Source organism: Hemicordylus capensis, chromosome 8 (genome assembly GCF_027244095.1).
Source record: "Hemicordylus capensis ecotype Gifberg chromosome 8, rHemCap1.1.pri, whole genome shotgun sequence".
Taxonomy (NCBI): domain Eukaryota; kingdom Metazoa; phylum Chordata; class Lepidosauria; order Squamata; family Cordylidae; genus Hemicordylus; species Hemicordylus capensis.
In genome coordinates, this window is record NC_069664.1 from 1,845,818 (window position 1) to 1,985,755 (window position 139,938).

Here is a 139,938-nt window from a genome sequence, read left to right on the forward strand (position 1 = left end):
AGTGACACCGCAGCCCCTGTTTTGTTGCCTAATTTTGCCAAAGGATTGTCAAGCGCTGGATGATGATGGGATGAAGGCTAGGGTGGCCCTAGTCTGGTTTTCCAAATCCGGGTGCCTAATTTGCATATTATGCAAATTGGCTTGATAATAATTTTCAAGACTCTTTAAAAGACTCTTCTTTCCTCGAGTCTGAAATGGGGAATTCTGGGATGATGTAATCTTGGCCTTCCCTATTTCTTCCCCACCTCCAGATGAAACACTTAAAGCAATTAAGTCAAAATAGCCAGGAAACTTGGGCATTGCAACAGAGTGTGGCTTCTTTTAATTCCCTTCTAAAATAGGTCAGTGTTTTTATTACAAATCTGCTCCCCAATATTCTCCTCTGGGTTTTTCCTTTGTTTTCTTTTATTCCATCTTTCAACACAACCGGCCACCAAAGTAGCTTGCACAAATATTCTCTGGAGATTTGGCAAATGTTTGAATGCTCTGAGACTATCTGGTGAATATTTAACATAAACATGATCTGAAGTTTGCATTGTTGCTAGATAATAATTGGTTTTCATTGTGATTTTACACCCAACTATCCTCATACATTGAAGGTATCACATCATTTTTGGAGGCTATTTTCATGATGGGGGAAAACTGGGCTAAGGGAGCCCAGCCCAGGTCCCCCCCCCTTGTAAGAACCACCAGGCTCATGGACGAGCCCGGTGATTCAACGGCAGCTAGCCCGCCAAAGTAGCCCTCCCCTTCAAAGAGGCTAGGGGAGCAAGCACGCCACTAACCCTGTTTTCCCGATCGTGAGACAGGGTGACTCACAAGGAGACCCCCCACCGGGAGGCTACAGCAAGCCTCCCAGCCTCGGGAGTCTCCGCAGAATGCCCCTCACACTCATGTGGGGCATTTGGGGACTTCTGGGGCCCAGGTGGCCCCAGTCCCTGCCGCCCCTACCAGCTCGGTGACGGAGCCAGTGATTGTGTGGGCGGCCGGTCTGGCCACCCAGGGCTGAGCACCTACTCAGCCTGCTCGTGTGCGGGGAGAGCCCGGATCGTGTGTAGAGCCTCTTGAGGTTAAATGTGCACCAGACAAATCTCTGAGCATTCAAACATTTGCCAAATCTCCAAAGAATGTTGGGTGTTGGTATTGGATATCCAATGATGGGTGATTTCAATATTTGATACAAGTTGACAGTTGACATGCAATCGTATTTAATATTTGATAGGTGACACTCGGAAGCATTGAAGGAATAATTGCCCAATTAATAGGAATATACAAATGAGGGAGAAGTGTGTGCTTAACCGCTTCTGTGTCCATCCATTCTCACCTACACATTCCCCTCTAAATCGCCTCTTGCTTTCAGAGCCTAGCTGGGGTGGGAGGAGATGGAAAACTAGGGGAGGCACTGAAGGGAGAATTTCAATCCCTCAACAACCCTGTGAGGTAGGTTAGGCTGCGAGAGAAGTGACTCACCCAGCGAGTTTCATGGCTGAGTGGGGATTTGAAATCCTCTCCCTAGAAGGCTGGGGGCGGGCAATTTAGGGAAGTTCCACTCCGATGTGGCCATGGTTATTTCAAAAGCCTTTGCTCCATCTTCCTCTGACCCAAAATGACAGAACTGCTTCTTTCTTCTTGCTTCCATGTACCAGGAAGTAGATTAATGTCGGCTGTTAATTCATGGAGGATGGGGCTGTGGAGAGTTACTAGCCATGTCTGCTCATTGGAACTTCCAGTTCCACATCCTGGAGGAAAAACCCGTCCTCTACGCATCTTATTGCCACACGTGCACACGCTGGACTCTGCCACCACACCTCGTTATCTTCTATCCTTAATTAAAGGTAACCTGGAAACTTATTCCCAGAAGAAGTCACTCAAGGGAAAAGCTGCTAATTGAGCTGAAAAACAGGAGAGAAACAGGATGGCTTGCTGCCCCCAAGGCTGCTTATGATGAAGGAAAAGCACTAACAGTCTGTAGTTGTCATGAGCGATTGTCATGGGCTGGAGATAACAGATTCTAAGTGTAGGTTACGATGGTGCCCTTTTGGATCGCCGTTCGGGGTTAGGGCTGGGGGCATAGTACTGGGCTTGTTCTGATACTGCCTGGAGGGCAGAAGCCAGAAGCAAGTGCTGAGGGACTACGATTTGTCTTCTTGACCTCTGACCTATGGAGTTCCTCAAGGCTGTATCTTGCCCCCATATTGTGTACAATCTACCTGAAACTGCTTGGAGTGATCTTCTGGAGATTTGCAGCGTGATGACATCAAGATGTGGATGATACTGGGAAAGGTGCAGAAGAGGGCAACCAAGATGATCAGCGGCCTGGAGCACCTTCCTTGCAAGGCAAGGCGATATAGCATCTGGGGCTTTTTAGTTTGGAAAAGAGGCGACTAAGGGGAGACATGATCTAAGTGTATAAAATTATGCATGGAGTAGAGAGTGTGGACAGAGAGAAAGTTTTCTCCCTCTCACACAACACTAGAACCAGGGGTCATTCCATGAAACTGAAGGCTGGGAATTTTAGGACCAACAGAAGGAAGTACTTTTTCACACAGCGCACAGACAGAGAATTCTCTGCCATGGAATGTGGTGATGCTTGGGTGTGGTGATTTAAAGGGGGCTTCAAGAAATTCATGGAGGACAGGTCTATCAATGGCTACTAGTTTGGCGGATGTGGGCCACCTCCAGCCTCAAGGGCAAGGTGCCTCTCAATACCAGTTGCAGTGAGGAGCAACAGCAGGAGAGAGGGCATGCCCACCTCACTTCTCGCCTGTGGGCTTCCAGCGGCATCTGGTGGGCCACTGCGTGAAACAGGATGCTGGACTCTCTCTCATTCCATCGGATTCCAGGGAGGAAATGAAGGCCTGAATTAACACCTGGGCTCTGTAAGCTACTGGGTGGGGTCTCACAAGCTGCAAAGTAATCCAAACAAGTTGGGCGCACTCTTGGTCAATAGAAAAGCTGCTCTGGGATTAGTGATATGGCCTGTCTGGGTCAGGTAGCAGCACTTTCAGGTTCTCAGCATGGATGTAGCATGCAAGTTGTGCACCCCAAAGTTGGGAGGAGCTCTTACTGAAACCCCAAAGCCCAGCCCCCTATCCCACACTAGCTATGGCAGAGGAACATTTATTTTTCATTTTATTTATTTAACATTATTTAACATTTATATACCACCTAAAACTCACGTCTCTGGGTGGTTTACAATAAAACTACACAGATTAAAACAAAATTAAAACATTAAAACAATGTAAATATTTTAAAACAATGTTAAATTCCATAAGTCTAATTAAAAGCCTGGGTGAACAAATGTGTCTTAACGGCGTTCTTCAAGGTGATCAGAGATGGGGAGGCTCTCATTTCAGCAGGGAGCGCATTCACCAGAGTCTTGGGGCGGCAGTGAAGAAGGCTGCCCCCATGCAGCCATCAGATGAGCTGTTGGCAACTGCAGATGGACCTCCTCCGTGGAAGAGCTCAATAGGGGGTGGATTATGGAGCCGAGCTTCCTCTGCAGGTCTCAACTGGCTGCCAGGCAGCCCTTCAGGTCCCTCAGAGCCAAACCTTTTCGGTCTCTGAAGGTCACACTAATCTTGGATCCAGAGACAATCACACAGCAACAAAGCATGAAAGAGTTCACCAGCCAATTGCTTCGTCCCAAGCTGATGTTAAAAGCATGCAGAAGGTACCTGGGGAAGGTTCTCCCAGGGAGGGCCTGTAGAACCAACCATAACTTGGTGTGGGGGGGGGGGGGCTGAGGCCAATTTTCAGCACATTATTACATTAACATTAATTAACAATACTGAGTAAAGCAATTACGGTTGCTGCTTTGGAGCGTTTTTATGGTTTTTATTGTTTTAACTGATTTTCTTGTTTTAGTGTGATTTTTATGGCGTGTTATTGTATTTTAGTTTTTGTAAACTGACCTGTGATAAGTTTTTATGAAAGGCGGGACAGAAATTGAACTCTAAAGAAACAAATACTAGCTACTTGTGGTTCTTCCCCACCCCTGTTGAGGTACCCACAATTTTAACCAGCATCGTACAGGATGGCAGAGAGGTCTATCAACTAGTCGGAGGGCTATAGGCCACCTGCAGAATAAAAGGCAGGATGCCTTTGAGTACCAGTTGCAGGAGAGTAACAGTGGGAGAGAGGGCCTGCCCTCAACTCCTGCCTGTGGCTTCCAGCGGCATCTGGTGGGCCACTGTGCGAAACAGGATGCTGGACTAGATGGGTTTCCTTGGGCCTGATCCAGCAGGGCTGTTCCTATGTTCTTATGGCATTCTTAGGCAGTTTCCAGAGAGGACAGAAGAAGATGGTCCCCTCAGAGAAGGGGGAACTGACCTGCCTGCACCCACCAGAAGCTGATGCTGCCACTGCCCCCCCCATCCATCTTGGAGGCAACTGGCTTCCTCCCTTGTTGGTTCCTCCTTGGTGTCACACGCAGCTCATCTGGTCTCAAGCACCCAGCTGCATTGAGCCTCTGCCACTTGTTGCCAATGGGACCAGCCCAGAGCCCTTCAATGTTCCTGCTGTTGTTGCAGGATATTCCTACCTGGAAGGAAGCCAGTAAAAAAGGCCCCACAGGTTGGATCATCCGGCCCCCTGGCAGGCTGGTATTTTCCAACCGACAATGCTGTGAATCAGTGCCAGAGCCTGGCTGCCGATATGTTTCCGGGCAAAATACAAAGTGCTGGTTATTACCTTTAAATCCTTGAACAGCTTGGGTCCGGGCTACCTTAGAGAGCTCCTTCTTCTGTAAGTTCCCGATCACATGTTGAGGTCACCTGGAGAGGTCCATCTCCCACCAATATGTCTGGTGGCGACTTGGAACCGGGCCTTTTCTGTAGCTGCTCCTGGCCTATGGAATGCTCTCCCGGCAGATATCCGCAGTTTAGGCTCACTGTCAACCTTTAAGAGAGCCCTAAAAACTTGTTTGGTCTGGCCTTCCAAAGTTTTTAAATTGTGTTTTAAAGTACTTTAATTTGTTTTAAATGGTTTTGAATTGTTTTAAAATTGTTTTTATATTGTTTTGAGCATTGTGTTTTAATTGGTGTTTGTTTTTGTGTCTTTTTAAAAATTTTGTACACCACCCAGAGCCTTCGGATGGGGCACTTTATAAATGAAACAAACAAACAAACAAACAAACAACACCCTGTCCTCTGGCCCATCCTCAACTCCCTTTCTCCTCTTATCCATTTCTTCTCCCTTTCTCCACCTTGCCTTTAAAAAGCACACAGAGATTACCTTTGATGACCTTCTGAACAAAAGCAAAATTGAAGTTTTAACACCAACAAAAGCCTGTGGATCATGTTGTTGGTTTAAAGAAACGCTCTTTGGCTAGTACAGAAGAAACCAAATAGCTCATAATCTTTGCCCTTTACTTAATTCTTATCAAGAAGATAAAGCTCAGTTTTATGGAGCCATCCAGCACTTGTCTCAAAGGTAGCTAGAGATAACCCTTTGACAGAAAACACTGGAGGAGAGCTGAAGCTCTCCTTTGGTAGAGAAGTAGATTCTTCTACAGTCATGTCCTCCCTATTGGGAAATCTTTTTGTCTGCTTGACTTTTCTTCCTGGATCACATTGTCAAGGTGGAGATAAGGGAGAGCATCCAAAGGTTGAAAGGGAGTGGAAGGCAATAACCTGGATTCAGAGAACTTGCAGCTAAGCTGAAATGCATATTTGAAAATATTTTGAGTTTGCCAACATTCCAGTTGCAAATTCAAAGTTCAGATTTGTGTTTCATGTGTGTGGATTCCTCTCAAAATTCAAAGTAGGAATGTTTCAGGTGTGATTGTTTTTGCAGGCATCAAATAAAGGAGCACAGGGAGGAGAGCTGGATTTGTGGTAGCGAGCACAAATGGTCCCCTTTGCTAAGCAGGGTCTGCTGGTTTGCATTTGAATGGGAAACTACATGTGTACACTGGAAGATATTCCCCTCAGGGGATAATGGGGCCGCTCTGGGAAGAGCAGAAGGTTCCCAGTTCCCTCCCTGGCAGCATCTCCAAGATAGGGCTGGGAGAGAGACTCCCGCCTGCAACCTCGGAGAAGCTGCTGCCAGTCAGTGCAGACAATGCTGAGCTAGATGGACCAAGGGTCTGACTCAGTCTATGGCCGCTTCCTATGTTCCTATGACATCAGCAGGTAGTCATGCTTATCTCCGTGCTGTGAAAAGCTTGCAGCTGCTGTTACAAGCACAAGAACAGGCTGGGCTCTCCCTGCCCCTGCCTTATAGCAGCCTCAAACCCCACATGCCCATTTTGTATACAGCCAAATTGTTTAAAAACAACCTTTTCATTTTTATAGGAAGCAAGATGTAAAGAGAAAAACCAGTTTTGTGCAAGAATATGTGCAAACTGAAAGTAAAACTTTGTGCTGGCAGGACACGCAAGTCTCCACACCACAGACACACACACACACACACACACACACACACACACACACACACCCCCAAGGAAGAAGGAGCTCGTGCCTATGGTGGGACGTGCTGATCTGCATGTCGGGAAAGCACAATGAACTGAGAGAATGCAAGAGACAAATTTGTCCAGGGAGGTCCTCCTCCCGGCGAAACAAAGGCAGTTATATAAGGGCCAGCCACTGCTGCACAGTCACAACCCTGGCATTTTGCAGTGAGCTGCTGCTGCTGCTGCTGCTGCTGCTGCTGCTGCTGCCACCACCGAAGGTGCTGCCCGCCCAGCCAGACAGACTTCTGGCTACTAATCCAACAAGGAGCCACCGCTTAGCACAGGGGTGCCCAACTTTGGGTCCTCAGATGTTGGTGGACTACTGCTCCCATCATCCCCAGCCAAAAGGGCAAAGCCATTCTGGCTGGGGATGATGGGAGCTGTAGTCCACAAAGGTTGGGAACTCATGACCTAAAGCTAGAGCCCTGTGTGGCGTGCAGGTGGTCCCCGGTTCAGCCAGCATCTCCAGGCTCTAGGGCTGGAAGGGACGCCTGCCTGACACCCTGGAGAGCCTCTCTCAGACCCATAATGTCCTAGATGGACCAGGGCCAGCTGGGGAAGGATCAGAGCTCAGTGGGAGAGCATCTGCTTGCATGCAGAGGGACCCAGGTTCAGTCCCTGGCAGCATCTCCGGGTCGGGCTGGGAGAGACTCCTGCCTGGAACCTTGGAGAAGCCGCTGCCAGTCTGTGCTGACAACACTGAGGGAGAGGGACCAAGGGTCTGACTCAGTAGAAGGCAGCTTCCAGTGCTCATATGACATGCCATGAGGGACTTGTAATGAGGGGGTGGTCCCATAGCTCAGTGGCAGAGCACCTGCTTTGCATGCAGAGGGTCCCAGGTTCAGTTGCTGGCAGCAGCATCTCCGGGTCAGGCTGGGAGAGACCCTTCTCTGCTTGAAGAGAAGGAGAGTCTCAGGCAAGGCCGAGCTAGGGACAGAGGAAGCCGCCCTCTACTGAGTCAGGCCCTTGGTCCATCTAGCTCAGTGCTGACTACACTGACCGGCAGCAGCTCCCCAAAGCCACAGGCAGGTGACTTTCCCGGCCCTGCCTGGAGAGGCCGGCAGGGATTGACACGGGCACCTTCTGCATGCAAAGCAGATGCGCTCCCTCGACCCCTGAGCCGTGGCCCCATTCCTCGAAGCTGCCCCTAAGCATTTTTGGTGGTCAGGAAACATTAGGCACATAAGAAGCTGCTGCTGCTTTATACATCGAGCTCAGTATTGCCGACTCTGACGGGCAGCAGCCCTCCATGGCAGGAGTGTCTCCCAGCCCTACCTGGAGAGGCCGCCAGGCACTGAAAGCAGATGCTCCCCCTCCTCTAAGGGGAATAGCTTGCAGGAGACAGGCATGTCCTTTCCTATAGGGAACTGCGCAGTGTTCATTTATACTGCTACAATCCAGGAGAGGCCTAGTTAAAAAGAAGGGCTGTGTACCTAGAATTCAAACGGTACCTGAACCCCCAAAACATGCAGAGATTTTATATGGTGGAGAGCATTTTACTCCTCTGGGAGAGTTAATCCAGAAGTCCCAGCAACAGAAGAAAGAGATCACACAGTCCCCAGACAAATGGTTGGTCTGGAGCGCCCTCTAGTGACCATTTGGCAAGACTGCTCAGCCGCCTGCTGTCTGCTCTTCTCAGCCGAGATGAGCCGGCCACAGAAATGGTACAAGAAGAAACTGGCGTCCTCCCTTTTCCTGGCAGATGGGGCCATCTAAAGCCACATTCTTCACTCCTGCAGGCTTGGCCATCCCATTCCTAGCCCAGCAGAGACTATGGTTTTTGACTAAGCTTGACCATCCTGACACCATCTATCTATCACCTGTAATGTGCAGTAAAAACCACCACCACCACCATATTAACCAGAATCCAAGATGACTTTCCCCAAGTTCTCTGATGTTAGAAACTGGGGCATCATCTTCAACTCAGAGTCCCCTTCCTTTCAGGTAAATACAGGGAGAATCTGTATTTAACCTGGGTTTTTAAGGGGGTGGTTTTAAATTTAGAGACGTCTTCCATTCAAGTAAATATGGTAGGAATTTTTCTTTAAAGAGAGTCATGAATAAATGACAACCCAAGGCCTGAGGCAAAGGAAAGGTACAGTTGGGCCGTGGAGTTGGCGTCCTGGCCACCACCGAGCCCTGTGGTGGTCTTTGGTAGACTACGGGAGGGCTTTCGGGCAGCCTAGAGCCCCCCCCCCCCCGTCCTTTGAAGCAAGAGAGAGGCCAACAGGTGCTGCTTTTCCCACCCCTGAAGCAGAGAAGCAGCCGAGGCAGGAATTCTCCACAGCAATGGCTCTAGGCGGGGGGGGGGGGTGGCTGGCTTGGGCCATGGTGGTCAAGGGAGCCCTACCTTTGGGTTCTGCGTTGGGCTCTGGCCATGGTGGTCAAGGCAGCCCGGCCGTGGCTGGCTCTCGGAGGAGGCGTCTCTCTCCTGTGCCTTTAACAGCAGTAGCCCCACCGAAGGGCACAGGTGTGGCTTCTCCCCTCCCTGCTTGCAGAGCTTTGGAGGAGTCATCAAGGCAGCCCTGGAGGCAGCTGGGCTGCCCTGCTGTGCTCAGGTCCAGGGAGCTGGGCGAGAGGCCCCAGCAGGTTGGCCTGGCCTCTGTGAAGGTAATGCGCACCCCACCCCCAGCTCCCAGGTGAGGCGGCCTGCTGGAATGCTAGTGCTGCTCCTGCACTCCTGCTAAGCAGGCCCAGAGGCAGCGCCTCTTCAAGCGGAGATGCTCTGAGATTTCGCAGGGGGAGAGCAACCGTTCCTCTCCAGCCCCAGCACAGCATCCCTCCAGTGGCTGTGGCTGGTCTGGGGTTTCTTTTTCCATTGTGAGCCCTTTGGGGACAGGCAGCCAGCTTGAGCAATTCTTCTTTTTCTATGGCAGCTGCTCTGAGAACTTTTGTTGGAAAGTGGTTTGTAAACATTGGTAAGAGTAGCAGCTGCTAACATCTGGTGGGGTGGTTTGTATTTCCCACCCTGCCCCTCCCCCAGCAGGCAGGTCTGTTCATTTACTTATTTAATCAATCCAATTTGTACACCACCCCAAACTTTTGTCTCTGGGTGAAACTCCCCTCCCCCGCTCCGCCACCGCCATACTTGCAGGCCATTTCCCTGACCTCTGTCAAAAGACCTCTACTGACTCTCTGACCAAGAAGGGTCCGTGTTTCCATCACTGGCTGACTGCATGCTTCCTGGAAAGGGGGTATGAAGAGTACGGTGTTTCCTCATTGTTTATTCTGAGTAGCTGGTATTCAGAGAGACTATCTCTACACATGGAGGCTCCACTTGGCTATTTCAGTTAATAGCTGCTACTGAATCTTTTCCCCATTAATCCGTGCAATCTCCAAAAGAAGTGTCATCATAAGGTGTGCCCATCACTCGGATGCCTAGAGTTGGGAAGCTTCTCGTGGGTCATCTCTAGCCCACCCCCCTGCTTAATGCAGACAGTTTGGAGTTCAAGCATCTCCAGCAGATGGCTGGCTAGCCTGAAGTGAGTCTTGTGGGAAGAAACGCTTTCCTGCTTTGCCTGCCCTGAATCTACTATCCCCCTTGAGTCTCTGAGACCACCACCTCTGTGTCCATCACCTGCTTTCTCTGCAGGGGAAGGGGAGAACAATTCTCTGGAGGGGTCCCTGCAAAGGTCCCTGGAGGATAGTTTGCGGAGGGGCCTCTGAAACCTGAAGTTGATTCTAAAGTAAGACCCTCGGGATGCCCAGCAAGTGTTCCTTCAGACATTGCCTATGGAAAGCTGAACAAAACCAACCCAAGCTGTGGGTTTCAAAGCTGCACTCCTTGGCTAAGAAGCTAAGGTCTGATAAGGAGCCCTGCTAGCAGCTTCAGTTCAGCAAAGCTTATTTTAAGGGAACACAGAGAGGCACTGCAGTCTTCCGTTTCTCACACCTTACCTTGATTGCCAAAACCAGTGGCTAAATGATGGAATTATAAGCCTTGGAGCAGATAAACCAGCCTCAAAACACCTGGGCCTGGTTCACACAGCTGTTTGAATCTAGGGTTAATGTGGGTTGCTGACATCTGTGCAATTGTGTGAATCCACGTCAAGGTGTTTTATGGCCTGAGATGAATCTGAGATTCCCTTTTTGGCACGAGTTCTCACAATCGCACTAATGCTGGTAACCCACATTAATTCTAGATTTGAATGGTTGTGTGAGCCAGGCCATAGTCTTAAAAGCGAAGAGGGCTACCACAGGAGAATGGGGCTGCCTCTGGTGGTGTTGGGCTGAGGATGATGGGAGTTGTTGCCCAACAGCATCTGGAGGGGACCCAAGCACTGGGTCTTCCCAGCCCTAGACGGCTGTGGGACAGATTCTAGCTGCCTTGGGCCACCTTCTCCATTCACTGTCTTGTCCCTGCTGATCAGGTGCTGCTTTGTGGTCTCTAGGAAGCAAGGATGACTAAAGAACGCCATGGGGCAGAAGCCCAGCAGTGGCCCCTCTTCCCGACCCCTCCGCCCGAAGTCCTGGGAGATGTACTGGGTGAGCAATTTGGCCCCCTGCCCTTTATGGCGCCCATCACCCGCATGAAGAGGAAACCTGCTGGGCACTACTTCCCCACGGAGAACCGGGAGCAGGTGCTGGGGCGAAGACGGGCGGCCAACGCCAAAGAGAGAGAGAGGGTAAGCAGGCCAGGGCCCTGAGGCTGCAGCCCCCCCAAGCAGGCTTGCGCAGGGGGAAGTGGCCACTATCTCACTGGACCCAGTGGTGGGGCTTCCTTCCGAGTCAGCCTGCACGGGCTTGGGCTCCATACTAGCCGTGTCTGGTTCCCAAGTCAAAAGAAAACCCACGTTCAGGTTGGATGAGACTCTATGAATTGGGTGCTGCGTGGACCGGGAAAGGTGCTTGCTCACATCCTGCCCTCTGGTTGCCTAAAAGATGCGGAATGTCCAAGTGCTCTGAGTTCCTCATGTTCCCCGCAGGGCGTGGGGCTGCTGCTGCCTCCACCGCTCAGGGGCAGGGCCGAGGCTTTGCAGCAGCAGGAGGTCTCTGGCCCAAGCCTTGGCCTCTCTAGGAAAGGCCCTTCTCCTTCGACTGTTCTAGAGTTGCTGCCAACCAGTGCAGCCGATACCAGATGGACAGCCCCAGAGTCTGACTCGGAAGGCAGCTTCCCATGTTGACATAAGACCCCGGGGTTCTTGCAGGCTGTGCAGCTGCGTGGCATGAGATGAGAGACCAGCTTCTGGTCCAAGGGCTTGAGAAGGGGGGCAGCTTTTCTCCCCTTCCCATAGCTGGGTGGCCCTTGCTGCCGTGGGGCCAGTCAGAGCTTTGCTGGGACACTTGTGCCTCTTGCCTGGGCCCAGGAGGTGAGGGGTGGCTGGCCGCTGCAGCGGCCTTGTGCAGAATTCTCCCCACAGGTGTGCCCCAGCCTGGCCCCCCCCCCCCCGATGTTCTGCTTGATGGCAGCTGGCCGTGGCCCTCTGGGGCTTCGGAGGGCCCTTGGCCCTGCCTGGAGCTGCCTTGCTTTGACCCAGGGACCTCCTTCTGCATGATCACAAGCAGGGGCTCTTCCCCTGAGCTGGAAGGATTCCTGCACCGTGAATCCTTCGGGGAATGCTGTCGGGAAACAGCAATAAATGAGCTCTAATGCTTTTGAAGAGAGTCCTTATCGGAGAACCAACGCCACTCTGTGTTGACTTTAGATAACCTGGTAAACTTTGTCACGGTCAGAGGCTGGAAATGTGTCAGCTGCCTCCTTCTGAAGAAAGGACAGAGCTCCGCGTTGCAGAGGGAAGCTAGCTGAAAACTGGGGTTGCTGTTCCTGGGGTCATCCCACTTATGTCTCTGCTAGTGGATGCTACCCCACATCAGGTCATCAGAGAGAGAAATCTTTGGCAGCATCTCTTGCAAACTGCTGTTTTTTAGCCTATGTCCCTTAAGGTTATAAGAAAACCCAGCTCTGTGGGTGAGTGGGGGAGGTCCCTATAAACTTTGCAATGCCTGGACCAATTTGGACTAGTTGTAGGGACACAGAGAGGCACCTCCCAACAGTGGAGTTTGGGATGATGTCATCCACCCCAGTTCAAGATGGCAGACACATGACTGAGCCAGGCTAACTTGTGAAGATGACCATCATCAGTTAAGGTTATAGTGAAAGTAGGCAGATTCACTCTTAGCAACACTTTTTGTTCCAGATCTATCTGTCTCGGATTTAGTAGTCTCGGGAGCGAGGTCAGTTTGCCAGGATCGGATGACTCTCTCCCTCAGAATGCTGAAAAGATGCCTCTGGTATCGAGAGGCCATCTCCCAAGAAGCAGGTCCCATCAGCTGACCCTTCTAGGCTATTAACAAGCTGCCTTCCTCACAGAGGGATGACTGGCTAGTAACCATGACATCATGTAAATACTTGCACAACAGTAGCAAGGTTTCTTCGGTATTCTGAAGCACGTCGCAAATCTGGATTTGGGGGCTTCTGAAAGAGTTCAGTCTTCAGTCTTTTAAATGTGTTTAATCCTTATTTCTCTGGTGGCCCTGCAGAGGCTACCTCTGAGGTGGCCCTGCCATGAGGCCAAGCGGGCAGCTACCTCCTCAGGCGGCAGGTCCTGGAAGCCAGGAAGGGTGGCAGTGGGCTGTAATCTGACCCCTGGGATACATGGCGGGGAGGATTATCCCCCAAGAGACTCTCTTGCACAAAGTCCACGCAGGAGTTCTGCAAGGGCGTGGTGGGCTTGGCTAAAGCTGTAATCGACTGCCCTCATTTAGTTATTTTTTTGCCTGTTCTCCCACCCAACACACACATACTTTTGTACATGAAGAATGGAGGTTTAAAGCCCCCTTTCACAATGTGTAACAAGTCGCAGTTTCCTGCTGCATCTGAACTCAGGAAACTGAAGTTTGTTCAAACCACCACTGCATAACAGGCAAAGATCTCAAACCACGAGCAGATCCCAGTTTGACACCACCTCCCCCGGCTTGTTTCCTGGGGTTTGAACAAACCAGCCTCCCGATTTGGGAGGGATGCAACAGGAAACTGTTTCTAGCAAACTGAAGCTTCCATTTTCCTTCCCTTGCATGTGGGGAAGGGAAGGGAAGGGGAAAGGGAGTTCATGAGGAGGCTCATAGTTATACAACACAGCTGGGTTTGTGGCTGCATCTGAAAGGGGCCTCTGTCTGTCACCACTGAGCTGGACTCTCCAAACAGTTGTCAGCCCAGAAGTGCTACTGGAGACCAGTCCTTGCCTACCCAAAGGCAGAACCTTCCATGTAAACCCTCCTCCTCCTCATCCAGATTAGTGTGCCATTAGCAAGCAGCAGAAGTGAACAAGGACTAGGTCAGTATGGATGGATCTAAGGCTCAGCTGGGGTTCTGCTCTCAGGATGAGTTGTGGAAAGCAAGTGCAAAGGGGTCTGTTCTTCCATCCTGACTGAGGTTCTCAGGAAATGTGAGGCTCTTGACTTGAATCGCCTGCTTTCCCTTTGTTTAACAAACAGATAAGGAACTTGAACAGTGGCTTTTCCAAGCTCAAGGCTCTCGTGCCACTGATTCCCAAAGACCGGAAGCCTAGCAAGGTCGATATGCTGAAAGCAACAGCTGAATACATTCGCCTGCTACGCTTGATTTTGGAAGAAACAGGAGGACTTCAGGTAGGAGCGAAAACCAGCTTCCTTCCATGTTGGTCCCACATTAGTTTGAAAACCAATGTCTTAAAGCTTCCTTCCATCTGGGAATCCTTTCCACCCTGAGCAGTACTTTGGGTGGTGCTTATATCGGGTGGTCACAGCCCCCACCAACAAGCCCCATCTGCTGCTTGTATCTGGTAGGTCTTTTAACCTTTGAGGTTTTTATTTGTTACTGTAACTTTTAGCACAGCAGGGAAATGACTTGCCTAGCAAGCATGAGGTTGCGGGTTCAAATCCCTGGGTATGTTTCCCAGACTATGGGAAACACCTCTATCGGGCAGCAGCGATATAGGAAGGTGCTGAAAGGCCTCATCTCATACTGCGCAGGAGATGGCAAAGGCAAACCCCTCCTGTATTCTACCCAAGACAACCACAGGGCTCTGGGGTTGCCAGGAGTCGACACCGACTCGACGGCACACGAGTCGGCACACTTTACCTAACTTTAAAATGGGGTTTTAGCCTGGTCTTTTAGCTTTTATCAGTTTTTAAATTGTTGTATATTGTATCTATTTTACCAATGTGTGAGCCACCCTGAGTAGTAGTGTGCTGGAGGGACAAGGTATAAATATTTTAGATCAAATAATTTATAATAATGAAATAACACCATTAAAAATGAAATGAAATGATAGCAAATGTGTGGAGGCATTCAGTTCAGGCATGGCTGTTGGATTCACTGCCCAGTTTCCTGTCCGCTTCTAGAAGCTGGAAGATCCAGCCGGCCATCCACCCCCTGGGCCTGCCTCAGTGCCAGAAACTCTAGAGAGGTGTCCGTTGAGAAATACCCTCCCACAGAGCACCGACTGCTATATTAAGACCGAGACTGATGTTGCAACCGTGTGGACAGATGAGGTGGCGGAGGGGGCCCCTGTGTACGCCTGGGAGGAGACCGTCCTACCCGCCTACATGGGGATTGTCGAATTTCACAAAAACGGATAACTGGTAAGCTCCTTTCCAGCACTTGCACATGTTTTTAACTCCATGCCTGATGGGAAAGAGATTTCCCTCTTGGTATGTCAACTGCCCTGCTGTCTCAGAAGCTGTTACATGCATGGCAGTGAGGACTAGTAACTTAATTTTGTGTCCAAAGGAAAGTGGAAGTCCAAATCTGCATCCTCAGATTCTGACACAATTCAAGAGGTGCGTCGGGAGCAGCAGCATAAGTTTCCTCCCCTTGTAGAGGCTTTGGCGGGGGGCAAAATTGTGCTTTCACTCTTTCCTCTCCAGTTAGGAAAAGATCTTGAGCTGAGTTTTTCAGGGTGGGAAGCAGAGGTGGCGCTCCCCTTTCTGCTGCCGAAGGCTGGCAAAGCAGCCCCCCCCCCCCCGATCCCATGCCAAAACAACACTTGAATCTTTTTTTTTTTTAAGTGCATGTAGATCCATGCATGATTGAAGCAATGGGAGTATCGAGCCTTAAGCCGGCTGCTGCTGAGGCCCATCTGAACTACAGCCGGCCAGCTGCTTCCTTCCTGGGCTGGCTTGCTGGCTCCTTTGCAGGCGGTGGGCAGCTGCAGCATTGGGGCTGCTGTGGGAGTTGGCGGAACCTGAACCCAGAGCCTGCGCTGCCTGAGCTGTTCCCAGGACTGGAGACTGTGGTAGGCAGAGGAGTCTGTACATGCAGGCAGGGTCCCTTGATGCCCTCAGGTGTCCCCACCTAGAGCTGGCCTTTCTTGAGGGTGCACAGCCCCAAAGGACCAGGCAGCCAGTCCAACAGGTCAAGCCCAGGGTCTTGTGTGTCTCTTTCTTTCCTCTTTTATTAGAGAGTGTGGCTGAGTTTAGGCATAACATGAAACCATGGTGGTGTTAACCATGGTTCAGAAGAACCTACACCCTGGTTTGAACCTCTGGATGTGCAACAGGCAAACCAGTTTCCAGCGGCTCGTCTGCTTTTCTTCCCAGCTTCCCAAGTTCCCCTCTAGCTCTCTGGTGGTGCAGCGGCTGGTGGCCCAGACTTGCCATGGGCTGTTAATTCAGACATGACAGGAAACTGCAGTTAGCACACACTGTGGTTGGCAAACCAGCTTCATTGTGTTGGCTTCAGACTCTGGTTTGTGGGCAGCCTTTGGTTCAGATGGAAGGTGAACCATGGCTTTGTGTTCTGTCTGAACCCAGCCACTGAGTACCTTTGGTTGTCTGTCTTTTCGGGCAGAGGGCCCACAGCAGCCAGGGCTTTGGCTGGGGCTCACAGCTCCCCTTACTTGGGGAGAGGCTGTATCTCAGAGGCAGAGCTGCAGCTTTGCACGCAGAAAGTTCTGGGTTCGATCCCTGGCGTCTCCGGTGAGCAGAATCTCACCCTGGCTGCAGAGCTGCTGTTTGTCAAAGCAAACCATACTGGACTGGGTGGGCCAGTGGTCTGGCGCCATGTCAGGCGGCTTCATATAACCACAAAATCTGGAATTGGTCCTGCCTCCAGTGTGTGAGCAGGGTAGAAAGCAAAATGCAACGTTTACAGCACAACCCTTCATATCGCTTCTAAAATTCCATTCAAAGGTCGCTGAGTTTTTGTGGGAAAGCTCAACTACTTTTCAAACTGTATTGACAAAGGAGGGAGTTTGATGTTTTGTTAGGGTTAGCAGGACATAAATACGGAGCATGGTAGGAATACAGAAATGTGGTGACGGACATGGGTAGCTCTGAGGCTGCTAAGCAGACAGCTGGGACTCCTGGCCTGTAACCACCCTCTCTTCCAGGATCCAGTTACGGATGGGTGGCAGATCTTCTCTCCAGGGATGAGCACTTGGAGTCAAGCAAAGGTTCTCTTTTTCTTTTAAAATTGTGCTTCTTTTGCTTAAAAGATAATAAAGCCGCCTCGCTGGGAGTTCCTGTGTTGCACCAGTAAAGTTTGATCGCTGGGCCAACCTTCATTGGGAACAGAAGAGCCATTTCCCTGCGCAGGGGTGCTGGGGCTGGTGTGTGCCCCTCCCAAACTGCCCCTTTGGGGACTGCTGGCACTTCCGGCAGCCAGAATCCAGGGGCCTTTTCCAGTGTTGCTGGGAGAAGGGCGGGCATAGAAACAGCGGCTGTGATCCAGCTCATGGCCACCGTCCTGGCCAGCTTTCCTTCTCCCAGATGATGGCAAATGGCTGTAGCTCATGAGGGCAGCAGAGGCGATCTGTGTCCTTCCCAACTCAGAGTCCTGCTGTCAGCAGGCCCGGGCTATTCAGTTCTGCCTCTTCTGTAAGAGGGTCATATTGGCTGCCGCTGCAGAATTTGCAGGGGACGTGGCCGGCTGTGCCCTTGCAGCTCTGTGCCCTGCAAGGTCACCTTGTATGTAGCCCAAGGACTCTGTTCTAGCAGAACAGGACTCCTCTCCTCCTGCTAGTGTGAAAGTATAGACTGTAAGCCCCGCAGGGCAGAGACCTATCCTTTTTTTACTGAAACAAATCCATGTTCTTTCCCTATTGGATCCTGTCTCCCCATCCCCTGCCTCCGTCATCTCCCTTGTGTCAAATTTTAGATTGTAAGCTCTTTGCGGCAGGGACCTGTCCTCTTAGAGTCTGCAAAGTACCATGTATGCTGATGGTGCCGTAGAAGAAACAGAGGCAGCTCTAGAACCACCAGCCTGAGGAAGCAAAGGGGTAGCAGAGGATGTCATATTAGGGGAGCGAGGATTTGGCTAAGCATTAATTACCATATCTCTATGAGGATTTATTTTCCTCATTAATGAGAGGAGCTTGACATTTTCAAACTTATTCAGAAAATGGACCAGATTCCTCTTAGAAAATGCTGTCTTTGGGTTTGGCCACACCTTGCACCTAGTTTCCCCTTCCTGGCCAAGCCCATCTAGACTGGGATGGAGAAAGAGGTCAGCATCAGGCCAGCTGAAATCTGCAGGGGAGATGAGCCTGCACCCACCCAGGGCCCCCTTCCTGGCCAGGAAGGAAGCGAAGGGGCTGGCCGGGCTGCTGGGGGGCTGGAGGAGTCGCCTGCCTGCCTGGCTGTGTTGGCTTCTGCTTCTGGGGTAGAGGAGTGAATGGATGAGGCTTCATTAAATGGGGGCCTTTTAAAATAACGAATCCAAGCTATAGAGCCATGGCGGTATTGTCGGACACTGCAGTCAAGTTCCAATCTGGTGGATGCAGGGAGCAAGAAAAATTGGGGAGGAGGCAACACCCCAACCCCTTGGAATCCTCCCTGGCAACAACAGGGGAGTCAGTCGGCCTTCGTAACTCCATCGTGAATTTTACTTCCCCACAGCCTACTTCAGTACTGGCAAACCTCTCTCTTCCAGACCTTTGAGCGGCATCTCCGTTCCGACGGAACTCTAAATCTCTTGCGGCTTATTTGATCACCAACAGACCATGCAAGCCCCCTGCCTTCATTCAGGCAGCCCTTAAATCGGGGATAGGCTGGTCGGGATCTCCTGATAGGTGGTCTCTGAGTGGTTTGCAGCAGGTTGGACTCTGGGTGGCTGTGCCAGCTGCTGCCTCTCTGCCCAGCCTACCTTGCAGGCCTGTTGGGAGGGAAACACTGCAGAGGGAGACCCGTGTGTGTGTGTGTCACCCTTTGCTCTTTGGAGGAGAGGCCGGCTGGACATGTATTGTTGTTATTTAGTGCACACTGCAGCTGCATCAGGAGTATATTGTGTGCAACTGATAGTGATGGGCACTCGGGCAGTGACCCCAAGCATTAGATCTGGGGTGCTACAAGCATGTTCCCATGTCTCTGAATGTTGGAGTGTATGCTGCTGCACTGAAATTCCTAGAAGCCACTTTGGTGCTGACTTTTCCCTTTTCTGAACAGTGGCTCTGAGAAGCAAACATGGTGCTCCCAATGGGGACTTATCAGTGCTCAGCAGCCTGATAACAACCCAGTTCTGAGTTGTATCGACTCACAGCAAAAATGTCTGTTACTTAATATGCTACACAATGGTCTTGGCTGTTTGTGATGCAACATCACAACACTGCCTCTCAGGCAGCATCTTATCCAGTGCAACACTTAACAGGCCTTTGTTATAACACAGTGTGTGGTTAGCTTTCACAAGTATCCAAGCATGGAAAATCAAGTGAAAATTATCACCCGCGGGAAGCCATTCTCTCTGTGGGTATCTATATTTGCAGCTCTCCATCTTCTGTTATCATTGCTGCTTCTGCTGGTGCCAATTCAATTGTAAGCTCCTTGAGGCACATCCTTTCCCCACTCCTTGATTCTATGATTGCAAATCGCCCTGGGTACTCAATGCACGGTGGTGGTACTACTACTACTACTAGTAGTAGTAGTAAATGGCCAAAACTCTCCTCTAACTCACAGCTCCGGCGATGCAAAGCATCCTTCCATGAGCTGCCGCCCCGAAGTGAAGTCAGCATTGGACCCTTCCCTGGGGGCGGGGGGGGGGGCAAGCACCTCTCCGCCAGCGGCACAGTCCCTGACAGGATTGGGGCGGTGGCTGCTGGCAGCAGCACCGACCGCCGTCCCCTCTGGAGAGAGCCTCCCGGCTGCCACCTGGCCAGAGGCGCCCACGGGCGAGCCGCATCGCGGGGCCCTGCGTGGTGGTGTGGGCGGCGATTGGATAAAGGAGGCCGTAACGAAGACGGACCGTTGCGTCACTTTCGCTCGCTGCAGCTGCAGCAGCAACCGCCGCCGCCGCGCTTGCTGAGCAGGGGCCGCGCTCCTGCGCTTGGGCTCGCCTGCCAGAGGGGGGCGCTGCGAGGGCGCAGGAGGCAGGGTGGGAGTCGCCCTTTTGTCACCGGCAGCGGGTTTCGGCCGCCCCCCCCCCCCCTCGCTCTCGGAAGGTGGCTGCTTGCTGACGCGCAGAGGGGGCGAGCGAGCGCGGGAGCGAGCGCCAGGGACGGAGCCTCCTCCGCGGCTGCGCCTCCCGCCCGCCCTGCTGGGAGCAGCAGCAGCAGCAGCAGTTCTCGGTCCGGCGCTGATTTCTCCCCTCTCTAGGTGCGGAGAAGAAGGAGGAGGAGGAGGAGTGGGCACCAGAGAGGCGTGGCGCGGCGGCGGCGGCGACGATGCGAGCGGCTCGTCTGGGCGCTGCTGCTGCTGTGGCGAGATGGCGAGCGAAATTGCCTGCTGCTGCCGCTGCCTGCTCGGCGTGTGACTGCTGCAGTGGACGGCCAGCGAGCCGCCGCGCCAGGGAGGTGCTGCTGTGAGGCGAGCCGCTTGCTGGAGCCTCGCCAGCCGGCTGCCCGCCCCTGGCCGGAACGAAGGTGCCGCCTGCTGCGACGGAGGCCGCCGCCACCGCCTCGCCTCTGGCAGGAAAGGGGGCTCTGCGCTCCGATGCTCCTCCTCGGCTTGCCCGGCTGCAGTCTCGGGAGAGCCCACCCAGGTGAGCGGATTCCTCCCGGGAGGAGCAGGAGCAGCAGCCCTGCCTGTCCTCTCGGCTGCGTTGGCGCCGCCACGGCGGGGATGGGGCTGAGCTCTTGAACGGCAGCAGCGGGGAGTTGCTGTGGGTTTAGACGCCCTTGCCGATGCGGGCGGGGTGGGGGGGGGTTTGTCGTGTGTGTGTGAGAGACCCTGACTGTGCTGCCGTTTGCAATGGCGAAAAAGCAGCCGCCGCCCCCCGCCCTGCCGAGGGCTGCAGCTTCTGGCCACTGCTCAGGCGCCGGCTTCGAGGAGCGGGCGGCGGCGCTCTGCCCCTCTCTCGCCTCGCCTCGCCTCCCTGCCTCCTCCCCGACCGAGGAAAGCCTGCTGCGCCGGGAGCCGCGATGCCCTCGAGATGCGGCGGCGGCGCTCCGGTCCCGTTTCCTAGGCAGCAGCGAGCGGGGGGGGGCTGTTTTGGGCTCCTTGAAGTAGACGAAAGCGTGGGCGGGGGGGGGGGCGCGTTTTGCTGAGATGCAACGTGACGGGTTGGTCTCGGTGGTCCCGTCCATCAGCTCTAGACGGGCCATGTTGTTGGCCAGTTCATCGGCTTGGCTTGCGCTTCTTCCTGGGCTGCGGTGTGTGTGTGGGGGGGGGGGGGGGTGAGTGGAGGGCAGCGTCTCGGACTCGGAGCTCCTCCTTGGCCACACCGGTGGCTCGCCCTCCCCCCGCCCCCCCGCTCCTTCTCCTGAATATTCATCCTTTGCTATTGTCGCCGCCGCCGCCGCCTTTCTCTCTGGCCCATCCTCCTCCTCCTCCTCCTCCTCCGGGACCCTCGGGACCACCGCAGCCCCGGCTCGCCCTGCTTCTTCGCATCCCTGCTTCTCGCCCCCCCGCCCGTCGAGGAGGGGCTGCGAGTCACTCTCCCTGCTGGCTGCGGACATCCAGAGCTGGCTTTTTCTCCCCGGGGGTGAGGATGCGCTTCCCTTTCCTTCCTCTGCCCTGCGCCGCCGGGCGCATCTCCCGCCGCTCCCGTGTGGCAGTAAGAATGGCTGGGGGTGGAGCGCCGTCCGGGGCATTTGGCAGCAGAGTCATAGGAAGGAGCAAGGCAGACAGAGCCAGAGGCCACTGCCCCGAGGAACTTCCAATCTGCGTGTTGACAGCGGGAGAGAGCACACCCGCGTTGCATGCCAAAGCTCCTAGGTTCAGTTCGGGGCGTCTCCAGTTGGGGCGGTGAGCTGCTTGCTGGCCGGCATGAATGGCCCTATCTGCTAAGCAGGGTTTGCTTTGGTTTGCATTGGGATGGGTGACTCTGTGTAAGAGATTCCTCTTAGGTCAGGGGTTCTCAGACTGGGTCCATCAGTTGTAGTCCAGCCACATCTGGGAATGGAGCCATCGTTCAGTGGCAGAGCATCTGCTTTGCAGGCAGGGGGTCCCAGGTTCCCTCCCCGGCAGCACCTCCAGGTAGGGCTGGGAGAGATTCCTGCTTGGAACCTGGGGGCCGTGGTGGGGGCTGCCAGTCAGTGTACAGCTAGATGGACCAAGGGTCTGACTCTGTAGGAGGCAGCTTCCTGTGTTCATTAAGGGTAGCAGGATAGCAGAACGTGTGCCCAAGACCTGAGGGGGGGGGCTGCTGCCAGTCAGAGTAGGCAATAATGGGTGAGATGGAGCCAAGGTCTGACTCTGTAGGTGGCAGCTTCCTGTGTTCACATGAGTTGCGAGCAAAGGAGGCAGTTACTTGTTGTCATTGTAGTTTGTCTGCTTGAGGCCTAAGCCAAGTCTATAGATATTTAGATCTGACTTTCAGTTCTGTGATTTTAGTCTCCAACTTGGGGGTTTCAAAATTGCTTTTGAGTTTGTGGGGGGGGGAGGGGAGAATACACTTGGTTAAAGGAGCCCAGCACCACCTTCTCCTTTGTATGTGTAAGTTTGGTGCTGTCCTCGGGTCGTGAGCATGAAGGGCCCCCTCTGCTAAGCAGCAGGATTCGCCCTGGTTGGTTTGCATTGGGATAAGATACTACCTAGGAGTGCTGTAAGATATTCGCCTTAGGGGAGGGGACTGTCGTTCAGTGATGGAGCCCCTGCTTTGCACGCAGAAGGCCCCAGGTTCTTTCTCTGGCAGCACCTCTAGGTGGGGGGGGGGGAGGGACGGAGACTCCTGCCTGGAACCTTGGAGAAGCTGCTGCCAGTCTGGGTAGACAATATTGAGCTAGATGGACCAAGAGTCTGACTCAGTGTAAGGCAGCTTGTAGTACAATCTGAATTTCCAACATATAATCTCCTTGAAGCATCTTGGTCTCCTGGGTCTTTTTAATGCAGGAGAATAGCCAGCATGGTGTAGTGGTTAGAGTGCTGGACTAGGACCGGGGAGACCCGAGTTCAAATCCCCATTCAGCCATGAGACTTGCTGGGTGACTCTGGGCCAGTCACTTCTCTCTCAGCCTAACCTACTTCACAGGGTTGTTGTGAAGAGGAACCTAAGTATGTAGTACACTGTTCTGGGCTCCTTGGAGGAAGAGCAGGATATAAAATGTAAAATAAATAAAAATAAATAAATAAAGCCTTGATGAAAACTTCCAAAGGGCAGCCTGCTTTTGCTGCAATAAATGCACCTGCATTTAAGATCCTACAAGGCTCCTTGTTGCCTTGAGAAGATCAAACTGTTGAGGAATCGGAAACAGAGGTGCTCCTACCCCTGGACTTTGGGGCCCAAGTCCAGAGCCTCTACAGCCCCCAGGCAGGGCCAGATTAAGCTAGTGCGGGGCCTGTAGCATATGTTACAAAGGGGCCCTAAATTTTAAGAATGCGCATAAATATTAAAACATAAGTTATTTACTTGCATAGTAAAGTAATTCAATTTGAACGAAATTATTTACCTGTATCATGTCATTAATGACGTCCGTAATGATTACATACTACTTCAGTCATGCTCGAGGAAGAACACCATGATGAGTTTGCACGTGTATTTTCTCTTCCCCCCTCAAAGCGGGCATTTATACATGGCACACAATCACACTACTCGCAAGTCACAAAGTGACACTAATTAATGGACACTCACTGATATCTGACCGTGTCCAGCCCTGGAGTCGCACTCCCCATGTCACAGGCTCACTGCAGAGGCGCACCCTCCAGCGGCTTGGGAGCGTGGGAGAGAGCACAAAGGACAGCACGCCGGCACACGACACAGCAAGGAGCCAACCAGCGCACGCCTGCACACACGCAGAACCCACCACAGGCAGCATGCAGCTACCCCGGCATGTAAACAGCAGCATTGCCAGAGCGTGAGAATACGGTGAGATGCCCATTTCACCAGACAGCTTGTAAACATTGAGTGCGGGGCCCTCGAAAATGCGGGGCCCATAGCATGTGCTACTTTTGCTACTAGGTTAATCCAGCACTGCCCCCAGGGCCCCCCAAATCCTCTTTAGACTGTCCTGGGTGGTGTGGTCGCCTGGCGGAGCATGATGATGCTTAGTCCGCAGGGGAGGGAGGCCTCCGAAGGCCTTTAGGTCCAGGCTCCAAAATCACCGAGGTGCACCTCTGATCAGAAATGTAATTCATCAGGTGGAAAGGTCTGAGAACCCGCCAGACCAGCAGAGTCTGTCTGTCTGTCTCTCATTACCTGTCACTGGTTAAACTCTGCCCTATATTCTGTCATTTGTGAAGAAATAAGTCCACCGAGTCTAACAGCTGGACTTGCTCAGAAGTAAATGTGCAGAACATTGCAGTTGTCTTGCCTTTGCTTATCCTGGGATGAAAGGGAAGTCTGAAGACAGTGTGCTCAGGACTGGAGTCCCCTTCAGAAAAGCAGGAAGTTCTCCGACTTCCCTTTCATCCCAGGATAAGTGAAAGGCTGATTAGTCCACGGGTGGGCGACCTTGGCTCGCCAGCTGTTGTTGAAGTCCAACTCCCATCACCCCCAGGAGTAATAAACTGGCCGCCCCTTGGTTGCCAAGAGGCTCCTGGAGGGAAGTGGAAGCCTCCCGCCCTCTTAATTCCAGCTGTTCCACCTGCTCTCCTGAAACTGCTGAGAATATTTCCGTACCTTTAAGTTTTACCCCTGTTCTCTTACCTGCCCGGGTCAGTTCAGTTTTGCATCTTCTAGGCTGCTTAAACGACTTCCTCATTTTATCTCTCTCTGCTTGTCACTTTTCACTGAATAAATAATTTATTTATCTCATGTAGCTCTTCCTAATTGGCAAACGTTTCCTTACTGTTATGGGCATTCTGTTTGAGAGCCGACACGGCTTAGAAAAGTGACATCTCTGTTTCCATGGTTATGTTCCGCTTAAATTCTAGTGGTTTGAAGATGCAACGACCGCATCTCTCTCTTTTTGGCTGCTTTTTAAAGGTGTGGCTGCTTGTTTCTATCACAGGCAGTTTCATGATCCTTATGATCGAAGAGCAGCGTGAGAATATGCTAAGGAATCAATTTCTACTACAGGGCATGTGACCTGTGGAAATTTGCAATACAGGCTTTGCAGAACGTACATTCGAAATCTGAGAACCTCAGCTGGAAATTTCCCCCTCAAATTCATTTCCTTTCTAGTTGGAATATTGGACCACCAAATTGGCAATGAGTAACTCATGGCCCTCAGGCTGGATCAGGCCCCTGAAATGATTTTTATTTGGTTCCTTATAACCATATCACATTTAAATCAAGGTGTGATGAAATATGGAGAGCTGGTCTTGTGTTAATGAGCATGAATTGTCCCCTTTGCTAAGCAGGGTTCACCTTGGTTTGCATTCCGATGGGTACAGACATGTGAGCACTGCCTGCTGTAAGATATTTCCAACAGGGGATGGGGCCGTCGCTCAGTGGTAGAGCACCTGCTTTGTGTGCAGAAGGTCCCAGGTTTACTCCCTGGCAGCATCTCCAAGTAGGGCTGGGAGAGACTCCTCCCTGGAACCCCGGAGAGCCACTGCCAGTCAGTGTAGGCAATATTGAACTAAATGGACCAAGCGTCTGACTCAGTACAAGGCAGCTTCCTATGTAATGCCTACCTACTATTTCACTTTTTAAAGCACAAAAGTTTGCTGATGCCCTACGGATAATCAATATATGGTGGGTGTGGGTCATCCTCCTGATGGAGTACGTCCACTCTGTTTGGTGGGCTGCCACTTGCAGTGGTGGAAGCTGAAAACTCTGTGGCATGTTTGTGGCTCTGCTCCTGGAATCTCTCTCGATGCTTCAGGTGGAGGTGGCGGCAAGAGAATTGCTGCTTCAAGCCTGCGTCTGCCATCATGTCCAATTCCACTGAGAGGAGGGCTGGTCTTGCGGTAGCAAGCATGACTTGTCCCCTTAGCTAAGCAGGGTCTGTCCTGGTTGCATTTGAATGGGAGACTTGATGTGTGAGCACTGCAAGATATTCCCAACAGGGGATGGAGCCTCTCTGGGAGGAGCAGAAGGTTTCAAGTTCCCTCCCTGGCAGCATCTCCAAGATAGGGCTGAGAGAGAGATTCCTGCCTGCAATCTTGGAGAAGCCGCTGTCAGTCTGTGCAGACAAGACTGAGCTAGATGGGCCAAGGGTATATGGCAGTTTCATTTCTTTGTTCCACCCTGTGATGATCACTGTGTTTATTTTATCTAGCAATACATTTACTTGTCTGGGGGCAATTCACTTTCTGATCTGACTAAAAGGGTGACTTCGCTGTCGCCACAACTCACAAGGCACTTTGTAGCACCTGCTTTCTGCAGTTTGTCATAAATGCAAGAAAGGTGTAGCATCTTTCCTGTATTGATCCCAAGAGATAATAATAGAATCCTAGAGTTGGAGGGTGCATGGAGGCCATCTAGTCCACCCCGCTGCTTGATGCAGGAAACCCAGAGAAGAAATCGATCCCCCACAGATGGCTTTCCATTCCAGTCTCTGCCTGAAGGCCCCCCCAACAAGGAAGAGTCCTGCCCCCAACTGGGTAACTGGTCCCGTTGTCAGACTGCTCCTGCCGTTAAGATTCTTGTCCTGTTCAGCCCTCCAGGCCTTAAGTCCCAGAGGGTAGATTTCAGCTGAGCACTAGGAGAAACGTTGTAGGAGCAAGAAATGTGAGGCAAATGCTCTGCAGGAAGGGAGGAACTGACTTCAGTGCAGTTCACCTGGTAGCTGTCACAGATGTCGAGCTCCACACAGGAGTTTGCTCTAAGCAGGCATTCTGCCGCCGCCACCACCCCTGCCAGCTTCATCAGTATGCTTTGCTGCAAATCCATTTCTCAGAGTGCCTACTTGCCCCGGGGCGAAAGTGTCAATTATTCCTTGAGCTAAGCAGGGTCTGCCCTGGTTGCATATGAAAGGGAGATTGATGTGTGAGCACTGTAAGAGATTCCCCTCAGGGGACGGAGCCGCTCTGGGAAGAGCAGAAGGTTCCCAGTTCCCTCCCTGGCAGCATCTCCAAGATAGGGCTGAGAGAGAGATTCCTGCCTGCAACCTTAGAGAAGCCACTGCCAGTCTGGGTAGACAATACTGAGCTAGATGGACCCAGGGAGTAGAAGTAGAAGGCTATGTTCCACTCCACAAAACTCAGCGGTGCAGTCACAAGAGCTTTTGCCTGCAGTTCCAAGGGTGTTGCCTGCTTTGGTCAATGTGGGAGCATAGGAAGTGGCCTTCTACCGAGTCAGACCATTGGTCCATCTAGCTCAGAATTGTCTACCCAGACTGGCAGCAGCTTCTCCAAGGTTGCAGCCAGGAGTCTCTCTCAGCCCCATCTGAAGATGCTGCCAGGTTGGGGACTTGGAACCTGCTGCATGCAAGCACTCAGATGCTCTTCCACTGAGCTACGGCCCCACCTCTTCAGGGGAATATCTTCCCGTGTTCACACCTGTAGTCTCCCATTCAAATGCAAACCAGGATGGATGCTGCTTAGCAATGGGGCAATCCATGCTTGCTGCCACAAGACCTCTTCTCCTTCTGTATTTTGTACTTTGACTGAACTGTGTGGGCTCTGGTGCCAGAGGAGAGCTGGTCTTGTGGCAGCAAGCATGCTTTGTCCCCTTAGCTAAGCAGGGTCTGCCCTGGTTGCATTTGAATGGGAGACGAGAAGTGTGAGCACTGCAAGATATTCCTTTCAGGGGTTGGAGCTGCTCAGGGGATGGAGAAGGTTCCAAGTTCCCTCCCTGGCAGCATCTCCAAGATAGGACTGAGAGAGATTCCTGCCTGCAACCTTGGAGAAGCTGCTGCCAGTCTGACAATACTGAGTTAGATGGACCAATCGTCTGACTCAGTATATGGCAGGTTCCCTATGTTTCTAATGGTCTGACCTGGTAGAAGGCAGCTTCCTATAAAACACATATTTTTTAAGAGGCTTTTTGATGTTTCACCTGTTGCTTATCTCTGGTAGGTTCTTTAGTTTTTACAATTCTTAGTTTTTAGGTTTTTTAAAATAACATTTAATTTGACATTTTAAAATCTGTAATTCTGTTTGTGGTTTTAGCTTGGCTTTTTAACTGGTTTATCTTAATTTGGTTGATTTTATTAGTCTGTTTTTTGCATTGTAACTATTTTATAAATGTTATGAGCCACCCCAAGCAGTAGTGACCGGGTGGGGGTGGGGGGGTATAAATATTTCTGTGACCAGCTGGTTCATGCAGAAAAGCAAATCAGAAGGGGTGAAAGTATCTGGGGAACTCATTGTGCCTGCCCCAGTTCAGACCATCTTGCAATGCTGCTTTCTTTGCTTCTGTAGCTTTAACTTGTACATCATTTTTGAGTGAAAGCCTAGGCTGGCAGAATAATTGACATTTCTGCCCAAAGGGAGGAAGTACTTCACAAAATGCTGATAGAATTGTATTTGCACTTGAGGCGAATTCTGCACTATAGAGCCAGTATTGCTGATGTCACTGGTATTAGCCAATGGGTGCCCTCTATAGCTGGCTTTCCCCTGTTCAAGTTGAGTTGCTCTGAATGCCCAGAACAAGACCTTCCACAAATCATCTCAGGAGAGAAAGATGCTCATTGTTTCCTGAGCTGTGGAGGTGCTTTTGAACTGTCTCTGTTAACAACTGTCCCCTGGGGGAAGGGGACAGATTTGAGCACCCATCTTTCCACAGGGACTCATGGTATGGGCTCTGACTAAAATAGTATCTTTCCAAGATATATCACAGAGGCAGTTATCTGCCACTATCCCCCTAAAGGGTTATTTCTCCACCAATGCGGGAATCCCTCCTTGGAGGGATGCTCAAGAGGCGGTATGCTGAGTGCCATGTCTGTCCTCTCTCTCCCACTCCGTATGTGATCTTTCCAACCTCGTTGAGGTAGCTGAGGCTGCATTTGAGCTTGCAGCAATACAGTAGTCCCTGCCACCTTTAATATGTTGCACCTCCCTTCAGCCTATGTGTCAAACAGCAATTCCTTCCTCAGAAAGGGTTCACCTCTCTGTCGCTTTTCTTGCTTCTTTTCTGGAATGAAATGTGTGTTTCATGAGCAGGTGCCTCTCTATTCCCCATTGGCTGCTAATGACAAGAGGCCTCCTCCTTCTCAGGATATATACTCTCAGTATATGGCAGCTTCCTACGTTCCTGTATGTTCCTCTCCTGTTGCACCGATGTTAACAGTTGAGTGGATTAATATTGATCTTCTGACTGGTCTGTGCAATGTTCAGATTGGAAATGAGGGTCATGCCAGTTAAGGTCCATTTTCTGATGACAAATATTGTTTTGTGTTAGGATGATATTTTAAGGCGGGGAACAGCAAGAAGTGTCATATCATGGCTTCACCCCATCAATTTCCGTTTTCTCTCCATAGATTCCATATTGATCTCCATCCCATTGCTTCCATTTTGGGTTTTTTACCCCAGTTCTGATTTTTATGAGGTCACAGTACATTTATTGATCTCCCACCACCACCACCCCACTCTTCCTTTTATGTAACTGACATTTTAGAGATGCATCACTAAAGATGCATCTTTTGCTGGGAGACAGCAGAGGCATCTAAGGAGCAGGGCAGACTAGAGGCAGCAGAAGCCTGTAGATCTTTTGCTGTGCAGGTGGAAACTCCAGATTGTGAGGCAGCACAGTCTCCTGGCAAGTTCTTCTCTGGAAATCTTGTTGAAATGAACTGGGCCATCTCACCAGAGCTTGAGAAGGAGAACTCAGGACCACAGGAAGCTGCCATATCCTCAGCCTTCCTTCAGCTGTACGACCCCCCCCCCCCCAGGAAGCCCAACCTCAACCCCCAGGTTGAGCCCCCAGGTCCACGGAGGTCCAGACGGGACTGACCTCATCCAGCTTGTTCTGGTAGCACGGGAAGGAGAAGGTGAAGCCCAGTGGCAGCTTCTTGTCCTTGATCTGGAGCTGCTCCATGAAGCTGGCCAGACATTCTGCAATGTGGTCAAAGAGCTGTAGGGGGAAGCAGAGGCAGGCACAGGATCAGGGGATGGGGACCCACCAGACACCACACCACACTCCAGTTCCCCTCACCCCATTGCTGACATTCAGTAGGTCCTGACCCTCAATGAAGCCACTTTGCTCAAACAAAATGTCATGGGTAGCATAGGAACATCGGAAGCTGCCATATACGGAGTCAGACCCTTGGTGCAGCTAGCTCAGTATTGTCTACACAGACAGGCAGCCACTTCTCCAAGGTAGCAGGCAGGAGTCTCTCTCAGCCCTATCTTGGAGATGCTACCAGGGAGGGAACTGGGAACCTTCTGCTCTTCCCAGAGCGACTCCATCCTCTGCCCCCCTTTAATGGCAGGCCAACAGCCTTTTGTCTTTGCTTATTGTTTGTTTCCTGCTTTTCCTCCTGAGACAAGCCCAAAACACCAAGCACTCAAACCTCAATGAATAGATGCCTAAGCCACAGACCAGAAACATTATTGCAAATCAATCTTCTATTAGTTCATCACAGAACAATTAGAATAACACAACTTAAAGCAACAGATTCTTTCACCAGCAGGAACTTAGAAAGAGGCCTTCAACAGACCCTTGGTCCATCTAGCTCAGTATTGTCTACCCAGACTGGCAGCGGCTTCTCCAAGATTGCAGGCAGGAGTCTCTCTCAGCCCTATCTGGAGATGCTGCCAGGGAGGGAACTGGGAACCTTCTACATGCAAAGTAGATACTCTAGGGAATGTACTAAAATGAATGATGGGGAGTGACCACTGAAAAGCCCCCCCCCCGCACCCAGTTTCCTTCCAAAGGGCTACAGGAATGCATGGAATTTCCAATTGGACGTTCCTCTGGCCATTCGTCTGGCCATTTGGAAGGAGGAACATAGGAAGCTGCCTTCTACCGAGTCAGACCCTTGGTCCATTTGGCTCAGTATTGTCTATGCAAACTGGCAGCAGCTTTGCCAAGCTTGCAGGCAGGAGTCGTCTTTGGAGATGCCAACAAAGTAGGAACAACAGAATTGCAATGCAACACGAAACACTAATGCAGTGCCCTGCAAAATACACCATCCTTAGGCAAGAATATGTAAAATCCACAGAACCTGGCATGGAAAACATCTTCCTATATAAAGCACTGTATAAATGCTGGCTTCTCTTTAGCAGCCCCACATTTTGCCCCCCAGGCCAGCCTTGGCCAAGTGGCCAGTTGGGGAATCAGCACACACGGCCGGCCGGCGTGAGTCAGCAAAGACTGCGGCCATGGAAGTGCCACTTTGACGGAGTGCCCGGCCAGCCGTGTGACCTTCTCCTCAAATGCCCAAGTGCTTTTAAATGAAGCGTTGGCATTTGGGAAAGGGGCTTGCACAGCTCATCAGTAATGGCTGGCAGGTGGTGAGGTTCCAGACACGGACTCTGCACCCTGTTGGTGCACCATCAAGCCTGCCTCCTGAGCTGCTGTTGTGGAGAGCCCTTTCCCAAGATGCAGCTCCGTACATAATTGGACTGCTGCTCCTGTATGGACCGGCCCCGTCCTCACTAGGGGAGACCCTGCTCCAAATGCCCCTCCTCTGAGGTGAGGTGGGGGGTGGTCTCCTGCCTGGGAAACTGGAACACCCGACCAGCACCTGTTCTTCTAACTTTGAAGCTCAACGGAAATCTGTTTTACTCTCTCTTTTTTTGACTCGGTGGTTTGGTTTGGTTTGGTTTTGCTATCAGCCTCTTTAAAGCTTCCCCCTTTTTAGCCCTGTATTTTGTTGATGTGACCCAGCCCATCGGGCACCGTTGCAGGCCTTTGCAGAGTCTCGCTTCTCTGCTGCCAACATGACATTGAAGCCAGACTCTGCTGTGTCTCCTTGGGAGAGTGTGGGCAGATCAGACCTTTTCATTACTGCAGGATGGAAGGGAAATGTGTCTTTGGAGCCGCAACTGAGGTCGCCCGTGGAATTTCCTTGGCAGGCAAGGACCGTAAATTGCTCTTTGCTCGGAGGAATGTTTGCAAGTCGCTACCCTGATGATGTGAGGTCAGCTCCATTGGTCTGGCAGCCGGACGGGGAGGAGCGGAGGTGGAGGCCTCTCACCTGCTCTTTAGGCCCCATTCCTAACAGGCATCCCTCTGGGCTGTCAGGCAGGGCCAATGCATCCAGCGACTGCTGAGCTCTGTCCTCTTTGGGCCAGCTGTGAATTCCGTTGAAGCAGGCTTGTCACCCCACCCACCCTCTCTGATCTGGCTGCCTTGCGCTCTGCTGCCTGCCTGTGGTACCAGTTTGGAACCCACTGCTTCAGGCAACCACCTCATTTGCTTGGTGGGGGGCATCTCTGCCTGCCTGCCTGCCTGCCTGCCTATGGCATGGGGGGGCCCTCTCTGATTCTGTAGTGCAGCCTGGTGGACAACAACCCCATGAGAAATGAATCCCTTCCATAGCAAGCTCCCTTATACTGAGTCCATCAGACTCCTGGCCCATCTAGCTCAGCAGTGTCGGCACTGGCTGGCAGCAGCTTCTCCATGGTTTCAGGCAGGGGTTTTTTCCCAGCCCTCCCTGGAGAGGCTGCCAGGGATTGAACCTGGGACCTTTTGCGTGCAAAGCCGAGGCTCCACCACCCAGCTACAGCCCCACTCCCTGTGCAGCCACTGCAACAAGTGCTCATGCTGTGTGGTTTCTTTCTTCCAGCTCATTTACATAGCTCGCGTGAGTCAGGTGAGGCAGGAGAATCTGCTGGCGAATGGGCTATGAAGCCGCTGCCTCGTTATGAGTTGGTCTTGCCTACAACAGGCGTTCCTGATCTTGGGTTCCCACGGAGTATTGGGTTACAATTCCCATCATTCCTAGCTAGCTGCAGTGGGCCCAAAGGCCGTTCTGGCTGGTGATGATGGGAGCTGTAGTCCAACGGCGTCTGGGGAGGTCTCCACTACCAGCAGGGGCTCTCCAGGCGGGGACCCTCCCCAGATTTCTGCCAGCAAAGGTGGCAGCCCTGATTTCTGCCGTGAAGGTGCAGCCCTTCCCCAGACAAGAAGGGGGGCAGCTGGGGTTTTATTCACCCTGCCTGCTAACTGGGCAAAACAGAACCTTTCAAATGGGGCAGTTCCTTTAAATGCGGGGGGGGGGAGCAGTTCCTGTCCCTCCCTCCCGTGGCTGGTATGTGGCTTCCCTGGGCTTCTGTTTGGACTGTGAGCCCCTTTGGGAAGACATCGGCTTCATGTTCTTGTACTTCCCTCCCCTCTTTTTTTCTGTGTACACCGCTCTGAGAGCTTTTTTATTGTTGCTGCTTTAAAAGTACAGGAATAATTGAAGGGAACCCCGCCGGTCCCATCTAAGGGCCAGAGGGGGTCCCTAAGGGTGCTGCCTCAGCCTGCTCACTGCCCCCCCCCGGGAGGGGGTGTCCCGTGGTGCTTGCTAGCCCCCCTTTGGGCTTCTTTCCAGGATAGCTTGCTTGTCTGTTAAATTCTTATACCGCCTTTCATTAAAATAATCTCAAGAAGGTTTACCAAACATTTAAAACAATATAAACCCATAAAAACTGCAAAATAAGAATTAAAATGGAATATAACAATACAAATCTAATTAAAAGTAAAAAAAAAAAGAACTTGTACAATATAACCACAAGATACAAAGCAGCAGCAAACAAAACACTCATTCAAAAGACTGGGTAAAAAGCCAAAATTTCCCTTGCTTTCTAAAAACTATGATGGAGACTGGGGAGCAGAGACCCACCGGGAGAGCCTTCCAGAGTCTGGGGGCCATGACTGAGAAGGCCCCGTCCTGCGTATACAACAAGGAGCCTCCCTCATTGTTGGCACATGGATCAGGGGCACCCCCCACAAATGACCTTGTTGATCAGGCAGCAACCCTTGAGAGCAGGCAGTCCCTCAGGTATCCAGGGCCCAAAAGGTAAGAAGCAGCACCTTGAATTGGACCCAGAAATGGATTGGAAGCTAATGCAGCTCTTTCAAAATGGATGTGGATGTGAGCCCAACAGGCAGCTCTGGATAAAATCCTAGCTGCCACATTTTGCACTAGCTGCAGTTTCCGAATATTCTTCAAGGGCAGCCCCACATAGAGCACATTACAGTAATCCAGCCATGACGTGACTAAGGCGTGGGTAACTGTGGCCAGATCTGCCTTCTCGAGAAAGGGACGCAGCTGGCACACTAGTTGAAGCCGTGCAAAGGCCCCCCCTGGCCACTGCCTCCACCTGAGCTTCCAAAAGCAGAGCCGGGTCCAGTAGTACCCCCAAGCTGTGCACTTGCTCTTTCAAGGGGAGTGCAACCCCATCCAGAACCAGTCAAATCGATTGGCTCTCCTACTGACTAACAGCACCTCCATCTTGCCTGGATTCAGTCTCAGTTTACTAGCCCACATCCAGCCCATCACGGCCCCCGATTCAGGACATCCACTGCCTCCCTAGCATCAGGTGACAAGGAGAGAGAGAGCTGAGTGTCACCGGCATATTGTTGACAACTCAGTCCAAGTCCCTCCCCGGATGGCTTCTCCCAGCAGTTTTGTGTAGATGTTGAACAGCATGGGGGGCCAAACCGAACCCTGCAGGACCCCACAGGCCAATGGCCACGGGGCCGAGCAGTAATCCCTCAGCACCACCTTCGGGACCCTCCCCCCAAGAAAGGACCGGAGTCACTCCAAAGCAGTGCCTCCAGTCCCTATACTTGAGAGGCAGCCCCATGGGTGGTTGATGGTATCAGACGCCTTGCCTCTCTCAGACTGACGAGCCTCCTCCTCTTATTCGTCATGCCCTGCCTCTGCTCTGAGCCACACTGCTTTGTAAAGGAGCCTCGTGCTTCATGGCAGCTCCTTCCCAGACTGCTGCAGAGATGCCTTATTCCGCTCCTCTCCATGCCTGGCTAGGCAGAAGCTTCTCTGGGGAGCCGGTCTCCCTCTCCGCTCCAAGAGGAGAGTTCCTGTCTTCCCTGCCTGGTGAGCAATCTGCTTCCAAGGCTGAAGCTGCCAACCCCGCACCCCGTCGAAGCAGCATCCATCTGCAAACACTCCTACAAACAGCAAACAGTAACCATACTTGATTTGAAAAGGTTAAATTGTTACTGCAGTGTGCCGTTAGTGTGGTCATGAAGGGGTATATTCCATCTCGAAACGAGGAGCAGGAGGATCAAGGTCATCGTTAAGCTTGCAACCAGTATAAAAGCTGCATAGCTTGGTGAGGTTCCTGTGATTGCACCCCCTGGTTTGTAAAAGAGCTGAATACGAGCTGGATACAGATTGTATCGCAATGCGTTGGGAACACGCCGTGCTAGCAACTGTCCCGTTTTCTGATGGTACAGCTGTCACGGCAGCCCCACTGAGACGACTTGGAGCAGCCCAGGAGCATGGAGGGGGCCTTGCCCAAGCTCCTGAGCATTCCCAAGGGATTGGCACAGGAGGAGTTCCCCGTCAGTTGTGCCTGGGATTCTGAGTCTCTTCCTTGGCACCAAGAAGCAGCAGATCCTGGATTCCCTCCTGGAAGTTCTCCGTGGCTTAGCCCTGCCTGGTCTCCAGCTCTGCCTGGCTTCCAGTTGCCTGCAGATATGTTTGGAGACAGTGCATGAACATAGGGAGCTGCCTTCTACTGAGCTGGACCCTTGGTCAGGGGCGTAGCTAGGGGAGAGGGGGCCTGTGTTCGCCCCTCTCCCTGGTAGCCCCTCGGAGTGAGAGATAATGAAGGAAATAGGAAGGTGGAGCTGGGAGGTCCTCAGGAGCTGGGTGGCCCAGGTTCTTTGACACATCCACTCAGTTATAGCTACATCGGAATCTGCCATATACTGAGTCAGACCCTTACTCTATCTAGCTCAGTATTGTCTACACAGACTGGCAGCGTCTTCTCCCAGGTTGCAGGCAGGAGTCAGCCCTATCTTGAAGCCAGGGAGGGAACTTGGAACCTTCTGCTCTTCCCAGATCGGCTCCATCCTCTGAGGGGAATATCTTACAGTGCTCACATTTCTAGTCTCCCATTCACATGTAACCAGGGTGGATCCTGCTTAGCTAAGGGGACAAGGCATGCTTGCTGCCACAGGACCAGCTCTCCTCCCTGCCCTTGGTTCATCTAGTTCAGTATTGTCGACCCAGACTGGCAGCAACTTCTCCAAGGTTGCAGGCAGGAGTCTCTGCCAGCCCTACCTGGAGATGCCGCCAGGGAGGGAACTTGGAACCTCCTGCCTGCAAGTATGCAGGTGCTTTTCCCAGAGCAACCCCATCCCCTAAGGGGAATATATCTCTATTATTCCCCTACTAACTTGGCAAAGAGGCACCTTTTTAACGTGGTGATTCTCTTTATTTAGCAGGGGGAGAGTAACTCGCCCTATCCACCCCTGCACAGTACCTCCAGTGACGGTTGCTGGTGTCTATCTTAGGTTTCTTTTTAGATTGTGAGCCCTTTGGGGACAGGGAGCCATCTGATTTATTTATTATTTCTCTGTGTAAACTGCCCTGAGCCATTTTTGGAAGGAGGGGTATAGAAATTGAATAAATAAGTATTATTTATAAAGCTTTTAATATGCACTTGGTTAAAATAGCCTACAACCAGGAAAGAAGCAAAAAAAAAGATAGGAAACTTCCATCTCCTTTGCTGTCCTGGGATCTCATGTACCAGTTTGATGCTCCCTGTGCTATCTAAGGGGATGTGGCACACTGGGGCATGCACCAAAAACTTGTAGGGTGTTTAATTTGCCTGTACCGAAAAGCCCCACAGATGAATGAAATAAATAGAAAGTTGTAGCAGGAGCAAATCCATGCAAAATTATCCTTGCAGGCACGAATAAAAGCTGCACATGGACAGACTGGTGTTGTCTTGCAGCCAGTCAAGGTAGATTGGAACCTTTACCTCTGGAGGTAAAGCTTCAGAAGTTTGACTTGCCTTTAGCTCTTAAGCTGAAGTCCCCATTGAGGCCAATTAAAAATGGAGGGTTCTGTGCTTCTGTTCTCCATGGATGCAAGCAATTACCATATAATTAGAGTCAACCCCTGAGGTATTGTGGCTTGCCCTGGGTGAAAGGCTGGTCCAGGCTTTCTAAGGGAAGAAAGAAGTCAGTAGGACAGAAAGCCAGACGGAGGTGACATCTGTACTTGATGATGCCCGGTGCTTTGCTGGCTTGGTGTATTTGTACCCTGCTTTCCTAACAAGGTTGATTTCCAAAGCAGCTTACAGTTAAAATGTGCACAACGGTGATGCCTGAGTACTGTTTACACAGAATAGCTCCAGGCCAATGCAGAGCTCTTAACAAAGCGCAGATTCCAACAGATTCACTAAATAATTCCACATGTCTTAACAGGTAGAATTGCAACGGAGAGGTGTGGATGGGATTTATTGCTAGGCTTCCTGGCCCCTGATGGCAGGCGAGGGAGTCTAGAGACATAGGAAGCTGCCTTGTACGGAGTCAGAGCCTTGGTCCATCTAGCTCAGTATTGCCTACTCTGACTGGCAGCGGCTCTCCAAGGGAGGCAGGACTCTCTCCCAGCCCTACTTGCTGGAAGAGGGATGGAACATGGTACCTTCTGCATGCCAAGCAGATGTTCTTCCACTGAGCTGCAGCCCTGTCCCTGGGTTCTAGGTTCCTGTCTAGGTTCTGAGCTCTTCCCTCGGGCAGGGGCGCCCAACCTTGGGTGCCCAGATATTGTTGGACTACAAAACCCATCATCCCCAGCCATGATGGCCTTGTGGCTGAATCTGATGGAGTTGTAGTCCACAGCATCTGGGCACCCAAGGTATTGGGAGCCCCTGCCCAGGAGGGAGGGGGAAGAAGGAGCCTGCTGACGGGCTCCGGGGCGGGCAGCTGGGCTGAGGGCAAAGCTGCCACCCCACAGAAGCAGCCCTTCTGGCACTTTACAGAAGGTTCTGCCCGGGGTGGTTGTCACAGGACAGAATCACAGCTTGGCAGTGGAACTTCTCTCCTGACTCAGAGCCTTGCTTCAGCTGCCGCTGGGCTGTCTCTGCTGACCAGCAGCACCTTCCCAGGGCTTCTGATGGGGACCTTTCCCAGCCCTATTGGGAGATGCTGCTCGGGTTTGAGCCAGGGTGGGACCTCCCACACAAAAAGGAACCTCCTGAGTTCTCTCCAGAAACCCGAATTGGGCTGACACTCATCTCAGCCCTAGTTCTTTGAAATGGACTGATTGGCTCATGTCGGCAAGCTCAAAACCGGCATTTAATCCCAGCAAAACCATTTATTCCCAACCCTGCATCCTTCCCTTATCTCTCTCTCAGAAAGGCTTTTAGCCCTCTGCATATTAGAGTCTGCATAATGAGGCGGTAGCTGGCCCTCTGGGGGTGGGGGTGGGGGTGGGTGGGTGGGGGGACCGGAGGAAAGCCCTGGATGGCTTTGTGATAGCCCCAGGCTAAAGGAGGAAGAGGGAAGCGGAAGAGGTACTTGAATGGAGAGGGCCACACAGAAGAGGGAGCTCCAGTAACCCAAGGAGTGCTCAGCAAAGTGTAGTCCTAAAATGTTGTCTGTTCTATTGCATTCCTGCTCCCGGAGGAGGAGTCCATTCAATGGCTGTGACACTCCTGTCTCCCTCCCTGCATGTGGGCTGCCAAGGAGAAGGCCTGTGAAGAAGGGCCTGCAGCCAGATGCTAAGCTGGTTCCCTCCTGGGGAAAGATGCCCCATTTGGAGGTCTCGCTGGCACTCTGCCAGGGGGCTCTGGGGGCTCTCCTCCTGACTTGCATGAAAGGAAGCGGGGCTGCGGGGGTGGTTGCCCAGGCCTCTGCTTGATTCAAGCGATCTGTCAGCCAAAGCAGCCTTCGGGAGGGTCTTTCCTTCTCATTTGATTTCAAACAACAGAGAGAGAGAGTAAACGAGAATAAAATCGACAAGGCAAGGCGGCGGCAAAGTGATTAATCTCAGATGACACAGCAAACGCTCTCTTCATTTGCAGTTGTTAGAAAATTAAAGCCTGAGAGAACATAAATGAATAATAACGAGATTATCCAATTTGCAAGACGATGTTGTGAACGGAGACGGATGCAGAGATAATGGGGTACCGCTACCACGCATCCACGGTTCTCAAACTTGAGTCCCCAGATGCTGCTAGACTACAATAAATTGTGGCCAGGGGTCAACCACAGCTGGAGGGCCAAGGTTGCCCACCCCCACCCCTATCCTACATCAGAGCAGCCCTGCTGGATCAGGCCCAAGGAGGCCCATCTAGTCCAGCATCCTGTTTCCCACAGTGGCCCACCAGATGCCCCTGATAAGCCCACAGGCAAGAGGTCTGTGCATGCCCTCTCTCCTGCTGTTGCTCCCCTGCAACTGGTATGGAGACACGTCATGCCTCTGAGGCTGGAGATGGCCCACAGCCACCAGACTAGTAGCCACTGATAGACCTGTCCTCCATGAATCTGTCTAAACTCCTTTTAAAACCACCCAAGCTGGTGGCCATCACCACATCTCATGGCAAGGAATTCCCAGGGGCCCTAGCCCCCAGGAAGAGGTCACAGCCCAGAGAAGGCTCCAACGTGTTGCCCTGCTGGCTGGCCACATAGGGAGCGGAACCCACATGTGTGGGGTCTGGTTCTGGCCCCATAGTTCCCGAAGTCAATTTCCCCAGGACCTTGGCTCTTTGGACCTTTGGAAATGGAAGGCTGGATGAAGTGGGCCTTTGGTTCTCATAGTTGGCTCCCCAGACTACAACTCCCATAATCCCCAGCTGCAATGGTCAAAGGACTATGGGTGTTGCAATCCAGCAGTGTCTGGGGACCCAAGATGGAAAACCCTGCTTTTGGGTGATTCAGCAGGACAGCTCTGGGGAATGTCTGTGCACATCTTTTCATCAGACATTACTGCAGAGAAGGCAGGCTTCCTCCAAAGAGCAACAATTCCTTTGCTTTGCAAGAGAAAATTTCTCACGTGCAGGAACCAGACGCAAATGGATGAAGTTGGATGAAGTTGCAGCATCCGTTTGCTGCTGTAATTGTCCTTTTTGGAGTGGAATGGTTTTCTGCTAATCATTTTGGTCTGCTTTGTTCATTAGCGGTGTTTCTAATTAATTTCCTGGGTCCAAAGCACTGTGTCAGGCCAGCCTGGAAACTGACAGAATCAATCCAATGAAATGGCTAATTACTTTTACTGAAGCCAACGTTCAGGCGCTTTGGTGCTCAGAGAACTGGAGGCCTTTCTTGGTGTGGTTCCTTTACTCGCGGTGCTTGCTGGAGAGTCTGGGTCGTGTCACAGAAGAGGAGAGGATTGCCAGAGGGCAGAGGGTGTCTTCCACTCGGCAGCCCGGGTTGGTGGGAAGAAGCCACTATAGGGACATCTTACCCAGGCAATGATTTATTGTGGGGGTTCTCTACCATGGGCCCCCAGATGTCATTGGACGATGACTCCCATCATCCATAACTGTGGCCAAGAACATCTGGGGGTCCCTGCCACAGGGAACACGGAGCCCTGGATGTTGTTAGACTACAATTCCCAATATCCCCAGCCACAATGGACCCATGGTCTGACTCAGTGAAAGGCAGGTCCAGGTTGTCAGATGTTCCGCCGTCTGGAAACTGATGCAGAAAACTGAAGGCCTCTTCCTCACTGAACGAAAGAGCGAAGCATGGCTTCTCTTTTGATGCAGAAAAGAACTGCCTCCCACGTATCACCAGTCTGGGAGGCATGGGGTTAATCTGCGGGGGTTTGTGTGAAACTGGCCTAGGGGTTAATGTGTGTGGGATACACAACGGGACAGAAGGCTGGACTAGATCTGCTGGAAGGAAAACCGTTTCCAGCTCTCCTGGTTTTGCACTCTCTCCTGAGGCTGGCTTTTCCACCCACCGGGAGACGGGGCCGTGCCTCGGCCAGCCATCTCCTACTGACCCACGCGGCTCTGTGAATGCCAAGAGCCCTGCCGGGATGGAAGGAGGGCAATTCAAGCACAGGCCGCAGTATCCAAAGGGAACGCTGTGCCTGAGGAGGAGGGGAGCCCACGGCCCTCACCCCCTGCGCTCCGGCCCCTTCCCCGGTGCTGTGACGGCTCTCCTGACTCATTGTTACTCCCCACGTCGCCCTTTTGTTAACCGTGTTGGTGCAGCCATGGAGTTGGCTCAGGAATAGGAGCACGGGGGAGGCCAGGCTGTGGGGGATGCTTTGTATCTTTTACAAAACCAACAGGCTGGAGACAGATGCAGACTGCCCTGCAGAGAGGTGTGCACTCCTGATGGAGAGAAGGCATCCCGGAGCTTCCTGCAGGGGAGAGCCATGGTGAAGGGGTGCCCCACTGTTAAATGGGGGAGTCATTAGGGGTGGCCCATGGGGCGCAGGCCCCCAGGGAATGGCTCAGAGCCCCAAATCTCACCACCCGTCTCCTCCCTCTTTGTCCTCAGCATAAAGGACATACTGTCCGAAGTAGTAAAACAAATGCTTTGCCTTGGCAGGATTGAACCTGCTGAACAGCGTGTCATCTGGAAAGTGCCCAGGTGAGGCCAGGGGGTCTCTCCATCCCCTGCTCCATGCAGGTGGTGCCTCCCCAGTGGCACTTCTTTGCTGGAAGACGAGGACTTAAAGGGAGGAGACGGGTGGTGAGATTTGGAGCCATTCACTGGGGGCCTGTGCCCCATGGGCCACCCCCAAATGACACCCCTGTTGATGGTTAACAGTTTTAATTTCAGCAGATCTAGTCCAATCTTCTGTCCTGTTGTTGCATCGCGCACACGTTAACCCCCAGGCCAGTTTCACACAAACCCCTGCAGATTAACCTGATGTCTCCCAGATGGTGGTGAAATTTGATATAAGCTCTCTGCATATATAGTTTGCACAACCCTCCTACCATGGGAAAATATGGCTATTTTTTGGTGACGCACATGCAATGTTGTAGGACTAAAATGCAAGGATAAAATCCGAAAGAAGACATCGGAAATGTGGACGGCACTTTGCTGACAGCGCAGGGACTGCAATGTCAAAACACAGGCAGGACGGAAGCACACTTCATGGACAGCAGTGACACTGTTGTAGCTCATGATCTGCAAAGTGCCCAGGGTCTCTGCTGCTTCCCCCTCCATAGGCACTCTATTGGGATATTGGAGACTTTTAAAAAACATGTAATTATTATTGGGGGTTTATGACTGAGTTTGATTATCAAAGCTGGGGGCTAGGGGCCCAGGGCCTGGATCCTTTCAGTACCTAGCAACACCCCATTGTTAAATATTCTCTGGCTATTTGAAACTTGGCTAAATACCCACTGACCCTTTGATAGCAAAGAGTCGTGGGCACCTCAAAGACTGCTAGTCTTCCAAGTGCTGCAAGACTCTTCATTATCAAAGAGGCATCACGCTCTTTCCTGGCAGATGCTTTCACGGACTGGAGCCAAAGTCCTCACAGGCATGAAGTGCTATCTCCTGTGCATAGCTATAGAGAAAACAAAACCGTGAAATGGTGAAGAGGGGGCCAACAGCCATGCAAGAGATCCAGTCTGTGACACTTCTGTGTGTACCAGATAAGCACAGGGCCCATTCTCAACATCTGTCTCTGGGGGTAACACAATCCATTCTAGCCTTATTAGATTGCCTGATGTGGTGGTGGGAGAGGAGGCCATTATGTTGAATCAAGCGTCAACCGATATAATCAAACTTCCCGGTAAATTCCAGCAATTGCCAATTGCAGGCTGGAGTCTCCCTTTGATGTTTCTTGAACTGTGTTTATCACCAGTGACTGCTGTTCCGATATGAATGGTCACCTTGCTTATCTTCTGTACTGTACATTTATAGTTTGCCCTGTTCAGACATTATGCTGTGCATGCATGCATGCAGGTGTCTGTACACATGAACACCTTTTGCACCTGAATGACTGTAGGCACGCTCATGTTAAAAGTGAACCTGGGCTCTGGCCCTCTCGAATGTAGGACAGAGAGAATCTCATTATCAAGTTTTGTCAAACTGTTTGGGAAGGCTTTTGAAGCGCTGCTGCTGCTATATTTATATTTATATACTGCTTTTGAACAAAAGTTCTCAAAGCAGTTTACATAGAAATGATAACAACTAAAGATGGCTCCCTCTCCCCAAAGAGCTCACATTCTAAAAAGAAACATCAGGTAGGCACCAGCAACAGTCACCAGAGGGATACTGTCAGAGGTGCACCTAGGTAGTTTTGGAGCCTGGACCTAGAGGCCTTTTGGGGCCCCACCCCACCACCCCTGCCGCAAGATAGGTAATTTTGGTCCTTGGACCTAATGGGCTGGGCCAACGGGGGCCGCCTTTGCAACATAAGCATCCTAGATAGATGGATGGATGGATGGATACACACACACACTTATGCTTGCATGCAGGCTTGTGCGAGAGAGATCTGGCTAATTTCTTCTTTGAAGCCCCTCGTGGATATGCACCTTTAGACACTATGAAAGAGCCCCTGGTGGCGCAGTGGTAAAACTGCCGCCCTGTAACCAGAAGGTTACAAGTTCGATCCTGACCAGGGGCTCAAGGTTGACTCAGCCTTCCATCCTTCCGAGGTCAGTAAAATGAGTACCCAGAATGTTGGGGGGCAATATGCTAAATCATTGTAAACTGCTTAGAGAGCTCCGGCTATAGAGCGGTATATAAATGTAAGTGCTATTGCTATCTGTAGAATATATAAAGAAGCTGTCCTCACACGCTGGGGAAACCAAGATAAGGAAACCCAGCTAGGTTTCCCCTGCTCATGAGACCCGCCAGGAGCCGCTCAGCTCCCGGCAGCATTGCAGCAGCGAGCCCGCCTCCAGAGCAAGGCTAAGGGAGCAAGCACTCCCTTCGCCTGGTTTTTAGGATTGTCTGACTCTGCCGGCAGCTGCGGCCGGCATCGGTGGCATCCCCACGATGCTCTGAGTATTCACGCCGTGCATAATGGGAGTTCCGGGGGTGGGGTGATACGCCCTGGCTCCTGGCCCTCTGCGCTGCCCAAGGGGGCAGCCGCACATCTGGGCGTGCAATTTCCACACCCAGACCGGCAGCAGCCCGGATTGTCTGCGGGGAGGTAAGCATTTCAAAGGGCTCAAAGTGTAGCAAACAAGGTCTCAGGAGACTTTTGTTTCCTGCTTTTCCACCAGCAACATTGTCTTTAGGGCACCTTACAATTGAGACCGTTAAATAAGCACTGCAGATAACAATGAAAATCAATGATGTATGTAGCCATGCTAGCTGGGGGATAAGCAAGAACCTTTTATTCCCTTCTGTCTTTAGCCCCTTACTGTGCTGTTAGCCAAACTTCATTGTGGCCTTGGCATGTCTGTCTTATCATACCATTATATCATTGTATGATACCTTTATTATATCATAGCACAGGCACCATGAATATTGCAATCCCAAAGTTCTTGTGAAAATAGTGGCATTGACCACCATCGATTCTGCCAATATTTAAATACCTCTGGCAAACACAGATTCAATCCTGCCGCCACAATATGCTTAGGGAAAGGTTAGAACCTTCTTTCTTTCTTTCTTTCTTTCTTTCTTTCTTTCTTTCTTTCTTTCTTTCTTTCTTTCTTTCTTTCTTTGTATTTTTGGAAGAATTTCTGAACTGGACACTTCCCACTGACCTGCAGATACCACATTTTGCATGGACAGTCCTGCCACTTGAATTAGCTGAATGCACTACTTTTTACACCAGAACATGCTCAGAGTAAGGTGGAATAAAAAAAATTTTTTTAAAGAAATTCTGAATAAGAAACTTCCCGCTAACCTGCATACACCACATTTTATTTATTATTATTTATTCATTGATTCATTACATTTTTATACCACCCTCTCCAAAGGCTCTGGGTGGTGCACAACAAGGAATTTTTTTTAAAAAAAACACACAACTAACCATCATTTAAAACAATCAAAACACATTTAAAAACCATTTACAGCCGTTTAAAAACGTTCAAGAACAATTTAAAAGCCTTGGAAAGCCAGACCAAACCAATTTTGCATGGAGACAGAGTCCTTCCAGCCTTCCACTCTCCCCTCTTCCTCCCTCACCTCCACTCCGGCAAAGGCAGTCGGGGTGGGGGAGAGAAACACAGCGGAAGGCAGGGGCAGCAGGGGAGAAATGTGCGGGGGGTGGCAGGAACCAGTTCACCAGGGGATCTTCTTCCATCCCTGTCCCCAGACCTAGCAACTGCAGCTTTCCCACTCCCTCCTGGCTGCTGCCGCCACCACCCCGTTTCTTCTCCCCACCCGCCGCCACCACCACCCTCCTCCTCCTCTTCCTGGTAGGCAGCTGAGCCTGCTGGCTCAGGTCAGCCGCAGCTCCTCCTGGCTAGTTGCTGCTGCTTCGACTGGCACTCCTTGTCCTCCCTCCTTGCCTGGGCCTTGTGCGGTGTGTGTGCTGCTGCACACAGCTCAATGGCGTGGTGACCTGAAGGCATCATGACGGCATCACCGGTGTGCATGCCCAGACAGCATGCAGGTGCCGCTGAATGGCCGGGCGGAAGCGGTTGAGTTGTCTCCTCAGCCTTCTCGCTCTGCCCGGCCCCAACGCCACCGTGTACGCCAGGCCCGCTTGGATTGGTCAGGCTGGCAGGCAGCACTCAGCCAGCCTTCGCTGCCTACCCAGCCGCCGCTTGGGCAAGTCACGCCAGCGCTCCAGGCTGCCTGGCATGGCACAGGTGGGCCAGCAGTGGCATGGCAGTGACTGACCATCTCAGGCTCAGCATTGGTGGCGGGGGGGGGCAGGCCTGCAGGGGACCGGACTTCCACCCAGACGTCCGGTCCAAAGGGCACCACTGGATACTGCGGCTGCAAGACCTGTTTGATCAGAGACAAGAGTGAGGCAAAAAAGGCATGCACACAAAGAAGAGCGATCCCTCTTCTGTGCTACCTTCATCATTCCTTAAAAGAGCGGTCGTCCAACTTGGGTCCCCAGATGGGTCCAACAACCTCCAAGCACCCAGGCTGGAGAACCCTGGCCTTAAAACAACCCCATGAGCTCCCTTCAGCCCGGACCCAAAAGCTTGCCAGAGGAGTCCAGCCCAGGAACCAACCCACTGCTGCGCTGCCCGGTTGCCTCCCTCCTCAGCCCGCCCCACCCCCTCGCACGTGTCCCTGCAGCCGCCAGACGCCCACACCTCCGCCATCTCCCAAAGGCTTCCAGGGCAGATGCTGTACTAGCATGTGAGGCTGCTGCTGTGCTCGCTGAATCGGCTGCAGGCTGGCGCCAAGCCACAATGAATTCCTGATGTCGACAAGACCGAAATCCAGGAGGACACATTGAAGTTCTGCTAATGGCTGGTAGCATGAAGAGCCATCAGCACCTCTACGCATGGAAGGAAAAGCAAAATGGCGTTTTTTAAAGAAACGCTGGCTATTTTCTTTTCATGCCACTGTTTTCTTTGCCTTTCCATTCTGTACACGAAGGAAGAACAGATTGATGGAGGCTTCTTGATGAATTTTTAATAACTGTCTGGTGTGCTGTGCAGGGGAAATGCTCTGTGCCCATATATAGAATTCAGCCCTGGGAGCTGCTGAGATGAGATTTTGCTCTGCGCTGCCTCCAGGTCCTGATCCGTCTGCCTCCATCGGAGCCCTGCTACCTGCCAGCAGCCCCGTGGCCAGCTGAGGTTTGCTGCCCTCGGCCAAACCTTCCGGCCTCCCAACATTCCTCTCTTGGGCTCCCCATCTGTTCTTCGTGAGCAGGACTGATCTGGGGCTGCTCCTTCCTGGCTTGGAGAGCTGGCAGCGTTCGGTGTCTGTAAGAGGCAACCAATTTCGCTGGGACTGCAAGCGGGCTTTGTTTTGCTGAAGACGAAAAAGGTCCCGGCTCGCGAGATGCTGATGGTGCTGGCCCTGATGCTTGTTTTGGTCTCAGCAACTCTTGGCAGTTGAGAGGGAAAGGCCCAGCAAGACAAAATGGTGAGACGGATTTAGGATGCTTCTCGGGGTGAGAACAGCCGCCAGGACACCCACAGGACACCTCCCCATGGGGGGGGGGGAGGTAGAGAGCAGCCAAGTGGCAGGCACAGCCCTTCCAGAGTGAGGTGGCAAGTTATCAGGGTGCCAGAAAGAGGGCAGGATGCCCCCCTCACTGCTACTGGAGCAGCTCTGTAGGACTGTGCTGACCCTTGCGAGATTGTCAAGGAGCTTTACATAGGGACATAGGAAGCTGCCATATACTGAGTCAGACCCTTGGTCCATCTCGCTCAGTATTGTCTGCCCAGACTGGCAGCGGCTTTTCCAAGGTTGCAGGCTGGAGTCTCTCTCAGCCTGATCTTGGAGAAGCTGCCAGGGAGGGAACCTGGAACCCTCTGCTCTTCCCACAGCGGCTCCATCCCCTGAGGGGAGTATCTTGCAGTGCTCACACTGCAGGGGACATGTCATGCTTGCTACCACAGGACCAGCTCTCTTCCCTTGACCAGCCTCTCCTCACACACCTTGCAAAGCTGGCAAGAAGCACCAGAAGAGAGGAGGAGGCTGCTGAGGTTAGTGCACATCCTCGAGCTTCCTCCTCAGGTTAAGATCTGCATGTTGGCACAAACCGGAGAGCTGGGGCTTATGTCCAGGGGAACGGAGAGTGTGTTTACCTGGGTGTTTTCCTTATGTTTGCTGGGTTGATCAGTTGAGTGAGTGATTGGATCGGTTGAAGCTGTGTGGAAAACACCTGCTAGGGAAATCACACAGAGGTCCTGAGTGCACAAGTGTGTCTCCCTTGCCAAGCAGCTTCCTGCACAGGAGCATGGCCAGTAGGAAGAAGGTGGCAAATCAAATCTAAGCCCAGGGAGAGGCGTCATTCCTAGAAGATGTTCAGCCCCCTGGGAGAAGAGGGAGTCCCTGTGGTGGCTGGTCCTCCCTGCAGAAGTCTGTGAACAGCTATTGGCTTTGGTGGGCAAGCAGAACCGTCAGAGGCCGCCTGCCCTGCCCTGAATGCTGCAGAATGGGTGACCGCCTTCCTTCCCAGCTTCTGAGCTTCCCAGAGATCAGGCTCAGTGTTGCTGGAGACGATGTATTGCACTAGATTAACCTTTGGCCTGATCCAGCAAGGGCAGCCTTTACTTATGTTCTCAAGCACCAAGGAAAAGGAGGAGTCCGTTTCTCTTTCTTAGGGTCAGTTTGTGCTCTCTGCGGACTGGAGATAATCCCTCGGTTCTCCTCCGTCTCCAGACCCATTTGAAGGACTAGCACTGTATAGGAAGCAAAGAAGCCCTGAGTCGTTCGTGGCTCTTGAATTGCCTCTTTCATCTGGGCTCTCAGGCCACGTGTGCAGGAGTTCCAAATTTAATGCACACAGCTGGTGTTTGAATCGAGGCTGGAATTCTGAGTCAACCACCACTGGGACCGCCACTGGGACCGATTCTTTCAGAATCCCTGATTTAGAGCACAAGGAGAGTCCAACTGGATCAGAATCTCGCTGGCCCACCTCTCATCAAGTCCAGCAATCTGTTTCCAGCTAGGCGCCTCTGGAGAGCACACGAGTCGGGCATTAGGCGAAATGCCCTCCCTACCCTGCCTCCAAACTTGGAAGTCCAGCTTTGCTGTCATGACTTCTCTATGGCCGATTGTGTAACAATATCCTGTTCTTGGCAGGAGTTTGCTGAGTTCCAGGAGTCCAAGGTCAGCAAGGAACAGGACCACGGCTAGCTCCCAGGGCTCCGTGCAGACTCCTGCCAGAGGATGGGAGGATGGTGCTTCAGCACAGTTCCAGTCCCAATGGAGCCTTCCACTAGGTCTGCTCCCCGGCTCCTGCCTCTAGCTCCACTCCTCCTACACAACGTGCCAGAGCTTAAAGCAACTGCCCACTCTTCTGTCGGCGCTGGCTCTGATGAGGCTGGGGAGCCTCTCCACTGCCCAGCAAACTAGTCCTCAAACGAGTCCAAGGAGGAAGGCAGGGCTGCCTCCTCTGGCTGCCATGGTGGAGGGGGTGAATCCTACGCGACTAGAGCTTCCTGCCGCCACTCACAGCCCACCCCCAGACTGCCTTTGAGGGACCTCCATGCCCAGGGCCATGGCAAAAGGATACCTTGACGTTGCACCAACTGTGTCGGATGCTGCTGTCTGTGTTCCACACACTGGGGGAAGGGAGGCCCACGAAAGGTCAGTGTCTGTCTGAAAATGCAGAAGAGGGGAGCAGATTTCCCTCACTACTCACCAGGCGGTGCCCTTTCCTTGACAGGCAGGAAATGCCAGCTGCCATTGGATCTGCCAGTTTTGCCCTGGGGGAAATCTTACACCAGGAAGGCTGGCGAGGGCAGGGAGCAGCCGGGGTGGGGGTGGGTGGGGGGGAATGGGATGTTTTGCCTCTGTATCTAATTGTGGTGTTTGTCTGCAAGACACACCAGCTAAGGAAGCCACGCCATGTATCAGAAAGGACCGTTCTCCCCCTTTGGCCTGGCTGGGTTGTTGATTCACGCTAGGACATATGGAAGGTGCTGACCTCCTCTGGCACACAGCTTATCTGTCAGTGACCTTATTTCCTTGCTCCATGCACTTTGCAAGGAACGGGGCCTGTGTCGTTCTGAATTTGCTGCCACACATCTGGAGATCTGGGGAGGCATTTGATCGTAATATTGCAGACCAGCTTGTTGTTGTTGTTGTTCCATTCCAGTTGGATGCCTTGCTGGGGAGGTTTAGTAGGAGACGAGAGTGATCCAGCCAGACTGTGATTGTCATCCTCAGTTTCTTTTGCCGTACCAAATCTTGTTTTCTCTGCGCTGAGAGCTCTGGTCACATGACCCGCACAATGTCTTTGTTTTGCTCGTTTGATGTGCTGCTTAAGAACTCCGAGCGGATCCATTCCTAAGCGGCCAGGGAGGGGCAAGAACACGGCAGCCCCTTCCTTCTAAAGTGTTAAAGCCAGGATGGGAATAAGTATGTGTCTCCAGGGGGTGGGGGTGGGGTGGAAATGCGGCTGTTTCAGGGAACGTCAGGAGCAAACCTCATACACAGTGAAAAGGACAAGAGCAAGACATACTTGCTAAAGTGCCCCCGAGTAGTTGGGGGCTCTTGAACGGCCTCTTGGTGTCAGGGACCATGCAAATGGTGTGGCCGTTGGCTCATGTGTGCAGGAGTCCTGGATTCAATGGAAAACCATACGGGTTGATTCTGGGCTGAGCTGAACTGAAAAACCACCTCAGGGCCAAACGCCACGTGATGAGGGAGTTTCATGACTGGACTGCATTAGAGGTGGGACTCTAATAGGGTGCCCCCCCGGGCCCCAAGAACATGCCCCCGCCTGCCTCAAGGGCCACCTTGCTCCTCCCTGGGGCCACCTTGCTCGCCTTGCCTCCCCTCGTGCGTGAGGCTGCCACGCTCTGCTGCTGCTGCTGTTTCTGCTGCTCTCCTCCTCTCTGCACAGCCTGCCCATCCCTCGCGCCACCCCGCATGGCCCGGAAGAGCCTGCTGCTGCTGCCGCTGCCACCCCCAGAGAGGGGACACACCACTGGCAGGGTAGGGAGATCGCTGCCGCCGTGGAGGGTGCTGCCCGTGAGAACATGGGCCGCCTATGCCCTCCCTGCACCACTGCCCCAAGGTCTCTTTCTTTCCCCAAAAGCAGCCATGGGGATGGGGTTGGCCATGGGATCAGGCCCCGAAGGGGTTGCTTGAGGGAAAGCTTGAGGAGCAATTCCTGGCTTAAACTTTCGGGAGGGCAAAAAATATGTGTGTGGAGGGAGGAGTCCAGTAAAATGAGAGGAGCAGCTCCTCGAATGCATTGTGGGGGGGAGATCCGCATGTTCCCTGAGGCGCAGGGAGGAGGGCATTGAATCCTTTTCATCCCAAGAGTCTTGCACCAAAGTTTCTGTTAGCCACAGAGAGAAGCAGGGGCGTAGCAAGGTTGGAGGGGGCCCAGAGACAAGATTTTAAAATGGGCCCCTCCTGATCTACACACACAAACACACTTCACAATATATTGTGCACTCACACTCACACCCCCATTATGAATACGGTCAATATCTAGTTCAATTGAATCTAGTTTTTTTACTCTCTGCTCCTCTCTGCTGCTGCCGATCTCCAAGAGACTCAATATAATTCATAGGGGGTGCAACACGGGCGGGCGGGGAGTCATGTGACGTGCCTCTGGGTGGGGGGGCCTTGAGGCAGTGGGGCCCCAAGACGACTGTCTCCCCTTGCCTAATGGGAGTTACGCCCCTGGAGAGAAGCTCTTCCAGGCACAAGCCCTGGTTTCGTATGAAGGGTCCACTGAAGTGCGGGTTCCGGTAAAGAACTTCACTGGACGGGGAAGGAATGGAAGCAAAGGTGGCCTCTGAACATGTGCTGAGGGTCTCTCCTGCAGTGCTAGCAATAGTGAGTCCACACACAAACCAGGCCTAACTGGGAGTCAGGAGACTTGAAAGAACAAGTCTGGCAGGTCAGAGTGGAAAGAAATACGAAACGTCTTTGGCATGTTTTCCCCCTGTAATTCGTTAATGACCCAGATCCCTTTGGAGACCTTTTTAAATTCTGCCATCTGAAAAATAATCCCTCTGGGTATTGCTGCTGCTGCTGTTGCTGCTGCTGCTGCTAGGATGTTGTCTGAGGATGCGAGTTGCTGGCAAGAATCAGGCAGAGCCAGATAAAAGGTGGAAACAAGAGGGGAGATTGGGGGCAGTGGGAAACCACACTGGGGGAAAATAAGGCTAAAAGGGGGATCCTGTCCTAGGCCTCTTTTGCATCCACGTGGCTCCATTTTTGAGAGGTTTCAGCCAGTGCTGAGCTCCCAGCCTGGCCATGAACGCCTCTCCCTGCCTTTGCAAACAGGGAGAATCCATCCCAGCCACGCTGGGAGCCCAGCACTCGTCGAATTTTACTTCAAAATGGGGCATGCGGTCCCGGTTGCTATCATTGCCACGCCTCCTGTGTCTGATGTCAGACACAGGGGCGTGACTTGGGCACCAGGCACAGCCCCTGAAGCATGGCGGCCCGGGTCCTTAGAACCCATTTGCACAGTAGATGCTCCGCCCCTGCTGAGCTAGCAATGGTCTGACTCCATACAAGGTAGCTTCCTATGTTCCAAAAAGCCATGGGCCAGGTTTAAATTTGTTTGTTTGTTTGTTTGTTTATTGCTCTGATGGTCATCTGCATGCCAACCAAAGAGATATTGTATCCAATCTAGCTACAGCAGGGAGAGGCGAGGCCTTTCTCAGTCTGGTTCGTGCCATTTGGCTTCTTCTCTCCTAGGATTCTCTCTGTGAGCAGCCATTCATTGCTGGAATAATTAGAACGACAACAGTTAGGGAGCATTATGTAAGAGCTGGTACCTGAGCTTGCTTATTTTCCTTCTCCTTTTATGTCATGCCTATGAAATCACATGCCATTATTTTAGATTTTGCACTGGCAGAGAGAGGTGGCATATAAGTATTGCATATAAGGGCGTGGATCACCCCTTGGATGTAACTTGCCTCTTTCAGAGTGGGCAGTTCACTTGCCCTAACCTATAACTGTAGGAAAATGTTTGCCCTGCTAGGCAGGTCCAATAAATGCCTGGAAGCCGTGCACTCTGGGTAAAAGCCAGCACCTGCGGAGCACATGGCAATGGGAACGCTCAGGAAAAGGCACATGATTGATGCCCGGCTTAATTGCATTTATTGGTTCCCATCTCTTGTTCGGCTGTTGAGTTAATCCACTTTGAATCCTGGCTAAAGTGGTCATGTCAACTTCAAAGAGCACCTGATGTCTGGTGCCAAGAGCCCTGCCTCTCGAGGGAGGCTGAACAGCAGAGAGGGCAGTGCCCAAAGGCTGACTCAGGCAGCCAGGGAGCTGAGAGGGCCCGGGAGCAGAGGGGTGTACCCCCAGGTGCCAGTCTGGTCCCCACTCAGAGGTGAAGCCAGGTAATTTTGGAGCCCTGTTTTGGTCTCCTATAGAGAACAGGGAAAGGCTTGATGATCAAAACAGAGGGGGCACCTGTGGACCCAGGCCCCAGCTCTTTTAAGGGCTTAGCAACACCCCTGCCCAGCCCCCCACCCAGTTCAAAGAGGCCAACCATGTCATTTTATTTATTTATTTTATTGTTTGTTTGTTTGTTTGTTATACTGCCTTTCATAATGCATCTCAAGGCAGTTTATAAAAGTTAGAATACAATACAATTCCGTAGAAATTACATTTAAAACCTTAAAATCAATCAAACATTAAAGCCATAAAACGCCAAGAAAGAATTAAAAAGAAACAAACGCAACAAAGCTGAGGAACCTGGAGCCTCTAGGAAGGAAAAGCCTGAGTAAATGAAAAAGCCTTTAGTTTGCTTGTTTTTTTTAAAAGCAACCACTGTTGTCACAGAGCGGATGTTTACTGGGCGAGCCTTCCAGAGTCTGGGGGCAAGCACAGAGAAGGCCCTGCCCTATGTGCATGGCAATCTAGCCCCTCTCAACGTCGGCACAAGGAGAAAAGGCCCGCCTGGCGATCTTGTCAGGCGGGCAGAAACCCTTGGAAGCTGACGGTCCTTCCTTTGGACTTCTCCCCAAAAGTCCTGTGGGAGTCAACAGAACCAAGGGCCACCCCCGCCTCTTCCTTGCATGAGTCACCAGGCCTTGTTGTGCAGAGCGTCCTCAGAGCTCGCACTCTCTGACACATCTGCCTAAGTTGAGACAGAGCAGGAAGTGACACTGCGCTTATGGAGAGGTGTGTGTGATTATTACAGTGTGATAGCCCAACACTACCACGCGTCTAACAGTAAGGGAAAGGACACCTACTGTTTCCTGCTCGTCGGAAATGGGTTCAGCTTCACTCTCCTTGCCTGGGGACCCCAGGGAGGGTGCAGCAGCACAGCCATGGTGACTGGCAGAAGGCCCTGGAGTGGTGGTCTGGTGGTACCAAGCATGACTTGTCCCCTTAGCTAAGCAGGGTCTGCCCTGGTTGCATTTGAATGGGAGACTAGAAGGGTGAGGACTGGAGGAGATTCCCCTCAGGGGATAATGGGGCCACTCTGGGAAGAGCATCAAGGTCCCAAGTTCCCTCCCTGGCAGCATCTCCAAGATGAGACTGAGAGAGACTCCTGCCTGCACCCTTGGAGAAGCCGCTGCCGGTCTGTGTAGACAATACTGAGCTAGAGAGACCAACAGCCTGGCTCAGTATATGGCAGTGCCCTCTGTTCCTAGGAGTGGCCCTGCAGCTCTCCCCATCAGCCCAGATTCAGCCGTCCTTGGATCCTTTCCTAGATCCTTGTTTTGCAGAGAGAACATCTGAGAAGAGCTCTTGCCTAGGGGGAGAGGGTGCTTCGAAAGGCTTCCAACTCCATCGCTGTCTGCCTCGCACCCCCAGAGGCCTCTCCTCTTCTCCTGTAAAAACAGTGCAGACGGTTGCTGGCAGTCTGGCTGATGCTTGCCGCCTGGCATGATTACGTTTCCAAAACACCACATGCCAGCCCCTGCCGCCACTGGTTCATACGCAAATGTGCCCTTTGGAAGCAGGCTGCTCCCGATGTGCCCCCATTGCAAAGTTCTGTGCGGAGTGCTTGCAGTACCTGCCTGGGGGTCTTCTGGGCCCGGCTCCTGTCTCTCTCTGTGTCGCTGCATTTGCGTCTTAAGCCGTACCCAGCTGCCGATCGACTGGGGACCTTTGACAAGAGCCCCTGTGTGCTCTTCACACAAGTCAGGGAGGAGAGAGATTGGGAGCAGCGGGGGAGAACGGGCCTGGGAAGCGAGGAAGTGTCTCTTCCCAGCTGGGGTTGCCCGTCCCAGTACCCACCTTCAGCCATGCCCCAGTTGCCAACCAGCCACATTTGGGAGTCCCAGGCTGGGCGGGGATGGGGGGGGCTCCTGCTTTGGGCGGCGGCAGCAGCAGCCCTGCGGCTGGAGGTGAAGCAGAGAGAGGAGGGCCACCAGCCCCATGAACAGCAGCAGAGGCGGGCTGCAAAAATGTGCCCACGCAGCTCTGTCACCGGCAGCACAAAGCCGGGTCTTTGCAGGCACAATCCCTCCTGCCTGCTCCTATTGTGTGCAGCCTCCCCATCGTCCTGCTAGCTCAGATGCCCCGGGGTTGCGGGGGGTGCCAGCCTGCAAGAAGCTGGGATGGAAGCGGCAGGACTGCTCAGTGGGCAGGGCTGTCCCAAGCAAGGCCCTTTCGGACTGTCCTGGGGGGGGGGCGAGGGACAGATTGCCTCTGGCAGGAGAGTTCCGTGGCAGGAGAGCTGGTCTTGCCGTCGCACGCATGAAAGGTTGCCCCCCTGTGCTAAGCAGGGCCAGCCTTCGTTTGCATTTGGATGGGTGGCTGCCTGCAAGACTGTGAGATAGTCGGCTTCAGGAATGGGGCCCGCCCGTGCTCCGGAGAAGAGCATTTGCTAGCGTGCAGGAGGTCTCCGGCAGCAGCATCTCGAGGAAGGGCTGGGAGAGACCCCTGCCTGGAACCTCCGAGAACGGCCTGCTGCCAGTGTGCACTCCTGATTCGGGGCTGTGTGCTAGTGGAAATAGGGCAGATCGGATGAGGGGGAGTGACCTTTTAACAGACAAGCTAGATGCGGACTGAGCTACCCAGCACTTTAATGTGGGGGGGGGCGTCCTGCCCAACCCTTGTCTCACAGGCGATCACTCCCCACTCCTCCTACCTAGTTTTCATTAGCACGTGGTGGCCGAAAATCTGGAGGGTGAGCAGCTCCGGAAGCTGGATGGGAGGCTTGTCCGCTCCCCTTAACCAGGGTGTGAACAACAGCCCTAATGAATGAAAGCTGTCAGCTGAGAGGCCCACAAGTATATTGTGGTGGCCAGAAGCTCCTTAACATCCTCCTCTCAGTTGGCTCCTCCACTGGCCTGGCAAATGCCCATCGTTTGACGGGGGGGGGGGAGATGGCCAGCAGGGCCAGGCGATGGCATGCTGAGGCCCTGAACTGTGTTGAGCTCAAAGGGCCCCATAGCGTGACCAAAACCCCATACAAATAGAAGAAACCATTGCTCTTGCAAAGATGCAAACACTAATTATCTAACAAACAATTTGAAGGAGAAACGCCTTTAAATGAAAATACTTTGCTGGGCTTTTTACCCAACCGTTCATCTGGGGAGAAGGACGCAAGCATACCCTACAGCCCAGGTCCAGGGTTGTCTGAATGCTCGGGCGGCACGTAGCCCAAGCCGATACAGAGCCGGGCACCGAGAGTGCCCAACCCCAATGCACTGTGTTGGTCACGTGATGCGTTGTGTAGGCCAGTGTTTCTCAAACTTTTTGGAGTCAAGGACCGCTAAATTCTTCGTGCAGAGTTTCAAGGACCGCTACATTCTTCATGCGCAGTTTCCCGGACCAGCAGTTAGTAAAGGGGTTTCAAGTCTGTCTGTCTGTCTGTCTATCAGACTTCTATACTGCCCAAAACTTGCATCTCTGGGCAGTTTAGAATGAAAATAATATAAGCATTAAAATAATTAAATTTGGAATCTTTTGCAAACATGGAATATTAGGGGTTCTTAACCTTGGGTCCCTCAGTTAAACTCCCATAACCCCCAACAACAATGGCATTTGGCCATTATGGCTGGGGATTATAGGAGTAGAAGTCCACCAATGTCTGGGTACCCAAGGTTGAGAACCCCTGAATCTAAAAGCCTGGGTGAACAAATTTGTCTCCAGTATGTCTGGAGTGGAGGTGCTTGTGATTACTCAATGGAGAGGGGATGCTGGGCCATTAGAAAAATTCAAAAGCTACATGGGGCCAATGAAAACAACATACAAGCAAGCCCCACTGATGCAAGAGGGAAACAGCGTTCCCTCTCAAGGCGCAAGGCACAAGAAGGGTCCCACGCCTCCGTGATACTCTTCCTCTTCCGTGCCATGTGCAAAATTGAGTAAGTGAGTGCCTTGATTTCAGTTGTGGGGGGGGGGTTTGACTCCCAGTCAGGGACCGGCACTCAACCCTTCGGGGACCGGCAGCGGTCCAGGGACCGGTGGTTGAGAAACACTGGTGTAGGCTATCCGGAGAGGCCAGGGTGCATTTTGCTGGCCTCCAGAGTGCTGCGTAGCTTGTGAAAGTGCCGGCCATGTGGGCACATGAGCTGTTGCTGGATCATCTGGGGGGAAGGTAAGTGTTCTCCTGCCTATCACCCTCCCCTCCTCCCCAGTGCTCTCAAAGGTCATGTGAACAACCTTATTGCCTTTGGGGGGGCAGACTATGCAGGCCCTTTGGGCAGCAGAGTGCAGGATGACATCTTACATTCTTGCACTGCTATGAAGTACTTCAGGGGTGCAACACAAGAGGCAGAGAAGGAATCAGGGATAGTGCCACATTCTGGCACAGTTTATGTACACACACACACACACACACACACACACACACACACCCCTCCAAGAATAGGTCTGACTTGGAGATGGGTTAGTAGCCACTGAATGGCGCAGTGGGGAAATGACTTGATTAGCAAGCCAGAGGTTGCCGGTTCGAATCCCCGCTGGTATGTTTCTCAGACTATGGGAAACGCCTATATCGGGCAGCAGTGATATAGGAGGATGCTGAAAGGCATCATTTCACACTGTGCGGGAGATGGCAAACCCCTCCGGTATTCTACCAAAGACAACCACTGGGCTCTGTGAGCGCCAGGGGTCAAAACCGACTCGACGGCACACTTTAGTGGATGGGTCCGTCTTGCCGGTGGGTGTCCTCAGGTAGCCATCCCAGCCCTTCAAAACAACGTGTGCAGCCTCCTTCCCTGCCCCACGTGAGCCAAGAAGGCTCATGTGTGTGCAGGCTCCCCATTGCCGCTTTCCGTTGCAACTAGCCGTCAGCTAGAAAGTTCCTCTGGTTTTCAGCTTGAATTCCATACAGATATTTATTTTTAGGTGGCTGGTACATCTGGGTAACTAGGCAACAGGGACGATGCCACTGCTTCATGAGAGTGGGAGGCAAAGGGAAGTGAGTCTCTTCTGCAAGTGTTGGGAGGCATCTCGGAATCCAAATCCGAGGGCTGCTAGATCCTTGGACTTCAGAGTGGCGGAAGGAGAAGGGGCTAGGTCAGGTTTATCTGAACCCAGGATTGCCAAATAAGACACTGGACGCCCTTGCGGTCTTGTGGTAGCAAGCATGAATTGTCCCTTTTGCTAAGCAGGGTCTGCCCTGGTTGCATTTGAATGGGAGACCACGTGTGAGCACTGCAAGATATTACCCTCAGGGGATGAAGCCACTCTGGGAAGGGCAGAAGAAGGTTCCAAGTTCCCTCCCTGGCAGCATCTTTTCCAAGAGAGGGCTGAGAGAGACTCCTGCCTGCAGCCTTGGAGAAGCCGCTGCCAGTCTGGGTAGACAGTACTGAGCTGGATGGACCAATGGTCTGATTCGGTATATGGCAGCTGCTTATGTCCCTATGACATAAGAATTGGGCTGAAGGGGCATGGAACTGCACCTTCCTGCTCCACCATCATAGAGAATTGGAAGGAACCTTTAAGGTCCTCTAGTCCACCCTTCCGCCCAATGCAGAAAACAGCTACCGCATAGCTGACAAATGGCAGCCCAGCCTCTGTGTAAAATCCTCCAGAGGTTCCCTGTTCCACTTTCTTCATAGTGCTGTATGCTCCAGCTGTCCCTGTTTTCCCCCTTTGTGAGGCAGGGGGACACCTCCTTAACGTGTTGTTGCTGTGAGCTACTAATGCAATTCTTTTCAACCATATCTGCAGTGCCCACAGATGCCTAAAGAAAGTGATGTGTGGCCCAAGGCTTTGAAAAGACTCCCCTTTTCTTAAGTGTGGTTGCCTGGGGGAGATGCTTCCTCACCACAGGCAACCAGATGATTACATGTGTAATAGTCTATGGTGCAGAATCCTTAGTCTGTTGAAGAAGACCTGAACTCCTGCCGGCAGCAAGCAACGTGCACACCCATGCCTGACATGCCGCCCTGCCCCAGTTGGTTGTAATTAAGCCTTTTTAGAACTAATGAACAGTAAGAAAGGAGACTGTTGGCTGCAGTGTATAATTTAGACCGGGGTTTTCTGTCAGCGGCATGATGGCCTAGCAGAGCTGCAATTGTTGGTGACTCAGTCGGCACCTTGCTTCTTTCTTCCGTCTTGGAGATGTGCGTGAGATCCGTGCAGTCTTTAAAGATCTGCTCTTTTGCCAAATTCCTGGAAGGGTGGGCGGTCAGACAATCTGCCATAAAGGCTAAGAAACATTTTCTCAGCAACAAGCACAAGCACAAAAGTCACACGCAAAGGAAAGCCCATTCGAAGGGGTGGCTGTTTCATGTCAGACAGGGACCCTCAACTTTCCCTCAGAGGAGAGGAGAGCTGGTCTTGTGGCAGCAAGCATGACTTGTCCCCATAGCTAAGCAGGGTCTGCCCTGGTTGCATATGAATGGGAGACTTGATGTGTGAGCACTGGAAGATATTACCCTTGGGGGACAATGGAGCTGCTCTGGGAAGAGCAGAAGGTTCCAAGTTCCCTCCCTGGCCGCATCTCCAAGGTAGGGCTGAGAGAGACTCCTGCCTGCAACCTTGGAGAAGCCGCTGCCAGTCTGGGTAGACAATATTGAGCGAGAGGGACCAATGGTCTGACTCAGTCTGTGGCAGCTTCCTATGTTCCTATGAGTGAGTGGCTGACATTTGCACTTGGAGGGGAAAGCCGTGTGGTGTGCTGGGGCCACCACTTGCAGAGGGGGCCAGCCTTGCTTACCACACCTGGAGCTCAGCAGCCTGACCTTCGCCACCAGGAGCCTTGTTGTGGGGCAGGTGGAACTCTGCGTTGGATCGGCTCTATTTATATGATGCCTTTCTTCCATCATGGAACCCCCATGGCTGTCCCTCTAGTACGCAGGTCCTCTCTCCACAGACTTCCCACCCATCCTAACCACAGGCAGTTTTCTAGGAATCCATATTCTGTTCCCAGAGGGGCCACTGGCCAAGCCAGTGTTTCCGGGAGGCAAGGAAGGGATTCAGACCTTGGACAGCTCCGAGGGAGAGCAAGAGGCAGGCAGGGTTTGGACAGCTCTGAGCAGGAGAGATTGAGCTGGAGAGTAACACTAGAGCAGGTGAGATGTTGCTTGAGCAAAGACCTGGAGGCTACTGGAGGTTGATGTGGGCTTCTGACTGGTTAGGGTGCTTAGTCCTGCGTTAACTCTCAAGGAACTTCTGTGGCTTAAAGGAGCTTCTGATACTAGAGAGGACAAATTTGGCCTTTCCACTTTCTTGCAGGTCCCCAGGAGTAGACTGTAGATTGAATGATGAGCAGTGAAACCATCCCCGAGGAGCTCTCCTCCCTGCCCTCCCAGGGTCCACATTACTTTGACCGGTTCTCAGAAGATGACCCTGAATACCTGCGCATCAGGAACATGGCTGCTGACCTGCGCCAGGACTTCAACCTGATGGAACAGAAGAAAAGGGTCACCATGATTCTGCAAAGCCCCGTGAGTATGTTGCACCTCAATAGGGGCCCAACCACTACAGACTAGAGGGGGTCAGGTCCAATTCTATTTAGAGTGCTGCAGGTTGTTCGTAGTGGCCCGATCGTTATTTGACACAGAGACAGAGCTGCATAAGTAGCCTGAAGGAGAAAGCTAGCTAGCTTTCATCCCATTGCTCCCCCAAATAAACTTTGGCCCACCCCATATCATACATCCCCATTCAGTCTGGATCCAAGTGTTGTTTTTGAACAAAACATTATGACCCATGGTGTTCGTGGGTAACACTTATTTACTAGGGCTGGGGATGATGGATGGATGGATGGATGGATGATGGGAGTTGTAGTCAAGCATCAGCGGGAGAGGCTCAGGTCAGCCATCCCTGTTCTAGAATGAAACCTGAAGGATCCAGGAAGCGTCTCTCAAACAAGAAAGAACCTTCTCAGCTGGTTTCAAAATCTACCTCTGGTTTTCCAGGCTGTGTGGCTAGAAAATTGATGCCTGGCTAATCCTTCCTTGCAAACTGTCTAATATTGGCATGCATGGCTATTTTGGGATTTGGAAGTAAGGAGAAGAAGCAGAACAGGCAGGGAGGAGTCTGCTTCTCTAGCTCTGTCTTAGCTCCATGGCTGCACTGTTTTCCAAGCTCTCCCTGTTCAGCGAAGCCTTTCTGCACTTACTCGTCCACTGCAGAAGCCCCACGCTTTGCAGAAGATCCTGGGGAGTGTTCCAGTGTGCACCCTGCATTTAAGAGAGTGCTGGGCAGAGAGCTTGGGCCACACTGTCATGGCACACACCTGACGCTGCGCACTGCAAGGGAAAATCAGAAGTGTGGGGGAGCAACTGTCTTGTAGGAAAGCTTGTCTGCCAGGATTGATCTTCTCCTCCAAAGCCCCTGCAAAGCTTCCAAGGACCTCACCCCAGGGTTTCCCAAAACAGAGTCCGGAAACCACTGCTTGGGCATAGGGGCTCTGCCAGCTGCCCTTTACCCGCTTCTGGTCCTAAGCAGCTGAAGCATCCCACCCCACCCCACCCCAAGTGATGCAGGCCTCAGTACGGCCAGCACCAAGGCCCTTTGGGAGGAACTTCTCAAAGTCCCCAGCCAGCAAGTGGGAGCCCAGCTCCTTTGGCCAAGGGGTGCTCAGCTGGAGGAGCCTGGGTCATCCAGGGGCTCTGTGCTCTTCTTAGTCTTTCAGGGAGGAGCTGGAGAGCCTCATCCAGGAGCAGATGAAGAAAGGGAACAACTCCAACATCTGGGCCCTCCGGCAGATTGCGGACTTCATGGCCAGCACGGCTCCCTCGGTCTTCCCCCCGTCACCCCTGAGTACGTTGGGCATCCCAAAGTCTTCTGTTCTGGCAGGCGTCATGCAGGAGGCCAAAGACCCTGCCGAAAGATGGTTGGGTCTCTGGCACTGAAATGGCCTGCCCTCCAGCTAACTTCTCCTTTCCCTCTTCCTGCCCCACTTCCTTCCTTTCTCCCTTTCAAACCCACAAACCTGTGTGTGTGTGTGTGTGTGTGTGTGTGTGTGTGTGTGTGTGTGTGTGTGTCTCACCTCAACTCCCCACTCCTGGCCACCACACCATGGGCTCCTCCTCATGATCCACTTCAGGGTCGGAGGGGCGCCCAGCCAGGGGAGGAGAAACACGTGCCCTCTTGGTCAGTGATGGTGTGGTCTCCTACCAAAGATCAAGGTAGGAGTGGGGAGGGGGATTGGGTGGGAGCCGGCAGCTGGGTGGGACAGCTTTGAGCCCACCCTCAGTAAAATGGACTCCAGGTTGGGAGCCCTGCTGCTCTTCTCCATCTTGACTCTCCTGTCCATCAAGAGGGCAGTTCACACGATCAGCATGAGGGTCGCAGAAGTCTCCCGCCCTCTTTGGGGTGTCGGGCACGCTCTTGTTTTGCGATCAGGGGTTCCACCAAAACAAAGTAGGAGGCGGGGATCTTGATCATCTGTCAAGCCCCAGCTGGGTAGGGGAATTTTCCCATCTGCCTCATTCAGAAGATGGAGGCAGAATCTGGCTCATCCTACCCAGCTGAGGCTTGACTGACATCCAAGCTCCCCACTTCCTACCTTGTTTTTCTCCAACACACGGCTGAACATCAGGAGGGCGCCCAGCTCCTGCATTAGGGTAGGATGCTTCCCCCACCCTAATGTCGCTCGTGTGAACTGCCCTCATCTCATTGGGTGAACCTAAATTTTAGCCAGTAGCAGCTCATCCTAACGAGGGGGGGGGGCACCAAAGGAGGCAGCTCAGGTTCCTTCTCTCTCTCAGGAGGGGTGGGGAAAGAGAGAGGAGCAACCCAAACTGCCTCCCTTTGGCACCCAACCCCACCCCCCAGATCGTTGGAAGGAGCTGCTGCTGGTTTTAGCACTATGGATTAGGGAGAACCTCTCTCTCTCCCTCCCCCCATTTCCCCCACACCAGGCATGATTCCATGAACCTCTGCCATGCTTCCTTGCTTTCCAGAGGTCTCTGCATTTTTTAAACGCCCGTTCTCCTCTCTCCTGCAGACCTTTCTACCGTGACACCCATCAATGACCTCTACGGCACGGACACTTCTTCTCTGGCCAAAGGAGAGCGTCTCATGCGTTGCAAAGTCGGCAGCGTCTACCGGCTGCTGGACCTCTATGGCTGGGCCCAGCTCAGCAACACCTACGTCACGGTGAGGGGCCGGGACGCCACCCCTCCCTCGGGGCTAGCTTTGAGGCCGGCCCAGAATCAAAAGCGGCTCCTCGGGCCCCCCTTGCTTTTGAGACTGCCCCACCCCATCCGTGAGGCTCAAGGAGAGATAAAAATAAAACCTGGCCCCGGGTTAAATTGCAGTTAAGAACACCGTGGCAAAGAGCTGGGTGGAAGGAACAGCGAAGGTCTCTTCAGGTGGCCACTGGGTGTGTTGGGGTCATTAGAAAAATGCACGCCCATCCTGTGCATGCCGGCAGCAGCCCACAGCCAGACAGTTAGGGTCATGATAGTCTTGTGGCCAGTGCTTGGAAGGTGACGTGGCACCACTGGCTGAATCCTGCATCAAGTGGTGGTGAAGAATGCAGGGAGAGCCCTCCTCCTCCTCCTGCTCCTCCTCCTGCTCCTCCTGCTCCTGCTCCTGCTCCTCCTCCTCCTCCTCCTCCTGCTCCTGCTCCTGCTCCTGCTCCTCCTCTTTGCTCCTGGGCTGGCAGCTCCTCTGTCTTTTCTTCTTGCCTTTGGTGGCAGCCACATCCCCCATCCTGCCTAGCTGCAGGGAAGACCGAGGCACGAGGCTGGAATCCACAACCCCTCTTTCTTCTTTGCTTGGTTTCTGGCAGCTGCGAGTCAGCAAAGAGCAGGACCACTTCCTGATTTGCCCTGTCGGTCTCTCCTGTCACGAAGTCACAGCCTCTAGCTTGGTGAGTCCACAGGATTCTTCTCCTCTGTCTGTTGATCCCTGCCCCTGTCTCCACAGTGGCAAACTTAGAAGCAGAGGAAGCTGCTTCCTACAGAGTCAGACCCCTAGTCTGTTCAACTCAGTATTGGCTACACTGACAGGCAGCATTTCTCAGGGCTCCTTCCCAGCCCTACCAGGAGATGCTGCCAGGGGTTGAACTGGGACCTTCTGGAGCTGGAGTTCCACCACTGACCTGCAGCCTCTGGGAGGAGAGCTGGTCTTGTGGAAGCAAGCATGAAGTGCCCCTTTTGCTAAGCAGCATCTGCCTTGGTTTGCATTTGAATGGGAGACTACGTGTGAACACTGTCAGATATTCCCCTGAGGGGATGGAGCCGCTCTGGGAAGAGCACCTGCCTGCTTGCATGCAGAAGGTTCCACATTCCCTCCCTGGCAGTATCCAAGACAGGGCTGAGAGAGACTCCTGCCTGCAACCTTGGAGAAGCCGCTGCCAGTCTGTGTCGACAATCCTAAGCTAGATGGGCCAAGGGTCTGACTCGGTAGAAGGCAACTTCCTCTGTTTTTACAGCATGTAAGAGTAGGAAGGACCGATCCTCAAAGGAGCTCACATTATGCACATCTGCATGAGAGTCACAGCTCTGGGCTTGTATCTTTCCAGTCAGGAGGCATGGGCAGATCCTCAGCTCATGGAGACATCTAGTGGGTAGCACTTCTTGGGGTGGGTTTTTTGCTTCTGCTGAATCGCTGGATTGGAGATGGATTATTTCTGCTGTGTCTCTGGACCTGAATGGGAGCAGGCAGGCCCAGTGTAGGCACTCGGGCAGAGTTGCGACAGGCAGCCTCCTCCACTAGGGATGGGTAACTCAACTGCGTCTCTGCACCGTGTATGTTGTGCACTTTCAGCCACCCTTGTTGCAGGCAGCCTCTGCTGCAGGTGGGAAGGAGGGTTGCTCGGGCTTCCAGGGAGTTTCAGCGGTGGCCTTCGTTTCTTTCTACTGGTTGGGCACGACGTCCATTGGGCGTCGTCTCCAAGAGGCGGTCTGGCCTCTGGAATGATGCTGGGTCATCCGAAGGGAGGCATTCCGAGATGCCTCCCTTCTGGCTCGCCTGTGCTTCTGCCCCTCCTCTTTCTCCTGTGGTGCTGCAGATTAAAGTGAACGTCCTGGGGGAAGTGGTGGAGCAAGGCAGCACCAGCTTCCCAGTGGATGCCCGCGGATTCAGCCTGCACTCCGCCATCTATGCGGCGAGACCCGACGTGAGATGCATCATCCACTTGCACACGCCAGCCATGGCCGCAGTAAGCAACGCCATCCGTCTCGCTGACAGCTCCGCTTTGCCAGGCAACGAGGAACCGCAGACAGTGCCTCGCTGCCAGACATGGGGATGGGCTTCGGGGCCAATTAGTGGGAGAGCATTAGGCTCGGAACAGAAGAGAACGGAGGCAGCCTGGCCTCCCTGCCCACGCCCGGACGCTGCAGGGGCTCCAAACGCCCTTGCATCTGGGATGATCAAGCCGAGCTCAGGTGCTCCGCTCTGGGCTCCAAGGCGAAGGTAGCCTGGCCTGGTTGCTCAGCTCCAGGACCTTATGCATTGGTCAGATGAAGGGTTCTGTGTAACTCAAAAGAACCGATGCTTTTACAGCTTCATTCTCAACCATTCGGCCTACAGGCCTCCTTTGGGGCGAATCTTCCGCCCTGGCCATCCGAGGTGCGAGGGATGCATCAGTGCAAACTGCAGGGGTGAATTAAGGCACTGACCGTTGCTTCTCCAGCCCTTCGCTCTCTTTGTTCTCAGGTGTCTGCAATGAAATACGGGCTGCTGCCAATTTCCCATGATGCTCTGCTGGTGGGAGACATGGTGTACTTTGACTTCAATGGCGAAATGGAGGCGGAAGCAGACAGAATTGAGCTGCAGAAGTGCCTGGGACCCACCTGCAAGGTTAGCGTTGGGAGCAGGGGGGTTGCTCCAATGGGACAGAGGGGCCCCAGACTGGGCGGCTGCTTTCTCTTGGCTCTCCCCCATGCACCTCTCTGAAGAAGGCAGCAAGGGGCCCACCTCTACGTTTTTGTCCCCAGACCCATCTTGCTGTGCCCCTGGCTGGGAGATGCTACTCAGGGTTTGGCTGCAGCATTCTGCCCTTCAGGTCACGAGGTCCAGCCTTCTCATCTGGACCTCTCAAGGGAGCCTTAGCCAAAGCTTTGGGGGTTCTTGATGCAACCTGAGAAGAATTTGCAATGCAGCGGCAAAGGAAGGGTTGCCTCTGGACGGCGCTTTCACGGGCCCCGTCTCCTTCCTGCTTCTCTTGGCAGGTTCTGGTGCTGCGGAATCACGGCGTGGTGGCCCTGGGGGAGACGGTGGAAGAAGCCTTCTACAAGATCTTCCACTTGCAGGCTGCCTGTGAAGTGCAGGTGAGCCCTAGAGCCAGGAAGCCCAACCCACTGCAAGTCTTTATGTCCACTGCAGGGCACGAAGCCTCTTCACCCGAGCAAAGTCAGGCTAGGAGCAGCATCCAGCCAGGCGCCCAAAAACCGGCCGTGCCGCGGCAAAAACCAAGGGGGGGGGAGGAGGGGGGAAGTGGCCACCTGCTAGCTTTGATCTGGGTAGGATGGAAGTAGCCAGAGGGTGGAGGGAGAACTTGTCCCGTGCCATCCTACCAGCTCTCTTCCCCTTGTAGCAATGGCTGAGACAATATGTGTGAGATAATATGTGTGCAGCACTGAATACCCCAAAGGTTCTATTTTTTTTTAACACCCCAGCTATTATAACTTGTCATGCTTTCTCAGCAGCAGCATCCTGGAGAATCTTCCAGCTATTGTTGCATTTCTTACTTGAATTCCTTTCAAGGAGCGGCTTGTTTTAATGCCTGCAAATGTCCCCCAGGAAGCACACTCTGGAGCCCAGGCACAGAAATGGGCTGTGCTGGTCATCCACTGCCCTCTGCTGATGAAGCTTCCAATGAGGGCACGTGCAGACTAGGTGTTTAGCCTGGGATTGGCAGCACGCAAATGGCCTCTGGCATGCACAGGCCACTGCTAAGAGGGTTGGGGGAGCATCGCACAGGTCTGCCGGTAAGCGCCTTCTCTTTCGGTTCTAAAGGCGCCCCTCTCTCGCCGGTCCCATGCCTCTTTTTATTACCTTTGGAAGCAAAGGGTAGCCCTCACTGGATTCCCCTTTACAGGTGCTCGAATCTGCAAACCGATCCATGGATGAACTGGGTTTGGTCCAATTCGATTGCGGACCAGACCCCTTTCACTGGGGCTGGTGCAATCCGCGATCGAACCAGTCAAACCGGCCCAGTGTGCTGCGGACCAATTCGGCACACCCCTAGTTTAAAGCACATTGTCAGCAAAACACAGTGGGGGTCCCCTCCCTCCCTCCCTCCCTCTCTTTGTTTAGTTCTACCCAGACTTGGCAATAACGAATAAAGTCTGCAGCAAAGTGGCAGGTCTGATGGCCTGGGTGGTGCAGCCCGGCTGCAATTCCTGCCTCTGGTTCTCGGCATGCTATTGTCCGCCCCTCTGTGCATCAGCCTACTTCTTCAGCTGGAAAAAGTAGGTCAGCCACGTGCCACAGCCCAGCATGGGAGCCCTCTGCAGGTGGAAGGGGGGCAATACAGAGCAGCCGTGGGGGGCCCAGCAAAGCCCCACATTACATGCTGCCTTGATGATCAAAGGGGGCTTCTCACTCGGCGTCCGGGGATCTCGCTGGAGCTGCCACAAATTGGCTTCCAGCAATTCTTTTTAAAAATCCTGCTCTGTGAAGGTTGATGTCAAACGTGTGCTTAGTACTTGGGTGTTGTTCAGATATTCTTCGATCATTTGATATCTGTGTCTGACACCCTACGTTTTACTTCAGATTTTGAAAATGAACAATCAACAGTATTTGAGAACTGATGTGCAAGACTATTTGGCAGTTTAGCGGTCGGGGTGCAGTAGTACTTAGTATTTGACAATTGACATGCAACAGCACTTAGTATCTGACAACGTTTGCAGTAGTACATGGATTGCTATTTAGTACTTCAATAGCTGACAGCTTGTGTCATATTGGATCCTTGCCAAAAGAAATGTCAGTGAGTCTATCACTCTGAGATAAACATTTGAATTAATATGTATTTGAAATGTCACATTCAGCATTTGAGTGGTAGAATCAAAAGGTTTGCAAACTTAAAGTACTTGTTAATATTTGTTTCTGCTCTAGCGGCTGCCTCTTCTCTCCCAGGCCCTCTAGTTGTTCTCTTCTCTCCCCACTGTCCCATCTTGGGGCTAACTTTTCATTGCAACATCTGCTTTGCTTACTGGATTCTGTTTGGCATCTGCGTTTTGTCTCTGATGGGGGAACATTAGCTTACTGAGATGCTGCTGTTTAAGTTGGAGCTGCCCTGAGAGAATCCAGAGCAATGCTGGAAGTGTGAAGAGAAATGTAAGAGGAATTAGGATCCAGAAGGTTCCACCCCCCAACTTGTCCCCCTGAACAATATAAGAGAACCAGCACTCTAAAAGGTGCTGCTTTGCCCACGGAACAGGGGTATATAACATTTAATAGAGTCCAGAGTAGTACAAATGTTGCCCACGATGTACATGCTCATTTGCTTTGTCCAACTCTGGTCAAACAGGATCGGTAGGTTTTCCGAGCTTTACAAAACCTGCTGCACCTGTTTAGTCAGAGCTGATAGTGGGATGTGTGCATAGACTGTGAGCGATGACTGTTCTGTCATGCTTTCCTCAACACTCACTTGTCTCTTTCCAGCTCAGTGAAGGCAGAAAACATGAGATCTAGCCTATTGTGTGGGTTTCCCATTTGATTCTCAGCTGGCTCTTGTTGTCTGCATCCTCCAGGTCTCAGCCTTGTCTAGCACTGGTGGAGCAGAGAACCTGATCGTTCTGGAGCGAGAGAAGCACAGGCCCCATGATGTTGGCTCAGTCCGATGGGCTGGCAGCACCTTTGGACCCATGCAGAAGAGCCGCCTGGGAGAGCATGAGTTCGAGGCACTCATGAGGATGCTGGACAACCTGGTACGTTTGCAAGTAGAGGTGCCCATCTTGCTGGTTTCCTGTGTGGTGGCTTCTTCTCCTAAACCTGTAGCATGCCTTTTGGGGTCCAGGTGGGTTCCTGGATACTTCCTGCCAGAGTTATTTAACCATGGGTGAGTTGATATAATGGTGACGCAATACGCCTGATGGATCTACTACAATACTTCTCTCCAGACACTTTTTAATTGTGTAAATTAAAACATAGAAAGAGGGAATTGCAACAAAGAACAGACGTGTCGGTGTCTATATGTCAGCTTCAGTGTTCTATATCCCACTGTTTAAAATCCACATTTATATCCAAGACTTTCCCCCAGTCTAATTAAACACCTGGGTAATACATAACAAAGCCACCTAATGGTGCAGCAGGGCAATGACTTGCCTAGTGAGAAAGAGGTTGCTGGTTCAAATCCTCGCTGGTGAAACACCTCTATCGGGGAGCAGTGATATAGGAAGGTGCTGAAAGGCATCATCTCATACTGCGTGGCAGGAGGCCATGATCAGCCTCTCTGGCATTCTACCAAAGACAACCACAGGGCTCTGTGGTCACCGGGAGTCAACTCGAGGGCACAACTTTACCTTTAATCCATAACAAACCGGGGAGGGGAGAGGAGGAGAAGGTTGATGACTCACAGCTATTCCTGATTATTGTTGACACTGAGAGAGAAAAACCTGGAAGAGGGAGGAGATGACACAAAAGTGTTGTTTGCACCCTTTAATGGCCTATGCACTTTAAGATTTCCCTCATTTCTTCTTTGCCATTAATTCTAACCGTGGATGGTTAGACTTTTCTTAATAGGGTGCAGTAGGGTGTGAGCTCCTGTTTGCAACCTGCCAGAGCTTCTGGGACCAGTGTCATTCTTTGAAGGACCATGTTGAGCAACATGGAACAGAAACAATCCATTCTATTAAGAGTGCGTCCTCAGCATACCTTAGGGACAGGCAACTGGGTGAGCTCTAAGATGGGTACAGTACAAATATGTATATTTAAATGTACTTCAGCAACCATGAGGACCAGAAGCTTGGAAGGGAGTTAATAAATGCTAGGGTTTTAGAACTTTAACTTCTGTGCCGGGTATTGGATTTTGCATACTTTCTGAAGTTCTGCATGAAGCTAAGTGGTCTTACAGCTAGGTGACTTCCACACTAACCCTTTTCTTGGGGATTGTCATCTTTTAATAGCAAAATAGTACTATTTTGCTGCAAAGATTGAAAAGAAAAAGAAAACAGTAAGACAAAACCTGGTATTAAAACCTCCCCATCCCTACAAGAATATAAACTGGTGTTGGTGCAATTAAAAGAGGCTCTTCAAGGGGCAATTAAGGGTAACTCATCACTTATCCCCAACTCCTGATCAACAAGAAACAGTAAAACTAGTAGCACCTGCAAATAACTTGCTAACCCCTGCTAACTTGGCAAAGAGGCACCTTTTAATGTGGTGATTCTCTTTATTTAGCAGGGGGAGAGTAACTGGCCCTCTCCATCCCCAGCACAGTATCTCCAGTGACTGTTGCTGGTGTCTATCTTACGTTTCTTTTTAGATTGTGAGCCATTTGAGGACAGGGAGCCATCTTATTTGTTTGTTATTTCTCCGTGTAAACCGCCCTGAGCCATTTTTGGAAGGGCGGCATAGAAATTGAATGAATGAATGAAATAAGAAACTTGCAGTGAACTTTGGAAAGGACCTTTGCTAAAATGCTAGGATTAGTTCCCATATTGTTCTTATTAATCTTATTTAATACTTTTCCTGTATATCAGCAAGAGTTAATTTAATGCACTATTGCAATCACAAGATTTTCTGATAAACATTGGGGGTGGGGAGACCATTCCATCTATTGCTGTATTGGTAACTAAATTATATAGATTTAAGGTGATTCTGAATATATTAAATTGTAAAAAAGGAAGACAAAACCACAACAAACAGATGTCTTTGAAATAGGATGTTCTTTATTGACTTCTGGCAGAATAAGGCACACTCATCAAATGAAGTGGCACATTTGTTTAATATTTTGTAACAATGAAGTTGGTTCTTAGTGGAAGTCTGTTCTGAATAATTGCTATTTTTATTTATTTATTTTTACATTTATATTACGCTCTTGCTCCAAGGAGCCCAGAGCGGAGTACATAGTTGTGTTTCACCTCACAACAACCCTGTGAGGTAGGTTAGATTTTTAAAAAGCAAATCAAAAGTCATGCATTAAGAGATCTTTGCTGAATGGGACTTACTCCTGGGTAAACATTATAGAGGGATCTTGGTCAGGGTAAAGATATTACTAACTAATATAGCATTATATTGAGAACATTTGTGGAACCCGAATTCCACTTCCAGCCAATTGAAAAAGCAATGCTTCAGCAATGTCAAAGAAGACTCCAGTGTGGATTGGACAACTGCAGTCAAGTTCTTGCCTACAGAGAGTTGTGTGGACGTGTGCCAAAGAAGCACTCTTTGCTCTCAACAGGGCTACCGGACTGGCTATGCGTACCGCTATCCGTTTGTCCAGGAGAAGACGAAGCACAAGAGCGAAGTCGAGATCCCAGCCACGGTCACTGCCTTTGTCTTTGAGGAGGAAGGGGCCCCCATCTCCACCCTCCGGCAGCATGCCCAGAAGCAGCAGAAAGAAAAGACCCGCTGGCTAAACACGCCCAACACCTACTTGCGTGTGAATGTGGCAGAGGAAAGCCAAGGCAGCGCAGGCAGCCAGAGGACCAAAACCACGGTAAGGGAGTGGAGCGGGGCTCACCGCCTCTCAGTACAGGCTTGCAAAATCCTCCTTCCAAGGAAAGTGGCCAGTGTCTTCCACGAGAAGGACAGAGCCCAGGAAATAGACAACAGAAGTGAAGCCGGAGGGGGACCCCAGGGATGCCACCAATGCCTTCTGCCGAGTTTTCTAACTTGGCTGGACTTCACTGTGGGAAGGGTGCAATAACGTTGGTATTCCATGTGTAAATTAGGGAGGAGAGCTGGTCTTGTGGTAGCAAGCATGAATGGTCCCCTTTGCTAAGCAGGGTCCACCCTGGTTTGCATTTGAACGAGAGACTACATGTAAGCACTGTAAGATATTCCCCTCAGGGGATGGAGCCGCTCTAGGAAGAGCAGAAGGTTCCAAGCTCCCTCCCTGACAGCATCTCCAAGATAGGGCTGAGAGAGACCCCTGCCTGCAACCTTGGAGAAGCTGCTGCCAGTCTGGGTAGACAATACTGAGCTAGGTGGACCAAGGGTCTGACTTGGTAGAAGGCAGCTTCCTCTGTTCCTAAACAGTTCCAGGCCCTGCATCTTGCTCTGAACTCCAGATGTTACAGCTGCAATGTTGTGCATTCTTACTAGAGGAGAAGTCTCATGAGAATCAGTGGGGCTTACTTCCGAGTCAATATGCCGAGGATTGTACTGCCAGATTCATTTTTGGAGTAATGGTCTCCCTGACACCTGCAGCTAAAGCAAAAAGGGAGTTATTCCTCGTGCCCTGGACAACTTTCCGTATTTTAGTCATGGCTTTAGTAAGCCTGTCCTGGTGCAGGTGAACAAGACAGAGGTCATGAGAGTCACACCAGCATCCTTGCTAGATCTGAGCAGCTCTCAGTATAGGAAATTAAGCGGTTGTGGCTGGTGCCAACCTTATATTTCCCTTTTGTCTGTGAGCCCTTTGGGGACAGGGAGCCATTATTTACTTCTATATGTAAACCACTTTGAGATGTAAGTTTTGAGCAGTATACAAATATGTTACATTTTAAAAAGTAGTGGTCATCATAATTTAGAATCTGGAGGTGTCTGGGCTTTTCTCTGGGCTCTTCCACCCAAACCTGGCCCTCCAGCTGTTGTTGAACTACAACTCCCATCAGAGTTGCTGAACTACAATTCCAGCCAATTTATTGTGGCTGGGGGTGATGGGAACTGTAGTCCCACAACCGCTGGAGGGCCAGGTTTGCCCACCCCTGGCCTAGCTGAAGGAATAGCCAACGGAACAGCTTTGAATGGAGAAAATCCCCAAATCACCCCCAGCTGGTCCCCAGGCCCCACCCTCTCCACTTTTTAAATTTTATTATTTTTTATATCCCGCTCTTCCTCCAAGGAGCCCAGAGCAGTGTACTACATACTTGAGTTTCTCGTCACAACAACCCTGTGAAGTAGGTCAGGCTGAGAGATACGTGACTGGCCCAGAGTCACCCAGCAAGTCTCATGGCTGAATGGGGATTTGAACTCGGGTCTCCCCGGTCCTAGTCCAGCACTCTAACCACTACACCATGCTGGCTCCACTGAAAGGATCCCCCTTTGCCATCTTACGCTTTTCTCTCTTTTCCTTTCCTGGTGCCAGTGGATGAAAGCAGATGCGGTGGAGAAATCCAGCAGTGGGACGCCAATCCGAATAGAAAACTCAAACCAGTTTGTGCCTCTCTACACAGACCCACAAGAAGTTCTGGAAATGAGGAACAAGGTACCCTGCCATCTCACCTGCCCCCTCAGGGGTGCTAGTGAGGTGCAGCCCTGGGCAGCTTTTCCAGATTGCCCCCCAAAACAAGTGCTGAATAAGTGTTTCTCTCCTTCACGGGCCTCATCCTTTTTTCTGTTTTCAGTTTTCTGCGTTCTTGTGTTCCTACTTGCAGATTCGAGAGCAAAATCGACAGGATGTGAAATCGGCAGGTCCTCAGTCCCAGCTGCTCGCCAGCGTCATCGCGGAGAAAAGCAGAAGCCCGGTATTCTTTCTTGCAAGACCTACTAGGCGTAGCACTCTGAAGACTGTGTGTGGTGGGAGAAGAAGGTGTTGGCCTTGGATGGAGGAGGCATCCAAGGTTCAAGGCCTTAAAGCTCACTGGGAGACTTTGGACTAGACATCTTCTCTCCGCTTAACCTACTTCACAGGGTTGTTGTGCATCAAAATGGGGATCACCTAATATATATGCTGCCCAGGCTCTTTAGAGAGGGTCCCCTCACAGCCTTGGGTCCCCAGATTTTGTAGGACTACAACTCCCATCATGCTGAGCCACAATGGCCTTTGGCCTTGGAAGGAGGGTGGGAAACAAACATGGTAGATAACATTTTTAAAAGGCTTGCTGGATCAGACCAAAGTAGATCCATCCAGTGCAACATCCTGCTTCCCACAGTGGCCAACAGAGGCACTCTTTCCCCTGGACTTTGGGGCCAAAGTCCAGGGCCTCCACAGCCCCTAGGGGCCCCCAAATCCTCTTTAGTCTGTCCTGGGTGGTGGGGTCGCCCAGCAGAGCATGATGATGCTTAATTTGCAGGGCGGGTGTGTGTGTGTGTGTCTCCAAAGGCCTTTAGGTCCAGGTTCCAGAATTACCTAGGTGCACCTCTGGTGGCCAACCAGAGACCCTTGAGAAGTCCACAAACAGGGCTTGAAGAAAATGGCCCTTTCATGGTGTTGCTCCCCAGCAACTGGCATTCAAGAGTAGGCTGCCTCTGATTGTGGAGGTTCCACCTAGCCATCATCATAACTAATAGCCATTGAGTCTTGCCATTGATTCTGTTCTTGCAGTAAGATGCTAATCCCTTTTTAAAGCCACCAAAACCTATTGCTCTCACCACATCCTGTGGCACCAAATCTCATAAATTATGTACTGTGTAAAGTATGTATTTTGTCTATCCTGAAGCTCCCAACCATTCATTTCATTGGACGACCCTTAGTATTACAGGAGAGCAAGAACAGCTCTCTGCCCACTCTCTCTGCACCATGTAGGATCTTTGTACACCTCTGTCATCACTTTTTGAAACGAGAAAGCCCTGCGTTCTGTGGCCTTTCCTCGCAGGAGAGGCGGCCCAGCTCCCTGAACACGGGGTTGCCCTTCCCCACACCTTCCCCAGCTCTACAGTCCTCCTTGCATGCCTGTGTTGCTTTGCCCTCCTGGCCCTCGCTCCGCCCTTGGAGCGAGGGCCAGTGTCACCGGCTGTGGTTACACTGGGAGTGGCTTCCTTTGCAGTCGACCGAGAGTCACTTGGCAGACGGAGAGATGAAGGACGAATCCCTGGAGGAGGTTGCTCCTGAGCCGCCTAACCCCTTCAGCCAGCTGACAGACCAGGAGCTGGAGGAATACAAGAAGGAGGTGGAGAGGAAGAAGCTGGGCCTCGACGGTAAATATCCTGGAGCAGCTACTGCACATGCCTTGCTCGCTGCCGTGAACTGGAAGTGGGTGGGGGAGAGAGAGAGAGAGAGATCTGGCTGGGCAGATCACTGGGCCCTCTTCCGCCTCTGTTTAGAGTCATGAGAACAGCCCCGAAATGGTGTTTCCTGCCCAGCAGCCAGGCCCAAGCCTCTCCCAACAATCGCTGCTGGGAATGGTTTTTATTTTATTTTATTTCCAATATTTATACCCCGCCCCTCCAGTACACTACTGCTCAGGGCGGCTCACAACAATGAAACAGATACCAGTAGATGCCTTCTGCATGCAAGGCAGGGCTTCTCCCCCTTCCTGTTTGGCCAGAGACAACAGCCCGGAAGGAAGGAGGATCAGGAAGGGGCCAGCAACAGCCACCCTGTCACCCTCCCAGTGCCAGGACTCAAGCCCTGGGCTGTCCTGAGCCGGCAACCTGGGAGACCTCCGGCAAGGAGAGAGCCCAGGGAGGAATCCTTGCAGGGAGATGCCTCCTCCTTACCGCAGAAGGCTCCTAGGAAGGCTCCTGGCCAAGCTGGCTGGCCAGCCGGCCTGAGAAACCTGGAGCCCTGCCTTGTCCTGCCCAGGAACATAGGAAGCTGATTTATACCGAGTCAGACCCTTGGTCCATCTAGCTCGATACTGCCTACACAGACTGGCAGGAGTTTCTCCCAGCCCTACCGGAGATGCCAGGGAGGAAACTTGGAACCTCCTGCCTGCAAGCAAGCAGGTGCTCTTCCCAGAGCGGCCCCATCCCCAGGGGAATATTTTACAGGGCTCACACACATAGCCTCCCATTCAGATGCAAACCAGGGCAGACCCTGCTTAGCAGAGGGGACCATTCATGCTTGCTACCACAAGACTAGATCTCCTCCCCAGGTCCAGCCAGCCACCATAGCTTCAACTCTGGAGGACAACCTTGCCTCTCTCCTGCCTTCGAAGCCTTCCCTAGCGATGGGGTCCAGTCATCATTACAAGCTTTGGGTGTGCTGTTCTATAGGATTGCTGCAGCTCTGCGGACTAAGCATACTAGCTAGAAGCACAGGATTGTGCCCTACGTACATATTTCGCCCAACAGGTGATTTCTCTGTGTGACCTCTATTGTTTCATCCCATCTCCCAGGTGAGAAGGATGCTGGCCTGGAGGAGGAGGAGGAGGAGGAAGAGGTGACTTCCCCTGCGGAATCTACTGCGACTCCCATGGGGGAGAGCCCCACAAAGCCTGCACTGAAAAGCCCACCCATGTCGCCCTCCAAGTCTTCAGAAGGTAAGGCAAGCCTCTGCAGGCCTCCAAGGATCCAAGTGGTCAGCATATCTACTTCCTCACAAAATGCATGGTTAGCATATGGAACACACTGCCACAAGAAGAGGTTGTGGTCACTAGCTTAGATGACTTTTCAGAGGATTAGAAAAGATCATGACTATTCATGAAAGTTAAAGACAGGCTTTGTGTTCAGAGGCTGTGTCGCTCTGACAGCCAGATGCTTGACAGAGCATAGCTCTCTCCTCACACCTTGTTTGTGGGCTGCCCAAAGGCATTTGAGTGGCCATGGTTAGAAACAAGATGCTGGTCTATGTCGGTCTAGGGCTGATCCAGCAAGGTTGCTCTTAATGCAGTCAGAGAGATCCATCAGCCAGTCTGCAGCTGACCTCATCATCTAGACAGAAGTTTGACAGAATCAATATACAGACATCAGATAATGAAATGAAATGAAATGTGGCTTTCTAGAAGGGGAGGAAGCAAAGAGATTTGAAGACACTGAAACTGGGCCAGGGAGTAATTTGCACCTCCTCGTCCAACTGTTCACCATGGTCTGTTTTGTTTTTTTATGGAAAGCCACTGCTGGGTCAAAGTGCATATTATTCCACTGTACTCCGTAACGGGGCCTTGTTGACCTCCTCTTCCATGCAAACCATCCTTTACAGGGGGAACTTGCATCTCTGAAGGGCCAGGTCGAAAGGAAGTGCTTAAGAAAGGAAGTGCTTTCCCTGCCCAATATCTTTTCTCCTGGCTCACAGATTGTGTTCTTATGATCTTTAAAGCTAGTCCAAAGAGCAGCCAGCTACAATTCAGAGCCATGGACACTCTCAAAAACTATGCATGTGCTGGCCGTAACCCCAGTTGGAGAACCAAAAGGTAATTGTGCAGAGTTGTAGTCAGGCACCACACTGAGCCCACATTAGCAATCTGCGGCTGCAGTCCCCGAGCTAAAGTATGATGGATCAGCACAGGAGGATTTCTGCTGCCTTACGCATGGCTTTTGGAAACACGCACAGCTCTGGCTGGTAACTGGCCACCCCTTGGACTAGCTTTACTGATCATAGGAACAGGGCCACACAGTTCCAGATCCTTGACTGTAAGCGTCATCACTGCCCATTCCCAGCAACGCAGGAGCCCACTGCAGGAGCCCACTGGGGAGCCAGCAAGGTTGCTGTCCAAGGTAGCTCAGAGAAAGGAGCCGGGGCGGAGAGGCAGGAGAGGTGTGACCCCCTCCTTGATGCCAGTGTGGGCTATTAGAGCAGCCCTGCCTTTCCTGGTGATATTGCTGGAGGCTCTGTTTCCTGGAAGCATGTCACCTGGGGACTGGTCCTTGGCAGAAGAGTTTGAGGAAGGGAGACCCTTTGCTGCCAGGTGGGTGCTCCACCCTTAGTGATGTCTTCCCTATGGGTATTGAATAGATATACTCTGGGGGCAAATCGCTGCATGGGGGAGGATTTTCAGCAGGAAAACAGTGCAGGCGAAAGTGCTCACTCCTGACCACCATGTATCCTAGTCCATCCTTCCCAGGGCTGCTTCTGACTTGTTGAGTCTTTTGGTGAATGGCACCTTAATGGAACATGCCACTTAGCCCTTGGTACCTGGGGTCCTGTGGCATCAGGGAGTCCCAACAGGTGGCAGGGAGGACATGGAGGGGGTGAGATCCAAGAGTGGGCGCTCCTCTGGGGCAGGGAACTGACTCCTCCTGGTCCGAGGGTGCTCTGGGGTCTGTGGGGTGACTTCCCTTCCCCTTCCAAGGAGGTCCAGTCTAGCTCAGGCTCTGGGCGCTGGCAGGTGTGAACAGGGACCCTGGGACAGGTCAAAGCTGCTGGACTGGGAAAGTAGGCCGTGATTTAAGCACTTCCTTCCCTTCTCCGAGGCAAATGCCGCCAGTTTCTTTTGCAAAGCACTGGCCACGGACTCTTTGTCACTGCAGGGGCTGTCTGGCTAACCTTACACAAGAGCATTGTGCCCCTTAAGGACAAGCATCATGGCCCTTCAAGAGCTCCCTAGCCCAGCGGATCTCAACTTTGGGTACCCAGATGTGGTTGGACTACAACTGCCATCTCCAGCTGCAATGGCTGAAGGCTGGGGGTCAGTGTTCCCTCTCACAGGGATCCCCAGATGTTGTTGACTACAACTCCCAGAGTCCCCAGCGGCAATGGCTTTTACTTGGGAATTGTGGGAGTTGTGGTCAACGACATCTGGGAATCCCTGAGAGAGGGGAACACTACTGGGGATGAAGGCCCAGCACCTGGGGACCAAGACTGAGGACCCCTGCTCACATCTGTGAGAGTAACGTGGCTCCTGGTTGCTGGAGGGAGGGCTGTTCTGATGTGTGCATGTGTGTGTGTGTGCCTGTGAGCGTGGGTTTTTTTTCATTGTCTCATTGTGCCTCATTGTGTTTGGCGTGTTTGTCTCCACAACGTCTTCCTTTCTCTTTCCATGTGTTGCTTTCATCAAAGGAGTTACCTCTGATTCTGAATACTTGTCACTTTAGTAAGTACAGAGGGGCTGCTTTCTCCGCCATTTCAGCTTCCCCTGTGGGTGAGGGAGGGGTGCGTCAGCCAGCTGGAATTCTGCGTTCCGGGACTGAGGACGTCTCTTGTTCTTGTGCACCCAAGAATCCCCCTTGGTCACTGGAGATGTAAAACAGCCACAGAGCAGCTCTGAGGGGGTCTCTAGGTCAGTGGAAGAGCCCCTGCTTGGCAGCCAGAAGGACCCAGCTCCAGCCTCTGGCGGTGTCTCTCCTGAAATGCAGAGATGGGGTTACAGGGCCAGGAGAGGCTTCTGTTGGTCACCTTAAGGAGTCGTTCCCAGAGCTAATGGCACTGGGAGAAGCATCTGACACCCTGGACATTTCTTTCTTTCTAAGCCATCCTGGCCACTATAGAACTAGAAGGCAGGGTCTCAATTTTGATGGTGCGCAAATAGCCTGAAGGCCAAATGAGATGAACTCCAACTGGTTCCGGGCGGTCCACACAGTGGTTACTAGGGGAGGAGATGCCTCCTGTCCTAGTTTGAGAGTTGTGCACACTCCTGTTCTGTGACCATCCATGAGTGGTAAAACAAGGTTGAAGGCAGGCAGGGAGCTTCCTCATGTGCTGGGTAGGCGGGCTTTGACACAGAAGAACTTCTAAAGCTGCCTTCTACCGAGTCAGACCCTGGTCCATCCAGCTCAGTCAGACCTGAAGATCTTCTTCGGAGGTCCTGCTCCGAGGGCCCCTGCCAAACGAGGTGAGGTGGGTGGCTACCAGGGAGAGGGCCTTTTCAGTGGATGCACCCCATTTATGGAACTGCCTCCCCAGGAAGGTTCACCTGGCATAATCACTTTGTTCTTTTAGACATGAGGTGAAGACCTTTCTGTTCACTCAGGCCTTTCAAATTTGATTTTAAAACTGACTTTCAAAAGTTGTAAAATTGTTTTGTACGGTGTTTTGGTTTTGGTGTGTTGTGATTTCATGTTTTAAATGTGTCTCAACTCGATGTTTTAATGCTGTGTTGTAAGCCTCCCAGAGAACAATTTGTTATGGGGCAGCTAACACAGTGGTGGTGGTGGTGTTGTTGTTGGTGGTGGTGTTGTTTTATTATTTCTTGTTTACAGTCATACAGGTGTTATTGACTGGTTTGTTTTATCCAGACATCGAGTCCTTCCCAAGGACCTGGGATGGCTGAATTTTATTATCAATATTGTTGTTGTTATAGATATCATTGCAGAATATAGGCTGTTCCCAGTAAAGTTGCTTTTTGTAGTTGGCTGATGATGATTTCTGTGGCCCCTATGGTGTTGAGGTGCTCTTCAAGGTGTTCTGGAATTGCACCTAGGGCGCCAATTACTACTGGGATTATTTTGGTCTTCTTCTGCCACAGCCTTTCAATTTCAGTTGGTAGATCTTTGTATTTTGTTTTTTCTGTTTCTTTTTCTTCTATTCTGCTATCATTTGGTATTGCCATGTCAATTATGTTGACTTGTTTTTATTTATTTATTTTTACATTCTTTCTTCTCAACTACAGTTATATCTGGTGTATTGTGTGGCATAATAATATTTTTGCATCTTCATTTTCTACAACTTTTTCAATTTGATGGTCCCACCAATTCTTGGCTACAGGTAGCTTGTATTTTTTGCAGATGTTCCAGTGTATCATCCCTGCTACCTTGTCATGCCTTTGTTTGTAGTCAGTCTGTGCGATCTTTTTACAACAGCTGATGAGGTGGTCCAGTGTTTCATCTGCTTCTTTACAAAGGCAGCACTTGCTGTTTGTTGTGGATTTTTCGACTTTTGCTCTTATTGCATTTGTTCTTAGTGCCTGTTCTTGCACAGCCGTCTGTTTCTTTCTTCAAGTTGCCATTCTTAAGCCACTGCCAGGTCTTGGTGATGTTTGATTTTCTGGTTATATTGTGCAAATATTGACCATGCAGTGGCTTATTTTTCCATTTTTCTGCTCAGTGGTTGTTGTTGTTGTTGTTGTTAATGTTGTCTACCCAGACTGGCAGTGGCTTCTCCAAGGTTGCAGGCAGGAATCTCTCTCAGCCCTGTCTTGGAGATGCTGCCAGGGGTGGAACTTGACCCTTCTGCATGCAAGCAGGCAGGTGCTCTTCCCAGAGCGGCCCCCTCCCCAAAGGGGAATACCTTGCAGTGCTCACACATGTAGTCTCCCCTTTGAATGCAAACCAAGGCAGACCCTGCTGAGCAAGGAGGACCATTCATGCTGGCTACTACAAGACCAGCTCTCCTCCTCACTCATTCCAAAGCTGAGGACGGAAGTTGGGGAGGGCCTGCATGTCCTACCCAGCTGGGGCGTCGCCCACGTCCAAGCCCTCTGCCTTCAACCTTGTTTTCCACTCACCGACGATCCGCTCTTGGGAGTAGCACAATATGCAGCTCCTGCGTGAGGGTCAGAGCCATCTCCTCCCCTAGTGATCGTGTGACCCTCCCTTTCATCTGGCCCTGTGCTTTCCAGACAGAGGGCTTTTCTGGGCATGAGCAATAAATGGCTTGTGGAGTCACCACTGGACAGCCACACTGAGCAATTCTTGCAGAAGTGTAAGGCAAGATCCTTGGGTCAACCTAGACATTGCTGTGCAGGAAGATAATCTGTGCAGCCAACCTTCATGGCTCTTCCCTGCATTCACTTTGTATTGAACTGAGTGTCGGCATTTGCTGTGGCTCTGCTCGTAAGACTTTTGGGAACAGATTGACAGACCAACACGTCACAGAGCAGTGTGGAAATTGTTGGTCATTGTGGGAGCCTTCCTGCATCATTGGCCAGTATATTTTCCTGTATCCTAGTCCCCACCACCACCCAGATTCTTTGATGTTAGAAACCAGGGGGCCCTCTTAAATTCAGAGTTCTCCTCTTCCTTTTGGGTTAGTGTAGCTACAACCCTATTTAACCTCAGTTTAACCTCTGTTAAGGGGCTTATCTTACATTCAGAGTTATCTTGTATTCAGGTCAATACGATAACTTTCTCTGCAATGTCATATGTGTGACCTTTGTCTACCTTAAAGAGAGAACAGGTGCCAGGATTAGACCAAATGCCTCCTCCGGCTTCATCGCCTTTTTCTGCAAGCTGCAGGGAGAGAGTTTGCGGACTGGAGACACAAAAGAGAGCAAAACAGGTGGCAGAAGCTGGGGCAGCAGTGCCACCCCCAGGAAGCCCCCACCCACACACACACCCTGTTTGGCTTCATGACAAAGCCACGCCACCATGAGGCAGGGTGGCGCTGAGCAGTGCCATCACCCCCACTGCCAGGGCCACAACATTTTATTTATTTATTTTACATACCGCCCAAAACTTGCATCTCTGGGCAGCTGCAGCAGCAAGAGAGGCGAGCCAGAGGCAGATTCGTGAAGACCTTTCCCACCTCCACGCAGCATTCCCCAGTCCTGAGCTGGAAAGGTTCTTGGAGCAAAACTTGGCCTCCCAGATCTCGTTGGACTTCAGCTCCCACAATCCCCAGCCACAAAGGCCGAAGGCTACCAAGAATACGTCCAGCGCTTGGTGCACTTTCAAGCTGTGCCTAAGCAGCAAGTGGTGTCCACTTACTGGTGGTGTCCATTGTACAGGCTGCCTCGGTTATCCCCCCCACCCTTCCCCAAATGATCTGCCTTGCAAGCAACCCACCTGTTCTGTATCTCTTGCTCACAATTTCAACCCGCCCCCCTCCCATGGAGCTCAGGGAGGCAGACGTGGTTCTTTCCGTCTCTTATCACGACGACCCTTCAAAGCAGACTTCGGCAGAGAAAGAAGCCTTTCCAGGCATTGTGAAACTGGGGACAATGTGGTGATGGGGGGGGGCTGGAGTGCAGCAGCCGGCCCCACCCACGTGCCCTGTAGCTGTCCCCAGTTCCAGCAGTTCTCGCAAGGGGGGCAGCCCTGAAGCCGGGGCGGCTTCCTCTGTGTGACTTTTATCCCCAGAACACCCAGGGGCTGCAGTTAGGAACCAGCTGCAAGGCAACACATTTCAGCTGAAATGTCCCTGCTGAAATTGGAGCCTCCCCATCTCTGACAGCTTTTGAAAGGTCTTTAAAGGCGCATTTATTCACCCAAGCTTTTTAACTAGAATTGTGGTTTTAAATTGTGGTGATGTTTTGTTTCTTGTCTTAATATGTTTTATGTTGTTATAAAAACTGCCCAGAGACGTAACTTTGGTGACCGTGGGGGTGGTGTACAAATACAGTCAATAAACAAATGCCGCCCATTACACACACCCTCCTCCCCCGCCTTCCCTTTTTAAAAAAGCAGCAGAGGGCAGGAGGGCGTCCTGCCATCTTGCTGGCACCCCAGTAGCTTGCTGCCTGAGGCGACTGTCTCACCGTGCCTCATGGAAGGGCCGCCCCTGGTTAGGGAGCGCGTTGGCACCAAGGCGGAGCTAGCTAGCGTGCTCGCATTTTGCCCTATTAGGGGTTGTTTCATAAGGCCTGCTTAGGGCTATCAAGACTGGCCCCACAGTCACCCAGCGGAGTGGGGATTTGAACCCAGGTCTCCTCACTCCTAGTCTGACACTCTTAACCATTACCCCAAATGGCTCCACAGTGTGACTCCCCATGAAACCAGAGACGTTGCCTCAGTAAGTAAGCATTAACCCCAGTTTCTTTTTCTCTTGGAAAGATGGGAAGAAGACGGACGGCGTCCAGGCCCCCGCCGATCCTGCTGCCACTGAGGAGAAGGCAGAGCCCGGGGCAGAGGTGGTGGTGAACGGCAAAGACGACGATCAAACCGTAGAGGAGGTCCTGAGCAAGGGCATCAGCCAGATGACCACCCACGCAAGCACCGACACCGCTAAGGACAAAACGGAGTCTGTCACCAGCGGGCCAATGTCCCCAGAAGGCTCGCCATCCAAGTCTCCGTCCAAGAAGAAGAAGAAATTCCGGGCCCCCTCCTTCCTGAAGAAGAGCAAGAAGAAAGAGAAGGCCGAGTCTTGAAATGCCCCCCAGCCCCTTGCAGTGCCCCCCCAGCCCCAGCGTTTGGCCTCCCCCTCCCCTCTCCATGCACAGTCACGGAAGCAAGAGGGGAGTCTTCTCCTGACAACGGCTTCTCCTTGGGCAGCACCCGAAACAAGAGGCTGAGGGCCCCGGGATGGCTCTTCCTGAGGAACCCTCTTGCTTGGCTAGGGACTGCCGACGCCACCTGGGAAGCCAAGGAGAGCTTCCTGGGGGGTTTGCCAGACAGCCCCCCCCCCTCACCTGCCACCATCCCCCCTGGACCCACAACCCAAGGAGATCGCCAAGTTGAAGAACGCTTTGCTGGGGTTTTCCTTTCCCTCTGGGGGGCGGGGTGGGTGCTTGTTGCTTCGCACGGCTCACTTCCAGCCAGTCGTGTCTTGCAGCACTCATGATCAAAGCCATCTCAGGCCTGGGGATCCAGGGTCCTCACCCCACCCACCCCCTGCCACAGGCTGCTAAGTGGCACACATGATGCGGCCACTGTCCGGAATCCTTCTGAGTGCTGACCAGCCCCTTGCAGAAGCAGGGAGCCCAGAGAAGGAGGCGGCGGTGGTGGCCCTGGACGATTTGGGCGGCTTGACCGAATTGCTGCTCTTCGACTCCTACAGAATTTGCTCTGAACTTCGGAAGGGACGGTCCCTTCTTGCTGCAGGGTGGCACTTGGAGGAGGAAACCCCAGGATTTACCCTTGTGGGATTTCTGCAGCAAACATCCGGCCCAGCGGCCAGCTGGGCTCCTGGAAGCTCCTTTCTGTGCCAAGGAGTTGTCACCAACTGTCTTTGGGGGAATGTGTGTGCCAGGAGTGGTTCCTCTTACACCTGCCATTCCCAGCACAAATGGGGTAGCCAAGCAGGCGACAGAGAGAGGTGACTTATGGGGCGCAATCTGCCTGGATGTTCTCCTGCCCAAACCCGATATCATACATGGGAGACGCCGGGGGTGCTCTGGTCCATCCCCTGCCCATTTCCGAGGGGCTTGTGCAGAGGAACATCCTGGTGGATTGTGCTCCATGGTAATTCGCATTGGGCGGGAGGGAGGGTACCTCTTAGACACCGAAATGTCTTGCTCTGGTCCCGGTTCTCAAACCTTCTTTGTGAATCAGGCCACTGGACTCACTGGTTTCCCTTGTGTGGAGAGCTTCCTGTGGATTCTGCAGCGTGGTCTGGAAGGGAAACCTGCGCAGATTCTGTGTCCGATGCTGCACCTTCTCCACTCCAGCCTCTCTTCTGCTCTGCATGCAGAAGGTCCCAGGTGGGGAGGAATCTTGAGGCAGCCGGTGCTGGGGAAGACCCCTGCTGGGGAAGACCCCTGCTGCCAGTCAAAGTAGACAAGACAGAGCAGCACGATGGACCAGTGGTCCAAGGCAGGAGAAGGCCACTTCGGGTGGCCTGTCCCTTGTGCAGGTCTTCCGCTGCCCACTGCCACTTGTTCTAGAAATGCCTCTCTCTTTCCCAGCCGCTGCGAAGATGCGTGAGCTGCGCCCCTTCCCTGCCGTGCAAGGGAGGCACACCCAGGTCCTGCTTCCGCTGCAAGCGCGAACGAGGCAAAGGAAGAAGGCTCTCCAAGGATCCGCCGCCTGCATTATGTTTGAATTCTAATTCCACTTCAGTCACTAAGTGCTACTTTGTTAGTCTTCGTTAAGGAAACACACACTGCCAATAATATCACTTGTGTAATAGTAATTAATAAGCTTTGTGGGGGCGGGGAGTTGTTTCTCACTTCGTGCACTATGAAGGAAGGTTGTCACACGTGCCACTAGCCTCAAAAGCCATTAGAACATTCCCTGCATCTGTAAATGGCATGCAAGACCAGACTGTGCCCCCCTCAGAAGAAACCTCCCGGGTAAGAATGGAAGACAGATAGCCCGATCCAGTCTGCATTGGTTTTATTTATTTATTTATTTATTTATTTATTTATTTTTGACATTTATATCCCGCTCTTCCTCCAAGGAGCCCAGAGCGGTGTATTACATAAGTTTCTCCTCACAACAACCCTGTGAAGTAGGTTAGGCTGAGGGAGAAGTGACTGGCCCAGAGTCACCCAGCTAGTTTCATGGCTGAAGGGGGATTTGAACTCGGGTCTCCCTGGTTCTAGTCCAGCACTCTAACCACTACACCAGGCTGGCTCTCTCTGATGGGGAAGAAGTGTCATGAGGTCTTGGATCACTGGACCTTGCAGTCACCCAGTGAAGTTGATAGACAGCAGAAGCAGGGCTGGCAGAAGAAGTCCTTGGTTACACACCCGATACTTAACTTGTGGAACTCAGTACCACAAGACGTGGCAATGGCTCTAGGCTTAAGGCCAAAAATAGACATGACAAGAGAGATGCATGTAGGCGGCATCTCTGGTCTCTTAAGGTTTTGCAGATGGCAGCCATTTGGGGTGGGGTTCGATCCAGAGCTGAACTGTGGAGCAAAACGGGGATCATCTTTTTCCTGCTTGCCATGTTCTGGATGGAAATCACTCCCCCTTCATTGCTATTTGCCCAGAAGGAGAACATACACGGACATTCAGATTTTTTCCTACTAGGCCAAATAGCAGCTTTGCGGGGCAGGGAGAGGTTTCCATCAAGAGAAATCCCAGGGAGAAAGAGGTAAAAACAGCCGCCCTCTTCCGGGTTTTTAATCAAGCCCTTTGATTCAAAAGCGGGAGGGGGTCGGTTTGGTCTGTTCTGCTCACCTTGGTGGTTTGGTGCTTTTCTCCTCCTCCGGCAATTGACCTAGAGGAGGCATCAGACCTGGCTGAGAAGAAGCTTGCCTCCCCCTCCCCAAGAAATGGCACTTCTGGGAGCAAGGCGACTCTCGCAGGCAGTGGCTGTTGACAACTCTGATCCACGCAGGACAATGCAGTGGGACGTTCTCCTACACGCACACACGCCCCACTGAGAGAAATACATCCATGGTGGGGAGTGTTTGGGTGTGCAGCCACAGCAGCAGCAGCAGCTCTGACTTAGTGCATTGCAAGTGGGGGGACCCGTCCGCCCCATTTTTCTCCTTGAGCTGGCTATAGGTGAGGTTTCCTTCTCTTCCTGCTCTAGTGGTGCTTTGCACAGAGAGGCCCATTTCTCTGGCGGCAAGGACCAAATTCCCGCTTTTTCCAAAGGGAAGGCAGAGGATGAGAAGAATATTTTAGAACAGACAAACAGCAATTTGTTGGCTTTTAAGGGGAAATAAGTAGCTGGAGATGTCCAGCAGTTCGGGAACGGCTCAGTCAAATGCGCCTCTGGTCTTTGGTGCTTCTGCAGGCCAGGTAATTTAACATGGCGACATTTAAGGCACAATCTTATGCATGTTTCCTTGAGCTTGCCTCCCCCTGTGCTCAGTGGGGCTCACCCCCAGGCAAGTGTGCAAAGGACTGAAGCCTTATTTACAGATGCATGCAGCTTAAATCACTGGCCCACCCAATGAGTAGGTTGTGCAGGAGAATCACTTTGGGCAAGGGTCCTCAGGCTCGGGACCCCAGATGTTCTTGGACTACAACTCCCATCATCCTCAAAGGCCATGGTTGCTGAGGATGATGGGGATCGTAGTCCAACAACGTCTGGATACCCAAGTCTGAGCACTTCTCAGAGTTGTTGGGGGAGCGTTGCATCTAAGCCAGGGGTGGGCAAACTCAGCCCTCCAGCTGTTGTACTACAACTCCCATTATTCCCAGCCACAATGCATTGTGTCTGGGGATGATGGGAGTTGTTCTTCAACAACATCGAAACCCTCCCCCACACACCCTCCATTTCAAGCTGCGTTCCTCAGCCGTACCTGTATTTCTTGCAGCTCACTGGTTCTGCATGATCCGTGACCCGATCAGAGAAATGGGTCTCCGTGCCAGGTGCGTATGCCAAAGGGGCAAAACTGTTGGATTCTGCATTGGAGGGAGCGTGCCTGTCTCCCCTTTGTCAATCACCTGGCTGCAGTTCCTATGAAACATCTGCTCTTCAGAGGCACTGCTGTTGGTGCGTTCCTGTTCTGCAGCTGGATCTTGGAGTTAATCCCAAAGCAGACCTTTAAGCCTGCCTGAGAAGCTCGCCTGTCTATCCCCTGCACAGCAATTGCACCTCTCCCAGCTCAGGTGGTGGGCATGCAGAGTGGCTGAGCAGACCTTTCTGTGGCACCGGCCTGCCGGGGGTGGGGGGACGGGAGGAGTGCTCTGAAGCACGGCTGGGTTCTTGTGCTTCTCTCATCAGCTTTATTTTATTTATCCTATTTCTATACCGCCTGACATGACATGTGCATCTCTAGGCGGCGTACAGAAGTTAAAATACAACAAAGATGAAGACAGGATACAATGATTAAAACAACCTGACAATCTAAAACAAGCCATTTAAAAGAAATGAACTAAAAGCCTGAGAAAGCAGGTGTGTCTTAAGGGCCCCCTTAAAAACAGCCAGAGATAGAGAAGCTCTGATCTTGACAGGGAGGGCATTCCAGAGCATTCCCTGGCAGGGGGAATATCCGTGGGGTGTGTGTGTGTGCACTCCTTTCAGGGGGTATCTGCAGGAGCTCTTCCTCCCAAATAGTGCCCCCTGTTGTTCAGCAGAAAAGGGGTGCCATTTGGACATACCGTATATGCCACTTACATGACTGTAGTGATCGCTCAGAAGCAGCCTGGGCACCTAGCATCAACCCTTAACCTTTTCCTTGCTGCTTGTGAACCACTATGAAATCCCCTTTGAGCAGCTACGAAATCACCTGCGGACTCTTGGGGTGGTTTCCTTGAGTGCCTGTCTGTTCTTGGCTGAGTGTAAGTGCTGCTGACTGGCCCCCGTCAAAGTTAAGGCTGCCCCCGAGTGCTTGGTGTGGGACTGGATGGAAACCCCGCTCCTTTCCCTAGTAGTCTGCCGGCTGGTGTCCCAGCAGTTGTTCCGTGCGGTAGCTGGGCTGTGGGTTCAGCAGAGGCCCAGCAAGGGCTGTAGAGGTCAGGGGACGAGCCCCCGACTGCCCGACTCTGGCTGAGAAAGACCCTGGATTGGGACCCTGCTGTGGGTGGCCAGTTTGACTGGTCAGCAGCCTGACTCTCTAGGAAGCAGCTTCCTATGTGGGTTGTTGGAGCACAGCTGGAAGCTGGAGGGAATTGGGAGTCTCAGCCCGAGAGATGTGCTGAGATTGGAGACTCAACAAGTGCCGCCAGCTAGCAAGAGTGGGAGTGAGCTGGTCCAGTCAGGGACTTCACATCAGCACAAGGCTTAGCCGTGGCAGTGGGCGGCCTGCCGTAAGCAAAATGCTTTAATGCAAATACGCTGACTACTGATGTACCGCCTTTCAACAGACGTTCCCAAAGCAGTTGACATGGATAGAAAGAAAGAAAGCAGGCTCCCTGTCCCCAAAGAGCTCACACTCTAGAAAAGAAACACAAGCTAGACATCAGCCACTGGGGGGATGTTGTGCCAGGGCTGGATAGGGCCAGTTTATTTATTTATTTAATTATTAAATTTATATGCCGCCCTTCCAAAAATGGCTCAGGGCAGTTCACAACATGTTGCTCTCCCCATGCTCCAGCGCTGTCCTTCGGGCAGGGCGACTGCCCGAGGCCCTGCTGGGGCCCCTCACTGGCTGATTTGCTTCAGATCCCACATCCCGCCAGGGCTTTTTAAGGACAGCCCTGCCTGCTCAATAGAGAATTGCCACTTTTTGCAGGTGCCACTTTGCTCAGTCAGCAGGGGATCGCAGAGTACCAACCAGAGGTTCTCCAGATGTTGCTGGCCTGATGGTGGGAGTTGTAGTTTGGTGACATCTGGAAAGCCATTGGTTGGGAACTCCTGCTTTCAAGCATTGGGCTGCAGGGTTCTCGGAATGTGGTTACGGGAGGAGGTGAGACACCACATCGTTTTTACAGAGGGAGGTAACGTAAACTCTAAACTCGGCCGTTGGTCCTGGAAGCTGGCAGAGGCTCCTTCCTGCTCTCTTCTTTCTCCCCACGTGCCAAATCCTAGAGGGCTCGCTGCGCCCGTCAGTGGTGGCCAAAATGGCCAACAGCCCTGTGAGCAGCACATTAAAGACTGCAACCTGTCTTGTGGCCTCAGCTGTCGTTGGGCCAATCCACACGACCAGATGCACCAAGTGCAGGTAGACAAGGCTAGCGGGAGGGAATCATTACGTTTGCAAAGTGTGTGGGGAATGGGATAGGCGCTTGCCGTTGCGAAGTCCAGAGGAAAAGACACCGTGTGCACGCTCAGGGGTACTACTCTTGGGCACTGCATAAATATTGCTTCCTATCTGTTTCTGTGAAGAAGGGGCATGGAAAGGGCTGGGGCTAAATGGGTGGGGCTGAAAACGGTGAGCATGGCCCGCACCCACAGGAGATTTGCTTTTTCTTATGCAGGTGGCTTTAGAGGTTAGGCAGCATTTGGGATCAGAGGAGAAAGTGCCTGTGGGGAAGCTGTAAGCAGGCAAGGCCGGATTCTAGCTGAGAGGACAGAATGAGACCGCAAAGGTAACTCGGGACGTTAAATAGGCCGGGAGAGCCATCTATATGGTGGCTTATTTCTGTTGCATCTGCAAACTCTGTGAATAAATGAAAGAAGTGAGACGAAGACTTCTTCCCTGGACCCGAAATCCCTCCTTTTTGTTCCAGCTGCTTATGCATTATTTTCAAGATTGTCATCCCACTCTTCTATTAAAGAGCAGCCAACAATTAACAAAAATTAAAGCAAGGTATTAAAAATGATCAATTCAAGCATTAAAATAAAAGTAGAATTCAGAGATGATACAGAAAAACAGCAGCAACCCAAAGACCATCTTTAAAAGGCAGTCCCAAAAACCACCTGTTAAAAAAGAGAGATCTTAGCTGCCAAAAGGCAGGGGGGTTTCCTGTGGCAAGGTGTTCCCTTGGCTTTCCAGCACCACCACAGATAAGGCTCTGCCTTTCATGCCCAGATGCCCAGTCACTAGCGCAGTTCCAATTTTCAGTGGAACAGTGCTTGCTGCAGGGATCTCAACCAGAAAGCCCAAATTGCTTACGACACTCAGAAGTTTTAATGACCCCAATGGCAGGTACCATCCCCCAGGAAATTCCTGAGCTCAGGATTGCAGCATGCCCTTCCCTTCAGTGGGGCTTGCCTTGAATATATTCTGGAAGGATTGTGCCCTGATGGTTTAAGAATAGCTCCAAATCACTAACCCACCCCCACCCCCCAGTTGCTCTCCTTGTTTTTAGCTTGAGCGAATCACTTGAGTTAGTGGGGGACAAAAGGCTCCCAGCCTCACTCTGTAATTACAAGATATTTACGTAGTAGTTATTCATTTATACGTTTTTGCATCTGTCCTCGGGAGCACTTATTCCATGTAATGAGAAAGGCATAAGCAAGTGTGTGATTATTTCAAAACAACCCTGCAATTATCTCGGCACTTACGCAGCTGATCAGGGGGTCTTCACTTCCTAAGGAGCCTGAGACGGGCAGAAAGGTGGAGCTCTGCTCTGCTCTTCCTTGCCCCCTTGCAGGCAGCTCAAAGCCATGCCTGTCTGCCTGCTTGGGAAAGAGAGGCTTGGGGCTCCTTCTGCATCGCAGTCGTTGGAGCTTTCTGGAACGGCGGGGGGTGGGGTGGGGTGGCGCTCAACGGTTGCCTTCTTTCCAGCCACACAGGGGGGTCAGCAAGCAACCTGCAAGTCCAATCCAGCTCCCTGCAAGGTGTTGCAGGACTGTGTTGCTCACTGCCTCTGTGGCCAGGCCTTCCATCCATGCTCCAAGCAGCCAGCCGCAAAACCTCTGTGCAACACCCTTGGTGTCTGAAAGGGAGGAAGGAGGTGCTGACCTGGGAGATTGCAATGGGAGAGGGGTGCAGGGAGGCAGTCTTGTGGGGAAGAGCAGAAGAAGCCAGCATCAGCTCAGCAAGCAGCATCTTGAAGGGACGGTGCTGCAGACGGCAGAGGAATGGTGTGGCTTACGCTCAGCAACCCGGCCCCGTCAGAGTGCTGGACTCTGTGCCTAAGACCACCTTTCCCAGATGCAAAGCAGAATGGCAGGAAAGCCAACTAGCTGATGGGGATAAAGCCAGCTATAGGCCTGGTCCACGTCCTCATTCAAATCTAGGTTGAATGTGCGTCAACCACATGGGCGCCACTATATGAACTCATGCCAAGACGGTGTGTAGCCCCAGATGAATCTGAGATTCCCACCTTGGCATGGGTCCACACAACCACACCAGTGTCAGTCGCCCACATGAAAACTAGATCCGAACCATTTTGTGAACGAGGCCCGCCTGATTAGGGCCACGGTCAGAGAGCCTGGGTTTGTGGGTGTGCAGTAGCACCAGGTTTGTGTGGAAGGTCAAGGCGGAGTTGCAGAGGGGGCAGCGACATTGCTCCAACAAGGGCAAAAGGCTACTGGAGAAAAGTAACAACGGGAAATACCAAATGACATCAGATCCCTCTTTCTGATTGAGTGGTTAAGCAGTGCTACCCCTTGGAGGAGGCAGGGCAGCTTCTGGGGCTTTTACCGAGGCTGTCACAGCAGCCACCGTCCACTGGCATTAGCAATGGCCAGAGTCAGTGTCAGGGGCCCACGGAGCGGAGTTCCAAGTCCAGAGCAGTCTCCAGCCCACCTGCCCTGCTGCTCTTTCTTCCAGTAGGAAGTGTGGACTGGGAACAAGCCGCACGCTCTGGCACGGCCTGGTGTTAAGGGTCGGCCACAGATCTCTTGCTGGCAGCTCCCCGGAAGCTCACCTTGGCCCAGGTCAGCGGGAGAGAAATGAAACCATTCTTAAACAGAGACAGATAACAATGTTCTGTGTACCAGTCGGGCTGCTAGATGTGAAATGTGTGTGTCTGACAATCGTTGCTTCAAAGTGCTATTTCATGTCGCCCTCTGTCAATAACTAGCCCCCCACCCCCACCCCGCTTGGCCTTTGACGGATATTGTGAAGTTCGCCTTTGGGGTTCTCGTGTAAATAATCACCCTCTTGCGACTTGAGGCTCTTCTCTCTGTGCACTGCTACACAAAAGCCTGTCTTTTCCTGACTCTGGCCACTTTTTAAGGACTGAGACAATGAGACTGGCCATTTCTCTCTTGGTGGTTTGTTCTTTTGCAATTTTCTATCTTCCTTTGGTTTTCTAAGCCTTTGACTACTTGCTGTCTTGGAGAGAATCTTGGGAATCCGCAGCGGAGACCCTTCCGAACGGCGTCGCTTTGCAAGCCTGCTTACGCTGCATGGCCCTGCTGCTACGTACCGGTGGTTGTCTTTGCTCTTCTTCTTGACCTGATGGAGACGGGGGGCACAGTGGGAGTGCCACTGCGCTCAGCCGGGAGGGTGCTGCTGCCTGCTGCCGTGGGACGGAAAGGTTCCAGGCCAAGCAAGAAGCGGCGCCCTGTCAGGATCTGAGACTTCTTGAAAAGCTTTTGTCTCCTTTTGATTGCTCAACACAAATACAACAGCAGACACAAATAAACTTTCACCAGAACACCAAACCCAGTTTGAGGATCTCTGTTTTTCATAGGGGCTGGCACAAGGTGCATCCATGGGGCTGTGGGTTCGAGTCCCTGTGCCTCCATATTGAGGGCCAATAGGGGACCCACAGCTTGCTAACAGAATCCATAGCTTGTTAACAGAAACATCAGCACATACAGGGAGGACACAGGTCCAGCAAGGGCCGTTGGCTGTGCATGGAACCTCCCTGTTCAGAGACAGGGTATTCCTGAGTACCACATGCTGGCAACAACTAACAGGAGAGCCCATCAACTTCTTCAGGTGAGCTTCCCAGAAGCACCAACTGCCCATGCCGGGGGGTGACAGGGTGTCCCAGCAAAGGCTGGCTCCAAACAGAGCAGTTATACAGGAGCCAGGAGGCCCTCCCCCCAGCCCCTTCTGGATGCTCAGGCTGGCCCTGATCCAAAGTGGGCACCTGAGGAGATCCAAAGTGGGCACCTGAGGAGACCCTTTGAGAAGGAACTCAGTGAACATGCTGCCTCTAGAGCTGGAGCATGCTGCCTCTAGAGCTGGAGCACTGCCTTGGCATGGCATTGCCTCTGTGCCTGGAGGTGACGGGGCAGTGGTGGTGGTGGTGGGTGGGGGTCCTAGGGATAAGGCAGGTGGGAGGCACTGGGTCCCCAGGGTTTCTCTGAGGGGCCGACTGAAGGAGGTCCGACAAGCTCCAGCTGCTGAGGCTCTGGAAGACCGGAAGGGGCATTTATTGGGGCCAGGTCTCGGGGGCGGGGTGGGCTGCACCTCCTCCTCCTCCTCCTGGATCTCCTCTGGGTCCGAGTCTGCGTGGATCCCGACACTGACTGCTCAGTGCCAGAGAGCTGCTCCTTTATACCAGCTCAGCGGTCCCCAACCTTTTCCTTAATGCGGACCACGACTTCAACATTGAAGGTTTTTGTGGCTCACCATTTAAGCAAGCCATTTAAAACCTTTTTTAACAAAGCTCTATGGCTGATGGGAGTCAAACTTCTATATCAAGGAGTATTAAAAATGCAGCTATTCTAATTAATTATGCTCACAAACATAGCAAATGTAATACTGAATAGGATAGTAAGAGTGTATGAGATTATACTATTATCATTAATTTGTTTCCACCCCACGAACCACCTGCAGTACCCTTGTGGACCACCAGTGGTCTGCAGACCACAGGTGGGCAATCCCTCTCCTAGCTCAGCCTCTGACCTGATCCAGCAAGGCAATGCTCCTGTGGTTGTCTTGTTCTGACATCCTCGGCTACAAGCTCAAGCCTGCACAATTCAGGATGCATCAAGCCCAGCACAACTCACGGGGCTAGTGGGCTGCGTCTGGCCTGGATGGTGGATCACTGTTTGTGCAATCCTTTGCCAGCACAGGCAACCGGCTTCACTGCTCTGGTGGCCTCTTCCACAAAGTGGGGGGGGGGGGCGGGGGGGCAGGTTCCACAGCAGCCCCCTTGGGCCATCCCAGGCAGGCAGGCAGGCTTCCATCCCTTCCATAAGCAGCTTTTCTCTGCTGCTCTCAGCTGCAGCCTGGAGATCTGGACCGCTGGTGGGTGGGTGGAAAGTCTTACCCTGCAGGAAGAGGCAGGTTGGTCTGCCAAATGTCTTGGGCGTTGGGCCAGTCCCGCTGGCAAGGGGCTCCAAGACAGTGGCCATGGCGGCTGGAGATGATGGGAGTTGTAGTACAACAGCTGGGGACCCTGGCCGCAATGGCTGGGGATGATGGGAGTTGTAGTACAACAGCTACGACCGGGACCCAAGTTTGAGAACCCCTGGATATAGACAGAATACCTTAGACTCCTTAGACTCCGCTCCCCCCGCACGCCCTGCATTTTTGGTAAGGCATTTAAAAATGTTTTCAAAGCAATTTATTTTTATTATTTCACACGAAATAAGGGGAGTTAGGACGAGCAGGAACTCTTATGCCTTTGCTGCATCATGTCTCCAGTTTCCGCATTTCACCCCCGAGGGAGCACAAAGCAGGGGCTGCCGACGAACACCCGGAAGCGCCTACTGCCGACAAAGCAAAGAGTCTTCTGGCATTTTATCTCTATGGGAATCAGGGCGGGCCAATCCCAGAGGCGGGAAGTGGAACCCGAGGCGGTGACGGCGTGTTGCCAGCCGGAGCCGAAAGGAGCGCACTAGTCCGTGACCGGAAGTCGTTCCAGGCGGCGGAAAGGAGCGTTGCGCAGGGTGACGCGCAGGCGGCGAAGATGGGCCGGAGCCGCTCGCGGTCCCCTCCCCGCAGGGGTGAGTCGCTGGCTCAGCAGCCGCCCCCTCCCCGCGCCCCAGCCCTGATTCCTCCCCCGCTTCGGCCTCGTGGGTGGGCTCCTCAGAGGGCGCCTGTTGGGATGGCGTACTTAGCTCCCCCCCCCAATTCTGTCCTCACAACAGCCCTGCGAGGTGCGCTAAGCTGAGAGGGAGCGACTCACTCGGGTGCGCTTCGTGGCTGGGGAGGGGTTCGCGCGCAGGCCTCCCTGGTGGCAGCCTTCCCTCTCACAGGGATTCCCAGGTGTTGTCGACTACAACTCCCATAATCCCCAAGCAAAAGGCATGGCAGCAGCTGGGGATGCTGGGAGCTGTAGTCCACTGATTGGCTGATTAAGTGCCGTCCAGTCGGTGTCGACTCTTAGCGACCACACAGATAGATTCTCTCCAGGATGGTCTGTCTTGAGCTCGGCCTTTACCGTCTCTCCGTGGTGCCTTCATGGCTGTCGTCATCGAGTCCACCCACCTGGCTGCTGGCCGTCCTCTTCTTCTCTTTCCTTCCACTTTCCCCAGCGTTATGGACTTCTCGAGGGAGCTGGGCTTTCCCGTAATGTGTCCAAAGTATGAGAGTTTGTTTGTGCCTCGAGTGAAAATTCTGCCTTGATTTGTTCTAGGACCCATTGGTTTGTTGTCCTGCCTGACCATGGTCTCCTCCAAAGTCTTCTCCAGCACCCAAGTTCAAAAGCGTCAATGCTTTTTCTCTCTTGCTTCTTCAAAGTCCAGCTTTCGTATCCACGGAGTGTCACGGGAAATACCATGGTCCAAACAATTCTAATCTTTGTAGCCTGTGTGTGCTGGCCCTTTCTCCCTTGCTACTCTCTTCTTTCCCCACTTTTGACTTCGTGTTCTGCTTCTGGGCAGTTGTTGTTGTTGTTCTCCTTATGAAGCTTTCTAGAGCACCACTTACCCTGATGGCATAGATGCATCTATGATGATGATCTTGGTAGCAAAAGTGTTCCCTTCTTCCCCATTTGCAGTTGCAGGGGAGTAGCAGCAGGAGGGAGGGCATGCCCTCAACTCCTGCTGTAGGCTTCTAGCATCTGGTTGGCCACTGTGTGAAACGAGATGCTGGGTTAGATGGGCTTTCTTGGGCCTGATCCAGCAGGGCTGTTCAGATGTTCTTATGTTCATTTCTTAACTTCCTTAACTTGGCTTTGAGGACAAGTTAGGGCAAGCTCTGATGTTGGCCTGTATTCCTTGGGGAAAGAGGGGTGTGAGATACAGAAGGAGGTAAATGCCATGCTCCCGGAGGAGAAAGAGTGTTTCCCTGTGTGTGTGTGCATCTCATTTAAATTCATAGCTAAAACATAAATGTCGCCATCAGGGTTGGGGGGGGGGAGGGTTCTTACTTCCAAGCAGCCTGTAAAGCATTAAATGTTCTAAAACAAGTGCTCAGTATTAAGTTACAACCATTACTGTTGGTAATGGATTTCTTGGGGACGACCTACTGTTAATAGGTTTTCTGTACTGCAGACCACTCTGGAGCCCTCATGCACAAGGCAGGGCAGAAATAGACTGAAAACCTAATGTGGGCTTTCTGCCTTAATCCAGGGGTTCTCAACCTGGGGTCCCCAGATGTTGCTGGACAGCAGCTCCCATCCTCCCAGGCCATTGTGGCATCAGGGTTGGTTTGATTTAAATCAAATTGATTTAAATCACTTCACAGAAAGACTCAGTTTAATGATTTGAATCACTAGTCAGGAAGATTCACTTTAATCATTATTTTCTAGTTATTACTGGACATTATTGATGTCCAATATAACCTTAATACATATTCAGAGGTAGATGTAGGTTTCATTTTTAGAAGGTAGGTACGCTCTCTAGTAGATGCTCACTTCTCATAATGCTGTTTCCTTCGGGCAACCAGGCCTTGCATTTCTTTGTTGCACTGTTCACTTCGCACACACACCTGTCTTGCCCACAGGAACACCAGTAAAATATTCGCACATGGGGTCTCTTACGGCCTGCTGCCATGATAGGTATTTCCCTTCTACAAGGGAGGGTACATTGAGAAAAGATTTCCTCAAGACTGCATGAATATGTTCGGTTCACTTTTGGCTTCACTTTCTATGCCCCTCCCTGTCTTGTACATTTATATCCAGACTCCAACTCCTCCTTGTTCAGATCTATTCCATTCTCCCAAATTCTCTCTTTGTCTTTGCACTTTGCGGAGTTGGCAAGGGCCTGATTGCATGTGTATGCGCCGCATGTACATCACCTGCAGAATAGGATTGATCAGAACCGTTATCTCTCATACCCATATACTGGTGTTAACATGTAACATAGGAAGCTGCCATATACAGAGTCAGACCCTTGGTCCATCTAGCTCAGTACTGTCTACACCAGGGATTCTCAACGTGTGGGTCCCCAGATGTAATTGGACTTCAGCTCCCATAATTCCCAACCAATGGCCACTGGGGCTGGGGATTATGGGAGTTGAAGTCCAATAACATCTGGGGACCCACACGTTGAGAAACCCTGGTCTACACAGACTGGCAACGGCTTCTCCAGGGTTGCAGGCAGGAATCTATCTCGGCCCTATCATGGTTATGCTGCCAGGGAGGGAACTTGGAACCTAGATTCTCTTCCCAGAGCGGCTCCATCTCCTGAGCGGAATATCTTCCAGTGCTCACACATCAAGTCTCCCATTCGTATGCAACCAGGGCTTTAGTCATGCTTGCTACCACAAGACCAGCTCTCCACTCCTAGACTATAACTAGTCATTGTTGTTAGTATTCATGATGATATATTTAACCTAGATTCTTTTTTAACAAATTGTTTTTTAATTCAAATCCAATTTGAAATTTTAAAACTGTGTTTTTTAATTTAAAAAATCATCGATTTTCATCAACTGCTGGGGATTATGGGAGTTGTAGTCCAGCAACATCTCTGGACGCAAGTTTGAGAACCCCGGTTTTAATCAGTAATCAACCCAGTCAGACTAACCATTTCCATGGGGACAATCTTTGAGCAGGAGGGCTGAGAGCACACGAGACTGCGGTTCCTGAAGCTCTTTGGCGGAGTTTAATACAAAAGGAATAGCCATCTCCCCCCAAATGCAGGGAGTTCGCTGTGCCTGGAACGGAGTCTCCTGCCATTGCCTCTACAGATAGCTTCTCTCTCTCTCTTTTTTAAAAGAACGCAGACGTTCCAGGTCAGCCTCACGTGAAAGGGAGAGGAGGCGGCGGGAGCGGTCGAGGTCCCGGGAGAGAGACAGAAGGAGAAGCCGTTCACGCTCCCCACATAGGCGGCGATCCAGGTGAGGAGGTGGCATCAGAGAGCAGTGCGGAGTTTCTGGTTAACTTGTTCTGTAACTACCTTTCTTGTTGTAGGCAGTGTGTCTGTGTGCCTGCAAGGACAGGACTGGCTAGCAGCGCTCTCAGTGAGAAACCCCGAGGGGTGGGGGGCAGAGAGAGCCTGGATATGACTTCCTCAGGGAAACTGCCAGGGAGGTGTGAAGGCGCTTCCCTGGCAACAAACTTCCTTCCTGTCTGCCATGCAAGAAGAGGTGAAGGGAGGGTCCCTTGCCAGTGAAATGGAAAGGCAGCATCTGATCGTGGCCGTTGAACTGTTTCTGTCCTCCTTGTCTCATGGTAGCCTTAACCTGCCACAACTGCCTTCCCTCCCACCTCCTGCAGGGGCTTTGCTTTGGTCTCTGACAGTGAGGAAGGCTTTGTGCTTCCGCACAGTTGTTGATGTTTGCTGACTGGGCAGGTAGAAAGGCCTGGGGCAGGATTCAGCTGACCAAGCAGGGGGACTCCATGTCCTTGGATGCAAGGCAGACACAAGCCTTTTCTGTGTATCCAGTAAGCTGATGTCTCTGAGGTCCTTGCATTCTCCTTAGGACTGTATGTGCCACCTTCCTTGGGAAGGATCTCTCTCTCTCTCGCATCCTCTCCCGGATCTGAATTCTATTTCTGCAATGGATTGCAACCCATTGGAGCAAGGGCTGTTCTGTAAAGTACCAAAAATCTGCTCTTGGTTGACCTAGGGGTTCTTGTGATGAGAGTTGCAGGCCAACAATCTCTGGGGACCCAACTTGGAGAACCCCTGAGCTAACGCATACTAAATTACAGTCCTGTGTGTGTTAGGGGTCTGCATGAAACCATTCTGGGCAGTTGGGTTCGAATTCGAACTGAACCACTGGTCTGTAAACTAGTTTGTTAGAACCAGCCACCGGTTTGGTTCATGCACTCGAACCGGTTCAGCCAGGTTTAGGATGCTTGTAAAGGGGAATCTGGTATGGATTCCCCTTTCCAAGCAGAGGCGGATCCATAGCAACTAAAAGGAGGTTGAAAGGGCATGCCCTCACCTCTTGCCTGTAGGCTTCTCAGACGTATCTGGTGGACCGCTGTGTGAAATAGGATGCTGGACTGGATGGGCCTCCTTGGGCCTGATCCAGCAGGGCTGTTTTCATGTTCTTAACTTGACAACCTGGTTGCAGAATCCTGCACTTCTCTAGAAACATAGGAAGCGGCCGTATACCGAGTCAGACTGTATTGCCTGCACTAACTGGCAGCAACTCCCCAAGGTTTCAGGCAGGAGCCTTTCCCAGCCCTACCTTGAGATGCTGCTGCTGCTGCTGCTGCCGCCAGAGACTGAACCTAAGACCTTCTGCATGTGATGCAGCTGCTCTGCCACTGAGCTGTGGACCCACCCCCTCTCTTCTGCCACATCCCATTAACAAGTCCCATCTTCTAGGGGGTTGGAATGCCAGCCTGATGCTCGAGGGCTCATCCTCGCCCTTCCTGCCCTTTCTTTGACAATCTGGAGGGAGCTAAGTTGGTAACTCTCCGAGGCGGCAGTCTCCTGGGAGGAGGAACTCTTGCCAGACAGGAGGTCCTCCCTGCAGCGAGACTGCAGAGCTTGCTAGGCTCTGTTAAGGCACCAGGGGGCGATGATGAGGCCGTGCAGAGAGGCCGAGATCTGGTGATTCCCCACCAACTATCTGGAGTCTGTGGATCGCCTTTCTAAGAGAGACAAGGAAGACAGGTAATGCCACGTCCTTGTTCCCAGTTCTGTGGTTCCCCCAAGGGGGAAATAACCAGATTGTGATTCTTCAGTGAGGATGGGGGGGGGGTGACACACCTCCGACCCATAGATGTATGCTCCTAATGTGTGCTTTTGGTCGGCTTTGCTTTTAATCTTGTTTCTGCACCCTCCTGGGGCCCTGCAACTGTGCAAGTGCTTCTCGTTTGGTTACTCTCTCATATGGGGGCAAGTGCCCTTGCTAGCCCCCCCTTGTTAAGGTGAGGACTGCACTGGTTTGATGGTTCTAGGTCTCCAAGGCGGCATAGATCAAGCTCCTCTTCTCCTCTTCGACAGAAAGAACGGAGAGATGATGAGAAGAAAGAGGGCAAAGATACCAAAGGCAAAGAGCGCCAGATCACAGGTAAGGACACAGGGGCCTGGGGTTTTGCAAGCTAAGCTGGCAAACATCTTGGCATGAGGCGCCTTTGCGAACTCCAGCTCTCTACTTGTGGACGGAATAATCTGGCTTTGGGGGTTGGAGGGGTGGGGTGCTGCTAACTTGAGCAGGATCTTATCTTTGCTCAAAAGGTGTTTGGTTCAATAGGCAGTAGAAGTGTGTGCCTTCCTCTGCAGGAAGAGCCAGCAAGAGCCGGCTTGCCTCGCAGCTGAGGGGCTCCTCTGCCCAGGATCAGTTGCCTTGCACATCAAAGGTGTGCACCTTCCCCTCTTCATATGCAAAGGGAGCAAGGTCCTCCTGGTTGCCACACCTTCTCTTTATCTCCCTGTTGTGCCTTGGTTTCCTTTCCAGAAGAAGACATGGAGGGCAAAACAGAAGAAGAAATTGAAATGATGAAAATGATGGGATTTGCGACCTTTGACACGACTAAAGTGAGTGGCCTTTTGGTAGCCCTAAGAGGCCAGTGGCAGCAAATTGAGGGGTCCCCTTGGCACTATAGAGTGCCAGGAGAGGAGAGCTGGTCTGGTGGTAGCAAGCATGACTTGTCCCCTTAGCTAAGCAGGGTCTGCCCTGGTTGCATTTGAATGGGAGACTAGAAGTGTGAGCAGCACTGGAAGATATTCCCCTGAGGGGATGGAGCCGCTCTGGGAAGACCACCTAGGTTCCAAGTTCCCTCCCTGGCTGCATCTCCAAGATAGGGCTGAGAGAGATTCCTCCTGCCTGCAACCTTGGTAGCCAGTCTGTGAACACAATACTGAGCTAGATGGACCAAGGGTCTGACTTGCTATATGGCAGCTTCCTATGTTCCAAGAGGGCGGCAGAGACACAGGCAAGAAAACACAAAGGGGGAAACCCCACTCAGGAAATGCTTTCTTGAGTCAGATGCATTTTGGATCAATATGTTCATGTTCAAGGGTCCGTAACATAAACACATAACATATAATAATAACGTAACATATAATAATAATTGTAATAATAATATAATAACAGCAACAACATTGATAATAAAATTCAGCCATCCCAGGTCCTTGGGAAGGACTCGATGTCTGGATAAAACAAACCAGTCAATAACACCTGTCTGACTGTGTAAATAAATAATAATAAACAAGTTTTATTACAAATTACATCATTTGATCAAAATACAGTTCCAAACTCTTGCATATTCCCAAGCTGCTTATTAGAGCAGCCTTCTCTTAAACAGTACTCTGCTCATACAGAAATAGAATTTCAGGGGGGGAAACTTGTTCTTTTTTGTGGGGGAAATAACGTTCTCCCTCCCCCACACACGTGTTTCCCCTCTTCTTGTTGTTTGCACTTGATGCATTGATGTTGGTGCGCCCACTGCCTAAACCAACCAGCACTTGCAGTTGTGTTGTAAATGATCATTCACCTTCAAACTGTGCTCCAGGGAGCCATGGATTCCTTGGGAGCCTATTGTGGGTGTCTGTCTTAGAAGATCAGAAATGACTGGAAAAAGTTTCCCAGGGAGGAAGCTTGGGCTTGGCTAATGTTCCTGCACTGCACAGCTACAGGAGAATATTGGATGTGGGCAGAAGGTAGGTTAGAATCTACTGGTAGATTGTTGGGCGGCTTGCAGTAGACCAGCAAGGCAGGGCTTGGACTCCCAGTAGTTTAACAGCAGCAACCACAACAGGGCTGCAGTCATGTGCACACTTGCTTGCCTGGTCCGTGGAGGTGTGTATTCCTGAGCCTTGGTGTGGCCCAGTTATAATACCAGCCTTTGTGTCTCAGAGTGCTGACACAATTTGTTGCTCCTTCGAATTGTTAAGAAATAATTCTCTGCCACTGCTGGCCTTGTGCTAATTGCTCATGTTTCTAGCGTGTTCCTAGCCTGTAAAATATGAGTATCAGCTGGTTGCCTTTGATCAGCAGGCCAGCATTAGCATTTCTGCGTAGGATTCCTGATCTTGAGGAACTCAGAGATAGATTTGTGCATGTCTGTGCCAGTGAAAGGCTTATGGGCTGCAACAGGTCGGGAGCTCTCTCTGCCTCCCAAGTCAACACGGTGCATCTGCTCCAGCTGGTAGACCTTGGGATTCTCATAACAAAGTAGATCCTGTGAGTCGGAAGTCTGCCCACTCCTCTCCTAGAGATCACGCAAGGCCTGATGGGCCTTGACCAGTGCTGTGGAGAACAGAGCATTCTCAAACATTCCCCCAGAATCTTCAAGACCATGGAAGATTTCCAAACTAGACATATAGGGATTGTTTTAACGAAAGGCGGTATATACATTTAACTTTATTTATTATTTGATTTCTATACCGCCCCTCCAAAAATGGCTCAGGGCGGTTCACACAGAGAAATAACAAATAAATAAGATAAACAAAATGGATCCCTGTCCCCAAAGGGCTCACAGTCTAAAAAGAAACACAAGATAGACACCAGCAACAGTCACCGGAAGTACTGTGCTGGGGGTGGATAGGGCCAGTTACTTTCCCCCTGCTAAATAAAAGAGAATCACCACGTTAATAGGTGCCTCTTTGCCAAGTTAACAATAAAATAAATATGAGGATTCTCTGACAAGCACATTGCTGTGGGAAGGGTTCCTTGAAGATAGAAAGGCTGGTCTAATTCTTCATGGAAGTGTTAGGGGTTGGCCTTGTAACCCAAGGCAGGTTCCCCAACAGGGGTAAGCAAAAGCAGCTGAGGGGGATACAAAGGGCTGAGGAGCTTCCTGGAGATGCATAGAGCTTCTTTCTCTTCCCTGTTGCCTGAAGATGACCTTTGGATTTCTCCTTGTGTCTTGCAGGGCAAGAAAGTGGACGGCTCTGTCAATGCCTATGCTATCAATGTGTCGCAGAAGAGGAAGTACAGGTTAGCCTACCCTTCACTTGTAGGGAGTAGGAATGTGCACAAACTGGTTCAGTGCTCCTTCTATGGAGCACCGAACTGGTTCGAAGGTCCAGCGTCCAAGCCGGTTAGGAGGTGTGGGGGGTTCCTTTAAGAGGCATGGAGGGTGCCCTTACCTGCCCCAACACTCTCCCCCACCCCACCCGCCAGCACTCTCCCCAAAATAGCTGGCGTGTGACTGCAGCATACCTCTCACAGCCCTGGTCAGCGTCATACAGCGTCATGCGTGTGCACGCCATGTGCACGCGCATTGGCCCATCCCTGCCACCCCATGCCCCCGCCTCCCGGGAGTGCACAAACCAGTTCCTGCACATCCCTAGTAGAGAGTGCCCAGAGTGGGAGCTCTGAGGTTCCTCCTGTGTTGGGGAGACCCTTCCTTCGCCCAGCACCACTTGCTTCACAGGAAGACTTGCACAAAGAGCTCTCGGTGGCATTCCTTTATTTTAACTTATAAAAAGGGATCTGAACAAAAAGAACACCGGTGTCTGATTCCCCCTTTCTTGCTTTGTAGAACATACTTGCCTTGGGAGTTAGGAGCAAATGCGGGGGGCAGGGCTGAGGTGACGCAGCCTCAGTGGGGCTCCTTGCTGAAGTTGGCTTTCTCTCCTTGCAGGCAGTACATGAACAGGAAAGGTGGGTTCAACAGGCCTCTGGATTTTATCGCCTGATGCCTACACTTGTGACACTTGAAGGGCGACTTTAGTCATTTAATTGCCTTAACGGCAACCCCTGTGGCTAAGAGGATCCCGGCAGCTTCCCACTCATACTGGGGATCTTGTTTGTGAAAGTGGCATTGTCCTATGGGGTGAGATGGTCATACATCTTCCTCTAACAATGTGTTCGGGATTTGCATGAAACAACTTCCTTTTGCATTGTTGTATTTACTGTTTTGTAGGTTTGGGTTTTTAAATACTGTCAGTTAAATTAAAAAGAGAAACCTGAATAGTCTCCTTGAGCACATTTCAAGTAGAAGAGTATCATTGATTGGTTGATTGATTGATTAAGTGCCGTCAAGTTGGTGTTGACTCTTAGCAACCACATAGATTCTCTCCAGGATGATCTGTCTTCAACTTGGCCTTTAAGATCTCTCAGTGGGGCATTCATTGCTGTCGTCATCAAGTCCATCTACCTTGCTGCTGGTCGTCCTTTTTCTCTAGCATTATGGACTTCTCAAGGGAGCTGAGTCTTTGCATAATGTGCCCGAAGTATGATAGTTTGAGCCTGGTCCTTTGTGCCTCGAGTGAAAATTCGAGATTGATTTGTTCCATGATCCATTGTTTGTTTTCCTGGCTGCCCATGGTATCCTCAAAAGTCTTCTCCAGCACCAAAGTTCAGAAGCGTCAATGCTTTTTCTATCTTGCTTCTTCAAAGTGCAGCTTTCGCATCCATAGAATGTCACAGGAAAAACCATGGTCTGAATGATTCTAGTCTTTGTAGGTGTAGACACGTCATAGCATCTAAATATCCTTTCCAAGGCTTTCATTGTAACGCTACCAAGTGCTAGTCTGTGGAGTATTTCTTGACTGCTGGATCCTTACTGTTGACAGTCGATCCTAAAAGGCAGAAGCTATCCACCACTTCAATGTCTTCCTTTTCAAGAGTATCATTGTCAAGAGTATCATTAGAGGAGGAGAATTGCCTACAAATTAGAATACAAAATGATTGGATTTGTCTTCCTGAAGTTCTTGAAAAATGTCGGTAGAAACAGTTCTTGGATCTTGATTTTGAGATCTCCCCCCCCCCCCCCCGCCCTGCTTCCCCTGAGCAGGGAAAAAATGTGCTCCTCAGCAAGCAGTATGTCCTCCCACCCCCTTTTATTCTTCAGGGAGATTACTTATTTCAAATCCTTCTAAGGTTTTGTGTGTGTGTGACAGAGACAGGTTCTGCCTCTGTCCAGCAGAGGGCTATGCAGTTGTGTGAGGCACCACAAAACCAGCAGGTGAAGAAGTTAATGCAGTTCTGAGTGAACGCCTTGTTTGCTTGCCTAGTAATCCTTGCAGCACTGTGGGTTAGTTTCTCTCTGTGTTCCTACTGGAGAAATTAACATTTTGCTTTTTGTGTACTTGATGTGCATAATTATCTTTGTTCTTTGGGCAGGTGTGGGTTTTGTTGTTGTGCTTTGAGGTACACATTCGTTATAATTCTGCCTCGGATATGATAGCAAGACAACTATTGTAATTGGAGGCAGGCACTAGCCAAGAGTGTAACTGCTTTGGGGGGTCAGACCCAAGGTCTATCTTGTCCTACATCAGTTCCCAGCAGCAACCAGCCCGACACCGGGGAAGCTCACAAGCAGGGCTAGATGATGATGGCTGTCCTCTGTTGTGTGTTCAGAGTGTCTGGTAACCAAAGGTCCCCCTTAAGCAGAGAAGGTCATTAGCCACTGATCAATCTAACCAGAGGACAATTGTTTTAAGGCAGCCAAAAAATAAAGTTCTTATTTATTATTATTTAACCTTTTTGAAAAGCCATGTATTTATTTATCGTATTTCTATACTGCCCAGCATAGAAATCTCCAGGTTAAGTTAAAACATAATATAAAAACAAAATAAAAGTTAAAAGTTCATAAAACAGATAAAAATCCCAATGAATAAAAACACATTAACATTTAAATTTCAGTTAAAAGCCTGGGAAAACAGATACATCTTCAGGGTCCTCCTAAAATCAAACAGAGAAGGAGATGCTCTTATTTCAGCAGGGAGCACATTCCAAAGCCCCGGAGCAGCCACAGAGAAGGCCCCGTCCTGAGTTGCCACCAAACGAGTCGGTGGCAACAGGACCTCTCCATTTAACACGGTGCCACATAGTGGGGAATTGTCTAAGTTCGGTGCTGTTGTTTCCTTGGAGGGACCAGTACCACTGAGGACCTAGAATCGGCAGCAACCTAGCCCTTCTTGGCTGTGTGGAATGCTTCCCTTCATCTCCACTAGTGTTTGAGCACAGTGTGGATGAAGAAGAGAATGTTGTGTTGGCCCTCTGACTTGGAGGTCCCATTTTCCTTAGTCTGGGGAACTCCTCTGACAGATTGATGTTGCCGAGGTGATGCTGCCATTTCTAATGACTCTCTCTCACAAATGGGAACTGTGCAAGAGCACAATAGAACTTCCTAGCATGTTGTCAAGTGTGAGAGGGATTTGTACCATGTTGAGTGTTCCATCTTGGTGAAAAGGAGAACAGGATTCCGTCTGTTTCCTTCAGAGCAATATTATTATTATTATTATTTTAAATTAATTCGATTTCTATACCACCCTTCCAAAAATGGCTCAGGGCGGTTTACAAAGAGAAATAAAACAAATAAGATGGCTCCCTGTCCCCAAAGGGCTCACATCCTAAAAAGAAACATAGGACACACACCAGCAACAGTCACTGGAAGTACTGTGCTGGGGGTGGATAGGGCCAGTTACTCTCCCCCTGCTAAATAAAGAGAATCACCATGGTAAAAGGTGCCTCTTTGCCCAGTTAGCAGGGGTAGCAGATGTTCTCAAAATTCAATAGCAGATGTTCTCAAAATTCCTTCAGTAAATATCCTTTAAGGCAGCAATCCTACACACATTTAATTGAAAGCCATCACCCACCCACCCCCAAATTAACAGAACGGAGTCAGGAGCAGGCTCCGTAAGTGGCTCTCCCCTTGTTGAGTTGGCTTTTGCTTCTATCATCCACTGCTGAGCATCCAGCATATTGTTCTTCCACAACAAATTTGACAGAGGTACAATCCAGATTAAAATCACATGCTCAACTTCCTCTGACCTAGAATGGTGATGGGATTTATTCCTCCCACACACCAGTACACACAGCGTCCTAGAGCTAACAGGATGTTGCCCGCATGCCGGCCAGGCGGGTGAGTCTTGCCCAAGATTATCCCACAGACCAATCTGCAACCCAGCCTCTCAGACCAAGTGCACACAAAGGACTTTCTATAAAGTTCAGTGTCTTCCTTCCCTTGGCTGTTGGAGTGTGATCAAGTTTTAAAAGTTGGATGAATTAATCTAAAAATGGGCCACTGGATAAATACTGTTTGTGGAACTGTTTCCCTTTCAACTAAGCCTACCAGGGTTTTTGGTTTTGTCCTAGATAGCATAGACAGCATCCTGAGTAAGCATCCTTGAGATCACAATGTGGTTAACACAAAGCTATACTGTTTGTGTTGCATGCATACCAAGTTCAGTAAAACTGATCTGAGACTAAGCATGCAATAGGATTGTGGCCCTAAGCATGTTTACTCCAAAGTAAGCCCTTCTGAATTTAATAAGACTTAGTCCTTAATCTTAGGCAGTAAAAAACCCTTTTTATCTAATAGTGGACATGTAGACAGGACAGAGTCATGGGTCAGAGAACTGCATTGTCTGTTTCATGTACTACTCAGTGGAGTCTTGGCTGTGTGCCGGATAGTACCATTTCTTGACTCTTTGACACTGAAAGGAGTATCCAGCAAATCTGTGTGATCCACACCAGACCAAAGTTCCTTCTAGAACAGGGGTGTGCACTGTTGAACACGAGCCACAATAAATTGTTGTGGGGAAGGATGGGAGTTGTAGTTCAACAGCAGTTGGTTGGAGAGCCAAGGCTGCCTACCCTTACTCTGCATGCATGTAAAATGTTAGGTGCTGGGTTTAGAATAGTACTCGGTTTTCCACGTAGAAGTAGCCTATAAAACATATGGCTATCTTGAGAACTTGGTGAATATGTCTAAAAACTGTGAACAGGCGAGGCCTTTTTATAGAAAACTTGGGCAGACGGAATTGTGTTTCTTTCTGCTGGGGTTTGGAGGCAGGGGAAGCCCAGGAATCCTCCTTGCCTCCTCTCCTTGGCCTGCATCAGATTAAAGGGTTCCCTGCACGGGCTGGCAGCAACTCTCCAAGCAGGTGCCCTTGCTGTGCTGGGCTCTGGCTTCTCGCCACCACCATCTCGCGTGCACCAGCAGACGACGTGGCAGCAGGCCTCCTCTTGAGGAGCGTGCCTGTGCGCAGCAAAGGGGCTTTTGCGGGGCGGGGTGGCGCTGCTGCTGGAGAAGGGCCCCGGTTTGCGTTCCTGCCCGGCCGCCGTAGCTGGCGCCTTCCGCTCCCGGGGCCGCCCGCGGCCCGCTCCTCTGGGCAGCGCCCCCCCCCTCCGAATGGCAGGAACGCGTGGACAGTGGGCGGGCCTCCGCTCTCAAGATCAACACAATAAGGACGGGGAAGGGGCGGGGTTAGAGGGGTGCTCTGGCCAATCAGCATGACGGAACGGGCAGAGCCTTGCGTCCAGGGCCTATGAGGGGTGTAGTGGGCGTTACTTTGGGAGTCCGGGCCAATGCGGCGTGGGCGTAGCCGAAGGGGCGGTGCCCTAGCGCCCTCGAGCTGGGGGAGTGTGCCGAAGGCTGGCCCAATCAGACACGGAGGCTCGCGCAGGGGCGGGGCTGCCGAGCCAACCCCCGGCTGAGGACCTCGGGCGATGACCGAGGCGGGCCTACGAACAAAGGAAGCCAACGAGGAGCGAGCCTGGCCAAGAGGGGCGCGGCCAAGCGGCGTCGGTGGTGAGTGGGGGGAGGGTTGTTTTTCTCCTCTTCCCTCGCCACGGGCCAATGGGGCGAGGCCGTGGGCGGGGCCGGGCAGACGCCGGCCAATCGACGCGGCGCTCGGGAGCCAGTGGGTTGGGTTGCGGTCAGCTCGGGGGAGGGCTCGGTTGCGCCGAGTCTGTCAGGCTGAGGTGGGGGAAACGCGCACTCGGGCGGAGAGAGAAGGCCGGAGGGAGACGCGGGCAGGACGCCGCCGCAGAAGCAGCACGACCGGCGGCGGCGGCAGCAGCAGCAAGCAGCCAGGGGCAGTCCGGAGGCGGCGGCAGCGGCGAAATGGCGGCGCCCGCCCAGGTGTGCGAGAACATCCGGATGCTGCTGGAGGCGGCCGAGTTCCTGGAGCGCAGGGAGCGAGGTGGGTGGTAGGCCGCGACCCCCGGACCTCCCCCCCCCCGCCCGGCCTTTCTCCATCCCCTTCTCCCCGGCGCGGGTGGGGGACACGGCCCAGCCAGGCCTCGGAGGAAGCAGACCGGCTTCTTTTTCCCGGCGCGGCGGCGGTGGCTCCTCGGGGTCTCGCCTCCGGCCCCCCGGAGTGTGCTGAGGAGGGCGCTCCTCGCGGCGTCGGGGCTCCAGCTCCCATCATCTCTAGCCGCCGCTGTGAGTGGGGGTGCGGGTGGGGGGAGTCGTAGTGCGTCAGTAGCTGCCGGGGGGGGCCCGGGCTGGGCCTCGTGTGCGGGGCGGGGGGGCCTCCCCCCAGGGGTGCCGGCACTTGGGCCCCCAGATGTTGCTGGACTACAACTCCCATCATCCTCGGCCGCGATGGCCTTTGTTGAAAGGAGAGGAGAGCAGCCTTGCTGGATCACGCCCAAGGCCTGCCCATCTGGGGGCCCAAGTCGCCCAAGTCCTGGCCCCTGTCAAGAACAACGGACGGGTGTGGGGTATGTGGTGTGTGTGTGTCTGATCAGTCCTCCCTTCAAAGACAGCTTTCCAAGGCGATCTACACAATAACAAGACACGTAAGCGGGTGGGCGGGTTGTGGGAATCAACAAAGATAAAACTCGATAGTCGTGTGCAGCCGCAGCCAATTCAAGGCGAAGAGGCTTCCATCGACAGGCGGACTCTTAGTCCTTTCCGGGGAAAGCCGAAGGAGCTGGCAAGGAGAATCAGAAAATGTTCCTTGTTTAGGGTGACTTATTTTTAACCCTTCTTTTCCAAAATATATTATGACATTTAAAAATAAAGCACTGCATGTTTGTTGTTTAAGGGAAATAGATACTGGTGTGGACCTGAGAATCTGCCGAGGTTTGGTTTGCCCAACTAAAGTGTGCCAAGTCTCTGCTGTCTTGGTGGTCATTGCTATACATTTAGAGTGCCTTTGTTGTTGTTTTTAGCTGTTCTGAAAGCCTGTGCTGAGCAGCAGGAGTTAAACGCTATGATAAAATAAACAGGCTGGGAAGTGGGTGGTGGTGGTTAAATGCAAGAGGATAAAGCCTGGCGGGGGGAGGCGGCAGTGCCAACCCAGGGCTCCATCTCCTCCTCCTCCTGCTGCTGCTTTGTAGATTTCATTTCTTTGGAGACTCGCTGCCTGTGTGTGTGTGTGTGTGTGTGTGAGAGAGAGTGAGAGAGAGAGAGAGAGAGAGAGAAGGGCTGAAGGGCTTGCTTCAAGCACTGCCTAACCTTCCGTCTCCTGGTCCCTCCTTTCCAGCCCTAGTGGTATCATCCGAGTCTGGCAGGGGTGGTGTGCGTGAAGGAAGGAAGGGGGCGGGAGGATAAATATCCTCCCACTCCTGCTCTTTTCCCCGCCCCCCCATACACACCATCTTGGGTGCAGATTGTGACACCATTTGTAATGTGGTACAAATCCTCCCTCCTATGTAAACAGTGTTCGTGCATGTGTACATGGATTTTGTACACGCACACACACAGAGATTTTGCTTTTGATCTTCTCTGTTTCATGGTTCTCAAGCTATGGAAATGCAAAGTGGTGATGGCATCGACCCCTCTTTTACTGTTCTGTGCCTGACTCCTAAAGCATTCGCCACTTATATCAAAGAATTCCCCATGTATATCATGTCTAAACCAGCTTTATAAATCCAACAGCACATGCAAGGGAGAGGAGGGTTGGATCTCCTCTCTGTGCTCAGAGAACCCCAAAAAGTATTATGTGCATAGTTGTGTAATCTGCTTGTCTATCTCCTGTTGTTCTTTGCAACCATTGCAGGCTTTTCTGCTAGGCTTATGCTGGCCAGTCCTCCCTGCCTGCTGGTATAACAGATCTGATTGGTCCAGTGTGTTCATAATTGGCAATGTAGTGTATGTTTCAAGTGCTCAAAGTGCTTCATCTATTATTTTAGTAAACTTTAGTTATTCTGGTAACTGCCTTCTAGGTGGTATTGGCAGTACCATGTGGCCCATAAGGGTGCCAAGACAGAGAGAACGTTGACTTACCTGAGGCTGTCTGAGTCTGTGACTGAGGAGCAGTTTGGAAGGGGGCCTTGTATGATGATTCTGTAAGTTAGGGTTGCTTGGAAGGAGAAGACGTCGTCTTCTGTTTCGGTGGTTAAACATTTAGATGTTTCCATTGCCAATAAATTGCAAGGTGGCTGTTTTGCCAGGGGTTGATGATGAAATGAATGTTTGCTTCTTTTTTCTCTCCAGAAGCTGAACATGGCTATGCTTCTATGTTACCCTACAGCAGCAAGGAGAGAGATGCCTTAAAACGAAGAAATAAGTCCAAGAAGAATAGCAGTAGTAGCAGGTATGGAAAGGGGCTGCTCTCTGACTTGTACGTCATGCTTCTGTCGTGTCAGTTGTGCAAAATTATAGCAGTAGGCTGGTGAGTATGTTGGGCACACAATGATCACAAGGCTATTTGTCTTAATTAAAGGATTAGTCAAACCACAGATCATATGGTGGTGTCAAAGTCCTCTTGTTGTGAGACATCAGGTGCCTCATGTTTGTTTCACTTTTGTTTCCTGTCAGCTTCATGTTGTTTTCTTTAAATGCTTTGTGGTTGGGATATCTACGGAGATGTGTCAGAGTCTGACAAAGGATAACTCAGCTTTCTTTCTCTTGCTAGTATTTTGAGTAAGGCTGGATTGGGTCCCTTAAATATGTGCTTCAGAAAAAGGCACTTGATTAGTGCAAACATTCAAAAACTTTTAGTAGATGTTATACAGTTATTATACGCATATTTCAATAACTATTTAGATTTCTGGAAGCCCCTTTTTCAAGGAAGTTCAGGGGGATTTGGCTTTTTCAATGATTGTCTCTTCTTCTCTGAAGCCAGTGAGCTTTGAAACATGCTAAGACTGCACGCTTACTGTGAAGTCTGGTTGAACAAAAAAGGACTTGCTTTCTGAGTAAACGTGCTTGGAATCCTGCACAAGTATTAGTTTGGAACCAGTCCAGCTATTTGTTTTTGCAGACATTCCTTAAAATGGTGTACAGAATGACTGCTCTCTCATAGCAAGGAGAATTCTTGGAAGGGAATAAAGTTCCTGCGACTGAATTCATTCAGGCTCCTCTCATGTCATGACATGGCTAAGAAGTTAGGAAGTGCCCAGTGAAAGCTTTGTCCTTAAATCACCCTGTTATGTCAGTGGTTAGTGGTCTTGAGATAAGTACATGATGTCCTGCTATGTGGGAATGGCAGAGAAAGCAGAGCATGAAGTTTCAATGTCAGACTTAAACCCCTTCTTTCCTGCCGCCCCCCCCCCCCACACACACTTCCAGATTTGGGGCCTGCCTTGAGTTGTAAGTCTTCAAGAAAGTGTTTTTAATTGCATCTGTATGAGGAGATGTCAGGATGAGTGAACAGATTGGCTCAAACATAGTAAAACTAATAAGCAATCTTTCCTGAGTATCTTAATGTTCTTCTTGGGGGAGAGGAACACTGACTCCATGTATTGGTTCTATGGTATATGAGGGAGGGGTGGATTCCTCAGTGAATCCTTGTCAGCCTGCTTTTAACAAGAGTATGGCAGAGCCTTGCTTCTGAAGTTAACACACTGTTCTGCTCAACTGCTAGAATCAAGAGGCATCGGGCTTGTGGGAACACGGAGAATCTCCTTCACTCTTGGCCCTGCTGAGATGTGTGTGGGATGCCACGTGTATGAAAAAATACACATTTGATAGATTTGTTTTCCTAGCTCCCCTTGCCTGTAGGAACTACACAAGGCATTTTTAAAAGCCTTTTAGCACTCACAACACAAACTGCCCTTTCGTCCACTCATGAACTCTCATTTCGGGGGTATGTCTCCACAGGTGACAGGATGTTTTTAGATGATGGCTCACCTTGTGGGGAGATTGCTGTGAAGGGCACGGGCAGTCTGATGTTTTGTGTTCCGCTTATAATGAAGCACTCTCTCTTCCACCTTCACCCCAGTCTGAGGTCTTGCAGACCTGAGGTTGCATAGGAGCCCTGTGCCCAGTTTAGACTTACTGGCCGCAGAGTAGCCAGCAGTTTCTTTGAAGTTCAAAAACAATGAATGGTTAATAGAAGTCTCACATTTGTATGACTTAATCTTTATTCTGTTGCTGCCGCTTTTAAATGGTTATACTAATCTTTGTGTCTCTCTTTCTGTTCTTAAGATCAACACATAATGAAATGGAGAAGAACAGGTGAGTTTTCAGAAATGTTTGTAAATATTAACTTATCCCAGAAGTGGGAAAGTCCTCCCTTTAACATTAAAGCAGTGCTAAAAAGAATCCAATTCTGGGAAGCTTGTTTTTCCAGGTGGTGGCTTATTTATACAGATTTTCCCAAGTTTATATGGCAAGATTAGCTAAGTGGAGAGGCTTTGTGCAGTCTCTCATGTACCACCTTTGGCATATTCTGTTTGCTGGGTGCATTAAGTCATCAGACTGTAATTGGATTTCTGCATAATATTTAACATTGGACATAATCTGTTAAGAACTGACCATTCAGGTCCCTTTCTGAGGATTCTTACCAGAATACTCTATCCTGTTGCCTTTCGGTTCTTGAGTGACCTTAGTTAACTTGGTACTTTGTCAGCCCTTCCTCAAATCCTTGGATAGACCATGTCTGCCAGGATGGCTATTTATTTATTTCTCACATTTGAAGGCCAGCCCAAACTTCCATCTCTGGGTGACATGAAATAGACTAAAAATGAAAACCTTTAAAACAATTTAAAACCATAGTCCAGTTAAAAAGCTTGGGTGAAAAAAATAAGTCTTTAGAGACTTCTTAAAAGTTGTCAGAGATGGCGAGGCTCTTATTTCAGCAGGGAGCGCATTCTAGAGTCTTGGGGCAGCAACAGAGAAGACCTTTTTCTGTGTAGCCACCAGACGAGATGGTGGCAACTGCAGACAAATCTCTCCAGATGATCTCAATGGGGCTCATGGCGAAGATGTTCTCTTAAATATCCAGGGCCTAAGCTGTTTAGGGTTTATAGGTTATAACCAGCACCTTGTATTTTGTCCAGAAACATATTGGTAGCTAGTGTAGTTCTTTTATTATAGAAGCAATATGGTTTTTCTGTGCTGACCTATCGACCAACCTGGCTGCCACATTCTGTACCAACTGCAGTTTCCAGACTACATACAAAGGCAGCCCCTCATAAAGCACATTGCAGTAGTCAAGTCTGGGGGTTACCAGCATATGTACCACTGTTCTGGGGTCATTTATCTCAAGAAACAAATGCAGCTGGCATTCTGGCCGCAGCTGATGGAAAGCACCTCCAGCCACCACCTCAGCCTGGAACACCAGGGGAGGTTTGTATCTAGAAGCACCCCCAGACTGCGTACCTGTTCCTTCTGTAGAAGTGTGACCCCATCCAGAACCGACAGATCAAGATAGTCCCCTGAGTTCCAGCCCTGCCCAATAAGTACTTCCATCTTATCTGGATTCAGCCTCGTTCGTTATCCAGCCCGTCACTGCCTCCAGGCAGGCATTTAGGGAGGTTATGCCTTCTTCTAATAATGTTAACATGGAGAAATAGACTATCCCACCCTAATAGAATGAGAGTCTTCTGAGAATAGAGGCTGAGAAGTACCTTGCTGATTAAGAAACTGTCATTGCACCACAGCAGCCTTCCTCCTCCTCGGTCTTCAGGTGGAGGCTATTTCCCAAGCAGCATTTACTCAGGAGCTGTGCAAATTCATTCCATCCTCATGTGCCAGATACCTTTGGACTGTCACTGCACTAATTGGGGTACTAGTTCATATTCCCCAGCTGCTGAAGTGTACTCCAAAAGGTTGGTATCACAGGGGATTTGTTGTGGTTTTCCTTTTGCCACTCCCTTGCATACAGTGTTCTGATTATCAGAACATTATGGTAGGGAGTACTGATACATTGCAGCCTGTGGCTTGCTCAGGACAGTATGTTAAGATGCCTGGCCCTCTTTCCAGGATAAGGGCTCGGTTTGCTATTTCTTTGCTCTTGGCTGGGCTAAAGCAACATAGGACTTGTACACTTAGCCAGGATCGATATACATCAGTTTTTCCAGAAACAGCATTGCTTCTTGAGGCTTAGTTGGCATGTTCCTCTTGGGGGGCTGAATGAGTTTAATGCAGCTGGGTGGTGAATGTTTATCTTGAGCTTGCTGTGTGATGGTTCACATGTGTTTCTTGTGTTTCTGTCCTAGTTTGAGCTTGGATTGTAAGGTTAATGCCAGTATTTACAGGGAGTTGGCTTTTGGCATGGCCTGTTCTGAGGCTTTTTAATAAGCTTGTTAAACATATGGGTTTGGCTACATATCTGTTGGAGGAATCAGAGCCCACTTTTAGATGTTGCAGGTGAGTTAGTGGTTGTGAAAAGCAGATGGTAAAGCCTCAGGAATAGAAAACGATTGACATATAATGCCTATTTTTCTCCAAAGTGCTTTCTAGGCTGAATTTCTAGGCTGAACTAACTTCTCCTTAGTTCATGTGTTCTGAATGGATTTTACATGCACAAGGAAATAAGTGCATGTGACACTTTATACAGAGTTCATCTGAGCACTTTGGTAATTTGCAGGTACCGTGGGTTACATTTGCAGACTTTAGTTGTGAGGATCTTATATTTTGTGCACGTTCAGCCTTCTGATATTAGAATGAACTGTATTTCCAGCAAGAAAAAGTCTAAAGGAAGCTCAACTCTTGAATCCTTCAAAACCTTTCCCTTCCCTTTAAAGTAGTTTTGTTCTTGCTGATCCATCTAGCTGGAGTAATATTAAAAAAATCCATTGTCTTTGTTCTGAGTTGCAGAATGTAAAGCACTTTGTAGACAGAAGTATTCTTGAGCAAGAATTGGTAAACTGCTTCCCAAAACGTGTAGCAAGGGAATTTCAGGAAGTGAAACAGGGGAGTGCCTCTGGCTCAGTCAGGATATCTGATCAAATGGCATCACAGCAGCAGTTCGGAATGGGGTGGGCATGGTCTGGCCAGAGCTGAGTGTGTTAGTATTTCCCTCTGAGATTTAAGCTTGTGCTTCATTTCTCCCAGTGAAATGAATGAGAGTATGCATTGGTCCAGACGACTTCAATGACACAGCAAAGCACATCTTGTTGCACTTGGATCTAGGAATAAGATCTGTCATCAGTTCCCTTTTGGAAGTACAATAACCTTATGGGTTACTCTTTTGACTTGTTGCCCACTTCTGGGGGCAGAAGCTGGGCCAGCGGGACTGAAGTCACAGGAGTGCCAGGATTCTGCCAGTGTCCACAGGGGTTGCAACTGTGCTAGAGCAGAGCAAGATGCATCATTAGCCTCTTCTACAGAACGGGAGGTCAAGGGAATGGCTGGGAAGTGCAGTTCTGGAGACGCAGGTGCTCCCAGCATGACCAGCTCAGTTCAGGACCTGCCATCTGTGTGACCCAGTTGAGGGCGGGGTGGGGGGTGGGGATGGTGGCAATGGTACAGAATTGGACATTTGGGTGCACAGTACGGTTCCCTGTTTTGGATGTCCGCCCAGTTCATTTTAGATCCTGCTCAGGTTCAATCAAGAAGGCCCCATTCTGAATGCACATGCGCGCGCACACTGCCGTGATACTGCCACCCAGAACTAAACTCATTCCGCACAGAGATGAAAAAGATTAGAGGGACCACTGATGCACAGGCCTACTAAGCTAGCCTCTCTAGAATACTGGAGGAGTTGTTCTCCAGGAACGATCCACTTGGAGGGAGTATTTCAGAGGTAAAAATGAGACTTCTCTGGTTTATTGAGCATTCTGAAAGCACATTTGATCTTGAATAATCTTGAAACTCCTAAAACTTGATTTTCATATTAATAAAGCTCTGTAGTATAGCTTTGCAGATCAGATAGCAAAGCTCCAAACTGAGCGGTCTGAGTGCCCAAAGCTCTTCAGAATGATAAACAGGACTCGCCACAGCTCATTCCCTGTTATGACCCTTTGTTCTGGAGTTTGAAATTCACTGTACATAGGAACATAGGAAGCTGCCATATACTGAGTCAGACCATAGGTCCATCTTGCTCAGTATTGTCTACACAGACTGGCAGCGGCTTCTCCAAGGTTGCAGGCAGGAATCTCTCTCAGCCCTATCTTGGAGATGCTGCCAGGGAGGGAACTTGGAACCTTCTGCTCTTCCCAGAGCAGCTCCATCTTCTGAGGGGAATATCTTGCAGTGCTCACACTTCTAGTCTCCCATTCATATGCAACCAGGGCAGATCCTGCTTAGCTTAAGGGGACAAGTCATGCTTGCTACCACAAGACCAGCTCTCTTCCCCTATAGTATGGACACTTTATGAGCTGGAATGACTGTTCTGTGGAGAAGGGCCATAGCATAGCCTAATGGTTAGAGTGTTGGACTAGGACCAGGAAGACCCAAGTTCGAATCCCCATTCAACCATGAAACTTACTGGATGACTCTGGGCCAGTTATGTATCTTTCAGCCTAACCTACCTCACAGGGTTGTTGTGAGGATAGAAATAACCATGTACATCGCCCTGAGCTCCTTGGAGGAAGAGCGGGATACAAGTATAAGAATAAAAAATACAATAAAAATAAATACAATAAATAGATCAGCGACAAAATACGTGCTCTTCAAGCCCAGAGTTCCTGGCCGAGCCCCTCACATTCCCAATTAAAAGGATCTTGGGATCTGGAGCCCGAGAGATGCTGCTGATTAGAGGGGGTGTGGTGAAATGGACTCAGAGGCTGACTTGTACATTCACGGGCTTGGCAGGTGTATCTACAGGAAATGGCGCCTCTCAATGAAGAGAGGCTTAGAATCACATCACTTAAAGGCCACTTGCCATTAGTTGCAGAATTTTAAAACTAAACACAAGGCTTTTATCTTATGGGGGAAATCAGAATATCACTGCAGCATCTTGTGTCCCGAAGTAGTCTTTCATCTGTCTAATTAAAATGCTGGTGGCTAACTTGTCAGTGGCCGTTCTCTGAAACGAACTTGACTGAGTTATCAGATGAGATAGAGTTGGAATTGTTTTTTTAATTAGAACATGCGGATATCTATTGGTGTGCAGTTCTAATAGTAGCAGTGATTATGGTTAGTTGGTGTATTGAAGCCCTAATCTTGAAATGATGCTTGCAGCCTGATGGCCTTCATTGGTATGCCCAAGTATATGCAGAACAGCTCTCATTTTCTGAATCAAGACTGTTGTAAATGCTCTTCCAATCTCAGTTAAAATCTTCATGATTATTGGTCCTAGTTCCCTTATAGTGTAATGCGGAAGTCCTCGGAATAAGTGTTTCCTTCCAAATAATTGATCACACAGCCTTAACGTGTGTGAATCTTGCTTTGCAGACGTGCTCATCTGCGACTCTGTCTTGAGAAGCTGAAAGGGCTGGTGCCACTTGAACCGGAGTCCAGCAGACATACCACGTTGAGTTTACTAACAAAAGCTAAATTGCACATAAAGGTGAGTTGAAGCTGGCTTGGTCTGGAGCTGCCTGTGAAGCTCATTACTTCCCCAAATATGCACTTTAGATGTTTGTCTTCAGGTATGGAACACAAATAGAACGGGAACAGGAGGAACGTCCAGCTGTACCTTCCCCAAGAACATGTTCCACTAGCCCACGTGGAGGTCTTCAGCAGATATTCTAGCACACGATCAACATTGTATGTTAGAATGAGGACAATACAGCATTGTGTGTCAACATTGATGCCATGTGGAAGAATATGTACCAAGACATGACCTCTTGGCAGACACTTAAGTAGCTGATGATTTGGTGCTAGAGGAATTGCATGCCCACCTCAACAGAGGGGCATCTACACCCCTTTCTTAGAGTGGGCCTTCAATCTCTGTGGGAAAATGGCACTCGATGCCCTTTCAAGTGCAGAAAAAGAGAGCTGTTGCAGCTAGGTTCATTTTTAAGTTGATCCCGAGGACCTAATGATGCCTTTTTGCCCTCTGCAGAAACTTGAAGACTACGACAGAAAAGCAGTACACCAAATAGATCAGTTGCAGCGAGAACAGCGGCACCTGAAGAGGCAGCTGGAGAAACTGGGCATTGAGCGGATAAGGATGGACAGTATAGGGTCGACCGTTTCTTCTGAGCGGTCGGATTCCGACAGAGGTAAGTGCTGCCTTTGGAGGAGGTGGGCACTTCCAAGCACAGTCTGCCCTCTTTGGAAGCTGACGGACTTCTCCTTTCCTCTTGCAGAAGAGATTGATGTGGATGTGGAAAGCACAGACTACCTAACGGGGGACCTGGACTGGAGCAGCAGCAGCCCGAGTGATTCAGACGAGAGGGGGAGCTTGCAGAGCGTGTGCAGCGACGAGGGCTACTCGAGTGCTGGCCTCAAGAGAATAAAGCTGCAGAACAACCTGAAGGCCTGTCTCAGCCTCTAAGGAGCCAGTCACTTTCCCCATCCATTGCTGTTTTCTTGTTGGATCTTATTAGGTAGTATGTTGGACCGTCCCACAATTCTCTTGCACGTAAACTTCTTGTACCACCAACATTACCAAAATCTGCTTTGCCTAAGTCTGAAAACATTGCATAGGGTTGTGGGTCACAAGCTACTCTCTGGAGCACACCTCTGATGGCATCCACTAGCTTCTCTTTTCTGTCAGTGAACTCATCTCTATGAGACTGAACATTCCAGCCCAATTTCTCAGCGCCTAAGAATATTGTTGCGGTAATAGCGACATACATGTTTTGCCTGTGCTGCTATTGTGCTAGACACACCTCTTGCCGTGGGGGAGATGGTACCATTTGGTGTCGGGAAACAGTAGCCAGACTAGCCACTATTCTTCAGACATGACCTCTATAGAAGAAGCTCAGCTCTCTGGTCATTTAGAGCAGGAAATTGGCATGACACACTGACAAAACATTTGTGGGGGAGTTAGGAAATTTCCCAGCTACTGTTCAGAAGTTTTATTCTGAAGGGTCCCAAGTCATTGCAGCTGTAGCGTAGCATTGCTGGTGCAGTCCTTCTGCCGGTACTGCATCAGAGTTCCTTTTGGATTCTTAATTCTGAGCCATCCTAGTCGGAAGCAGTCCTGGAGGGAGAAGTTGGAGACTGGCAGTTGGCAGAACTATCGGAAGGACAGAATCGGGCTGGAGGCTCTTGGCAGCGGGGTGGGGTCGGTTCCCAGTTCCAGCCAATGACTCTGGGCAGACGCTTCCTCTCGGTATATTTGATGTCAAAAGACCAAATGGTCCTTCAGATGACTCCTTGTGCAATCTTGATTACGATTGTTGGCGACATTTACCTTTTGCTCCTAGCTGCTAAGTTCTGCTTCTTGTCTCTGGGACAATTCTTACTACCTCAGAGAGATGAACAAAACTGATCTCGATCCCATTAGCACAAAAGAAGAATTATGCCTCATTTGTAGACTTGGTTCTAGTCCAATCTGTTTACTTAAAAATTCAGCAATAACAGAGTGACAAAGTTAGCTGTGCTAGCTTTGAGTTGTTAATGACTGCAGAGACTGCATTCCAGTCATTCCATGAAGCCCTCCCGGCTGCCTTAGCACTTCCTTGCCTGTTGGCTTAAATTATTTGGTAGCCCTCTGAAAATGGCTGGCATGTGGATTCCGGGTTCCCCACTTTAAAACCTCATGGTCTCTTTCTGCTCTCTTTTCGCCCTCTCCAGGGTCGCACCTTCAGAGCATTTAAGCTAAATAGAGCTTGTGCAAATGTATAGGTGGCCTATGAATAGTACTTACTCACTTTTCTATAAACCTAACATAGTAACATTCTTATGATTTTGTGCTTTTATAGATGTTTAGAAAACTTTGTATGTCAAGGCCTACTAGTGAAGAGATGTCCTTAGTCCTGTCCTCTTTGCTTTCATCATTAAGGTTGTGCCTGCCTGGCCGATTCCCCATGACTCTTAAGGCTGGTGCTGGATTGTGTCTGCAGCTCACAGGGTACCCGAGAGCCAATTCACTTCACTTCACTGCACTCTGAAAGGGCTATGTCACTTATTTAGCTTCAAACGGTGGTTCACGCTTGCTTATAGGCTATGACCAGAGCTGCCAAAATCCACAAGGACACTCTGTCAAAGTTCCAAATCAACATTGTACAAATGAAATTTGATTTCTTCAGGAAGCTTGAAGCTCGCTCTTTGGATAATTTTTCCAAGATGGGAAGTGAGGCTAGTGGATTGCTAAAGATCTCCAAAGCTATTTCTTTTGAGTGTGCTATCTTTAAGAAACAAATGAGAGCTGGAATTTTCAGGTGTCCAGCTGAGATTTGCACTGAACTCCTACTTGTCGGAGGCCTTCTTGCATTTATAAGCTGGCTTTGAAGCAGAAAACCCTTCAGAGAGCTAGCTCCCCACCTGGAAGCTTTGGAAGAAGTTGAGTAGCTGCACTTTGAGGTCCTTTGCTCCGACACGTTTCTTGCCTGAGACCGTTGAGCTTCTATATTTGTTAATGTGTTGCATAAAACTGCCTCACAAATTCAACTCCCAAGTTGTCACCTTAAGGTTCAGAGTATCTTCAGATTTGGGGGGCGATTTGGTGGGGCAAATTTAAATTACAAATTTGTGTACTTTTTCTTTAGCAGTAACGAGTCTGAAGGATTCAACCTTATGTGTTTCATTGTTGTGCCTTTTTGAATTAGTTCCAACAGGGCACAATCTCCTGCTAACATCTCCTGGGCAGTGGTCCTCCTCTTCCCCACCCCAAACATCTAAATGAATAGGAGCAGCAACAGACAAGTGTTTGCAACTGCTTTCGTTTTTGTGGTGTTTGGAAAGGAGGTGTTCCTAGTGGGTTGTGCCCCTTTCTCCTCGCCCTTCCCTTTTTTAAAGTAAAGTATTGTGGGATTTTTTTACATTTTTTTTTCTGGTCCCTGTTGTGAATCAGTAATTGATCTTTGCACTGTCTGGATGTGGTCCTTTCAAAATTTGGGTAGCACAGAAAATATTGAACTCTTGCAAATGATGCACTAATGTCAAAAACTAGCCTATGGAGGCATGTGGTGTTTCAAAAACATTGAGGCAAATAAGAGCCCTGTGGGCTCCAGGGACCCTCTCAAAATGTCTTGGTTAGGATTGCCCTTGGCAGCTCCCAGCTGCTGTGGTCCCCTTTGCTGCTCCCTCTCCCACCCCCTCAGGCAGCTGCAGTGGAGAAATGGGCCCGCTTTGACCTGTCGCCCGAGCAGGGTGGCTACTCCAGGGAGGGAGGACACTCCTGCTGACCTGCTTAGGAAGGACTGTGTGGTTACGCGCCCTGCCTGTGTACAAGCCCCACAGGTGTGGTCAAATCACACAATCCACCCAAACTGCATGAGCAGAAGTTTCCAGTTCTGCAAGGACAACTCGGGAAGGGTGGGGGGGCAGCAACCACAGAGACAGCACCAACCGTGTTACTTGGGTAACTTGTAAATTGGGCCATAGAAGCATCACATTCTGGTCCGGCCAGCCTTTTTCTCGAATTCACTGATCCACCAGCATTATTACTCAATAAGCTGCAGAAAATTAGACTTTTATAGATTGTTTAAAAGGGGGAGCTGGGGTTGCTTCTGTATCAGTTTACAGCTGAGAGCCACGTGTGTGTTTGTGCACGCAAATACGAAAGTGTGTGTGGGTGTTTATAAGGTCACACTAACTGCTTCTGCACTTGGTAACTTTCAGTGCAGACAGTGAATCCGGGACACATGTGATTGGAAAAGGAAATCCAAAACCTGTGCTTTTGCTGATTAGAAGTAAATGTGGATGTTGGGGTGACAGTCTGAAGTATCCGAAAAGTATTGTCTGTACCAGAGGAACCTTTTTCCTGAGTGTTGAACACCCAGAACTTTAATGATTTTTTTTTTATATAAAGCAGAGCTTTCAAGGTGCTGATAGGCACATCTGGTGAATTCTTTTCCAGGGTTGGTGTAAACACCCATTTGGGATCAAATTCAGAGCACTTATTTGAGACGTCCAGTTAGGTGCCACAACCCCTTCCGCCCTCTTTGAAATTCCAGCGCTCTGGGCACGAGCAGGCTGTGTTCTGCCCACTGCCCTTCTAGCACTTTGTTCTCACAACATGGCACCTCCCTCTTGCCCGCCCCCCCCGCATCGTTCTGGTTTCTTGCCAGATCCCTTACTCTCTGAAGCAGAGCTCCCAAACACAGCCACAAGACGGGAAGCCCCTGTGCTCTCTGGAAGGGAGGGAAGGGTTGTTTTCAAGTGCTCACTGCCTAATTAGAGTCAACAGAGGCATCTGGTGTGCTGTCTAGCAATACATTGGGACTCTGAGTCCTCTTGCCCCCTTGGTAACCAATTTCAGGTTTTGACACTTACTGTATTGGGATGAATTCTGCTTTTTCTGCCCAGCTGTGGGTCTGCTCCCCTGATTACAGGTGTTCTATGGTTTCCTCTTCTGCTGCTTTGATCTAAGAGCTGTTTTGCTTTGCTAGCACAAGGGTTTGGTTCCTGTGCGCTCTGGCCACCTGCAGCTCTTTGAACAGCTGTGCGAGTCAGTGATGCTTTGGTCTGGAAACTGCTGAGCAAATGAAGTATTTCCCACCCTGCCGGGTCTGTGTAGCAAGCTCTGCTTTATAGCAACCCTCTTTCTCTTGAATATGAGCGCCAGGTCGGGTGAGTCTTGGGCCCAGCCTGGCTGCTGCTTGCTTGCTGCAACAGCTGTTCTCTTCTGAAGGGCCCAGTGATCTGACTCGTCTGGAGTTGCCTGGCTTTATTTTTGTGCTGCTGTTTCTGATTGACCTAGGAACTCTTTCTCTTTTTTCAAGGTGCTCTTAGCCACACTTGCTGTTTTGAATCTTGACTTTAGTTTTGGAGTCTTCCAAATAAAAACACCACCTAAACAGGGGAGCAGCAGATGGGGGTGGGGGGGAAGAGACAGGAATTCAGTTTCCAAATGTTCAGTCCCTGATGTAAATACCACGTCATTTTAAAAAAAAAAATCCTGTGTCAAGACCATATAATGGTGCTTTTTATTACAGTTAGCACATGCATTTTTAGAAAGTACATGTTTTAGAAGAACCTTGCTGTGTATATGTATACTTCTGTATTGTTCAACTGTTAGAAAATAAATTATTTCATTATTAGAGTGCTCTGCTGTTTACATTTCTGCTTGAAAGGGAAGCTCTTTCAAAGGTGTGTGGGTTGTATTGGAGTTTAAAATCTAACTACTTTCATCCCAAAGCAGCACCTCTCTGTCAGGGCTGGTCTTAATGAGCTGGGCGGGTGTGTGTGTGTGTGCGCGCGCGCAAAAGAGCAGCTCAGGTTGCTCCCCTCTCTCCCGCCCCAACTGAGAGCTGCACTGGAGCATTTGCCAGGTAGAACTGGTAAATGTGTGGCTGTATCGGATGAATGGTCAGCCTGCTGGAGGAAGGGTTCTTGGGTGAGGCAGGGGAGAGAGGAGCAACCCCAGCTGCCCCCCCCCCCGCCCCGGCTCCTTAGGATGAGCCACAAGTGACCTCACAGAGATTGCATTTGAGCAGAGACAGGGACGCTGTGTCCTTCACTTGACAAAGAATCCGAATTCTGCAGTCAAGGAATTTCAATTCCGGGGTGGGGGGGATGCTGAGTTCTACCACCTGTATGCAGCCGTTTCCTCCTCTTGCACAGTGTGGCTTTCCTGGTCATGGGAAGGGCAAGGAGTTCTGCAGGGTACATGCAGCCCTTTCCCACAACAACTGGAAATGCTCTCTTTGCCACCCCTCTGGCTTCTGAGATCTCGGCAGGAGCTGCCCACACCAGAAAAGCTAAGCGTACGTGTGTGTGCACACAGACACACACATGCGCCCCTTACTCAAAGGCGCTCCTTCTGATCCCTCCCCACGCAGGTTGCCTGCACTGCCAGAGGTCACAAGTGGTGTGTACTGTCTTGCCTGCCCCTCTTCCTTTGTCCTGCCCGGAGAGTGGCATTTTGCTTGGGTCTTGGAGGGCCAAACTCTGCCTGCCTTCAAGTATGTCCTCAGAGCTGATGGGCTTGCTTTCTTCCTGAATGGAGAACCATTCTGGACCTGTCTCATGGCACAGGAGCGGTTGGCTCCTTGCCTCTGCTCCAGTTCTCGTTTGGATCCAATGTAGAAAGAGCACATGAGCTTGGGTATGCTGCGAGTGGAGCGTGAACCACTGCAGAATGGAGTCTGTCTTGACCCATCCTAGCGGGCACCTTGTCCCAACATTACCAGTGGAGAAGTTATTGGAGCACTTTGCCTAGAAAACGATTACAATGGTTCTGTCCCCCAAGCGCTCATGGTCCTAAGGGAGAAGTGGGTGGGTGGAGAGATGGCAACAGCCAGTGAGGGACGCTCTGCTGGGTTTGAATAAGGCTAGTTGCTCTCCCTCTGCTCAATATAGAGAATTGCCACTCTGTGCAGTGTCTTCCCCATTAGCAGAGGCTGTCAACCCTTTTATTGACTATGAAAACACCCTACACCGTGGTGTAGTGGTTAGAGTGCTGGACTAGGCCGGGGAGACCCGAGTTCAAATCCCCATTCAGCCATGATACTAGCTGGGTGACTCTGGGCCAGTCACTTTTCTCTCAGCCTAACCTACTTCACAGGGTTGTTGTGAAAGAGAAACTCAAGTATGTAGTACATAGCTCTGGGCTCCTTGGAGGAAGATCGGGATATAAATGTAATAATAATAATAATTCTCAAGCAGCTTTCTGGCCAAATTAGTTGCCAAGCAGGGGAATCAAGTGTCTAGAAGCCGGACCAGCAAGATTCAGCTTCAAGCCCACTGAGTGACCTTAGAGCAGTCACTTGTTGGCAAAATGAAAGAGGGTGGCCACAGGGATTATGGGAAACAGAGAGAACCCACTGAAGGGGGGCCTGGTGTTGCTGGGGGAATACATGTGATCATGGACCCAGTGAGCAGCCGTCAGAACCCAAGGTGGGCCTTGCTGGATTGGGCCAAGGCGGGTCCATCCAGGCCAGCATCCTGCTTGCCACAGTGGTGGGTGCTTCTGGGAAGCCCACAGGAAGGCAGAATCGCCACCTCCTGTCACTGATCGGCTGCAGCTGGGATTCAGAGACATAATGCCTCTTATTACTAGGAGCCATGGGTAGATGTGTCCTCAGTGTGTTGGTCTAACCCAGGGGTTCCCAGACGGTAGATTACAAATCCCATCATCCATTTTGGCCGTTGTGGTTGGGGATGATGGGAGTTGTAGTCCATCAGCCTCTAGGAACCCAAGCTTCAGAACCCCTGGTTGAACTCTTTAGTGAGTGCCCATTACTGTATGTTGTGGCAGTGAATCCCATTGCAGGGATGTTGCTCAAACAAATGCAGGAAATGAGCAGCAAGTGTGCCAGGGCATGATTGGAAAGACCCCAGCTCTGGGCAAGAGAGGGTGTGCAGCCAAGACCCTCATGAGTCAGAAAGTGGGGGCTCAACTCAACAGAAGGGCTTGGTGGCTGGGCCCTGCTGGTGGACGCGGGGCGGGGCGGGGGGGGCTCTCCAAGGTGTGGCTCCTTGCTCTCAAACAAGGGAGTGCCCTTTGCAGTTTTCCTGGAACACTGAGATGGATGGACCGGGTGGTACAAAAATATGATTGATAAATAAGTGTCTAAGGACACTTAAGCTCCTTAAGTGGCGCAGCAGGAAAATGCTTGACTAACAAGCAGAAGGTTGCCCGTTTGAATCCCCACTGGTACTATATTGGGCAGCAGCAATATAGGAAGATGCTGAAAGGCATCGACACATACTGTGTGGGAGGAGGCAATGGGAAACCCCTCCTGTCTTCGAACGATTCTAATCTTGGTAGGTGTAGACACATCATGGAGTACCCAGAATGTTGGGGGCAATATGCTAAATCATTGTAAACTGCTTAGAGAGCTCCGGCTATAGAGCGGTATATAAATGTAAGTGCTATTGCTATCTAAATATCCTTTCCAAGGCCTTCACTGCAAGCCTACCAAGTGCTAGTCTGTGGCGTATTTCTTGACTGGATCCTTTACTGTAGACGGTCAATCCTAAAAGGCAGAAGCGATCCACCACTTTCAATGTCTTCATTATCAGTTCTGAGCCTGGTTGCTGTGCCCGTTGTCATTAGTTTAGTCTTCTTTACATTTAGTCATAGTTCCATTTTTTCACTGTGCTCCTTGACTTCCATTACTAGAGCTTGCAGGTCATCCGCATTCTCAGCTATCAGAGTGGTGTCATCAGCGTAGCGCAAGTTATTGATGTTTTCTCCTCCAACTTTAAAACCATGCTCATCTTCTTCCAATCCAGCTTCTCTCAGTATATGTTCAGCATATAAATTGAATAAAGGAGAAAGTATACAGCCTTGCCTTACTCCTTTGCCTATCCCCAACTTCCCCAGGCGATCCAGAAGGATATAATGGTTAATGGTATTGAACACCAACAAGAGATCCAGAAGAACCAACAGTCACGCTCCCTCTGTTGATTCCCTGGTAAAAGTCACCCATCAGGCTGAGCAAGGCTGTCTCAACCCCACAAGCTGCTCTAAAGACAGTTTGAAATGGGTCTAGATCAGTGATTCTCAAACTTGGGTCCTCAGGTGTTATTGGACTTCAACTCCCATAATCCCCAACCAAAGGCCACTGAGGCTGGGGATTATGGGAGTTGAAGTCCAATAACACCTGAGGACCCAAGTTTGAGAATCACTGGTCTAGATAATCGGTTTCCTCCTGGTCTTCCAAGGTTTTAAAATGGCTTTTAAGTATTTTTAATTGGTGTTAAGTTCCTCTAAACTGTTAGATTTGTTTTTATGTTGTTTTAACCTGTTTGTTTTAAATGCTGTTTGTTGTAATATTTTACCTGTTGTGCACCACACAGAGCCTTTGGTTGGGGCGGTATAGAAAGAGAAAGAGAGAAAGAAAAAGAAAGGGGTGCCCGAACCAAAGTTGGAGTTGGCATAGCCAAAAGCAACCAACTTGCTGAGCCAGTTAGCAGAAAAAACGGAAGTATTGCCTCTGGCTGTCGGCAGAGAAGGAAGGGCAGAGAACTGGTCTTGTGGTAGCAAGCATGACTTGTCCCCTTAGTTAAGCAGGGTCCGCCCTGGTCACATATGAATGGGAGACTAGAAGTGTGAGCACTATAAGAGATTCCCCTGAGGGGATGGAGCTGCTCTGGGAAGAGCAGAAGGTTCCAAGTTTCCTCCTCCCTTGGCAGCATCTCCAAGACAGGGCTGAAAGAGATTCCTGCCTGCAACCTTGGAGAAGCTGCTGCCAGTCTGTGAAGACAATACTGAGCTAGATGGACCAAGGGTCTGACTCAGTATATGGCAGTTTCCTATGTTCCTAAATGGAGCTTCACTGGGCAGCACTCAGGCTGAGCTTTTGAAGGGAACGGGGCTCTAGAGCCAGGCCTGGGTCTGGAGGAGGACAGATGCCATTCTGCCATGGTGGAGCTGCAGGCCAACTCGCATTGGAGCACCCACGGCTGGGAGCCACTGACTCTAGAGGAGGCTACTGGTGGTCCGTCTCTGAGGCCCAAAGGGTGTGTGTTCTCTGCTAGACACAGCTTCACTTTCCCTCTGCAGAGAGAGAGATCAGTACCCTGCAGCATGTCGTGGTTTTCCTGCCGGGTGCCGTCAGTCATGGCCCTTGAGTGAGGCTGACGGGGCTTCCTGCTCTGCTGGTTTTGTTCCAGGAAGAGCTGCAAGGATTGAACTCTGGGGTGTTGGCAGGCCTCCCACTTCTCCTGGTGGCCTGAGGAGAAGGCAAGAGGCATGGAGGTAGCACTAGGAATTTGGCAGTCATGGGGAGGAAGCAAGCTAGTTATGGAGTGGTGACTTCCAGCTGCTGCTCAGAGCTGTTGGGTTGGTCAGGTTCTTTCAGAAAAAGGGAAAGCGAGACATGTTCTGATTAATGCTTGAGGCCTTGATCCAGAAGGAAGAAGGGGTGAAGAACTCAGCTGCACATGTGTCTGTACGCTTGTTGGCTAACATACAGTGCCACGTACATAGGAACAACATAGGAAGCTGCCACATACTGAGTCAGACCCTTGGTCCATCTAGCTCCATATTGTCTTACACAGACTGGCAGCAGCTTCTCCAGGGTTGCAGGCAGGAGTCTCTCTCAGCCTTGTCTTGGAGCTGCTGCCAGGGTGAGAACTTAGAACCTTCTTCTCTTCCCCAAGCGGCACCATCCCTTAAGGGCAGAGGCGTTTTCTAGGGAAAATAGCGCCTAGGGCAAGCCCCCTGTCCAAACATCTGACACTCATCTTTCAGATAACTTTACCATAATATCAGCTGAAAAATACAAGTCTGAAGGTCACATACAAGTCACATATAAGAATATGTGTACAGTGACTTATATTATATTATTTTTTAAAAAAATACTTGTAGCCCATTTGAGGGGCTTCCTAAAGGCCATGGTGGGGGGGTCTACAAAGGTTCCCCCTCCCCCCCACTGGCCTCTAGGGCCTCACAGGGACCATTTGAGCATGTGCGGTGGCCATTAAAAAAATTTTTTTTTTAAAAAATGGCAGTTGAAAACAAAATGACCACCGTGCAAATGGCCACCATGCATGCTCAAATGGCCTTTGTGAGGCCCGGCCTCACAGAGGCCATTTGAGCATGTGCTGTGGCCATTTTGTTTTTGGCAGTCTTTTTTCTAAAAAAAAATTAATTAATTTTTTAAAATGGTGCCCCCTTTCAAGTAGTGCCCGGGGCATGTGCCCTGCCTGCCCCACCCTAGATATGCCCCTGCTTAAGGGGAATATCTTCCAGTGCTCACACATCAAGTGTCCTATTCATATGCCACCAGGGTAGACTCTGCTTAGCCAAGGGGACAAGTCAAGCTTGGTACCAGAAGACCAGCTCTCCTCAGTGTGTTGAATAAAGAGCACAGTCGCAAGCACACAGTCTCTTTCTGCACGCATGTATCTTTGTATCAGGGTCCTAAGTGCTGATCAGAACATAACGCCTGTGTACAGATGTGTCTGCATAATGTACATAATGTGCAGTCACTTTAAAAGTGACCCTGAGCACAGGCGCCCCTCAACTGCAGGGTACAGATATGCAGTGCACCACGCACTGGATGTGCATTGAAAGTCACATGCAAATAACTCTACATGTGTACAAATCTGGATTTGTACACATTGTGTACACAGATTGTGTGTGTTGAACATAATGTGTGAATGGGGCTAGTTCAGGGGTTCTCAAGCTTGGCTGCCCAATGCCGATGGACCACCACTCCTATCATTCATTTATTGATTATTCATTGTTAAATTCGTCTATCGCCTTTCAAGAAAAGAATCCCAAGGCCAAGCCCTTGTGGTTGGGGGTGATGGGCGTTGTAGTCCCCTAACACTTGGCCCCTGCTGCAGGCATCCTTTTCTTCACAACAGTTTGACGCTGGGCTAGGCCCTGGCATGAGGGGTGGGCGCTGGGGGTCTGCCTGGGCTTCGCAGCAGCCTTGAGGGGTGGCTCTTGGGCCTGAGCTAAGGAGCAGCCTTTGACAGCCCTGGGAGCGTTTCCCTGGACGCCCACGTGCAGTGGCTGCAGCCTCCACCCCACCATGCCCCTCCAGGAGGCCGCCCGGCCTGCTGAGCAAACACCGGTCCTCCAGGCTGGCCTCTCCCATGCTAGGCATCTCCACCCAGCCTCCCTTGGCTCCCTGCCCCACCGCTTGCTTTTCTGCAATGGGTTTCCTCCTGGCATTAACTTTCCCGATCAGCTCAGCTCTCATCACTGCAGAGGCGGCAGCTGCCGCTCGCTGCTGTGTGAGCTCTAGATAGGCAGGGGCCGTGTCCGCTTCAGGCAGGGGCCTGCCCTGGCCCCACTGCCCACTGGGCAGGTGCTGCAAGTGGGCAGGCTGGCTCCGGTGGACACAGCCACGCGGCAGACCGAACGCTCCTGTCCGAGGGGGTGTTTTGTCGAGCACCCCAGACCCAGGAGGTCTGCCCCTGCTGCAGATCATGACAAGTGGTTTTTTCCTGGTGTATTTTTGCTTCAAAAACCTTGAAAGAAATAAAAAAGGAGCTGTTTAAAAACAACATTTTCTTCAGTTGGACCGTTTTCCCTGTATTTCGTCCCTAGAGTTACATTCCAAACAAAAGATGGGGTGATGTTCTGCATGAAATGAATCTAAACTGGTTCAAAACTAGCTCCCAGTGTCTGAACAGGTTATCAAAGCACTTTTAAAAGTTAGTATAAGAACGGGAGGCTGTCGGTTCGAATCCCTGCTGGCGCGTTTCCCAGATTATGGGAAACACCTCTATCGGGCAGCAGCGATATAGGAAGGTGCTGAAAGGCATCATCTCATACTGCGCGGGAGGCAGCAATGGTCAACCCCTCCTGTATCCTACAAAGAAAAGGACATGCTTCTGTGGTTGCCAGGAGTCGACACCGACTCAACGGCATAACCTATCCTAGCTATAGAGCAGGCACGAAAAGACACTGAGGAGTCAAAACCGCCTAGAAAACACGGAGGCGTCTGAAGTGGAATAAAACCCAAATGTCAATGGCTCAGCTCCCTAGCGCAGGGCTTCTCACGCTTGGCTCTCCAGATCTTGCGGGGCTGCGTGTACAGCTCTGTGCCTTCACCTGTGCAGAACACGCCATGGGCAGCTCCCTCCCTGCATAAGCTGAGGGCCAAACTGCATGTGGAGGTGGACCTTGTTGTTCGTGGGGTTTCGGTTCCGCCCCTACAGCTGAGTAATGAACCTGTGAAGAACGAAGCATTATGTCAATGGGAAGTTGAGGGTTATTTTTCTGGAGTCCCAGAAAATGGCCTGAAAGATTGTGAGCCCTTTGGGGATCCATCTTATTTATTGGTTATTGATGGGTGTAAACTGCCCTGAGCTATTTTTGGAAGGGCGGTATAGAAATCAATCAATCAATCAATCACATCAATCAATCAATCTCCAAAACAGCAGGGAGCAAAAGCAAGGTGGGGGGGAGGATAGTGTGCCTTGGCCACTGCGTATATTATGCTCTCCCACGCCTCCAGGAAGGCATAAAGTACACTATCGTGGCGTAATAGAAGATCAAAGAATCCTCACCCTGCTGTTGTCACCCAGCACAGCTCAGCACAGGCCTCCAGGCCTCCGAGCTTGTCAGGTCGGCATCACAGCATGAGAGACCCTCCACGTCAGCGCCCGAGGGGGAGTTCCCTCCTCTCCCAACAGCCACGACCTGCACTTTAGAGGCATCATCAGAGACAGTTCCAGCCAGCACCCAAGGAGTGGTTTCCTGGGAATAAGCACAGGGTTAATAAAGTGTTTAGGCCAATTGTTCAGGAGATGCTCCTGTCTGTTTTATTTTGAATCCCAGGAGAATTTTGCTTCCCCTGCCTTTTCTCTCTTGGCTCTCTCCTTTCAGGATATTCCTCCCCTCCCCTCCCCTCCCTCACCCACAGTCGGTCTCCTGGTATCTCTCTGGGTAGGGCTGGGAAGCACTTGCTCCCCTGAACTGTGTCACTGCCAGTCAGTGCAGGCGATATTCAGCTAGACGGAACAAGGGTCTGACTCAGCAGAAGGAGGTGGATGCCGAGGTTAGCTTCTGCTAACATTCTATCTATCTATCTATCTATCTATCTATCTATCTATCTATCTATCTAAATATCTATCTATCTATCTATCATCTATCTGTTTGTTTTTTTGTTTATTTATTTAACATATTTTTACACCGCCCAAAACTTACGTCTCTGGGCAGTTTACAACAAGATTAAAAAGTAAAACATTAACTAATAACAAAAAGAAAAATTTAACAGCAAGAAATTTAAAACACAATTTAAAATTTTAAAACAATATTCTAAAAACAACATTAAAACAATCAAAACACTATCAGTTAAAAGCCTGGGTGGACAGATGTGTCTTTAAGGACTGTTTAAAAGATGCCAGAGATGGGGAGGCCCTTATTTCAGCAGGAAGCGTGTTCCAAAGATTTGGGGCAGCAATGAAGAGGGCCTGTCCCTGAGTAGCCATCAGACCAGCCGGTGGCAACTGCAGACGGACCTCTCCTGATGATCTCAATGGGCGGTGGGGTTCGTGACGAAGAAGACGTTCTCTTAATATCCTTAGGGCCTAAGCTGTTTAGGGCTTTATAGGTTATAACCAACACCTTGTATTTTGCCCAGAAACATATCGGCAGCATAAATTTGCTAACTAGGAGGCTAGTATATTTTCCTCAGCAGACTCACACCATCTTTAAGAGAAATTTGAGTTTGGTAAGGAGTTGAGCAAGCATGCTCATGTTACGGTTTGACAGAACAAGGCTGTTCCGGATAGGAGGTTTGTTTTCATTGAAGCAAAGGAACAAGTTTGTTCATTTGGAATGTATATTGTGTTCATGTTTGTTGTTTATATAAAGATATGACACACTTCTGAGGAAGACTGTTTTCGAAACAGGCGAAGATAACCTAGGACGCCTATTAAGGGATTTATACATCTCACACTTGGGAAGAATGAAGATTTTTGCCGTCTCCAGCCTCGAAGTATTTTTCATGTTGTGGACTCTAGCGACGAAGATTGGACTTTCAACCTTCATATTTGCCCATTGTTCCATCTTTGCTATCATTGTATATGCTGGCTTCATGAATGGATTGGGATTTGTCAGATAAACCGTATATTTACATATATGTTTGTGTCATATACATTGTCCTTCTAGACTGTTTCACGGATGTGTTGCTTCTCGTGTGACTCTCCCCATCTGGCAGTGGGGGTGCTGCTCTTACTCAGGGGCGGCCCTGTTGCTTTTTGGCCCGTAGGTCCCTCCATTTAGGATGGCCACCTTGTTGTCTCAGGATAAAAGCATGGTTAGTGAGGAGTGCACAAACCGAGAGAGAGAGAGAGAGAGAGAGTGTACGCGCATGTGCATGTGTGCATGCATTCGCACTCACACACCCCCTCAGGTCCCTTGCAGCATCTCAGGGCGGTTGGAGTGCCCCATGCAGGAGGCTTGGCAAGGTTGAAGCAACCCACACAGCCTCTCCAGTTTAGCCAGGCTCTGCCCACCCCCCCACTGGATTTGGATGAGTGGGTTGCCTTGACAAGGCAGGGCCCAGCCCCACGCCCCACCAGCTTCCAGTGGCGCTCCTGATCAGCGTCACCATCCACAACGAAGGCTTCCTGTAGCCTTTGAGGAAACCATTGTGGGTGCTGGGAAGACCCTAAGCAGCAAGACCGGTTGCCGAGGCGAGGAAGCCCACCCGAGTCGCCAGCCCACTCCACTGTCGCACCCAAAGGTGCTGCAGGCGGGTGGGTGGCTGAGATGCCTCCGAAGGGAGATTAGCTAATCTGGGGTGAATCAGCTGCCAGATCTTATCCTGTCAGCTGCTGTCTCTCCGCCGCCGCCGCCACCCTGTGCTTACCACGAAACATATGGGGGGAAACCACATTGCGTCTGTCATCTTGGCCAATTCTGGAAACAAAGCACTCTTATCTTCATAGACATCACCTCTGTTTGCTGGGACTAAAGGTTGAGAACAGCTAATTCTCTGAAAGCAGACATGGCTTAAGGCCGGCCTTGTCCCCAACCCCAACCTGGGGTCCTCCGGTGTTTTTGGACTACAACTCCCATCACCCGCAGCCACAACAGCATCTAGAGACCAAGGTTGGGGGCCCCTGTGCTTCTGAGAGTCTTCTCACTGTCTCCCCACCTACCGTTTTCAGCTGTGGGGCCCAGACTCAAAGTAACCTCCAAGAGAGGTGAACATAGGAACACGGGAAGCTGCTTCATACTGAGTCAGAGCATTGGTCCACCTAGCTCAGCTCAGCATTGTCTACACTGGCTGACAGCAGCTGTCCAAGGTTTCAGGCAGGAGTCTCTCCCATCCCTACCTGAACCTGGGACCTTCTGCATGCAAAGCAGATGCTCTTCCACTGAGCTACGACCCCATCCCCTAAAAGAACTTACATCTTTGCATCTTACAGCGCTCACATGCAGTCACCCATCCAAATGCAAACCAGATCAGGCCCTGCTTAGCAGAGGGGACAAGCCATGCTCGCTTCCACAAAACCAGCTTTCCTCCTCGGTCTTATCGAGTCTGGCCCACTCATTGCCTGCCTTTAAGCATGTATTGAGAACTTTTCTTTGGGCTGGCCTTTTAAAGTTCGGACCGCTAAAAATGGCTTCTGCTTGCTGTGTTGGTTGCTGATTGCTGGTGTTGTATTGTGTTTCCCATTGAGCCTTCTGTTTGCCTTGCTTTACAGTTTGTAAGCGGCCTTGGTGTACAGAAAGGCAGGACATCATATGCCCCGAATAAAGTGGGGAATACTTTAATGAATCAAGTATTTATTAAATACAAATAAATTCTGGGGAAAGGGTTGTGTGGCACAGGGAGCTGCCCATGTCAATATTGCTGTCAATATTGTGGGGTGGTTGTGCATGGCTGAAGCCTCCTGCAGGGCTGGCTCTCTCCAGCCCTGCGTTTCAGTTTCCTGGTGTGTACGTAGCCATCCTCCCCCTCCTGTGACTTTGCCCTGGGCTGAACCTCAGGCGTCTCCAGACCAGACAACAAGGAATGCGAACGATCAGGGGCTTTTGCTCTTCTCGGCAAACCTGACCCCACGGGGCCCAGAGGAGCTCTGAGGTGAGGACAGGTGTCGCCACACCTTTCGCCAGAGACGTGCAACATAAACAGGGCTTGCCCCACAGCGGTGAGTCAAATCCAGTTCTTCCATCCTGCCTCCGATCTGTCCTCAGAAGCCTCTGGGGAGGTGGCTGGGGGTGGTGGGGGTGGTGAAGTGCTGGATGAATCTTCTGGCCCGGAGGCAGGCAGCCTGGCCAGGATGGAAGCACAGCAAGGTGGCCACGGTGCTCTTGCTCAGCTCCTGCTCAACGGGCTTGTGCAGGAGAACTTCCCAATGAATTGTGATCTTGTGTTGATGAACAGAAGGGAAATATCACTCCGCTTGGGTGATATTTCCCTTCTGTTCATCAACACAAGCGCACAATGATATTAAAGTATTTTGGAACAATTGTGTCTGGCCCTTGGGGACCAAGGGACAGGCGATTCTTCTGCCCACGGCATCTTGTGGTCTTTTCGCCCCTCTGTTTACAGACCCCTCCCCCCACTCTGTACCCATAAGTGTGAGCACAGGTACACCTAAGGATACTCCTTCATGCTTCTGACATGGACTTCCATCCAGAAGGCTTCGGCCACAAGCAAATGGCTGCCTCCCTCCTAAGGAGCCACCCAACGGACTACTCATGGTGCCAAGAGATTAAAGTGACAGCCGTCTGCAGTGGTTTGCCCCCAGCCGCTGTCCCTCAGGAGCGTGCTGCCACCTCTGGATTTAGCAGCTGTGATGAGAAGCCACATGGATAGTTTTCCACACAGAAAATCCCATCCTCCTCCCCAGCTGGGGATTGTTGTCCAGTGACAGTTGGAGAAATTCAGGTTGGCCACCCCCGTTCCAGGATTTGGAGAGAGAGAGAGTTCTCTGTTCTCTTTGGCCACCCCAATAATAAATGATGACTCTCTGCTACGTGCCCCTTGGTTATGATCCACCTGAAACACCTCCACATGCTGTTGCTTTTCCTAGTAGAGCAAGAAGGGGTTGGGAGTGGGCTTTCTAGGAACCAGAGGTGGGAGAACTCGTTGGCTGTTGCGGTTCCCTCCGAGTGTCGCAACATCAGGGATCTCCAGCCCGTTTCTGTTCTCGCTCTTGCTCTCTCACTCGCTCTCAGGTTCAGGACAATGAGCCAATAAACCATTTTCACTCGCAGGTCCCTTGTCTGTGGGTGGAAAAAAGGTGTGGCAATGGAAATCTAGGGTGGTGGTGACCCCACTGAGTGAGGCGATGGTCCAGCAGCCACAGGGGTGCAGCCTTCCTTCAGGGCAACCCCTTGGTTTTTGGTGCCCCGTGAAGAGAGCTGCCGTATGAATAGATCAGGGGTCCTCACACCTGGGGATAATAATGCCGATCATGGGCACTGGGTGATGGGCATTGTAGTTCAACAACATCTGGGGAGGCAAGTTTGAGAAGAGCTGGAAGAGATTAATCCAGCCTGTGTCAAGTGAGACCATTGAGTCCAGTATGGTCTCCAGTGTCCCCTGTAACAGGGATTTCCAGAGGTTGTTGACCACAACTCCCACAACCCCCCAGCCATAGGCCATTGCAGCTGGGGATTCTGGGAGTTGTGATCAACCACATATTGCCTTGGCTCACACATCCGACATGTATCAGGCTGATCCTCACAATCCTAATTCATTCTGATCAGGGGGCAGGAGGAGATGTGTCCTACCCAAGATGGGGTGCTATGCACACTCTCCTGCATCCCACTGGTCTGTGAGGGGAAAGCAAGGCAGGAAGAAGAGGAAGGGATGTTCTGCTGGGCATCAGCTGGGTGGGGGGCATTTTGGCCTACCTAGTTAAAGAGCTGGATGCAGCCTCTGGGTAGGAGGAACAGCCCCACCACCACCACCGATGAGACCCAGCTGCCACTTAGCAGACAAGCCCTTCCCTTCTTCTCAACCCCACCTTACTTTTTACTCACAGATGACTGGAGGAGAGGAGCAAGCTCAGCTCTCTAAGGATTCTCTCTCTGTTTCTCTCTCTCTCTCTCTCTCTCTCTCTCCCTCCCCATATCTCTCTTTTCAATCTTTCTTGGCCCCTCTGAGTTACTCCTGAGTCATGAATCATCACAGCCAAACTTGTTGAACTTGCTGAACCTCCGATTCAGAAACACATCCAGCTAATGGAGAAGGGGTGTCTAAAAAACAACACAAAACACCAACTTTTAGGTTCTTTGCTTCATCAGCAACTGCAGAGAGGCCATTTCAGAAAGCTCAAAGCAATGGCTGCAATCAAGCATCAAGTTAGGCGCGCCTCAGCCCCATTGATTTCAGTAGGGTTTAAGTGATAAATAGTTGGTTTGCAAAACCAGACAGGTTGGGACCCCAGCCTGATCCATCCCCAGCCAGCCCTGCTAGGTCTGTTATTGAATTCCAGATCAATGCAAACTGGCTGTGTCTCCTGAGAACGGAGGAGAGAGGCTCTCTGTCCATGCTCAGAGGCAATGTCCTCGATGGAAAGCTTGTGGGGTGAGGAAGAGCCTTGACTAGCTCTGATGCATTAAAGGAGAATCCTCCGGACTCAAGATGAAAGCTTCAGCAACTTTTTCCAAACACGTTGCACAGGTGAGGAAGGAGGAGTCAGCCGCTGGTTTGGAAAGGATCCTCTGGCGAGGAGGGCTTGGAAGTCTTCCAGCCCAAGATGCTCCGGAAGTGAGTCGTGTCGTTGTGATGATGATGTCTCTTTCCGGCCGGGATGCAACTCACCGCTATCACATTCCCCAAACTCAGAGCAGAGATGGCCTCGATGGGCTGCCGCCGCCTCTTCTCTCTGAGGCAGGAAATGAAGCCCAGGGGAGAGCTGTGAGTGTGCTGAATCGGTGCTGAATCACTGATTCACCCACCGATTCACCCACCTGCTGAATCAGTGCCAAGGGTGTGGGGTGAGGCCGGTACCTCAGTGGCAGAAGAGCATCTGCTTTGAATGCAGCAGGTCCCCCAAATTCGACCTCCGGCAGCCTCTCCAGGTAGCGTTGGGAGATACACCTGCCTGAAACCTGGGAGAGATGCTGCCAGTCAGTGTAGACAATACTGAGCTGGGTGGACCAAACGTCTGACTCGGAATAAGGCAGCTTCTTAGGGACCCTGTGATTCTTCTTAAGGTTGCTTCTGGGATGGAGTCATAACTCAGTGGAAGAGCATCTGCGTTTGTCCTACATTCAAACCCTGGCAACATCTCCAGGTAGGGCTGGGAGAGACTCCTGCCTGGCACCTTGGAAAGCTGCTGCCAGCCGGTGCAGGCAATGCTGAACTAAATAGACCAAGGGTCTGACACTCTGTGGCAGCTGCCTATGTTCCTATGTGTGGTTCTCCACACTTTGAAAAAGGGTGTGATCAGGCTGCCCTTCTATCCGCTCTTGGAGCATTGTGACCACCCAAAGCGTATGCTCCATCCACTCCCCACTCCATCATTTAGTGGTCCATCTTCCCTGTCCATCTCCCTGCCTCTTGACCTGCCTGCCGCATGGCTTTGGCTTCCTTCCTCAGGGCAGGGCTGGGCTGTTGCGGTCTCCAGCTGTTGCTGAACTACAACTCCCATCATCCCCAGCTGAAATTTATTGTTCCGCAAGATGAGCGTGGTTTCAAGGTTGGAGGAAGAAACATCAATAACTTGTGCTACGCTGATGACACCACTCTGACCGCCGAGAATGTGGATGATCTGCAAGCTCTAGTAATGAAAGCCAAGTTGCACAGTGAAAAAATGGGACTATGACAAAAAGGCCAAGAAGACTAAACTAATGCAACCAGGCTCAGAATTGATAATGAAGACACTGAAGTGGTGGATCGCTTCTGCCTTTTAGGATAGATTGTCAACTGTTAAAGGATCCAGCAGTCAAGACATACGCCACAGACTAGCACTTGGTAGGGTTGCAATGAAGGCCTTGGAAAGGATATTTAGATGCCGTGACGTGCCTATATCTACAAAGATTAGAATTGTTCGGACAATGGTTTTTCCCGTGACACTCTATGGATGTGAAAGCTGGACTTAGAAGAAGCAAGATAGAAAAAATATTGCCACTTTTGAACTTTGGTGCTGGAGAAGACGTTTGAGGCTACCGTGGACAGCCAGAAAAACAAACAAATGGATCATAGAACAAATCAACGCAGAATTTTCACTCGCGGCGCAAAGGACCAGGCTCTAACTATCACACTTCGAACACATTATGCGAAGATCCAGCTCCCTTGAGAAGTCCATAATGCTGGGAAAAGATGAAGGAAAGAGAAGAGGACGTCCAGCAACGAGGTGGATGGACTCGATTACGACAGCAATGAATGCACCACTGAGAGACCTGAAAGGCCAAGACCGATCATCCTGGAGAGAATCTATCTCTATGGTCACTAAGAGTCGACACCAACGTGGCAGCACTTAATCAATCAATAAAACAATCGACAGCTAGAGAGCCAAGGATGCCCAGACCTGCTCCAGTCTCACAGCTGCACTCGTACCACACCCTTCGGATTGCCAATTTTGGACTGCTGGTCTTGTGGTAGCAAGCATGACTTGTCCCCCTTAGCTAACCAGGGTCTGCCCTGGTTGCATATGAATGGGAGACTAGAAGTGTGAGCACTGCAAGAGATTCCCCCTCAGGGGATGGAGCCACTCGAGGAAGAGAAATAGGTTTCAAGTTCCCTCCCTGGCAGCATCTCCAAGATAGGGCTGGGAGAGAGATC

The 139,938-nt window shown here is 51.0% G+C and overlaps 4 protein-coding genes across 6 annotated transcripts; all 4 read left to right on the forward strand.

Moving 5' to 3' along the window:
• Positions 1-8,969: 8,969 nt before the first annotated feature.
• FIGLA (folliculogenesis specific bHLH transcription factor) lies at positions 8,970-15,013 on the forward strand. Its single transcript, XM_053270212.1, has 4 exons — positions 8,970-9,064; positions 10,846-11,079; positions 13,889-14,041; positions 14,777-15,013. Exons 2-4 carry the CDS (start codon positions 10,855-10,857, stop codon positions 15,011-15,013), a joined length of 615 nt encoding a protein of 204 aa, XP_053126187.1. The 5' UTR covers positions 8,970-9,064; positions 10,846-10,854.
• A 4,599-nt stretch (positions 15,014-19,612) lies between these two features.
• ADD2 (adducin 2) lies at positions 19,613-92,387 on the forward strand. Of its 3 annotated transcripts, none has more exons than XM_053269368.1 (15): positions 19,613-20,345; positions 59,571-59,782; positions 60,965-61,100; positions 62,290-62,441; positions 63,079-63,159; positions 64,303-64,452; positions 64,950-65,093; positions 65,465-65,563; positions 67,991-68,167; positions 70,642-70,899; positions 72,493-72,612; positions 72,782-72,871; positions 74,114-74,264; positions 75,407-75,550; positions 82,656-92,387. In XM_053269368.1, the coding sequence occupies exons 2-15, from the start codon at positions 59,597-59,599 to the stop codon at positions 82,967-82,969; spliced, it is 2,202 nt and encodes a 733-aa protein (XP_053125343.1). In that variant the 5' UTR covers positions 19,613-20,345; positions 59,571-59,596; the 3' UTR covers positions 82,970-92,387. The 3 variants fall into 3 exon arrangements, with proteins under 3 accessions (XP_053125343.1, XP_053125346.1, XP_053125344.1); XM_053269371.1 differs by lacking the exon at positions 19,613-20,345 and adding an exon at positions 21,269-21,287; XM_053269369.1 differs by lacking the exon at positions 19,613-20,345 and adding an exon at positions 48,566-48,587.
• Positions 92,388-94,469: 2,082 nt separating this feature from the next.
• Positions 94,470-103,888, forward strand: SNRNP27 (small nuclear ribonucleoprotein U4/U6.U5 subunit 27). Its single transcript, XM_053270281.1, has 6 exons — positions 94,470-94,628; positions 97,785-97,905; positions 99,926-100,038; positions 100,426-100,505; positions 102,845-102,909; positions 103,559-103,888. Exons 1-6 carry the CDS (start codon positions 94,592-94,594, stop codon positions 103,611-103,613), a joined length of 471 nt encoding a protein of 156 aa, XP_053126256.1. The 5' UTR covers positions 94,470-94,591; the 3' UTR covers positions 103,614-103,888.
• A 4,604-nt stretch (positions 103,889-108,492) lies between these two features.
• MXD1 (MAX dimerization protein 1) lies at positions 108,493-123,870 on the forward strand. The gene is made up of 6 exons (XM_053269870.1): positions 108,493-108,851; positions 111,095-111,194; positions 113,030-113,059; positions 118,166-118,280; positions 118,779-118,938; positions 119,026-123,870. The coding sequence occupies exons 1-6, from the start codon at positions 108,506-108,508 to the stop codon at positions 119,211-119,213; spliced, it is 939 nt and encodes a 312-aa protein (XP_053125845.1). The 5' UTR covers positions 108,493-108,505; the 3' UTR covers positions 119,214-123,870.
• The last annotated feature ends 16,068 nt before the right edge of the window (positions 123,871-139,938 follow it).

Coding starts and splice junctions, on each gene's coding strand:
- ADD2 (XM_053269368.1), top strand. CDS start 59,597: ATGATGAGCAGTGAAACCATCCCCGAGGAGCTCTCCTCCCTGCCCTCC. Junction 65,094..65,464: donor GCCTGGGACCCACCTGCAAG/GTTAGCGTTGGG, acceptor TTCTCTTGGCAG/GTTCTGGTGCTGCGGAATCA. Junction 68,168..70,641: donor TGAGGATGCTGGACAACCTG/GTACGTTTGCAA, acceptor TGCTCTCAACAG/GGCTACCGGACTGGCTATGC.
- MXD1 (XM_053269870.1), top strand. CDS start 108,506: ATGGGGCGAGGCCGTGGGCGGGGCCGGGCAGACGCCGGCCAATCGACG. Junction 108,852..111,094: donor CCTGGAGCGCAGGGAGCGAG/GTGGGTGGTAGG, acceptor TTTTCTCTCCAG/AAGCTGAACATGGCTATGCT. Junction 118,939..119,025: donor GCGGTCGGATTCCGACAGAG/GTAAGTGCTGCC, acceptor TTCCTCTTGCAG/AAGAGATTGATGTGGATGTG.
- FIGLA (XM_053270212.1), top strand. CDS start 10,855: ATGACTAAAGAACGCCATGGGGCAGAAGCCCAGCAGTGGCCCCTCTTC. Junction 11,080..13,888: donor ACGCCAAAGAGAGAGAGAGG/GTAAGCAGGCCA, acceptor TTTAACAAACAG/ATAAGGAACTTGAACAGTGG. Junction 14,042..14,776: donor AAGAAACAGGAGGACTTCAG/GTAGGAGCGAAA, acceptor GTCCGCTTCTAG/AAGCTGGAAGATCCAGCCGG.
- SNRNP27 (XM_053270281.1), top strand. CDS start 94,592: ATGGGCCGGAGCCGCTCGCGGTCCCCTCCCCGCAGGG. Junction 94,629..97,784: donor GCGGTCCCCTCCCCGCAGGG/GTGAGTCGCTGG, acceptor CTTTTTTAAAAG/AACGCAGACGTTCCAGGTCA. Junction 100,039..100,425: donor CAAAGAGCGCCAGATCACAG/GTAAGGACACAG, acceptor TTTCCTTTCCAG/AAGAAGACATGGAGGGCAAA.